This window comes from Hoplias malabaricus, chromosome 6, assembly GCF_029633855.1.
Source record: "Hoplias malabaricus isolate fHopMal1 chromosome 6, fHopMal1.hap1, whole genome shotgun sequence".
NCBI classification, from domain to species: Eukaryota; Metazoa; Chordata; class Actinopteri; order Characiformes; family Erythrinidae; genus Hoplias; species Hoplias malabaricus.
This window is the reverse complement of record NC_089805.1, coordinates 39,711,987-39,856,165: the sequence shown is the minus strand read 5'-3', so window position 1 is coordinate 39,856,165 and position 144,179 is coordinate 39,711,987. Positions and strand designations below refer to the sequence as shown.

The 144,179-nt window shown below is 42.3% G+C and overlaps 5 protein-coding genes across 10 annotated transcripts; 2 read left to right on the top strand and 3 right to left on the bottom strand.

The window, feature by feature from the left end:
• Positions 1–28,247: 28,247 nt before the first annotated feature.
• On the bottom strand, positions 28,248–38,903 carry e2f3 (E2F transcription factor 3). The gene is made up of 7 exons (XM_066675866.1): positions 38,387–38,903; positions 35,710–35,812; positions 33,011–33,230; positions 32,675–32,842; positions 32,230–32,344; positions 31,864–32,002; positions 28,248–31,314 (listed from the first exon to the last, which is right to left on the bottom strand). Exons 1-7 carry the CDS (start codon positions 38,651–38,653, stop codon positions 31,037–31,039), a joined length of 1,290 nt encoding a protein of 429 aa, XP_066531963.1. The 5' UTR covers positions 38,654–38,903; the 3' UTR covers positions 28,248–31,036.
• A 1,020-nt stretch (positions 38,904–39,923) lies between these two features.
• On the bottom strand, positions 39,924–43,822 carry srfbp1 (serum response factor binding protein 1). Of its 3 annotated transcripts, none has more exons than XM_066674693.1 (3): positions 43,712–43,822; positions 41,949–42,603; positions 39,924–41,741 (listed from the first exon to the last, which is right to left on the bottom strand). In XM_066674693.1, exons 2-3 carry the CDS (start codon positions 42,576–42,578, stop codon positions 40,254–40,256), a joined length of 2,118 nt encoding a protein of 705 aa, XP_066530790.1. In that variant the 5' UTR covers positions 42,579–42,603; positions 43,712–43,822; the 3' UTR covers positions 39,924–40,253. The 3 variants fall into 3 exon arrangements, with proteins under 3 accessions (XP_066530790.1, XP_066530789.1, XP_066530792.1); XM_066674692.1 differs by having other exon boundaries at positions 41,949–42,620; positions 43,712–43,813; XM_066674695.1 differs by lacking the exon at positions 43,712–43,822 and adding an exon at positions 43,549–43,566 and having other exon boundaries at positions 41,949–42,620.
• Positions 43,823–44,971: 1,149 nt separating this feature from the next.
• maco1a (macoilin 1a) lies at positions 44,972–62,662 on the top strand. The gene is made up of 11 exons (XM_066675665.1): positions 44,972–45,318; positions 48,303–48,444; positions 49,748–49,874; positions 50,613–50,736; positions 51,846–52,024; positions 53,225–53,741; positions 53,827–53,985; positions 54,119–54,301; positions 55,260–55,380; positions 60,321–60,495; positions 60,858–62,662. Exons 1-11 carry the CDS (start codon positions 45,233–45,235, stop codon positions 61,058–61,060), a joined length of 2,016 nt encoding a protein of 671 aa, XP_066531762.1. The 5' UTR covers positions 44,972–45,232; the 3' UTR covers positions 61,061–62,662.
• Positions 62,663–63,617: 955 nt separating this feature from the next.
• ldlrap1a (low density lipoprotein receptor adaptor protein 1a) lies at positions 63,618–81,455 on the top strand. Its single transcript, XM_066675885.1, has 9 exons — positions 63,618–63,828; positions 68,770–68,912; positions 70,254–70,366; positions 71,360–71,474; positions 73,620–73,692; positions 74,117–74,185; positions 75,713–75,834; positions 76,472–76,506; positions 80,480–81,455. The coding sequence occupies exons 1-9, from the start codon at positions 63,768–63,770 to the stop codon at positions 80,607–80,609; spliced, it is 861 nt and encodes a 286-aa protein (XP_066531982.1). The 5' UTR covers positions 63,618–63,767; the 3' UTR covers positions 80,610–81,455.
• A 5,653-nt stretch (positions 81,456–87,108) lies between these two features.
• Positions 87,109–114,919, bottom strand: fndc5b (fibronectin type III domain containing 5b). Of its 4 annotated transcripts, none has more exons than XR_010803751.1 (7): positions 114,620–114,919; positions 103,606–103,721; positions 100,035–100,233; positions 95,279–95,368; positions 94,340–94,525; positions 89,170–93,361; positions 87,109–88,056 (listed from the first exon to the last, which is right to left on the bottom strand). XR_010803751.1 is itself a non-coding variant. In XM_066675816.1 (6 exons), the coding sequence occupies exons 1-5, from the start codon at positions 114,693–114,695 to the stop codon at positions 94,386–94,388; spliced, it is 621 nt and encodes a 206-aa protein (XP_066531913.1). In that variant the 5' UTR covers positions 114,696–114,919; the 3' UTR covers positions 87,109–93,361; positions 94,340–94,385. The 4 variants fall into 4 exon arrangements, 2 of the variants coding, with proteins under 2 accessions (XP_066531913.1, XP_066531915.1); XR_010803750.1 differs by having other exon boundaries at positions 87,109–89,323; positions 92,075–93,361; XM_066675816.1 differs by having other exon boundaries at positions 87,109–93,361.
• Between the last annotated feature and the right edge of the window lie 29,260 nt (positions 114,920–144,179).

Here is a 144,179-nt window from a genome sequence, read left to right as displayed (position 1 = left end):
TGCACCACCGTGCCGCCCACAGGTAAACCAAATAAAACAAAACTGTTGTAAGGGTTATATTTCCTAGTTTTTGAAAAGCTATGACTTTAATTGCCCAAGCTAAAGAACTTGCTCTAAAAGTCACAGTTCACCTCTGTTTTCATCTTCATCAATATTCACTCGTTGACCACCCAGCCCCAAGTCTCAGCTCAGAAAGGAGTTTGTCATGCATTACCTCTCTGTATCAAGCCCAAAAGCTGTTTTTTATTTTTTTAATTCTGAACCTGCCTAGCAAGATTCAAGTGAAAGTCCCCATCTGCACCAAAATAATTACCCCCTTTATTGAAGTAAAATTAACCCCCCACCAGAATTCACCACTGGTGCCTCTGAGTCCCCCTTATCTCCACAAGTAATAAACATTCCAGGCCCTCAAGCCTCCTGTGCAGACGAGAGAGAGAGAGAGAGAGAGAGAGAGAGAGAGAGAGAGAGAGAGAGGGTAGGCAGTTAGAAAAAATGTAAAAATAAATTAGGAACAAAATCCCAAACAAGCTCCAAACCTTTTCCTTGGCTTTGAATGCAAAAACTGACAATGGCTTCATTTGTTTACACCGATAACACATCAGCCAGGCCTCAGCCTGTAATTTGTGCAAATACAACCAGGGCAATTTGAAGAGCCCCAGCCCTAAAAATCTCCAAAATGACTTTCTGATTGGCTAAAGAACACAAGGAGAACTGACATTACGTTAAAAGTAGCAATCACATATAGATTTAAGAGCAGATTTTAGACTCACGTACTACGGCAACCTCACCTTCGGGCATTACAGCGCGAAAGGCAAGGAGAGAGCGCTCTTGCAAGTGCGAGACTGGAGAGAAGATTTAGATTTTTTTGGCTTGCGTGCATGGCCTTGCGGATGAATGCAACGCTGATTGTATTTGCAGGAGAAAGATGTGTTTCATCGCTCTCCTCCTTTCACTCTCGTGCCCTTTCTAAACACTGAATCGTAGAAATCTGAAAAGACCACATTATCCAGAGGATTCAAGGCAATTTGCATATTCATTAGAATTAATTAAAATGCTTTGCAGCCTCCTTTTTTTATCTTTATTTTCAATACTCAAGAGGTGGCAAAGACAAAGGAGGAAATGATCAGAATTTGCGATTAGAGCCAAAAAAAAGAAGGAGCAGGAGAGGAAAAAAAAAAATTTTGACGATATCTCCAGTCGAGTCGAACGTTGGGGAAATGTTTTCATTCAAAATCAAGCCGGGGCTCCTTCCTGATGAGTTCTATTCAGCATTAGACAAACAGTGTGCTTTGTGAGAGAGGCTGGCAACTCTCTAATTTGGTGGAGTTTGGGCTGCCTTTTCACTGGAAAATTTGAATTTTGAATGGGCCCGAGCCACATGCCTGCTCCACAAAGCCTCCTGCCTGCTTTTGTGCATGAGCTGTGGAGTATGAAGCAGTCAATCAGGGGGCTGCATAAATATACACATGCTCGCCTGGCCCATTCAGAGCCACTGCCAATAAAGGACCCCGTAATCACAAATCCCTGATTAAGATCACAGAGGACACATTAATGCATGTTCAACACAAAATCAAGCCATTGGGTCTCTTAGGCCACGTACTGTATGCCAGTAGCTAAAGCAACCTTCATTACCAGCTGCAAATGGTGAAAAAAAGGTAAAATGTAGCCATGTTAGCAGATGAAAGGCATTTCACCTTAGCAACACCACCTGAGTGCATAAAGGACCTGCTTTCCCTCTGTTTTCACTTGGCCTTTTAATGTGATCCGAACCAGGAGGTGGCTTGTATACACACAGAGAGGGACTATCAATGCTCATGTAGATGCACTAATCTGAAAATGTGACAAGCTGAATTACAATAATAGCAGAGTCCATAAGCATCTTATCTTTTCATATCATATCTTGGTGCTACACAAAAACTTTGGAGACAAACTGTAACTTATACAGTCTGTGTGTGTGAAATAATGTGTCTGTGTAGAGCTGCTAGCGAGCAATTAGCCCTTTTCCACCAACTTGGAACTCTTTCGATTCCCATTTGTGAACCTTCTTTAGAACCATTCAGTGCATTTCTACCGATATAAACTGGTTCCCAAACAAGAGAATTGTGCTCCCAGCTTGAACCATAACCATGTCAATGGGCTTGTGAAGCTAAAGAAGCTCCGGAAAGAGCAAAGAGACTAAAATAAAGCGTATAACGCTGTGGAGCTGGGCAGGGTCATTGAGTGTTACATTCCCCTCAATAGTGTATTGTGTAAAAGACCAGACAACCAGATGAGTCTGTTCATTTTTGAAATAGGAAAATGGCAAAGAGGAAATGACCCATTATCTGATTTCTGATTTGGAAAGAAAACCAAACAATTAGAGCTAATAAAAACTGCATGTTGGCTATGTTTCTCCAATGTGGTCATTCCCAAGCTCAGCAGAAATGCTCTGGAATCAAACTCTAAAATACTCAAAAAGACAGAACTGTGCATCATTCATATCATGTATCACTAAACTATGACTCTGTCCTGACGATATGCTTATCTCTGGGTCTGTACTCAGCCACAGGAAACTGTATTCACTAGGCTGACCAATCGTCCTCTTTTACCCGGACATGTCCTCTTTTTTAAACTTAAAAAATGTCCGGGCGGAATTTCACAAACATCCGGGATTTTGTTTTCCTAGAGCTTACATAGAACTTCGAGAAGTTTCGTTCACAAACTAGTCCCGCCCTCCCCTACTCCGATTGGTTCGCTTGAGTGAGAAGGGGGCGTGGTGAAGTAGCCTAAAATCTTCTGATTGGACGTTCTGACTGTAGAGCTACCGTTATTGGTCGATAACCTTCTCTGTAATCATTTAATTGGTCAGTCTGCACGTCAGTAGTCCTTGTTTACATCAGACAAAGCTCATGCACCTACCCTCATCTCGAGCAGCTATGCTGAAACGTAAATGTAAGTTCTCGGATGAATTAAAAAAATAAATTCCTATGTTTTACCATGTGTAGCAAGACGTGTTTTTCACCATCTCAGGTCTGGTCACCCTAGTATTCAGGCACTGAGCGACCCTGCCACACCCCTCAAGCGGGGGCGGTCCTTTGGACTGCACCAAGAGTCCACAAATCCTGAAAGGAACCGGTTGAAGAACCAGAGTTCTTTTGGTGGAAAAGGGCGAAATGAGTAGGAACCTCCTGCTGTGTAAACAATCAGACTTCTCAAAAAAGCCACAACCTGCTTATCTACACATATATGAAAATAAAAGTCCATCTCAGCTTGCAGTAAAGGGGGACAAACTCCAATTTATCGACTTGATTCCAGCAGAAAGGTAAGACATTTCTAAGACAAGTCCGAAGAAAGCAGCTTTGAGAGATGATGTTCTTTGCATATTGAATAACTACAGTAACAATTTTAATGGGTTTCCTTTGGCAAATAACACCTGGTCAACAAGTAGAAATCCATAGTCCTGCAGTACCTAATGTGAACAGAGCCCCAGCGAGACAGGAGTGTGGACGAGGTTAGAAGTGCACAGGGTTAACAGCAGGTCCGCACTGTATTTCACACGCTGATCTTCCCTGGATGAACTTTCACACTACATCAGTCGAATGCTTTCCACATGAATGCAGATGGGCATTAGTGGATGTATTATTCTCCATGTGAGGAAATCAGAGGCTATTATAAGTCCGTGGGGTAAAAGTGGAATGAGGTGCTGGTAAAAACGCTGAGACACTGGAGTGATATTCATCCTCTCGTGAGAGCTCCTCTTCTCTTCACGCTTCAGCTGTTTAGCGCTCTCTCAGGCCAGAGTCTCCAGAGGAGCCTGGACAGCCAAGGTGAATGAAAACATCATGGGTTGGTCATGTAGAAAGAGAGAGAGAGAGAGAGAGAGAGAGAGAGAGAGAGAGAGAGAGAGAGAGAGAAAGAGAGAGAGAGAGGGGAGAGAGACAGACAGAGAGGGAGAGAGAGAGAGAGAGAGAGGAGAGAGACTGACAAAGAGGAGAGAGAGAGAAAAACACAGAGCGAGAGAAACAGAGAGAGAGAGAGAGAAAGAGACAGAGAGGGAGAGAGAGACACACACAGAGAGGGAGAGAGAGGGAGAGAGAGACAGCGAGAGAGAGAGAGAGAGAGAGAGTGAGAGAGAGAGAGAGAGAGAGAGAGAGAGGAGAGAGACAGACAGAGAGGGAGAGAGAGAGAGAGAGAGGAGAGAGACAGACAAAGAGGAGAGAGAGAGAAAAACACAGAGCGAGAGAAACAGAGAGAGAGAGAAAGAGACACAGAGAGGGAGAGAGAGACACACACAGAGAGGGAGAGAGAGGGAGAGAGAGACAGCGAGAGAGAGAGGAGAGAGACAGACAGAGAGGGAGAGAGAGAGAGAGAGAGGAGAGAGACAGACAAAGAGGAGAGAGAGAGAAAAACACAGAGCGAGAGAAACAGAGAGAGAGAGAGAGAAAGAGACACAGAGAGGGAGAGAGAGACACACACAGAGAGGGAGAGAGAGGGAAAGATAGACAGCGAGAGAGAGAGAGAGAGTGAGAGAGAGAGAGAGAGAGAGAGAGAGACACACACAGAGAGGGAGAGAGAGGGAGACAGCGAGAGAGAGAGAGAGAGAGGGAGACAGCGAGAGAGAGAGAGAGAGAGAGAGAGAGAGAGAGAGGGAGAGAGAGAGAGAGAGAGAGAGACACTACTACCTTGGCCACAAATGTTGTCAGACCCATGGTCATATCAGAAAAGACAAATGTCCATGGGGGGCACGGTGGTGCAGCAGGTAGAGTCACTGTCACATAGCTCCTGTGGTCCTCCAGGGACTCCCTATTAGAAGTTTGGTGTGTTCTCCCTGTGTCCGTGTGGGTTTCCTCTAGGTGCTCTGGTTTCCTCCCAACGGTCCAAAATCGGTGAGTGTGTCACCCCCTGAAGGACTGACACCCCCTCCTGGGTGTGTTTCCTCATTGCACCCAGTGATTCCGGGTAGGCTCCGGACCCACCCCGACCCTGAACTGGATAAGCGCTTAGAGACAATGAATGAATAAATTACTTTACAAATGATTTATTGTACAGATCTATTGCAGAGTGGCTTCAAATTAATGCCTGTTATATCTGAGACAGGATGAAGCATCTTCTGAAATGATTAACCGAGTAAAAACTCATCCATAATTCCATGCTAGCCAACCAGAACTAACCAACTGCCCAGTTACCAGGCAGTGAGCATTCTCCTGCAAGCGTGTAGAGGAAGACCTAGATCTGCTAAAATATATAACAAAACTCCTGGACATTATGCAGGACATTCACTCAGCAAACCATACATCCATACATAGGTGGATTCAGTTATTATAAGACATGTCTACACACATTTCAACATTCAAACCTGAATAACAGCTTCATGCACAAAATCATCATAGACTTCAAGGAGTGAAACCACATAATGCCTGGAATAACTGGTCTTTAGTAGTTACGGATATTTGCATATTTCCCACGCCTCTCAAGGTGCAAGTATTCCTTATATTCATTCTCCACAGATTACAAAATTCCTATTTCAAAAATTACAGATCCGCTTACAGATAATGAATGAATGAATGATATAAAAGGAAATCATTGTTTTCACGGAAATTGACATAATGCCCCCAATACAGGTTTCGGAGACAAGCAGAGAAAAGAACAGAGCTAGTGGCTAAAATATTGGTGACGTTAATCCTTATGGAACTGGCGCTCCCTCCAGGGTGTGCTCCTGCCTTGCACCCAGTGATTCCGGGTGGGCTCCAGACCCACTGCGACCCTGAACTGGATAAGAATGTAATGAATGAATGAATGAATAATAATGAATGAGTAAACAAACATTATCAGCAAAACATATTTTTTAAAAATGTCCTTATATTATATGATTAATCTATAAAACACTTACGACAAGCTTAAGTGGGCTGTGTTCTCTTACAGGATTTTTTTTGAATGGAAATTTAACACGTAATAATACACTGCTGTCCTTAGCACAGTTATAAAAGCAAAACAAGTCTAGTTCTCTAAAGGTTAAATCAGGGACACAGACAATCTAGCTGATAGGAATCAGTTTTCCACTAAGTGTATTAAATCATAAGTGACATGTCTTCCACCATGAGTGCACATGCGTGTGTGTGTGTGTTTGTGAGTGTACTTTAATGTGGCGAGAGCTTTTTAACATGGCTTCGTGTAAGATGCAGGACCTTTTAGAGCAAGCACTACGTTTATGATCTCCTGCAGCGTGTCAGACAAGAACTACTCCATTAGTAATAGGACAGACAAGTCAAAGCTGTGGAAGACACGGCATTAAAGAGGTCCAGGGAAACGTGTCGCGTGCCGAAGTGCGCCATGGCACGAGAAAAGGATCCGCCGGCGCTCGCACAACAACTCGCCCACTGATGAATTTTAATCAGCTCTCCTTAGAACAGAGGCAAGGGCAAGGACCCTTGTTCGAGACGGGAAGTCTGCAGCTTCTCTTTGCGTGATTGGAGACTAAACACGCACCTCCTTCCTCTCAGTCACAGCTCTTCCTCTCCAGACTTGCTGCAGAAGACCACTGCTCTCTCTGCAGGATAACCCTCACTGACCGTGAGAGAAAAGTAGAACCCCAGACCAGTGCATGGATTACAGCCTTGTATTCTTGCTGTCATGCTGTAGTCAATGCTTTGCCCTTATTCTGTGTCTAGGCCAGTATTCCCTGTGATGAAAAGTGAATGTGATACGTTGATAGTGCCTCAAGAAAGTAGCAACTTTGTGTGGTAGTAGAGCACAGACTGGGTACCTGGTATTGTTATATAATACAGTTTAAAGCAACAGTACGTAACATTTTTACTCTAAAATTAGAGCTTCAAAATCACTGTGATGCTCCATTGACCTTTAACAGTGACAGCAAGGCCTTTGCTATCACTACCCTAGGCTCAGCACTGCAGAAACGGCACTATGTAACATTTAGAGGAGGGCAGGAAACCAAATCCACCCCTTACACATGAATGAAGGATTGAGTTGTGTTGTGAGTGAGTGAATGCATGTGTTGCGAGTGAGTGAATGTGTGTGTTGTGAGTGAGTGAATGCGTGTGTTGTGAGTGAATGAGTGAGTGAGTGCGTGTGTTGTGAGTGAGTGAATGTGTGTGTTGTGAGTGAATGCGTGTGTTGTGAGTGAGTGAATGCGTGTGTTGTGAGTGAGTGAATGCGTGTGTTGTGAGTGAGTGAATGCGTGTGTTGCGAGTGAGTGAGTGAATGTGTGTGTTGTGAGTGAGTGAATGCGTGTGTTGTGAGTGTGTGAGTGAGTGAATGTGTGTGTTGCGAGTGAGTGAATGCATGTGTTGTGAGTGAGTGAGTGAATGCGTGTGTTGTGAGTGAGTGAATGCATGTGTTGTGAGTGAGTGAGTAAATGCATGTGTTGTGAGTGAGTGAGTGAATGCATGTGTTGTGAGTGAGTGAGTGAATGCATGTGTTGTGAGTAAGTGAATGCTTGTGTTATGAGTGAGTGACTGAATGCGTGTGTTATGAGTGAGTGACTGAATGTGTGTGTTGTGAGTGAGTGAATGTGCGTGTTATTAGTAAGTGAGTGAATGAATGCGTGTGTTGTGAGTGACTGAGTGAATGTGTGTGTTGTGAGTGAGTAAGTGAATGCATGTGTTGTGAGTGAGTGAATGCGTGTGTTGTGAGTGAGTGAATGCGTGTGTTGTGAGTGAGTGAATGCGTGTGTTGTGAGTGAGTGAATGCATGTGTTGTGAGTGAGTGAATGCGTGTGTTGTGAGTGAGTGAATGCATGTGTTGTGAGTGAGTGAATGCGTGTGTTGTGAGTGAGTGAATGAATGCGTGTGTTGTGATTGAGTGAATGCATGTGTTGCGAGTGAGTGAATGTGTGTGTTGTGAGTGAGTGAATGCGTGTGTTGTGAGTGAATGAGTGAGTGAGTGCGTGTGTTGTGAGTGAGTGAATGCGTGTGTTGTGAGTGAGTGAATGCGTGTGTTGTGAGTGAGTGAATGCGTGTGTTGTGAGTGAGTGAATGCGTGTGTTGTGAGTGAGTGAATGCGTGTGTTGCGAGTGAGTGAGTGAATGTGTGTGTTGCGAGTGATTGAGTGAATGCGTGTGTTGCGAGTGAGTGAGTGAATGTGTTTGTTGCGAGTGAGTGAATGCGTGTGTTGCGAGTTAGTGAGTGAGTGTGTTGTGAGTGAATGCGTGTGTTGTGAGTGAGTGAATGCGTGTGTTGTGAGTGAGTGAATGCGTGTGTTGTGAGTGAGTGAATGCATGTGTTGTGAGTGAGTGAGTGAATGCGTGTGTTGTGAGTGAGTGAATGAATGCGTGTGTTGTGAGTGAGTGAATGCATGTGTTGCGAGTGAGTGAATGTGTGTGTTGTGAGTGAGTGAATGCGTGTGTTGTGAGTGAATGAGTGAGTGAGTGCGTGTGTTGTGAGTGAGTGAATGTGTGTGTTGTGAGTGAATGCGTGTGTTGTGAGTGAGTGAATGCGTGTGTTGTGAGTGAGTGAATGCGTGTGTTGCGAGTGAGTGAGTGAATGTGTGTGTTGCGAGTGATTGAGTGAATGTGTGTGTTGCGAGTGAGTGAGTGAATGTGTTTGTTGCGAGTGAGTGAATGCGTGTGTTGCGAGTGAGTGAGTGAGTGCGTGTGTTGTGAGTGAATGCGTGTGTTGTGAGTGAGTGAATGCGTGTGTTGCGAGTGAGTGAGTGAATGTGTGTGTTGCGAGTGATTGAGTGAATGCGTGTGTTGCGAGTGAGTGAGTGAATGTGTTTGTTGCGAGTGAGTGAATGCGTGTGTTGCGAGTGAGTGAGTGAGTGCGTGTGTTGTGAGTGAATGCGTGTGTTGTGAGTGAGTGTATGCGTGTTGTGAGTGAGTGAATCCATGCTCCTGGGTGGCACAGTGGTGCAGAAGTCAGTGTTGCAGTCACACAGCTCCAGGGACCTGCAGGTTGTGGGGTCAAGTCCCACTCCGGGTCACTGTCTCTGAGGAGTTTGGTGTGTTCTCCCTGTGTCCGATGAACTGGATAAGCGGTTACAGATAATGTATGAAATTAACGAAAAAATTCAAACCCTTATCAATATCAAACCCTTATCAGGCAGCGTACACAAACTTCCTCTTGGTTCTTGTATTCGCTAATACATATTTTACCAGTGACATTATAGGATTTCTGTTCCTTTACATAAAAGGCATGACCGCCCCACCCCCAGAGAGACAGTAGGATGGAAATTGCTGGAATTAACATCCATGTTCCAGACAAACACATTATGAGTGAGAAAAAAGTAAAGCTGTTGGTTTCTTTGACAACCCTGCACTTACACAATTCGTTGAATATGCAGCCTGGTTTTTGGCAGTGCACTAGGCTTCAAGACTGGAGACTGTCTGTAAGAATCCTAATTAAGGCCTCAGCTAATGTGTGTGTTCACTCAGCAAGAAAAAGCCACAGCAACTCAGAGAAAAGTAACACACAGCAGTTAGACCTCTCTGTGCTATTACTGTCAAAGTGTTCATAAAGTTAGAGTTATGTCCAGGAGTCATTGAAAACTGTATATTTTGAAAAACCAAACATTAAAATTTGATTGGACGTACACTAATTAGTTAGTGGGCAGAGTACGGCCAGCAAAGGCATCAGCTATGTTTCTCCCAAGGATTGTTTTAATGCTGAGTCCCTGTGGGCTGACAGAGATGGGTCAAAGTGGATAGAAAGCCCTGATACGGTTTGGATTCACTGGCATTAACAGTCACTAGACTTACACAAACACTAACCACCTCCTAACTGCAGAGAGCTGCACCACACTGGCTGGGGTTGAATAACAGAAAGTACAGCTTTATAAACAACAAACCCTGACCCCCAAAGTCGACATGCCTGACCCCATCATGCACCAAATGGCTGTGACAAGTCCATGTCTGAACTAATGAGATATATTGCAGAGCATTACCGCACCAGTTGTTTCCATCCAAAATGGCAGTCCTGGTGATGCTACTGGCTTCAATCCTCCACTGGCCGCAATCAGCCCAAGCACAACACAGTCTTCAAGAGCCTTTATCAGGCATGATGTCACTGCTGTCATTTCAAATCCAACATGCAACATGCCCATGGAGAAAAACCTACAAAGGAAATGAAAGCCAGGATTGCTCTTCAGTGTGAAAACACACATTAGGTCGTGAGTTAAAAAAAAAAAGAAAGAAAGAAAAAGAAACACCTAATTCGATATAAAAAGTGATTTTTGAAAAACAACATACTCCCACGAGCCACATTACTGGAGGGAAAACTAATTCAATTAAATGATCCTAATTAGATTTCCTTCGACTCCCCACTCATCTATGCAACAGCGGCGCAATAGTTCCAGCTCCTGGATTGGTCGTTAGAGACGAGATTCTGAGAAATTTACTCTGTTTCTCCACAGTGACTCATTCAAGGAGACACCAATCCAGAGGCTTAAAAAAGACACACAACCAACAGGACCACAAGCCTTTAAAACCCTCTACAGCAGCCCTCGTGTGACTGCGATTGCACTCACACCAGTGGACGGCTAGTCTAAATAAGCTGCAATCATGGAAATAGCATGGTTTGATTGTAGTCTGACTAAGGTGTTAGTGTTACTAACTTTAGTGTGTTTAAAACCAGGGCCACATTATTTAGAAAAAAACAACAACCACATTCTGTGGTGAGCACCATTTACAAACAGTATCTGGCACTCACCTGACAGTATGCTGTGTTCACTAGTTAATGACCATGGTTAATGTTTATGATCTAACATTTCTACAGCATGATTGGTCATGACTGTCCTATGCTGGCTATGTTACTCTAAATCCATGTAAACTTCATTCATTGTCTGTAAGCGCTTATGCAGTTCAGGGTCGCGGTGGGTCCAGAGCCTATCTGAAATCATTGGGCGCAAGGCGGGAATACACCCTGGAGGGGGCGCCAGTCCTTCACAGGACAACACACACACACACACCTACGGACACTTTTGAGTCGCCAATCCACCTACCAACATTTGTTTTAGGACTGTGGGAGGAAACCCACGCAGACACAGGGAGAACACACCACACTCCTCACAGACAGTCACTCGGAGGAAACCCACGCAGACACAGGGAGAACACACCACACTCCTCACAGACAGTCACCCGGAGGAGACACACACAGACACAGGGAGAACACACCACACTCCTCACAGACAGTCACCCGGAGGAGACACACACAGACACAGGGAGAACACACCACACTCCTCACAGACAGTCACCTGGTGGAAACCCACGCAGACACTGGGAGAACACACACCACACTCCTCACAGACAGTCACCCAGAGGAAACCCACGCAGACACTGGGAGAACACACACCACACTCCTCACAGACAGTCACCCGGAGGAGACACACACAGACACAGGGAGAACACACCACACTCCTCACAGACAGTCACCCGGAGGAGACACACACAGACACAGGGAGAACACACCACACTCCTCACAGACAGTCACCTGGAGGAGACACACACAGACACAGGGAGAACACACCACACTCCTCACAGACAGTCACCCGGAGGAAACCCACGAAGACACAGGGAGAACACACCACACTCCTCACAGACAGTCACCCGGCAGAAACCCATAAAATATATATATAAATAGTATCAACCTGACTTTACACACTATTCCAGTTTGTAAATATTACACAAATATTGATGTTGCTTCACATATCATATCAAAGCCTTCAACACAGCACACAGGGGTTTGATTCCCTGCCTGGGTAACCACTTTTCTCTGTACCAATGAGTCCTTGGCCACATGATTTAATCTGTACATTTTTTTTTTGTATAAGATCGGCAAAATAGTACATACATTTTTATAAACTGCTTGAACTCTTGATTTAAGTAGGACAACCAACTGAGGACGTCCCTGAACCTGAGCATAGTTAGCAAGGCTTCTGGGCCTGCTTTATGTGGTTTTGGCCTGCTGATCTGTCTCTCTCTCTCTCTCTCTCACTCACAAACACACACTCTCTCTCTCTCTCTCTCACTCTGAGGAGTGTGAGGGTGCCAGTAGCGCTGTGGTGGGAAGTTGCCGAGCACTGGGTTCACAGGCTGTTTGTGTTATTGCGCACCGCCATGACACGGCATGTAAAGGTCACTCTCCGGAGTGTTTGTACGGGCAGAAAGAGGCAGGGAAGGCCCTCCCCCTCCAACAGTTACACCACAGTGGCAGCAAGTTCGATGAGCTCAGCACAAAACAGACAGATGATTCATATCTGCTAAAGGCAGCGTCGCTTGAATAACAGACCGAGCCGTCTAGGGGTTAGAGCTGGAAGAGAGAATTTTCATACATATTCAGAGTGCTCTGAATTTTCTGGGCGCTGGGCTTTCCTTCCAGCGACCGGCATGTCCTACAAAGAAGCTCTTTGAATCTGGGTGTATACTCAAGGCGCTATGGCAGCAGCGGCATTCCAAGAAACCCAGAACCTGTTACTTAGAGGAAATGGCAAAACACAAAATCAGCTGTTCCTGTTCATTTCAACTTAACCTTATTTGATACATAGAACTTTTCCCCTCGCTCCTTTTTCCTGGAAGCTTTTTTTTCCCCTCTCTCTCCAGGCTTATTTTCTGGGACAACTCCACTGCTGATCAGCAGTCAACACCAAAAGCCACACACAGTGTCTACCCCCTGCCAAGAGGTCACACGCATGGCATTACTGTAGAGACCTGTGCATTCACTCACATTCTAGCAGCCCACATTTTGAATTCACCCACTTTTATGCCCATCTTTAATGGACAATCTTTCAAGTGATTGGTGACTGATGCCTTAAAGGGCTACTAATAGGTGTAAGATTTATTGGTCAGCACAATCTATCGGAAATGTGTCAGTTCTGAGGTCATCACATGCTCCACATCCTCGTTTTCTCAGACTCGGACATGGGTGGGTGTCCTCAAACTTTTGGCGGGAACTGTGTAAACAGCCTACGCCACGTGCAGAGTCCTCGAACAAGGCAGATGACTTGGTCAGCGTTGTTGTGTAAATCTGTTTGATTATGTCATGACTGAAGTGGTCAGTAGAGCATGTGGCAATGTGTCATGGAGCGGTCACTTACAGACTACTCATTCCTTTCCCATCACTACAGGACTATTACCAGCACTCTCTTCACAAACTCTGACTGAAATAGCCACTTAAACAAAGTGTTTGTTTGTGCTGTTGTTTGATGTAGGCCGTTTTAAGCTGCATTCGGCTCTGGTCCGTGGTTGGACCTACAACTCGGTCTTTTATCTGTCAACTTCTGGCGCGTGTCCAGTTGGGGGTGGCCGTGGACATGGTCACTCCGTGGTGACACAGCTTCGTTTATCCTAAGTGGGCTGTTTAGAGAGGGATGGTGGGATGACCAACTATTGCAGATCTTTTCCCATCACTTATGATTACTGTTTATGTTGTGAAGACTGGGAGCACAAAGATGATGAATGTCGTCATTAGACTTGACCAATCCAGCTCACAGTCCACCCACAAATGCGTCATTGTGTAGTCACTTGGCTGCTGTGTTGGTACTTTCTTACTGTGCCGTAAACACAATGCTCATGTACTGCCTTCATATCAAAAACAATCAGAACACAAATGCTCAAATGTACTCACTAATATCAGTGTGATGGACTGTGGCAGTTTATTTTATGAAGGTGTCATGTACAGTAATATTTTGAGCCCCTGAAGGAACATGGTGCAATTTTTATTTTTTGATGAAAGTCTTATTCTCACCACTTGAAGACGATGTTCACAATTGTAATCAAAACTGGTCTAATGTGTTTACGAAGCCCCAGTGTCAAGTATTTAAAACACACACAAAAAAACAAAGTGGCTTGGTCAGACATGATAAGCTTCCACTCTGTGCTCATGGCAGAGTCCTCCAAAGGTTAAAAATCAAAAGAGGAGAATACTGCTTTAAACCGGCTCCATAAGTGGGTAGTAGTGACATTTTTGCTGTTTCAGATTTATGTAGCAACCCACTCTATCCTCAAGCGCTAACTGCATGAAAGTAAACACTGACTGAAAGTGCTACAAATCTAAACTTGAGTTACAAATGAGTTCCTGCAGTAATTCAAACAGTGAATTTAAAACAAACACATACAAACATGCACATCATGGCAGCCATTTTGAACTTGACTTTGAACTTCTGAATGCGGCACGGTGGCGCAGCAGGTAGCGTTGCCGTCTCACAGCTGCAGGAACCTGAAGGTTGTGGGTTCGATTCCCGCTCCGGGTGACTGTCTGTGAGGAGTGTGGTGTGTTCTCCCTGTGTCTGTGTGGGTTTCCTCCTGGTGACTGTCTGTGAGGAGTGTGGTGTGTTCTCCCTGTGTTCGTGTGGGTTTCCTCCCACAGTCCAAAAACACACGTTGGTAGGTGGATTGGCAACTCAAAAGTGTCTGTAGGTGTGTGAGTCAATGTGTGAGTGTGTGTGTTGCCCTGTGAAGGACTGACGCCCCCTCCAGGGTGTACTCCCACCTTGCGCCCAATGATTCCAGGTAGGCTCTGGACCCACCGCAACCCTGAACTGGATAAACGCTTACAGATAATGAATGAATGAACGCAAACAGACCAGAGAGTACTGCAGTTCCCCACAATCCCCATTGCTTTTAAGTAATGAGCACCTCCAAGTATGTCGTGAGAACCACATACAGGGCTTCACATTCATACACACAGACACACGTTCACCCAGTTACTCACACACTCAAAGCTGTGGACAATTTCACACGTTCACCCTCGCACTCCCTCACCCCTGTGGACAGTTTTTGGCTTGTGGGAGAAAACCCACATAGAGACCGGTAGAAATTCCTCACAGACAGTGACCCAAACATGGATTGGACAATGGCACCTCCAAGACCCCGAAGCTGTGTGGCAGTGACATTACCTGTTGCTGTTACAGAAGTTAATTGAATGAATAAAACTCTTTGTTTAAACAAAGAGGGACAAATGAGATTGATGCTTGTGGTCTAAATCTTGCCCAACAAACTGTTTTCTTGTCCTCTAGAAGGAAGAGGGTGGTTGAAAAAGTGATCTTTTGGTAAAAGAGCCTGAGAGGGTACAGGTGTGTTTTCTATCAGATGTAATGTCTACTTTAATGCTTCACATAATGCTTTGTGAGTTGTGAGTGTTTGCTCTTTGAGCAAAGTTTGAATCTTTGAACGAGATTTGAACTTATTGAGACTGAAAGCTCACATGCAGTCCAAGTCGTCCTCTTTCTGGTCTCTTTTTCTGCACTCTCCGCACTGCCACCATGTCCTCACTCAAACTATGAGTGTGTTCTGGTAAAGCAAACAGCCTGAAACACCACACTGACCACAGAGACAGGGCCTGGCATGCTGCTCTCTCTGGGAAAAACCCTGTGTACCAGTTTACTGGACGCTGCCACAAGACCACATGAGTTGAAACCGTGCTGTTTACACACACAACGTAAACTCGGTGCCCTCCATGAAGGAACCAAACGGAGTGTGATGAGAGAGCAGGGAAACTCGAGCAGCACCAGCCTCCTCTCATATGCACATACATTGTCTCTGCGCTTCTCAGAGAAAAACACCACCAAACAAATGCCAGGACACATCACTCTCTATTATCTGTGGGCGACTATTCCAGCGTGAGTCAGAGGGGTGATGAGAGATGCTTCAAAGAAGCCACTGGGCCGGCCACACCATTACACACACCGCTGCTTACACTGACCAAACCAACACCCAGAGCTGAGGGAAACTGGGCAGACCATGATGGAAGAAAAAGGAACAACGGGCACATTGCTGAACACGAGGAAAATGAGTGCGGTTTGGATTGGTTTTAGGATAAGAAATCTCAGAAATTACAGAAATGGGAGTGGCTCATTTATTGACATTTATGTAACTCACGTGAATTATCAAAACATAGATAATTCCAGTGGTTCCAAAAAAAAAAAGAAATGCTAATAAAGGAATGAGGCATGTTTGAGCTATACTAGCACTCTTATACAGCAGTGTGTACTCAAATAGAAACGGATTCATTTACAGTTTCTTTTCCAAGTATGAATCCCTGACCCGTTTATCGCCATCACATTTGTAAACCGAGCTCCATCTGTGTTTTTTGTTTCTTTGGTGCGAGTTGGCCTGGTGGTTGTGAACAGATCATTCAGCATCAAAACGAAACGAGTGAAAGGAAAACAAAGAATGGAGGAGATGGGGGAGAAAGAGAGAGAGAAGAAAAAAAAAGTGAGAAGAGTGCAAGGATATTTAAGAAGCCGGAGTGAAGAAAGTGCAGGTGATGAAATGACGAAGAACCAAGTGAGAAGAAAACCAACACTGTCACATTTATATCACATATATGCACACACACACACACACACACACACATACATACATACATACATACATCTGTTCTCAGTGTGAAGCGTGTGGTGTTGCACTTCTCTCACCCTGAGAATCAATCGGTGCTACTTTAGCACTTTAGTGTCTGATAAAGGGGAGAATAAAGAACAGGACGTGGGATTGGTTCCAGACCGAGATTGTGAGGCTGGCCAATCACTGGGGGGCTTTGATTAGTTGTTCTCTGCATAAGTAGCTGATTTCTGAGGCTGTGTATAAAAACCTGGGAGAGTTTTGTGAAGTGAGCCTATTGGAATATAGATTAAGAGGTGAGGAGCGACATCATTACGGCTCCCCTCCCTCTCCTCGGCTTTCTGAAGCCTCGGTCTCAGCTCAGCGCTTAATTATAAATGTAGCCCGAGGTGGAGAGAGATGAACAGAGGTGAAAATGTATAGAATTCTCTCTCTCTCAACCCAAGACACTGCAACAGAAAGCATTCATACGGCTCAGCGGAGTCCAATCTGACATTCTTTATTCTAATTCTGAAATTCTAGCTTCTTTAAATTGTCACTGTCCAAAGAAATGCAGGTTTGTGGGTTGGTAGGCTCCAGATACATACAAACAGCGCGTGCCCAGAGCATCCCACCTCAAGCTTTTAAAGCCCTCCTCCTCTTTGACTCTCCTCAGACACCGACCACAGTTTTAGGTGTCCACGTTAACCTTCGCTAAGCTCCGAACTATTTAACCAGATCCCTGACCACTCCACTAATGTAATGAATGCATCTCTGCGTGGACGGATGAGTTAGATTGATCGAGCTGATGAGCTCCACACCCATCAAAGCCAAGCCCAATTTTTCATCCTTATGAAAACTATGACAGAACATCTACGCACGCAGAAAGTTCCTTGATTGGAAACAGCTTGCGGATCCTCTTCCTGACCGCATGCAAATGTATTCCTCTGGTCATATTGATACTTGGCCTAATGAAATTAATTACAATCAGAGCCAAGCCTTCTCCCCGCACAAGGACACAGGCAATTAGGGTCATCCACTGGAGTAACCTCAGCGAAACAGTTCCTATGCAAATGAGATGCAAACTGAAAACTAGTTAATTTGGCCTCTTGACATTCCCAACTGGCTTGGTGTATGCAAATCACATGCAAATGAGCCCAGCAGACGGCACTTCCCCAAAAGAACGGGGGGGGGGGGGGAAGGGGGGCTGAGCTGTGCTCTACTGGTAACTGTAGGTAGAACATGGGTCGGAGACCACAAAGCCCAAACCCATAACCAGACACTCTCTCACACAAACACTCGATGACGCCTGAAGTCATCAGCTCAAAGCCCCAAACATAACCAACATCAGCCTTCCATTAAACTGATGGCTAGGCCAAAAAATCTAATTCAGTTTCCCCACAAAAACCCAAATGTAGACCACCAGCCAAGTCATATTTGGCTTCTGAAGTTTGCTTCTTTAGTTGTGCACTGGAGCGATGGGAAACATCACAGCTGATTCAATCTAGGGGAAAATGTGTGCACATTTCTGGCTAAACTTTCACTTTAACAGCAGGCAGGCTGAGAGAGTGAGGAAGTGAAGATGGCCACACAGGAGCATTTGTTTTTCACCATGGGCTTGTGAGAAAGATGATTACCATTCACGAAGATATAAACGAGCCGCGTAGTGACAAAGAGCAGGAAAGACACCGGGATCGCTGATGAACCACGCAACAGGACGGCACAGAAAACAGTGGCATGCCAATTTACACTGTCCTACCAGCAGCTGCTCCTGAGGCAGGGGGCACACATTACCTCATACACACAGGCCAGGGTCATCTGGGGTGAGGGAGGGGTGCGATGGAGTGAGAGTGTTCCCGAGCGGCTATACACAACAAGCGAATGGTCAGACAGACTGCAGAGATCAAATCAAATGCCACATTGGCCACCGTCAAACAAGACATTTCACTGTGTGAGATTACCATAGAATACAGTACACATTTCATATGATGCCATGCTAGTGTTCTGGGTCATCTAGGGTGAGGGAGGGGGTGTGAAAGAGTGAAAGTATTCAGCAGTAACTCTCCATGGGTTGCAGGTGACATCACTGTGGACTCTTTACTCACTCACAACTGAAATAAAAACTGATAGAGGGCTAAAATTGTAGAGAGAAACAATCTATTTCAACATAAGTATGGCTTCCCTGACCTCTTTATCTACATTATGTTTGCAAACAGAGCTCTGATCGTGTGTCAGAGGAGCTCTGGCTGCATCCCAAATAGCACCACACTGCTTTCATAGTGCACATCACAGATAATGAAAACAAAAATACTGAACCCAGACAGTAGTCACTAATTTAAAAGGGAAGCGTGAACCTTATAGAACACTAAAAATTGTTTTCGACATACAACACACTACGTGCGGCACGGTGGTGTCGCAGTTACACAGCTCCAGGGACCTGGAAGTTGTGGGTTCGATTCCCGCTCCGGGTGACTGTCTGTGAGGAGTGTGGTGTGTTCTCCCTGTCTCTGTGTGGGTTTCCTCCGGGTGACTGTCTGTGAGGAGTGTGGTGTGTTCTCCCTGTCTCTGCGAGGGTTTCCTCCGGGTGACTGTCTGTGAGGAGTTGGTGTGTTCTCCCTGTGTCTGCGTGGGTTTCCTCCGTGTGCTCCGGTTTCCTCCCACAGTCCAAAATCACAGGTTGGTAGGTGGATTGGCGACTCAAAAGTGTCCGTAGGTGTAAGTGAATGTGTACCCCCTCCAGGGTGTATTCCCGCCTTGCACCCAATGGTTCCAGGTACGCTCTGGACCCACCATGACCCTGAACTGGATAAGGGTTACAGATAACAAATGAATAAATGAATGAACACACTACATGGGCACAGAAACCATTATTGTAGGATTTATGCTGTGCACTTTGTAGGGTGTAGGAAGACATTTGAGGTTCTTCCTCTGATTTGCTGCAGCATGGAAACATCACTCACTGATCATGTCACATTTCCAGACCAGAAATACTTTATTAAACTTTAAGCCAAATCAGAAAATAATTTCAGCCAGACAGTCATGATAAAACGTTATCCTCCAAAAATCTGTTCCACTCTCAGAGCGCCGGGACAGTGGAACGAGATTATTGATAGGGGGAAAGACAGAATTAAGATGATGTGGTTGTATTGGTCTCTTATACACAATCAAAAACAAGTGAAATAACAACTACTGAAGTCTGTAAATAATCTGTGTGTATAACAGTGCTTCTGTAAAAAGCAGGTAAATGCATTGGAACCTAACATTCTCACAGTTTTCTATTAAATCTGATGAAAAAATGCTAATATGGCTAACAGTGGATAACACTTCCAATGATGTAACACTGGGATGCTTTATCATCCCAACGTAAAGAGGCAGTGGGGTTCTTTGTCAGACTCTCTCCAGCACAGGGAGAGGAGCTGTGTATGAGATAAATATATCCATCTTTCCATCTGTTTAACCTTAAGGCTTCACCCAAAATCCATTGGTATCCACTATGGCGCCGACGCAAGCTAAGAATTAAATAAATTCTTTGTGTGTCTACACCCCATGGATACACAGTAAAGGAAAGATCATTCAGTCCCTAGATTAAAAAGCAAAGGCCGCTATCCTCCACTTACTTTAAAATCCAATGGCAGAAAAACCCAAGTCAGTGTACTCTATATAAGGAATGACCACAGAATACATATGGATCCCCACAGTTCGGAATTCAATATCAATTGAGTTTTTCCATTTCCTCCAATAGTATCTTCATTGGTTTACCATCAGGACGAGCCGAGGGAGGAACGCTAATTCATTAGTGTCAGAAACATGGTCATGTCAACTCCCCCAGGCTTAACACAATCTTTCTGAAATCATAGTTGCTGGCCATTTATAACGCATCTCATATCAGACCAGTCCAATCCAAACCAGAGCAGAAAAATGGGTTAGTCACTGAATTATCAAATGTTTAGATAATTGAACTATATCTGTGCAATGAGATAAAGCTAGCGTACAGACCGCAATTTCCCAAAGTTTCCTGACAAATGCCTCCTTTCAGCAACAATTCAATCAATCAATTTGTCATTTCACACTGACAACAGGCAAATGTGTCTGATTGGTTCATTAATCAAACCTCCTGCCTTTTTGTTGCCGTTTTACATCAGTGTAATGAATAAGAAGCAGCAGAGAGCACCCAAGGGCAAAAAAAACTTGCTTTCGTTTACATATACTGTCACTTTCAGAGGTAGGGAGCACATGTGCAGCTTAAGTAAGGGTAGAAGTACGACTCCAGCTCATAAAAGCGGAATAACAAAATACAATCTGGCTTGATATCACATGCAAGGGGACATTTCCACAAGCCGAGCAGTTCTGGGGTTGTCATTCCTGTTGTATTCCTATGACCAGATTTGCACAAGGATCAAGCCACAGCACTATTCTCCCCCCTGTCTAAACAGGCCTGATCCGTTATATGACAAGGAGCCACTGTTTATTCCAAAACGAATGTCCTGCATTTGGAAGCGAGGGAACGGAATCTCAGGCTTTTGGCTTTTTCGCCTTGGGCCCTCTTTGCTGTTCTTGTTTTTCGCCAATTTTCTCAGCACTCATTTGGGTTTCATTGGTGTGACAGCATTCATGATTCTTTTCATACAATACCCAGCCTGCTTTGCTCATAACTAATAACTGGGAATGCCTATCAACCCCGACTGCCTCAACCTGGCCCAACATTTAGGCACATGTCGTTGCTTCAAAACTGCAACATATTTTCAGCCATTTCATTTCTGATAGAGTGAGGGTTGCGTGAAGACAGAAAATCTGATGTTTTCAAACCAGATCTGAGCAAGGTATATTTAAAATGTGTGTTTCTATATATTTCTGTAGTGATTTAATACATAAAATATAACACACACCACCTTCTGGCTAACAATAGACGCCTGGCTTGTGAAATCCAAGATTTGAAAGTGATATAAAACCATCATTAAAGCCCCTTTTCTCTCTGCTCTCTCTCTCCTTCCTCCTCCTCTTCTTCACCAGTGATTCTGCTCAGGTGAGCGCTCTGAGGCTCAGAGATCCCTGTTCTCGCTCCGGAGCCAGTGGTCAGCAGCAGGTTGTCAGGGGTTACACAAAGTCTGAATGATGGAGCCGGCTCCGGCGCCCTCCAACTCCTCTGCAGCCACAGCTCTGAGCCAGCGAGCCCAGCTCCACTCTGACTGGCTGCGGCACGGGCCGCTAATCACAGCGTAGCCGAGCCCTAAGCCAATCAGCTTCCACCAAAACACGGCGTGAGCTTTTATGAATGGAGCGCAGCGTACGCTCGGCGTGCTGCACGTGTGCTCACGTTTCTGCAATGTGGCCGTGCGACGATGCACCAAACACTGCTGCTGCTGCTGCCACGCCACTCTTTACTCCCTCCAGGAGAGCATCGCAGGGATGTGTTTGTTCTCTGCACCTGATTTAGGGAACAAAGGACTGTTTAGACATATTGCTGTATATGGTTTTAAGATGTGGGAAAGGTGTGCAGGCTGCTACAACCTGCACATTATATCCTGCTGTATCTTTTTGAAGCTCTACATTCTCATCCCATTCAAACCCAGCAGACCTTACAGATCTATTTCTGTGTTCATTTGAATCTCATTTGTTTTACAGTATTTTATAGAGAGTTAACTAGTTTTAGCTTTGCCACAAACACAGCAACACACTCTACACCGTCTCTACAATGTGACAGTGTGCCGTTAACTGGTGGGTCGATGTGATCTCTGCTGCTGTAACAAAGTTTCTCAGGAATCAAACCGATGTCTTTACACTGATTTTACATGATGTCATTTCATTATAAAAACAACAGAAGGTCCATCATTACTCGGATCATAATCTCAGAACTGTCATTAAGAGTAATGCATCAAACCCAGCACCTGTCCTTTACACTGTGTGCAATTAACAATGATCAAAAACCACTTGGATATAAATCTCAGCGCTTTAACTCCCATTAAAAACTAAGACTGTGCCTTCTTCGGCAGAAACACGACTGCTAACCTGTTCTGGTGACGTGAGGAAATGCACAGAACCCCAGTACAGCTTCCATCAAATCACACCCGGGGCTTTTATGAATGGAGCAGTGCAGAGCTTTACGAAACACTGCTGCCTCACTCCTCATTTCCGAACAGTCATGGAGCAAGAGCCGAGCACGTGATCTGAAAAATGCACAAACGCTGAAGGGGAAAGCAGCTGTTAGCATAGGCCCGACGTAACAGTAAAGAACCGCCCCAAAGACATATTAGAAATACAATTATATAACACTGGAAACCCTGTATATCCAAAAGGCAAAATCATTTCTTAAATTACATTGAAAGTGTAGAGAAGATTTTATTTATCTACGTCATTTGGGACCATTTCTACTGACCCATACATTAGACTAATTTCACACAGTGTAAATGGCAGCAAGTGTTTCCAGTCTGTCAAAACTGACAGATGGGGTAGATACGAGGCTGTTGGACACGCACGGACATGAGACACGACAGCAAACAGGCGGCTGGACCCTGCATTAGGACTAGATTTCATGCGATGAGTGATTCTGACAAATCTGAAGCACTATCTGATCTTCAAACCACGCAGTCTGAATCAAAACACACACACACAAAAAAATCATCTACCACTTTCCATGAACTTTGTCTGGCGAGGGAAAGTGGGGAACTGGGTTAAGTGCCTGAGCCTGGTTCGGTGTAGCAACAGCGCCACCTACGTGCAGACAATGAAACCGCACCTCCAAAGGAATTACATCACAGTTTTCTCCATCCATTCACTGTAGCGGCACCCAGACAAAGAGCAGCCAGCCAGGGAGGGAGCCCAGCACATTATTCAGTGTGTGGAGATAAGAGGACGCTGCACAATAAGCCAGCCAGTCTGGCCACTTTCTAATTGCACTGTCTGCTCCTGTGTTCTGACTCATAATGACCAGAACCAAAAGCTCCATGCCCTGGAAAAAAAAACGCTTTTTAATATCAGGACACAGACCTTTCTCCAGATCTCTAAGTCTGTGTTCAGATTTAATGTAATTAATGAAGGAAAAAGGGAATCTTTTTTTGGATCATTTCCATTGGTTCATTAATCAGAACAGAAATAGAAAGAGTCCGGATTTTCAAATGATTTCAAAAGGGGGGGGGGGGGATTTAGAAGACAGGTGTTGTTCCACCAGCTCCAATATCAATCGACAACTGAGGGCAGAACAACATGAACACTGTGACCGAGCCTTACAAACACACTGGAAGCGAGCACCACCATTAAACCACCCTTTAGTGTCCTCACCGTTATAACAAAAGCTTAACGTTCAAACCGATATTTTCACAGGATTGAAAAAGGAAGACGTTCTAGTGGTCTATTCATTCTGAAACTGGACACAATGTTAAGGCCAATATTCATGTCAAACACCACCAACAAAACTAGGGTGACCAGACGTCCTCTTTTACCCGGACATGTCCTCTTTTTTAGACTTAAAAAAAAATGTCCGGGCGGATTTTCACAAACGTCCGGGATTGTGGTTTTTCTAGAGCTTACATAGAACTTCGAGAAGTTTCGTTCAAACTAGTCCCGCCCTCCCCTACTCCGATTGGTTCGCTTGAGTGAGAAGGGGGCGTGGTGAAGTAGCCTAAACTTTTCGGATTGGACGGTCTGACTGTAGAGCTACCGTTATTGGTCGATAACCTCTCTGTAATCATTTAATTGGTCAGTCTGCACAGTAGTCCTTGTTTACGTCAAGCAAAGCTCATGTACCTACCCTCATCTCGAGCAGCTATGCCGAAACGTAAATGTAAGTTCACGGATGAATAAAAAAAAAAAACCCATGTTTTCCCATGTGTAGCAAATAAAGGTGTAAAGGACCTAAAAGCACACATAGGTTCATCTAAGCGTACAACGGCAGCGAGGGGCGTGACCTCATCACCCCCCCCCTCCCCGTACGTCTCAGATCTGGTCACCCTACCCAAAAACAAAATGGAGATTTTTATTTTTATTTATTTTTTCTCTCTTTTAATTGCAGCAGTGACAACATGAAGCCAAGATATGCGGGGGTATCTTTGACTGGCGGTGATAAAACTAGATGATCACAGACTAGAAACAATTGCATTACACTGCTCTGGAAATATTTTGAATGGAATCTTGAATCTCTAAAATAAATTTTAGAGAAACAAAAAGAAGTTCAAGGTTACCGGAATTTGGAGCACTTTTATTGGTGCATTCATCATGAATAATTACTCTACAGGAGAGCTGCTAGTTTCTTCTAATAAACACAAAAATAGAAAGCAACCCAAAAAAAAGAGGAGGCATTTTAGTGTTTGAGAAGGATTCAGTTTCACTCACTCCCTTTCGGTGCTTCTCAAATGGACCTACTGCCATCTAGTGCCCACTAAATGCCACTTCAACTCTGAACTGTATTAGGAATCGGAACACGTCCAGTCGCTTCTAGCCTCGGATGATTGTGAAGGTTTTCAGTCATCCAGGTCATTGAAGCGTCTAGACAGAGTAATTCAAGTCAGCTGGATTCATGATATAATTCTGGACCTTGGCAAAGACTGCCACAGGTTTGTGTGAGGAATCGGTCCAAACAAAAACTACCAAAAAGCTGTCACGATCACTTCATTTAAAATTATCAAATACAATTAGTAAAAACAAATTCTCTCATTAACTGAAGAGTAGGCCATTTTCATGGTAATGCACGTTTAAAATGAATAAATACAATTTAAAAACACACACACACTGTAACTAGACGTATTATTGCTTTTCTTACTCCATTGGACCACAACCTTATATCCCGTGATACCCCATGATGCCCTGTCACCAAGTCCAGCCTGTGCTTCTGCCTTGAACCTAATGATTCTGAGTATGCTAAAAACTCACCATGACCCTGAGCAGGATGAAGCAATTAAAAATGAACGAACCAAAGTATGTGTTAACCCAATGTGGTCTTAAAATATAATCTGTAGTTCTTTGGAGTGTGTCCAAATCTTTTTGAACGTGACAGAAAATGACAACCTCAGAAGCTCAAATGATATTTTTTGAGATGCTACACTTTTTTGAGGAGCCACGCATGTTCTTCGCAGGTTTATTCACTTGACTGCCATTCCAAGGACAGCAGGAATGAGAGATGGGCATCAAATAAAAACGGGGACATTTAGACAGTCACTTAACATTACCACAGGAACACGACCCACCGAAGTCCCTTATGAGCAGAGAGTCCCTCCACCTGAGAGTGCCCCACCACCCAAGTGTCCAGCACCACCATCAGGAACAAAGCCATCCATCAATGAAAAGGGCACTTCACTAATTAGAACATGGTTAATTGGGGTTTCCGACCTGAGGCAGAAAAACAGAGGTACAGAAATAGACTTCACTGAAAAAATGGAACATACACAGTTGCGTTAAAGAAGAAAAGCCCACAGTGATGCTGCTTCATGGCATTTCTTGACCACTATGATGTTTTAAAAACTACAAAAAAACAATCCAATGTTTAAAATAAAGGTTTTATAGACATGACTAAATGGACAGATGGTTTGGGACACACCTCACTGAATTCAGGTGATTCATTCAGTTCTATTGCCACAGGTGTATAAACTCAAGCACCTAGTCTGGTAGTCTGCCATTAGAATTACTGATTTTTTTTTTTTCCACAAACGTGTGTAAAGAGGGCACCGAGTTTGAGAATGGTACTGTAGGATGTCACTATTGCAACAAGCCAGTTACTGAAATTTCCTACCTCCTCTATATAACATGAGCAATTGAGAGCAGTATTGAAAAGTGGAAGTGTTTAGGAACCACAGCAACTCGGGTACATAGTGGCAGACCAAGTAAAGTTACAGAGAAAACTTCTGTGCAGTGACAAATCACACTGAACGTCAAAGTTACCTGCCTGACTGCACTGTCCCAACCATACATTTAATGAAGGAGGGATAATGCTGTGGGGATGTTTTTCAGGGGTCATTTGTCTGCTTCCAAATTTGTAGGAAGTTAGAGCAAGGCTCTTTATTGCTGCACCATGGTTATGCCCCTGTGCACAAAGCAAGGTCCATACAGGCATGTTTGTGTGAGTTTGGTGTTGAAGGACTTGATTGACCTTTACAGAGCCCTGACCTGGGTCCCTTCAAACATTGTTGGAATGAACTAGAATGAAGATTGCAGGCCAGGCGCTCAACCCCTCAAATGCTCTTCTGGGTGAATGGGCAAAATCTCCTATAGACTCTTCACAATCCTGTAGAAGTCATTCCTGGAAGATTGGAAGCTGTCAAAACTGTAAAGGCAGGAACTCACTCTATATTAAAGTCTATGGTATGGATTTAGAATGGGATATCACAAAAACCCGTAGATGTCTTAGGTGTCCCAATAGTTTCATTTCAGGCCAGAATTAAAAAAAAAAAAAAAAACCTACTTGAAAGGTGAAATATGAAGTGTTTGTATTTAAAAAAAAATAAAATAAAAGTAACTTAGCTCATAGAATCACATGACTCCCCGGATCCTGATACTGTTACAGATGTGAAGAGTACAGGCCAGATGTGAGATGATCCTAAAGACAAAGGAAGATCTGCACAACAATCCAATAACTTTGAAACATACCTGGTCCCTTAGATGCTCTGGCCCTACGGCTAATGAACAATACCAGGAACTACAGTGCTGTAAAGTGGCTTCAGAACTCTGACCACCAACTACACAGAACCCAAGCAGACCCAGTGTGTATTGTGCCAAAAGCTAAGGCACTGATGATGATAATTAATATAAATTATAGGTGCTTGTATAAAACTGTATATAAATTACTATTAATACAAAATTCTTCCCGTAAAATTTTTTCTAAAAAGTAGATGTTTTGAGTCAGTGTGAATGACCAAGTTTAATTTCCCGCCTAATTGCTTGTTTAATTATAAAGTAATTATTAACAGGTAAAACTAGGTGTTGGAAGATAACCTTAAAGATTGGAGTGGCATTGAGGGGAGACTTGGGTTAAACCAAGCCCTTCACACAATATCAACGTACTGTAATTTTTTTTTTTAAATTTGTTTTTGCAAATAGTATAAACATACTGCTCAGAGAGGTTTTTAAATCTCATTTTAGATCCCTATAACTCCTTACAGAGTGCATGTATATCTCCATGAGACAAGCAAGTATCCTACTTTATCACCCGAGTCTCATTGGTGACATTCGGCAGATCTTATCCACAGCAACCACAATTTACACCTCATTTACAAGTCAAATACTACATAAGCAAGAAACTCCTAACTGTCTTGACTCAAGCCATAGTATAACTTTAATATAAATACTCTGCCAGATACTAATTAATCTTTAGATTGTGTTTCCCACTCTTAGTTTTGCTGTGGTTCTGTTTACTGTGTTTCTTATTGTACCATGCTACGTGTGGTGTGCTGTGGTATAGTGCAAGGTATGAGGTCGAGATTAGGAGGAGCGGGAGTGGCCCAGCTGTAGCAACGTACTTGCTCACGATGAGTCAGTGTAAGCCAACACTATTTTAATAATACATTAAAAATATATAAATTGGGTCAACAGCAACTTGTTTTCAAGGAGGAAGCACATTTTGGCTTTCATTCTTTGTTAGCGATTGTCCAGATTGACTTGTAAGATGACACATCCAAATATTGCACTTTTGTAAATGCTAGATTAGTTTTAATCATAGAAAAAACAAGAATACATCAGGTCAGGTTTAAGCACTGCTTACATCTAGGTGGGTGGGCGAGCGGCTGCTTTAATGCGTTTCATTCATTTGCCCCATCCCCCAAACACACACACTTAGAACCACTAGGTTAAAGAGGTAGGGTCAATGACGTTTAAAGTTAAAATTCTCCACATACTTTACCAGCTTTGAAGCAGAATTTTTACAGGAAAACCTGATAAAGAACACCGCGCTCTATCACACACTGAACCGAAGAGCAGCTGTGCATCAGTGAGGCATTTGTTAGCCACTCAAGGCCTTGAGCACTTCAACACATTCACCTTATGCTCAGAATCTGGAGGCATGTTCCGCAAAGTCAGCGCTCAAAAACTTTATTAAAAACAGTTTGCAACAATATGTACAGACCATGACAAGTATAAAACAGCTTTACAAAGAGAAAAAACAGACCCAAACTTAATTCCTCTGCATTTGTCTTCAATTTGTAAAAGCTTAGTAAAAACAGTACAGGCTGGACCTCCCCCCCCACACACACACACACCCTTCCCATGCATAAACACTTTGGAACACACTCCAGGGGGGAAAGAAGAAAAAGAAAACAAACCTCGTCACAAAAGGCCAGAATAAACCAACATTCTGAACACAGCATGAACACTCAAAGCTGTTTTAAATGTTCTTTAATGCCCAGAGATACATTTAGCCTTAATTTGACTGGAAAAAAATGAGGGTAAACATTGTCCACCATGTTTGAAGTTTGGCTATTTACCTCAAAGGCTCAACAATGTCATCTTTATAAAACTCTCAAGTTTGGAGTTAATATTCAAATATGAGCTTACCTTTAGACTGTGTGGGATGCGAACTGTAGATATCTGTGGTACTGCTGAGAGTGCGCAAAACGTACCAACTTTAAAGCTATGCAAAAATACACAGTTTTCATCCTACCAAACATGGCTGAACACAATGTGTCAATGCCTTGATCAACTACCTTCTACCGTCCAATCAGATCTTTGGCTGGTGGGGGGTGGTATGTCTGTAGTACGCTCACACTACACAAGCTTCGTCCACTTCCACTTTTCCAAAATAAAAAGGAACACAGTGCAGTTTGTGATTTATAACAAGCTACGCCTTGTAAAACACTGGGGGGAGGTGAGGTAACACTAGAGACAAAGTCAGTGCTCATGAACCATCAATAATTCACAACATTAAGTCACAAGTCAGTCCAAGCTCCATTCTTTACTTTAGCAGGACTGCAACAGTACCATAAGCCAGCAGTTTGGATTAAAGAGATCCAAGTCACCGGATCAGGGAAGACGTTAAAACTGTCCAGCACAGAGCCCTCTATTGATCCGAGGCAGAACCACAGCCTCAAGTGACTCTTTACGGAGTCCTGTATTCCTATATGAGAAAATGGCTTTACATTCCCCATGACACAGTGCACTTCATCAAACGTTTCTCTGCTTTAGAAGCATTTTCAGAAATAAAACTCGGCTCAATTCTGCAGAAATTCGAAGTCAAGCAACAGACCAACCGACCTCAAGTCACCCTTCACGGTGTTTGGTTATTGTTACAAAAACTAAGGGACAAAGTGGACACGAGTGTAAGACAGAACCTTCCCTTGCAGGCATGGGCAACACGATAATGTTTATCACTGTGATAAACAGGGCTCATTTATGAATAGCATAGTGTTGGTCAGTGAGAGTTAGTGCAGCACATCATCTGAAACACTAAGGAACACTGGAGCCAGTGTTTATCACTAGTATCAAATATCAGTAACAAACTGAGAAAACGTGAGACAACCACAGGTTTATCCTCAACTTTACCAAGCTGTAACCTGCGAGTCAATATATAAAACACATTCTGTAAGCCTCGTATGGCAATGGCGTGAACTGTCTGAAAGCATCATTCATACATCAATGACAAGAAAAATAAATGACCTGTAAGTGTATTATAGTCCATTAATTAATGAATGAATTAAAAAATTAATAAATAAAGGCCCATGCCAACATGATTAGCATTAGTAAAGAAAGTCTGAAGAGTCCCAGCATTTCGTTTGGGGTTGACCCATTCCATTACTGAAACTTGGAGGAATGGTTACACAATAACTATCATTGTTACGTTAAAAACAAAATTGGTATTAGATTTGAGATTTGTAGAGGACAGTCCCATAACTCAACATTTTTATAAAATTCACATGTACCTGCAGAACAGCCCAATAATCTCAATAACTGTAATAAGTTAATATACAGTACATAGTCTAGAGCTTAGCCATTGTGTGTTGGTAGTTCATTTACATTTATTTATTTTATTATTTTTAAGTGTGTAATTAGTCTTCAGAGGCTTTATATTCTCTGCAAGCTTCAACCAACATGTGGTCAACTGGGGCTCTTAAATAGTAAGATATTTAATATTAAATTAATATTAAATACACAATTCAGTAATTAAAGGAATGTAACTGTTTTCTTGGGGGGAGGGTAATATATGTAAAAAATTACAGACATCTTCAGTGGGATCATTCACACCTCATCTTGGAGAAAAAACCCTGCCTTACTGTTTGATTTCTCCGTTTAAATGTACTGCTGTTAGTTTATATTCTACGCATCAATTAGGAATTGGTAAACTACATTCAGCCAAGCGTGCTAAATCAATTCATGCAAAGGTTAGGCATCCCAGACCAATTTTTCCTTTCAGAGAAGAACGTACATCCATGGATATACTGTTATACACAATTCTGACTTTCTCCCTAGTTTAACACATTGAAAAAGTCCATTAAATTCAACAGATGTGCCAACCCATAGGGGATATGCCAAGTTATTTTCACGTAGACATGTGTAACTGACCCGTGTTCAATTATACCCCTGTACTCACAGCCCAGTAACACTGCAGTAAATGGTCTGCCATTTCTATACAATGACAGCAACCTCTAGAACTGTAAGCTATAAGATTTGTGGCTCAATGTTTTTAAATCAAGTACAAACTGTTTAAACAAAAAAAGAAAAATCACCCCCAATTCAAGTTCTGAGTACAAACACACAACACACTTGTGACCCAGTCACAGCACTCCACAGAAGTCCTGTTTCATTAAATACAAACCACTGGTCAATCCAGTAAACACACAGTTCCTCCTCCCCTGCTTCACCTGCAGCCTCCAGAGGTGCTCACACCATAAGCAGGTCGTCCAGAGGCAGCATGTCCAGGTCACAGGAGTCAAATAGGTCAGTGATGCCCTGCTCATCGTCCAGCCCCAGCATGTATTCCTCACTGAGCAGAGCGGGGGACAGAGGCACAAACGGCACCAGCTCCACAGGCTGCTGGAGGATGGAGGACAGCGAGGAGCTCAGAGGTGACATGGGAGCACTACCTGTCGGAGCGGCGTGACCATTAACGCTGCTCCCGATCTTCTGAGCAGAGCACTTCGATCCAGATTTAGCACCTTCTGTAGAGAGAGGACGAAAATGACACGTCTCTGATAGGACCCAAACTGCAGCAACAGATGAGCTGCTCTGACATTACATCTACAAGGTGGACCAACGAGGTAGGGTTGTCTTACAGAGTTGACTACTTATATCCCTAATTTATATGAAGTAGCCATTATACACACATCAGCCATAACATTACGACCACAATCAATATCCATTCTCTCAGCTTTACCATATTCAGTCCAGCCATGACAATGAGGGGTTAAAAACTCCAGCAGCGCTGCCGTGTCTGATCCACTTGTACCAGCAACACATACCAACACCACTATGTCAGTGTGGTGGCCCTGATCAAATTATGTATGCAGAGAAACAGGTGGAACAGTCTTTAACTGTAGAACTACAAAGTGGTCCTGTGTGGTCAGTGGAGCTTATAAAAAGGACAATAAATGTAGATACAAGGTGTGTGTTCCTAATGCAGTGTAGTCAGTGTATAACTAGTCAACTACTCGTCACTCACTCTCCACAACAGAATACACAATGTGTATGGGGAACACAGTTTGACTCACGTTTCGAAACTCTGATGATGTCTGTGTCGTTCCCATTCACGTCTACTCTGTTATCCAACTGACTGTCAGCGCTACTGGGGTCGGTGCACAAGAACACATCTATGGGGCCTTTGGAGCTACTCAGATGGACCTGCAAACTCTACACAAACATAAAAAAAAACAGAGTTAATATTAGAGTCACCCAGCTACAACGCATGTCCAGTCTTATCCACTGATGACTAAGGTGGCTGCCAGTTTCCATTCCAATCAAGAGGCGACCAGAATCATGGTCTGGAAACAAAACGTGTGCATCTGCTTCATCAAACTGGAAACCAGAAGGCACGGTCAATATAAAGAGCTGTGTGATAATGAAGTGACAGGGTTCACCTCCTTTGGGTCAGGCACCTCCAGCTTGGTTTCAGATGGTGCTTTCACAGCGATTACAGTCTGATCTTGCAAGCTTTTGATTCTTCGGATATCCTGATACGTGACATATGCATACGTGGGGATAGATAAGGAAAGTATGCTGATAGATAGAGTGTGAAATAAAGCGTAGCTTCATTGTAGTCTGAAATTATAAGTCATCTGCACTGAGGACTGTGGAGTAATTTATAGCCACTTCTTTGAGGAGAAGAACTTCAGTGCATACTTTAAAGCCAGTGTAACATTTGAATATTGATATTTTAAACTGCATACCAGGATAAACATGCATCACAAACTGTCAAAAAAAGCTTCAAATGTAAACCCTTCATATTCAGCAAACAACCCAGACTTAATATCGTCCATTTTAAAAACAAAGTAGTAGCAAAGAGACTGGAAGAGTGGAGGATATTTTTGGTTGTGTGTCTCCTCCGTCATCTGCTGGACGTTGTTAGAGCAGGCCTGAATAAGCTCATCCAGTCTTTTCTCCTCCTCCCGCAGCGTCATCATCTCTCTGCTCAGAGCTTGCAGGGGGAGTAGTGGAGCGAGTGGTTCAACATCCGTGGGCAGACTGGAACCCCTGAAATAACCATTAGATCAACGCAAACGTACAGGGCTGTAAGATATTTCAAACCTACAGCAACATAACTTAAAAGCTCCCAAAACACTACTCCATCAGTGACTGTTATTGTCAACAGAGAAAGCTTCAGTGAAGCTTAACGAAAGTCATGCTGCAGGCCACACTTACAGCCACTGGATGTTGTTTTTGGATTTCTTTTTTATGAGCCGTACACCCTCCAGGACGTTGGTGATATCGTACAGTCTCCTCTTCTGGACACTGAGCAAGTCAGCAGCTTGGTTCAGGTCCAGAACACCATCTGACGACTGAGACAGAAGCTGGCAGAACTTCTTAGTCAAGAGACCCAGCGATGTATCGTAGCGAGACTTTTCAGGTGGTGTTTTAGGAGCTGTCAATCAAAACAAAATTAGGGTTAATGCAACATAATGAAAGCATTACATTTTTCCTTTTCATTTTTACAAAAATAAATAAAAACCCACTAAAAGGCAAACTAGGAATAACAAACTACACCTGTGTACGTGAGCACTGTTAACTGTTCAAGATGCCAGTATTTAAATATGGGGAACATTTGTTTAAAGCATACACACCCAAAACATCACCTAGGAGGACGTGGATAATATTTGGCCTGTGTGTGTGCCAGGCCATATACATGTAGCTGTATTATAGAAAGTTTAATAGCATCTACACTGCATTAGCATTGTTCGTTAGCATTGTTTAGCTACAAGACTAAGTTCCTCCTGCTATAGATGAGTTTCTGTGGTATTTCAAAACAGTGAATGGTGGTTAAACTTCAGCCACGTACAAAATTTAAATGTTTAGCCACGTAAATAAACCAACTGGATTATGAAGGAGCTTTGGGGAAGAACAAGAGAGACTTTGCATTCACAAAAAAGGAGGTTTTCTGGTAACAGTCCAGGGGTGCTACACCACTCTATTTCATAGAGTCTTTGACAATTCATGAACCAAATGACTGTAATAAACTTTTCCTAACACATGCCTAACATTCAGGGGTTGCAGCTGACATTGCAAGACAGCAGCGGCCATATTGGGGACCTACTCATTACACAAACTCTATTATTTCTTAATGGTTTAATTGTTTGTCAAGGCTTGTATGGATATAAGTATGGACCCCTGACAGTTATCTCATGTTTTTAAACCAAGCTCTGTTCCTGTTATTCTCATCATCACAGATAATAAAAACTATTAACACAGACTAATCAGGCACTAATTGAACCTTATAGCTGACAAAGTTCTTTTCCACATACAGCACAGAATGTGAGCGCAATGTTATTTGTGCCCTACAGTGTTACGTAGGGCTGGTGTGGTGAAATTTAACAGTGGTCAACAATGATACAGTATTACAACCCCAACATTACCCAACTTATCCTGATTCTGGTGCTATACTCCTAAATGTCAACTGGAACTGGCCTGAGCTGCTCTTTTTGAGGCCGTTCCATGACTTTGTGCAGCTAGAGGCAGTTGGGCGTCATAAGCAGGATGACATCTCAAATTCGATACGTTTCCCCCATTTCACAATGACCTTTCTGGCACAGATTTTGCATATCGCCTCATCTAAACTGGCTGGCTCTTCCTTTTCATTTGGCTGAAAGTCAAAATGCTCCCACACTGGCAAAGTCACATTTGGCTTTGCAACTAGGTCTGCAGTCATTGTTTCCATTATATAAAACGAAGACCGACACGGCCATTCAGCAGCAGGTCAGATACCAGCAGTTGGAAAAATTATTTATTGATTTATAAAAACAGATCACTTAAGCCTTTCAGACCTGCACAGAAACCTTGAAACACTAAACTTTACCTGACTGAGAATGCAAATGACAGTCAGTTGCACTGGACAGTAACTGACTATTTTGCCAGCTTTCTAGTAAAAACTCTACACCGAGTCCGACAGATCCCATGTGCGAACAGACAACGTCATTGTCCAGATAATCCACAGGTGAGTGGGTATGTTGATCACGTTTTTAAATCATGAACATCCCAGTGAGCGCAAATATGAAACAGAGGACTTGGGGGAACATTACATCTCTTCATGAAGATCAGTGTGGTCATATTCAAGGTACGACTTTCCCCGTTATGATCAAGTTAGGCATAACATTTTAAAAAAATTACCATTTTAGCTCCAATGCCCACACAGATGCACTAGGTTTCCCAACTCTGTGGCTGATCACTGAAGATATTTGATGGATTGTGATCACATCGATATGGAAACCAGACGTATTAAATGACGCATTAAAGACAATCAGTAATGACCGTCTTCGGCCCATCCATGCTCACTGGGCTCCTGGAGGCTCTACTTTGCTGCCACCCGTCATCTAATGCATCTGACACACTCCTGCTGTGTGTTCCTTGTGGGAAAAGAGTTCTCCAGACAAGGTGCAGAGTTCAGGTGTAAAAATGGTTGTAATTCATTAGTTGTGTAAATCAGTATAGCCACAAAGTGAACAGTACAGGTGTAAAAAAACTGCAGAAGACCACAGAACAATACTGTTTTGAGAATATAAGCATGTACCCATTAGTTACGTGTTCCTGTAATTAGCTGCAAACACAACCAGCCAGAGTAGAACCATTAAAGAAGCACTTCCCCACAAACATTAAAAAGAAGCCCCACTAAGTGGCATAATGTGTTTAACATTTTATGTGGAGAACAATTATCTTTGAAAAAGAAACTCATTTCTTTAAAGTTCCACAATGAAGACTCTGAAGTGGGGCCTCCACATGAGGGCGGACATATGGAATCGGTTTAGTGCACAATCTTATCTATCCAGGCCACTGAGCGTCTTTGGTCTTGAGGAATGTAAAACGTGCATTGTGAACAAGCCACATCCAAGTCAGGAACACAGTGAGAATACCTTTGGTTCGGTTTAGCTTGAGAGTTGGTCTGCGACCCCTGTTGGCTCTGATCGGTTCAGTGTACTGGTGATCCATAGAATCCAGCTCCAAACGCCGTTTAGCCTGAACATAAACATTCAATATGAGCATACAACATAGAACCATGTACATATCCCAGCCCCATGCAGAATTCAAAAAGTGTGGTACCCATCTGAGCAAACAAAGCAGCCCAGAATTGTGGTTGTCCAAGCATTAGCCTTAAAACCAATCATCAAAATCCGTTTACAACCCACACAATGACATCTCCAGTGGAAATCAATAGCCTTAATCCAGCTGACCCAACAAAGGCCACGTCACACTGACTGGTTTAAGTTGGAACACAATGTGTAGGAGTCTCACTACCGGAGTCTGACAGCCTAAAGATCCATAACACATTCTGATCAACATTCTATTTTAAGCCAGATTTCTGACTAAACTGCAATAAACACATTCACAGGACATTATGCTGCATACTTCCTTCGATCTAAGCAGGCAGAAACACTGAAGCAGCTGTTAATGACATTGAACGCTTCAGAAATCGTGTTGCCATCAGACACAAGGCACTTTTTGAAAGCACAGCTGGGTCGTCAGGTCTTAGCAGTGAAGGTAATGTGGTGATACGCTTAAAGTGAAGAGCACAGCCTAATAAACAAGAGGAGATATATTTGCTGTTAACTACGTGTTCATACACTCATGGCTGCGTCACGTATCCTGCGTCGGTTTGGTGCGTAGGTTGTACACATTCTCAGGAAATAAACGCAACATGTACGAAAGATGCAGTACCTGCGTAACCCATAGGGGGCAGCGCAGGCGATCATCAGCATCACAGTAGCGTCAAGTTTGAAGACGGCAGGATCAAAGCCAAATCCGCAATTATCCACATCTTTTCTCCTCAGCCCTCTGGTATGTGAACAGTTACGTTTACAACACAGACGGTTGTCTACGTGGACACACGGCCAAACAGCAAGTACACCCCTACTCTAGAAAAGGGCATCAAACAATATCAACGTCACAAATTTCAAACTGTCATTTCAGGCTAAAGATATTTCACATGTTGTTCATGCAAGGGCTCAATTGACTAACGCAGAAATAACAGAAATAAAGGAATTTCCCTTTAAACTTCCTCCTCAACCACCACCACCACCATAAACACAACAAAGGGGAGCTCATTAGATCATTCAAATCACACAAAACACATTTAAATATATATTAAAATAAATAATAGAGTACACTTTTAAAGACATTCACAAAGGGATATTCAGAACGTGTGGTTGTTAGCAGCGTTGCCAATCAAGGTGCCCTGGGATCACAATCCAAAACAACACCTATTCAACCGCCTTGTTTTAAACAAAACCAACACTACGTCCACAACCCGGCACCGTGGCCTGCAGCGACCGGACACATCCTCCGCACAAACCGATCAAAACCTGCTAAAATGAAGCAGAAATGGCTTGAACTCAAACCCCCACTGAGGGAAGGTGCACAATAAGATCCCATCCCCCCTCTAAACATTAACCAGGGCTGAGGCTTCCAAAGAGCTGGCCATTTTCTTTCCCCTTTTCTTCTCCAAAATACAGTCAGGGTGCTCTCATGTTTACAAACCCAAGCGGGACTTGGTCACAGCTTTTTGTAGAAGGCTCATTTAATCAAGCAATGTGCTGTAGGCTACATTTTAGTACCTGCTTCGTTCCTCAAGCTTTAGACAACAAGCAAGAAATCTACACATTTGTTAATAATGATTTCTGTTTAAAATTCAATTATGATTTGCAACCCAGTGTTTACTTGGGACACAGTTTGTTAGTATTAAGCATTGATTAAAAACATGAAACTACGCTCTCCTTGAACGAGGAGGGCTGATCATTTAGAAAGACGTGAAAAGCCATAAAGTCCTACCATGACCTAATAAACACTACGACAGACTCTGAAACAGTCCACTACCACAAAACAATAACACATTTCCTTCAGTTAAAGAGCTACACCAGTGAAAATATATATTTTTTAAAAGGCAAAAAGTCAACGTCATGACTTTAGTTTCAAAGCGGAAATCTTCAGTTTTCCAATGATGACTTCATACTGGAGGATTCAAACATGCAGGGTTTCTTACATCATAAACCTAAGGAACCAATCCCATCAGCTTGAGGAGTGGGACAATCAACAGTGCAGATTAAGCAGATATTGTACATTCATAAATACACACACACTGGTTGAAGCCAAAGTTGTACAAGTAGTTTTTTCATAACTAGAGTTTTTGTTTGTTTGTTTTTTTTTAAATTAGTGCTATTTTACTGCCCTTAGTTCGCAGTGTACAAACATTTTTGTAAAATGGGGAACAGTTAGTTAGCTGTTAGTCTGTTCCACCTTAAACTTCAGAACAAAGACAGAATTACAGTAACACGGTAAAAGTGTATTCACATATCATTATCCTGTAAGATCTGTCTCAACACCAACATGTCTGCACAGTGAGCAAAATTAAGCCTAACGAGGCTGTTATAACAACCCTGTGTTTGTTTCATTCACTACTGTGTCACCCTTCACTCTGAAAACACACAACATACGTACAGCCTGCAACTTTTAGCCTTAAAGCATGTAAACACGGTGCAGACCGAGGTAGAGTACAGCGAGCCCGTGCAAGTATTTGAATGTTTGTTGTGCATTTACCGGAGGGCGCCCTAGCGCGGGTCTGATCCCAGTGGTTGTCCCGGCGGCGGGGCCCTGAAGCGGTGTGGAGTACAGCCCTCGGCCCGCGGGCTCGGACACACACAACTCGGCCGCCGGAGGAGCGCAGGTCGGCGGCGTTATCATCTGAAGATACGGTCCCGAGGAGTAGACCGTGGAACGATGAGACGAGGCAAACAAGCCGGAGTTATGTTCGCCCAGCCCTGAAATGATCGCTCTGCCCGGAGCCGAGGAAAGCTCCTTTCTCATCCTCACCCACTTTCTACCGCTTCGTGTTTGAAGCTATTTTCTGCAAAAATCCTCGCCTGAAAACCACAAATGGTCACGGATATCGATAGAGGAGACCCTCATGAACTTCTGTCCGCAGCCGTGTTTTAATATCGGCGCCCGAACACAGCAGATGGAAACGATTAAGATTAAGAAACACAACTTCTTCGTCGGGCGCTTAAAAATGGCTCCAGGAAGCGGACAATGAATGAAGGGATGCGGTTTACGCGCCAAACGCTCTCCCGCGAAACTCAGATTTCCCGGGAAAAAATTGAAATATATTTGCATACTCAAGCCCATTGGCCTGTTGCACGGCGCGCTCGGTTGTGATTGGTTAACGTGTCGCAGGGCCGACCAATCAAGTTCCAGAAGCTCGGGCGCGCTGCGGATTTGTAAATATACAATATTATAACGCCATAAATTCATTACGTTAAGGTCAATAAATACTATTATTATTATATGATACTTCATATATTTTAAAATAAGAATATGATATGCACAATATGATTATTTAACATAAACACGATTTACATATAAATATAATGGAAACTTAAGTAACCATATTATTACACACATAAGTAACGTATTATATGATTAAATAATTATTTTACGATTATTTATCTTTATTTTCCTAGACCTTATAATTAACTTATTCTCTCATGTTTCAACTAGTTAATAGCTTTTCTTAATTATTGAAGTATTCTTGTGTCACCAACTGCTCAGATTTTCAGTAATGTTTGCTATTTCCAAATTCGAGTTCATGGCATATAATAATATATAATGCAGTTTATATATTTATGTACTCAGCAGAAAATATGTGACCTCACATATAAAGGAATAGCTCTGCATCGATTGTCTTTTTCACCATACCTGATGTTTAGTTGATTAGGCTGCATGGCTATGAATTTAACATCTTGAAATTATAATAAAAGGCGGCTAATGCTGATGATTAGAGTCATTACCTAAAATATCCCCCAAACCATATTTGACTTCTGATTTAGCTATTCCTTTGGGCAGCCATTTTGGTGAATTTAGCTACACTGTGTTAGCTAGTCTACATAGCTGACTACTGAGGTTTGTTTGCTACATTAGCCACATACCTCCTGTGACAAAGTAAAGAAACAACATTTGCACACCAAGCATTCCTTGGCTAATTAGATACATCTCAGGAACATGGAAAATACATGTTCATTTAAAGGCACATTTCTAAATGTTGTGCACTTCAGCTAACACTCATGTAGCATGGCCTTTGCTAGTTTTACAGGTCGTTTTTATTAGTGAGACAATAGCAGTAACTCTACCTTAATCTTTGCATTCAAAACCTCCACAAACGTGAACAAATTATTAAATGTTATATTTGAACAATAAATATATTTCCACAAAGAGCTGCAGACATGAAAATGTTTTGGACTATTTTAAGCTGTCAATATGAATGTACACATATCAAAGCCAATTTAAAAATACATTGTAATAAAGTAACAAGAATATCTGCCAAATTTTCAGTATTGTACATCTAACCATTTAATTAATTTCTGTAAAACTGCTGTCAGCAATGTGAAATAAAAGATGAATATCTGAGATATTAATCATCATCATCAAATTTGATCTTCTTCCCTTGGAAAGCTGTGATTTGAGACTGCTGCTCTTTCCTCTTCCGACTGGCTTCCCAGGACGGATGAAGGGCCTGCTGGGAATGCTGGGAAGATTTGAAAGGTTTGCCAGGTGCAGTTTTATTACTCTGGGTGTGTTGTCCATCAAACGCATATTTGCCTGTCCTGGCACCTGGAACGTTCATCTGCCTTGGACCTGAGTCTTTGGGCCCAGCTGCTGAAGGCCTTCTGTGATTTCCAGGGCCTGGGCTTTTAAACCAAGATGGCTTTGCATCTCCATGAGGGTTTTTCTCTTTGTTCTGGAAGCGTAGTGGCTTTGAGCCACATGGCTTCCCTTTCTGGGAGGCACCACTGGATTTGGACAGGGTGGAGCAGAAGACCGACTGCATTTTGAACTGCTGAGATGTGTTGCTGACCTCTTTATCTTTCTGTTCTTCTGTTGCTTCAGGCTCACTCTTTGACTTCTTTCCAGGTGCTGAGCTTTTCTTTTTCTTCAGTTTGTTCACTTTGCCAAGGAAGAAGTCATCCTCTTCACTGTCCTCAGAGAGAGACGATTGTTTGTGGAAGCGCTCCTCTGTGCTGTCATCAAAGTACTCTTTCTCCTTTTCGTCGTCAGACAACTCCAAGTCACTTTCCTCTTGGCTTTCTTTATTTTCAGACTTTTGGTTTTCAGGTTTGCGGTCTTGTTTTGACGGCAGGGCCTTCTTCACTGGTGTTTCTTTGCTCTTAGCTTGCAGACTCTGGGTAGTGCCTACTGTAGAAGGTGTTTTAGGTGTTTTTAGCTTAGTCACACCTTGTTCAGTCAATCCTGCTTTTGTTTTTGCGGTAGGCGTTTTCTCAGCTGATGATGAAACCACTCTAGTGGCATTGACGTCTTCTACAATGTTAGAGCTTTTAATCACATCCAAAGTTTGACCCATGTTCTCATTCTTGTTGTCTTTTGTCTCATCATCAGTGATGCCTGTCCCAACCTCCTCCTCCATTTCCTTCTCCTCCTCTTCTTCTTCTTCATCACTAGAATCCTCCCCATGATCTTTACTATCATCAGCCACGGTCACCTCTTTGTCCTTCTTTTCTCCTTCAGTCTTACTCCTTTCCTTTTCGAGAGCTTCCCTTACAGCCTGGAGCTTCTTTATGAAGCGTGGATGTGTGGCAATTCGGGCAATGGCCCTCTCCATGGGACTGGATTCTGAGTCCTGGAACACTTCTTCCACGTTAATGCTCCCCTGAAGGGCTCTAGTGGTCACATGGTCAGGTAAAAGATGCCTCAAAACCTGAACTTCTTTCTGAAGCCTTGCTACACAATCTTGGTTCCCTTTCTGCTCAGAGTCTTCACCCTTCACCTTCCTCACACAGGCCATCTGCTGCGTGAGTTTGCGGATAATCAGCATCCTGAGTTTCTTCACCTCTTTCCTCATCCTCACAACCTCAGTTGGTACTTTGTCCGTTTCTGATGATTTCTGAAAGAAACAAAGAAAAACCTGGTTAAAGTTATGAGTGTTTGTGGTAAGACTGCTCTTTGAATGAGAACACCAATCAGAGCACCACCTATAAAACATCATGTTTTTAATTTTATGGGATAAAGAGGGGCTGGAAATGTTTATTTAAAAATGAACTACTATCCTTTGTGCATACACTCACAAACACAGATACTTTTAGAGTTTTACCGTGACTGGAGCGTCCTTGTCTTGTTTTGCTTTTTCATTTAATTCATCTCTATCAGCTTCCTGAGATGGACCATCATCTCCCTCCTGTTGTTTTTCAGTCGTTTTCCTGCACTCTGTGGTGTCTTCATCATCCTCTGACTCCTCTGCCCTTTCATCATCATCACCATCATCCTCCTCACTGTCTTGTTCTGACATATGCTGTTGCTGGATGTCATTTTTGGCTTCCTTCTGTGTCTTTTTAGCAGCACCTGTTCGTTCTGCTTTGAAGATTTCAACGGCCTTCTTGATGCTCTGGATCCTCCTGCTGAAGTCCGGGTGTGTGGCGATGCGTGCTGTGGCTCGCTCTGAGAGGCTGGCTTCTTTATCCTGACAAATTTTCTCAAAGCTGAAGTCTTTCTGCAGGGCAGCCTTGGTGATAACGTCCGGAGCCAGGACTTTTAACTCTTTGATCTCTTCAAGCAACCTTGCCACTCGCCTCTGGTTCCTCTCCAAGTCAACCTCTTTTCCTTTCCTTTTCTTCAGAGTGGCGATCTGTCGGGTCAGCTTCCGGATGATAAACACCTTCACCCGCTTCACCACGGCCCTCATCTTGACTACCTCATTACTGAGGTTTAGTGTTGATGCTGCCATCTTTCTCTGCTTTTTATGTAAACCTCTGTGGGGAGAACGGATCTGTACATAAAAGTCACATCAATTAAATGCAAATAAGAGATGTTGTTGACAAATGCACCAATGGAAATGGTGAGCAATAAACTAGGTTTCAATATTTTTTTTGCATTACCATCTGTCAGCACAGACATCAAAATTAACCCAGTAAACAAGGAACGTCCCTGGACGTTCAAAATGGGTCTAAAAGTAGTCTGTCTGTCAAGGACATATTTTAAACGTCAATGGACGTCCAAAATCCATCTTAATAAGTTAGTTAAGTGGTGACCAATCGATAACGTCAGTGGACGTCCAAAACGCGTTTTATGCAAGTAATTTATTTCGGGACCAATTAATAACGTCAATGGACGTCCAAAAATACGTCTAATAGTCGTCTTTTCAATGTCTATATTTGGACGTCTTTTCAACTTTCATTTTCAACCTTAAGAGAACGTTGATTAGACGGCAGTCATTACGTTATTTCAACGTTGAATCAACGGCTAATTGTTTACTGGGAAGTGTTGGATTCCTTTGTTAGTTCACATGTGATTCCTGGAGGCTCCCACCATGACCCTGAACTGGCTATGAATCATCATGCACCACCAGACAGTAAACACTTTTATTAAACCAACTGTTTGTGTCCCTTCTTCTTCTAGCTACTAAACTCAGCCCTTTATCAGCACAAAAACTGAAGACTGTTCCACTCATTCTTTTCCAGTTCTGTAAATAAAACTCTAGAACTCAGAAGGCAGTGGGGTGATCCAGTCACAGAAGCATGAACGCCTCAGTAAGTGCAACTGAATGAAAATCAACAGACAAAAAGTCAGTGCCTTAAATGAAATTCAGTACAAATACATCACTTTCCTCACTATATAAAAAATCAAGAGTCGATAATAACTTGAAAATACTCCGTAATGTACAAATACATCAAAATCATTTTAAATAAGTTAATTACTTCTGCCCACCACTGTAAACACGAGTATTCACCACGCTGTTCCACATTAGTGGATTAACACTGGAATGTACATGTGTTTTTCTGAGACAGTGCAGCTAAAGTGTAGAACTAATCTCAGAGCTAACTGGTTTTTAAACGCAGGACTAAACATCTTTATACATACCTTTAATCCACATGCGTTATATCTATGCGTGGAAAACTCTCGACCAGGGCGCCGCCATCTTACGCTAACATTGCTGAATCTTTCGAGAAAGTGTCGATTCTCTGATCTGACTCATTGACTTTGAACCGATTCCCTTTATGTTTTGTTAATAACAAATGTTGGTGACATCCCTTCAAATCAGGGCGTGAAAATGACACATTAATGCGTGGAAAAGACTTGATAATGCGACTTATTTATTTACTTTATTGCTTATATAATTTTCCTATATCCTATTAGTGATTCCCACGTTTTCTTAAGTTATTTGAGGAGATATCAACATCAGTGCTCTGTAGTTAATGGTGTTAATGTCCACATTATATATAAGGGAATAGTTCCATTTGTCATAATAAAGTAGTGTTATTTTTAGCCGTGTTTAATGTTTTGTGTTTGTTGTTGTTTCATGTCCTAGACCACATTAATTCAAATTATGTAATTATTTTAAAATGAAAGTGTAGGTATTTTCCTTTCTGTGCTGTTGTGTGCACATTGTCACTGTCCAATCAAAAATGAAATCTCCAAAATAGCAACTTTACAGAAGAAAGAAAAATCCCTCTTACATTTCAATGGAAGTCAGTGTAAAAAATGTTTTATTCTCATTGGTCCATCCATCCATTCATTATCTGTAACCCTTATCCAATTCAGGGTCGCGGGGGTCCAGAGCCTACCTGGAATCATTGGGCACAAGGCGGGAATACACCCTGGAGGGGGCGCCAGTCCTTCACAGGGCAACACAGACACACACACATTCACTCACACACTCACACCTACGGACACTTTTGAGTCGCCAATCCACCTACCAACGTGTGTTTTTTTTTGGACTGTGGGAGGAAACCGGAGCCTCATTGGTCCATTCATCATAATATTTAGCTGCTGGGTTCAAATGATGTTCCGTTCAGTTCCAGTGGGTTTACGAATGTGCAAATTAGCCCCCACTTATATCTTCACTTACTCCTCCACCACAGGATTGTATCTTTAGGTTTGTGACGTAAGAAATGAATTGAGACACTTATAAAAAAACACAACATGGACATATTAAGAAACATAACGTAAAAATAAATAATAATTTCACTGTATAAATACATATTTTTCGTTAATATACACTAAAAATATAAACGTATATTTTCGGTCACGTTAAACAAACGTTGACCACAACGACGCGCACTGACGTCACCTCGCTCTGAAGCGTGCGGGAAGAGAGACAGAGACAGAGAGAGAGAGAGAGAGAGAGAGAGAGAGAGAGAGAGAGAGAGAGAGACTTTATTATTATAAAAATTGATCTCATGGTTTTTGTTTCTGTCTGAGAGCCGAAGTCATGTCCTCTTTCGCTGAAGGGAGGAGTGATGGACGCTGAGGCGTGTGTGTAGTCGGTTACCTGTTAATTTCCCTCCCTGTCTCTTTATTGTAGAGAGGGAAACAGACTGAGGAATAAAGGACTGGCGCTACTCCATTCAGCTGAGAGCAGAAGTTTTAATGTGAGGGAGAATGAAGCGGCGCAATGCGGACTGCAGTAACGTTAAACTCCGACGGCCTTTGAAACGGAACCGAATCACCGAGGGCATCCAGAGCAGGTAACGGAGATCCGAACCGGGACTTTTGGATTATCGTTAGCTGTCAAACACGGGTAAATAAAGGTGTTTGAGGCCTGTCACTGCTGTAGCTTTTAGCTCTCCAGTCGTCCCTTTTAAATCTCATAAAGACCTGCGCACAGAGGCTTTATCTCATATTTATACGTCTACATTTGGTAAAACAATTATTTAGCGTCTGAATATCAGCCTTTAAAAAGAAGCTGGGTCGCACGAATTTTCCGTTCCACCTTAAACGGTGCACCAGTTCCATTCGGGCACCTCGCCATTTAAGGTGGAACGGAGTATTTCGTACGTCGTGTCTATGGAGATAGTACCTGACAATTAACGTGAAACATACAAAAACACGAACTGTCTCTTTTAAAGACACGTCTCGTGAATGTGAATGGAAATGCTGCAATATTTAAGGTGGAGCGGAACATTGGCTCTGGCTAAGCTAGCTAGCATAGCTAACTTACTGCAGCTTGTTATGAGGAGCACCCTGACCTACCATATGTTGACACAACTAACTTTAGGACTAGTCTCCCACAGTGCTTTATGCAGATTTTACGTTGAGTAAATTATTTGTGCTTAAAGGCACATTTTAATGAGTGATTATAGCTACTTCTACTTGCACCCATGGTGGACACTGACCCAAAATCTCCACAGTAAATCCTTGTAACGTTATTGGACGCTGTAGAGCAGCTGCACATGAGCCTAACGTCACCATGCTCTGTAAATACCAAGCATGGGCCAGATGTGTTTTCTGTTGTGATTGAGCTCCAGTCAAAACTTGGAGAAGGGCTGGAATGGTGGAGATCATTTGAATGCTGTCAAACACTATTTCAACATCTAGTCTACAGCTTTTAAAGAAGAATTAAAAAGGCCTGTAATGCATTTTCAAATTGTAATGTCTGCTATTTTATTTATACACCACATTATACCACATCTTACTTTTTTTTAGTGTGGACATAGCTTAGATAGAACAGAGGTAGACAATTTGAGGCAAACCACCTGTGTACTTGACATCCACACCAAAAGGGCTGCATCTTCCTCAAAACTGTTCTTGGCTATAAAAACAGGCCTGGATATTCATATATAGTAAGCAATTACTATTGGAGTCACAGCCGCAAAATTGGTCAGAGAAATGTTTATTAGCATTTTCCCTAAATTGTTCTCCCCTGCTGCACTGCCAAGATTTTAGTTGATAACTACAAACAAAGCTGGGCTTTTATGAGGAAAAGTTTGGAAAAGGTTAAATGAACACAGTGACTTACTTAAAATGACTATATTGAGGTTGTTTTGGTTTATTTTAATTTTAGTAGGTTTCTAAGCAGAGAAAAGCTTACTGCCTCCATGATTATGTTTCATTTGTAAAAAAAAAAAATAATAAAATAAACTTTGTTATTTTATTCATTCATTCATTCATTGTCTGAAACCGCCTATCCAGTTCAGGGTTGTGGTGGGTCTGGAGCCTACCTGGAATCACTGGGTGCAAGGTGGGAATACACCCTGGAGGGTCCACCAGTCCTTTGCAGGGCTACACTCACGTATTCACACCTGCGAACACTTTTGAGTCATCCATCCACCTACTAACGTGTGTTTTTGGACCGTGGGAGGAAACCAGAGCACCCGGAGGCAACCCACGCAGACACAGGGAGAACACACCAACTCCTCACAGACAGTCACTCGGAGGAAACCCACACAGACACAGAGAGAACACACCACACTCCTCACAGACAGTCACCCGGAGGAAACCCACACAGACAAAGGGAGAACACACCACACTCCTCACAGACAGTCACCCGGAGGAAACCCACGCAGACACAGGGAGAACACACCACACTCCTCACAGACAGTCACCCGGAGGAAACCCACACAGACACAGGGAGAACACACCACACTCCTCACAGACATTCACCCGGAGGAAACCCACGCAGACACAGGGAGAACACACCACACTCCTCACAGACAGTCACCCGGAGGAAACCCACGCAGACACAGGGTGAACACACCACACTCCTCACAGACAGTCACCCGGAGCGGGACTCGAACCCACAACCTGCGCAGTGTCGCTGTGTGACTGTGACACTACCTACCGTGCAACCCTTATTTTATATATAGAAAAAAATAAGCCCTATATATGCACATATTCTACAGTCACAAATTAGGAAATACAGAGCTAAATCACACCACACCACATACATTGTGTCCCACAAAGGTAGATGTCTAAGATGCTGTTTGCACCTGGTCACTTCATGTGACTAGTATCTGGATTGTATCCTGGTAACAGTGTCCTCAAACATGTGCATCTTTTATGTTTCCTGATTCGTTTGAACTAGGAGGAGTTTTTTTCTTTTTTATTCATATGTAAACTCGATACACAAGATGCATGAAGTGGCCAGGTGTGAACAGAGTCAACAGACATCTAGTCTTCAATTAACCTCTTCCAATCCTCTCTTGGTGTTTCTGATCATTGTCAGAAGAACGGTATAATTGCTTCTTTTTGCTCGGACATTACACGGTCACTTGACATTGTTGCCTTCTATTGTCCACCCTAAACCCTAGTGTTGAGTCAAAAGAGCAAGTGTCCTGAGGCTATCCCAAAGGCATGTTCAGGCATGTCAGGAAGCTGCTTTGCGAAAGTTTTAACTCTGTTGAAAATTCTGTCAGTTATTGCTTTGTTCCAGATTTGCTTGGTCGCTTATCATGTCACGATACGGGCTTCAATTTATTTCTGCGGTTCTGAAAGAGTATTAACTGGCACGGCTGGGCTCAGACAATCAAAATGTAAATTCAACTTCTTTAATGGCATGGCACTGCACGGCTCTGCTCAAGCAGCATACATAAGTTATAACTGCAGTTTACATCCAAGGCGTTTTGATTTCTCGTCACTTATTGCTGGTATAGGAAGCTTTTATTGTATGCAAATACTTTGGCACTGTAATGTTTGTTAATTCTGATCTTTCTTTCTCCTCGTTGTTTTAAAGCACCTTCCTCTACCTGAAGTTCCTTCTGGTGTGGGCTCTGGTGCTGCTGGCAGACTTTGTGCTGGAGTTTCGATTTGAGTATTTATGGCCCTTCTGGCTCTTCATCAGGAGTGTGTATGACTCTTTCAGATATCAGGGACTGGTGAGTAACACCCTGTCACCAGAACTTTGATTTGTTACAGTTACTTTAGTTTTCCAAAAAGGTATTTCCCTCCTTCATATACTAGTATTAAAAAAATCTATAATGAAGAGCACATTAGGATGCCCAAGTACCTTTTACACTGTCCTTGTTAATAAAATACTGTCATGATGTGCATTGACCCAGGCCAGAGTAACACACTCCAACATTTACAGTAAATGGTCTCTTTGTGGCCTTCACTTTAGAGTCCTGAAGTCTGGGATGTACAGGCGTCGGACAATGAAGCTGAAACACCTGTCATTGTAGTGTGGGAGGTTTCATGGCTAAACTGGAGCAGCCTGGTGGCGAATCTTCATTAATTGCACATTGCACCAGTAAGACCATGTGCATCCAATGGTTCAAATATTGTGTCCTGAAGGCGGTGCCGTGTATCAGGACGACAATGCACCAATACACACAGCAAGACTGGTGAAAGATTGGTTTGATGAACATGAAAGTGAAGTTGAACATCTCCCATGGCCTGCACAGTCACCAGATCTAAATATTATTGAGCCACTTTGGGGTGTTTTGGAGGAGCGAGTCAGGAAACGTTTTCCTCCACCAGCATCACGTAGAGACCTGGCCACTATCCTGCAAGAAGAATGGCTTCAAATCCCTCTGACCACTGTGCAGGACTTGTATATGTCATTCCCAAGACGAACTGACGCTGTATTGGCCGCAAAAGAAGGCCCTACACCATACTAATAAATTATTACCAGGTGTTTCACTTTCATTGTCCAACCCCTGTAGTGTTGATTATGACAATAAAACTATTAAATCTTAAAAAGTAAATGTCATAGAGCTAAACTACGCAGATTAACAACTTCATGCTGTTTTGTGGACCATGATAAATTACTCTCTGAATTGATTGCTTTAAGAGCTATATTTGATTTGTCAACGTTGGATTGCACTGGATTTGACCTCTTTGACATTTTTGGCCTCTGTTATCTCTCAATATTCTTGAATAACAAAGGTTTTCAGTTACAGTAGGAGTTTCACCTCCTTTTCCTTTGCCTTTTCCTGCCAAGCGCTTTGTTTAATGTTTGTAAGTGTGAGATATATAACTCAGTGTGAGTGTGTGGGCAGAGGCAGAATGGCAGGTTAATTTAATTCCCGATGGGGATTCTCTCTCTGACGCCTCAGGTTTCTGTGATGACACAGCTGAGCTTGTTTACAAATGTGAAATTGATCCAAAGCTCTGTTTAATTGTTGTGAATTGCTTTGAATACATACTGATTACCATCCTTCCCGTCTTTCTTGTCTTCAGGCGTTCTCTGTGTTCTTTGTTTGCGTTGCATTCACATCAGACATCATATGCCTCCTGTTCATCCCTATGCAATGGCTGTTCTTCGCTGCCAGCACTTACGTTTGGGTGCAGTATGTGTGGCATACAGGTAAATATTATCTATCTCTCTCTCTCTCTCTGCCCCAAACTCCTTGTTAAATATATACATGTTTAGTCTTTAATGAAACGTCACATAATTAGAATTCCTGATGAAGAAGTGATGGATTTTTTTGGGGCTGTTGTCATGTGGGATTCCTCATAAAAGACAGCAGTGAGGTGCTGATACTGAGAGATAGTTTCCAGTAAGGAGCCACATTCTCTCAGCCCGGGGCTGTGGTAGTGATAGCTGCTGACATTTGTCTTCTAGCAAGTCTGAACAAGAGAATGTTGGCCGGAGGCCTGAGGGGTTGTTTCCAGTATTAGCAGTTTGAAAGTGTTTTATTTGAAGTGCCGGGGTCACTGAAGAAAAGTTAATGAATTTTCTAGAAAGTAGAGGGGTTTTAATTTAGATTCTCATGGCTCAGACAGCTAAAAGCGAAGCTCTGGGTTGTCTGTGCAGTTTAAATAAATCACTCAGCATTAAATAGCAGGAGGAGTACTGCTCAGACAAACACTACATAGGAAGATTTTACTTTAAGATGGTCATGTTTCAGGTGAAATAAGGGAGTAGGGATCTGTTTTAAGTCATGCTTTCTGTAAGTGTTGTCAAGTTTTCCCAGCATTGTCAATGATAAAGGTTGTTATTAATGCTAATGCGAGCGCACTCTCTGATAGGAAATGGAAATCTTTGATCTGCCATACGGGGAGTGAATTTGGCTAATGGCCTTTTATGTTTGTGCCTCTTCAGAGCGAGGGGTGTGTCTGCCCACCGTCTCTCTGTGGATACTGTTTGTTTATATCGAAGCAGCTATTCGCTTCAAAGACCTGAAAAACTTTCACGTTGGCCTGTGCCGTCCATTTGCTGCTCACTGGTAAGCTGCTCTAATTCTGGTTTATGTACACATTATGTGACATTACGTTACAGGGGTGCAGAGCTGTCCTAGGATGGCAGTTAACCCAAGTTCAGATAGACTGTGCTTCATATCAGCTTCATTTCAAAAAGCCAGTCTCATGAAATAAATGGTGAATGACAGTGGCTTATTTTGCAAATAATTACTGTAGTGATAATTTCTTTATATCATTTAAATCAGTCTTTTGTGACTGTTTATATAAAAAAAAAAAAAATAAAAAATAAAAAAAAACTGAAAACAAGTAGGCGGCACGGTGGCGCAGCAGGTAGCTGTCGCAGTCACACAGCTCCAGGGACCTGGAGGTTGTGGGTTCGATTCCCGCTCCGGGTGACTGTCTGTGAGGAGTTGGTGTGTTCTCTCTGTGTCCGCGTGGGTTTCCTTCGGGTGCTCCGGTTTCCTCCCACAGTCCAAAAACACACGTTGGTAGGTGGATTGGTGACTCAAAAGTGTCCGTAGGTGTGAGTGAATATATGTGTGTGTGTGTGTGTGTGTGTGTGTGTGTGTGTGTGTGTGTGTGTGTGTGTGTGTGTGTGTGTGTGTGTGTGTGTGTGTGTGTGTGTGTGTGTGTGTGTGTGTGTGTGTGTGTGTGTGTGTGTGTGTGTGTGTGTGTGTGTGTGTGTGTGTGTGTGTGTGTGTTGCCCTGCCTTGCGCCCAATGATTCCAGGTAGGCTCTGGACCCACCGCGACCCTGAACTGGATAAGGGTGACAGATAATGAATGAATGAATGAAAACAAGTGCTCCAAAAAGGAATGGAGGTGACAATGTCTTTCAGAAGGCTTTACCACATTGGCCAGAAGTTTAATCCTGATCCTGGTTCAAACTTATATTGCTGTGATCAACATACATTCACATTGTGATAGTCTTTAACTGGTATAAGCCCAATATTCACCAGATGAATGCCATTTAGTGTTGTGTGATGGAGACAGAGAAACGCCTGGTAATACACTGATGCATCTGTTAAAAACTTTGTGTTGTGTCAATTTCAGAAAATGTTTTGAAAGGATGCACTATGATTTATGGTTGTTTGTATGATTTATTTTTTTTCCCCCCCATTTGTCTGTTTTTAAAGCATTGGATACCCAGTGGTGACGCTGGGCTTTGGCTTCAAGAGCTACGTGAGTTATAAGATGCGCTTGCGAAAGCAAAAGGAGGTGCAGAAAGAGAACGAGTTCTACATGCAGCTCCTGCAGCAAGCTCTTCCCCCAGAGCAGCAGATGCTTCAAAAGCAGGAGAGAGAGGCAGAGGAAGGTAAACACTGCATAACTGGATGGCCTGGATGTATAAGTGGTTCTGTAATAAACCCAGGTGTAGAGGACATGAGAGCAAACGGCTACGTTCAGACGTTACAGAGAAATTTCTTCTTGTGTGTTGTTTACTTTTAGTGGTAAAAAAAACGGATTAATGGCTCTTTATCAAATAACTAGGGTCTATATCAGTTTATTATAAAATAAGGAGATGCTGAATAACAGTGCAGTTTGTAATTCATTGGGTAATTGGATATGGTCTCGGTGTTTGTTCTTCTGGCACTGCATTCCTGCATTCTGCGTCATCAAAGTTAACTTTCTAATGTTTATTATTTGGTTGCAACTGATGACTGCCTGTGACCCACAGATGTCAGGACTGGATATCTTTCCTGATGTTCTGCCAACTGCTGTAATAGAAACCTTTTCAGTTCCTGTATTCAGGAACTTTTTACTGTTGCCTGGTCTTCGTTCCTTGAAAGGCATGGTCAGTGTAGGTCAGCTCAAATCCCCCACACTCCAGAATCCTGAAACACTTCATAGATTCTTTAGTGTGTGTGTGTGTGTTTGAGGACGGTGTCTAATTTGTGGCACTGTACTGTGACTTTTAGCGAATATATCATTCTAAATACCATGTGGTTTTAAGATGTGAGCTTTGTGTACTTGATTACAAAGCCAAGAAAAATACTTCTTGTATACAAACCATCCACGATAAAATTGACCTGATAAAGGAGGTGTGATTATTTGTTTTTATTAGCACATGTGTAAAGGCTAGCTATGTTCAGTAGCTGCATTCATGTAATAAAAAAAAGGCCAGGATGCCCACACTGAGGAGAATGAAGTGGAAAAGTCCATGCGGCTCCAGCTGCCAAAACACTTGGACATGTAATGGACAGCCAGGGTCCGGCACTGTCCTGCTTTCCATTTGTTTTTTGGTTGGCTGTTTTGTGGAAGCATTTTTCTCTTTTTTTGGCTCCATCTTATTTACTTCTGCTCTTGGCAGTATCTGTCGTGCCATTGCCAAGACGTCCAGACGTGATGATGACTCAATGGATACATGGATTGAACAAAGGGAAAACAATGTGTTTAATTTGGTTTGGTTTTGTGTGTATTTGGATGGCATTATTTTACTTTACTCCTTAGTAAGAGTGGTACATCATGTTCTTATTTTCTAGTCTGATCCTTCTCCCTCTCTTTTTCTCTGTAGCTGTCTCTAAAGGCATGTTGGAAGCAGATTCAACGCTGCTGGCCCAGAATGGAACTCCAGCCAGTAAGAAACTGCAGATTTCATTTCCAGAGCTGGAACACAGAGAACGAGGCAAAGAGGGAGGACGAGACAGGGACAACAAGAAACAGCAGCAACAGCACAGTATAGGAATAAACAATAATATCCTACAGACTGTGGACTCTAAGCTGCAGGATATTGAGTTTATGGAGAACTACCTGAGCAGCAAGAGACTGAACAATGAGCTGGGAAGCAGTGCCGAGAACCTGCTTCTCAAAGAGGATTTGAGCAGCACAGGCGGAGGACCTTCCTCCAAACATTACAAAAACACCTCCCCACGAAGCCACAGCTCCACCAACGGCAGTGTGCCCTCTTCGTCCACGTCCAGTAGGAATGAGAAGAAGCAGAAAGGTATAGGGAAGAACGCCAGCAGCCATCGAGATGTAATGGAGAATTGTATACCCAACAACCAGCTCAGTAAACCAGATGCTTTAGTGCGGTAAGCAGATATAGTGTTAATTGACAATGCTAAAATGTATTTGTTTGTCGTTTAAGGCACATAATATTGCTGTGTTTGTATACAGCCTGGAGCAAGACATAAAAAAACTGAAGGCGGACCTGCAGGCGAGCCGTCAGGTGGAGCAGGACCTCCGCGGTCAGATAGGCTCTCTGGGCAGCGCAGAGAGGAGCTTGCGCTCTGAGCTCGGCCAGCTCCGCCAAGAGAACGAGCTGCTGCAGAACAAGTGAGAATGCAATAAGCTGTGAAATATATCATTTTATGGGACGTCAACTGCTTTTGATTACATTAAAACTGCATTATATATATATACAGTATTTGCTTGAGTTAATGCTGCTTCTTGAATGGGTCTTCACCAGGCTTCATAATGCAGTACAAGCCAAGCAGAAGGACAAACAGACAATCGTTCAGCTGGAGAAACGTCTGAAAGCTGAGCAAGAGGCACGGGCTGCAGTAGAGAAACAGCTTGCAGAAGAAAAGAAAAGGAAAAAGCTGGAAGAAGCAACAGCTGCCCGGGCTGTTGCTCTGGCCGCTGCGTCCAGGTAAAACTCGTGCAGGACATGGCACAGCAGGGTAAACTTTGATGAAGGTGTTGGCATGATTCCATACATAAGATATATTTTCTATCTAACTAGTAGCTCTTAGATTTAGCAGGTTCAAACTTGTCGTTCTTGAAGTCAGTGGAAGCTGAATGAGGTACAGAAGGAACTGTGTCCATTTAAATTTGATTTTAAACAAAGGGAAAATAATAATGATGCAGCTTTTACAAGACGGAGCTGTGCCTGGACTTTTTCACCCAGTCAGGAATCGGTTCATTTTCCGTTGCCACACCTTAAAGTACCCTAAAGTAAAGAGTTATGACACAGTGGACCATTATACGTGAAATAAATAAAGACACAAGTAGAGGTAAATTGGGCGGCACGGTGGCGCAGCAGGTAGTGTCACAGTCACACAGCTCCAGGGGCCTGGTGACTGTCTGTGAGGAGTTGGTGTGTTCTCCCTGTGTCCGCATGGGTTTCCTCCGGGTGCTCCGGTTTCCTCCCACAGTCCAAAAATACACATTGCAGGTGGATTGGCGACTCAAAATGTGTCCGTAGGTGTGAGTGAATGTGTGTGTTGCCCTGTGAAGGACTGGCGCCCCCTCCAGGGTGTATTCCTGCCTTGCGCCCAATGATTCCAGGTAGGCTCTGGACCCACCGCGACCCTGAATTGGATAAGCGCTTACAGATAATGAATGAATGAATAGAGGTAAATTGCTATGTCTATGTGGTTTCTGCGATTGTGTTTAACTTTTTAGCAAATTTACTGTGTACCCATTGTAGAGGTAGTCATTCAAATGTGCGCACACAGATGCCAGTGGAACTGCATCCTCTGGCGTGACAGTGCCCCGTCTAGTGCCGATTAAACTTCTGGTCACTGAGTGTATTTTTCCTCTTCATTTGTGCCATTGTTGACACTTCCATGCTACAAGACTCAAGGAATGTTCTTCTGTTTTTTTAGAGGGGAATGCACAGACTCCCTGAGGACTCGCATTCGAGAGCTAGAGTCTGAGTGCAAGAAACTCTCCCACGATGTCAAGTTTAAAGAAGAGCAGCTCAGAGAGCTGGAGAGCAAAGCACAGGTGAGCCACGGGCAATTCACCAGTAAAGCCTCTTCTAGTTCACTTTCCTTGAAGTAGAATGAAGAAAAAAATCTTTATAAGGTGCTTAATCTGCACTTTTTCAAAGACATTGCCATGCTCTTTGCTGACCTTGCCATCTTTATAAATTCAGAATGGAGGGGGTGAGCTTGAGCAGTGTTATTGGCTGAATTCCAATTAGAAATGGATTTAAAAATAATACTTAAGAGTGACATACTGAAATATTTAAGCATTCAGGTCAAGTGATTAGCATACTTCTCCCAGCATGTTGAGGAATTTGGTGGTGCTCTATGGCTAATCGCTTTGAAAAATGTTGCAGAATGTCACGCACACATGAAGACGCCATTTCAGTTTTAACCCTCCAAAAGTATTGGGGAAAAAGTGTAGAAGTATTTTACTAACTAAAGTTTTTGAAGTCACACAGCTCTAGGGACCTGGAGGTTATGTGTTCGAGTCCCGCTCCGGGTGACTGTCTGTGAGGAGTGTGTTGTGTTCTCCCTGTGTCTGCGTGGGTTTCCTCTGGGTGACTGTGAGGAGTGTGTTGTGTTCTCCCTGTGTCTGTGTGGGTTTCCTCCGGGTGACTATCTGTGAGGAGTGTGGTGTGTTCTCCCTTTGTCTGCGTGGGTTTCCTCCAGGTGACTGTCTGTGAGGAGTGTGGTGTGTTCTCCCTGTGTCTGCGTGGGTTTCCTCCGGGTGACTGTCTGTGAGGAGTGTGGTGTGTTCTCCCTGTGTCTGTGTGGGTTTCCTCCGGGTGACTGTCTGTGAGGAGTGTGGTGTGTTCTCCCTGTGTCTTCGTGGGTTTCCTCCGGGTGACTGTCTGTGAGGAGTGTGGTGTGTTCTCCCTGTGTCTGCGTGGGTTTCCTCCGGGTGACTGTCTGTGAGGAGTGTGGTGTGTTCTCCCTGTGTCTGCGTGGGTTTCCTCCGGGTGACTGTCTGTGAGGAGTGTGGTGTGTTCTTCCTGTGTCTGCGTGGGTTTCCTCCAGGTGACTGTCTGTGAGGAGTGTGGTGTGTTCTCCCTGTGTCTGCGTAGGTTTCCTCCGGGTGACTGTCTGTGAGGAGTGTGGTTTGTTCTTCCTGTGTCTGCGTGGGTTTCCTCCAGGTGACTGTCTGTGAGGAGTGTGGTGTGTTCTCTCTGTGTCTTCGTGGGTTTCCTCCGGGTGACTGTCTGGGAGGAGTGTGGTGTGTTCTCCCTGTGTCTGCGTGGGTTTCCTCTGGATGACTGTCTGGGAGGAGTGTGGTGTGTTCTCCCTGTGTCTGCGTGGGTTTCCTCGGGGTGACTGTCTGTGAGGAGTGTGGTGTGTTCTCCCTGTGTCTGCGTGGGTTTCCTCCAGGTGACTGTCTGTGAGGAGTGTGGTGTGTTCTCCCTGTGTCTGCGTGGGTTTCCTCCGGGTGACTGTCTGTGAGGAGTGTGGTGTGTTCTCCCTGTGTCTGCGTGGGTTTCCTCTGGATGACTGTCTGGGAGGAGTGTGGTGTGTTCTCCCTGTGTCTGCGTGGGTTTCCTCGGGGTGACTGTCTGTGAGGAGTGTGGTGTGTTCTCCCTGTGTCTGCGTGGGTTTCCTCCAGGTGACTGTCTGTGAGGAGTGTGGTGTGTTCTCCCTGTGTCTGCGTGGGTTTCCTCCGGGTGACTGTCTGTGAGGAGTGTGGTGTGTTCTCCCTGTGTCTGCGTGGGTTTCCTCCGGGTGACTGTCTGTGAGGAGTGTGGTGTGTTCTCCCTGTGTCTGCGTGGGTTTCCTCCGGGTGACTGTCTGTGAGGAGTGTGGTGTGTTCTCCCTGTGTCTGCGTGGGTTTCCTCCGGGTGACTGTCTGTGAGGAGTGTGGTGTGTTCTCCCTGTGTCTTCGTGGGTTTCCTCCGGGTGACTGTCTGTGAGGAGTGTGGTGTGTTCTCCCTGTGTCTGCGTGGGTTTCCTCCGGGTGACTGTCTGTGAGGAGTGTGGTGTGTTCTCCCTGTGTCTGCGTGGGTTTCCTCCGGGTGACTGTCTGTGAGGAGTGTGGTGTGTTCTTCCTGTGTCTGCGTGGGTTTCCTCCAGGTGACTGTCTGTGAGGAGTGTGGTGTGTTCTCCCTGTGTCTGCGTAGGTTTCCTCCGGGTGACTGTCTGTGAGGAGTGTGGTGTGTTCTTCCTGTGTCTGCGTGGGTTTCCTCCGGGTGACTGTCTGTGAGGAGTGTGGTGTGTTCTCTCTGTGTCTTCGTGGGTTTCCTCCGGGTGACTGTCTGGGAGGAGTGTGGTGTGTTCTCCCTGTGTCTGCGTGGGTTTCCTCCGGGTGACTGTCTGTGAGGAGTGTGGTGTGTTCTCCCTGTGTCTGCGTGGGTTTCCTCTGGATGACTGTCTGGGAGGAGTGTGGTGTGTTCTCCCTGTGTCTGCGTGGGTTTCCTCGGGGTGACTGTCTGTGAGGAGTGTGGTGTGTTCTCCCTGTGTCTGCGTGGGTTTCCTCCAGGTGACTGTCTGTGAGGAGTGTGGTGTGTTCTCCCTGTGTCTGCGTGGGTTTCCTCCGGGTGACTGTCTGTGAGGAGTGTGGTGTGTTCTCCCTGTGTCTGCGTGGGTTTCCTCTGGATGACTGTCTGGGAGGAGTGTGGTGTGTTCTCCCTGTGTCTGCGTGGGTTTCCTCGGGGTGACTGTCTGTGACGAGTGTGGTGTGTTCTCCCTGTGTCTGCGTGGGTTTCCTCCAGGTGACTGTCTGTGAGGAGTGTGGTGTGTTCTCCCTGTGTCTGCGTGGGTTTCCTCCGGGTGACTGTCTGTGAGGAGTGTGGTGTGTTCTCCCTGTGTCTGCGTATGTTTCCTCCGGGTGACTGTCTGTGAGGAGTGTGGTGTGTTCTCCCTGTGTCTGCGTGGGTTTCCTCCGGGTGACTGTCTGTGAGGAGTGTGGTGTGTTCTCCCTGTGTCTGTGTGGGTTTCCTCCGGGTGACTGTCTGTGAGGAGTGTGGTGTGTTCTCCCTGTGTCTTCGTGGGTTTCCTCCGGGTGACTGTCTGTGAGGAGTGTGGTGTGTTCTCCCTGTGTCTGCGTGGGTTTCCTCCGGGTGACTGTCTGTGAGGAGTGTGGTGTGTTCTCCCTGTGTCTGCGTGGGTTTCCTCCGGGTGACTGTCTGTGAGGAGTGTGGTGTGTTCTCCCTGTGGCTGCGTGGGTTTCCTCCGGGTGACTGTCTGTGAGGAGTGTGGTGTGTTCTCCCTGTGTCTGCGTGGGTTTCCTCCGGGTGACTGTCTGTGAGGAGTGTGGTGTGTTCTCCCTGTGTCTGCGTGGGTTTCCTCCGGGTGACTGTCTGTGAGGAGTGTGGTGTGTTCTCCCTGTGTCTGCGTGGGTTTCCTCCGGGTGACTGTCTGTGAGGAGTGTGGTGTGTTCTCCCTGTGTCTGCGTGGGTTTCCTCCGGGTGACTGTCTGTGAGGAGTGTGGTGTGTTCTCCCTGTGTCTGCGTGGGTTTCCTCCGGGTGACTGTCTGTGAGGAGTGTGGTGTGTTCTCCCTGTGTGTGCGTGGGTTTCCTCCGGGTGACTGTCTGTGAGGAGTGTGGTGTGTTCTCCCTGTGTCTGCGTGGGTTTCCTCCGGGTGACTGTCTGTGAGGACTGTGGTGTGTTCTTCCTGTGTCTGCGTGGGTTTCCTCCGGGTGACTGTCTGTGAGGAGTGTGGTGTGTTCTCTCTGTGTCTTCGTGGGTTTCCTCCGGGTGACTGTCTGGGAGGAGTGTGGTGTGTTCTCCCTGTGTCTGCGTGGGTTTCCTCCGGGTGACTGTCTGTGAGGAGTGTGGTGTGTTCTCCCTGTGTCTGCGTGGGTTTCCTCTGGATGACTGTCTGGGAGGAGTGTGGTGTGTTCTCCCTGTGTCTGCGTGGGTTTCCTCGGGGTGACTGTCTGGGAGGAGTGTGGTGTGTTCTCCCTGTGTCTGCGTGGGTTTCCTCCGGGTGACTGTCTGGGAGGAGTGTGGTGTGTTCTCCCAGTGTCTGCGTGGGTTTCCTCCGGGTGACTGTCTGGGAGGAGTGTGGTGTGTTCTTCCTGTGTCTGCATGGGTTTCCTCCGGGTGACTGTCTGGGAGGAGTGTGGTGTGTTCTCCCAGTGTCTGCGTGGGTTTCCTCCGGGTGACTGTCTGTGAGGAGTGTGGTGTGTTCTCCCTGTGTCTGCGTGGGTTTCCTCCGGGTGACTGTCTGTGAGGAGTGTGGTGTGTTCTTCCTGTGTCTGCGTGGGTTTCCTCCGGGTGACTGTCTGGGAGGAGTGTGGTGTGTTCTCCCAGTGTCTGCGTGGGTTTCCTCCGGGTGACTGTCTGGGAGGAGTGTGGTGTGTTCTCCCTGTGTCTGCGTGGGTTTCCTCCGGGTGACTGTCTGTGAGGAGTGTGGTGTGTTCTCTCTGTGTCTGCGTGGGTTTCCTCCGGGTGACTGTCTGGGAGGAGTGTGGTGTGTTCTCCCTGTGTCTGCGTGGGTTTTCTCCGGGTGACTGTCTGTGAGGAGTGTGGTGTGTTCTCTCTGTGTCTGCGTGGGTTTTCTCCGGGTGACTGTCTGTGAGGAGTGTGGTGTGTTCTCTCTGTGTCTGCGTGGGTTTCCTCCGGGTGACTGTCTGTGAGGAGTGTGGTGTGTTCTCTCTGTGTCTGCGTGGGTTTTCTCCGGGTGACTGTCTGTGAGGAGTGTGGTGTGTTCTCCCTGTGTCTGCGTGGGTTTCCTCCGGGTGACTGTCTGTGAGGAGTGTGGTGTGTTCTCCCTGTGTCTGAGTGGGTTTCAGACAGAAATCTTAAAGTGAAAGTAAGAGACTGGAATATTATCCAGTTTGAAAGTACAAACTGTTTAAATTGTACATAAGAAATGTAAGCCTTCTGTAATGAAGTATTTATTCAACCTGTGTTTTATGTCAAATTTGACAGTAAAGTACTTCCATATTAAAGTCAGAGAATGCAGCGTGAAGAAACATACAATGTAAGATTAATTGTTTTTTGTGTTCTCCTCTTCCTTACAGGAATTAAGAAAGTATAAAGAGAACGAGAAAGATACAGAGGTTCTCATGTCTGCGCTGTCGGCAATGCAGGATAAGACCCAGCACCTGGAGAACAGTCTGAGCGCTGAGACCAGGATCAAGCTGGATCTCTTCTCAGCGCTGGGGGATGCCAAGAGGCAGCTGGAGATCGCACAAGGTCTGACTTCTTCTTTACCATATCAAGAGTTTTCTGCCCAAACCCAGCTGGAGTAGACAAATTGTTTCTCTTGTAGCATGACGAGATCCATTCCAAACCTGACCACAACCAATGGGGAATTAATTACCACTCCACATTCCTAATCATGACGTCTAATTCAGCGTGTGGTGTTGGCTTTGTGGACTTTAATGACACCAACCCGATGACTTCACCGTGCCAAATTAAAAATTTAATTCATCCATTCATCTTCTGTAACCACTTCGTCTTGGTCAGGGTTGCAGTGTGTCCAGAGCTTACAGGGGATACATGCGTGTCCATGGTGCACACTCACTTATGCTTATTTTGAATGTATTTGTGTGCAGGTCAGATCCTACAGAAGGAGCAAGAGATAAAGGAGCTGAAGCAGAAGATAGCCGAGGTCATGGCCGTCATGCCCAGCATCACCTACTCTGCCGACACAAATAACATGAGCCCCGTCACACCTCACTACTCGTCCAAGTTTATGGACACCAGCCCCTCCGGTCTGGACCCCAACGCCTCTGTTTACCAGCCAATGAAAAAGTGAAGTCTGCCCTCTGGTTTGTCTTCTAAAATGACCAGGCTCAGTATGTGTACTTATTAAGAGTGTTTTTACACCCCACACCCCCTCAGTAATCTGTACCCTGTTGTTGATTAAACAAGAGGTGGAAAAGATAGGAAAAAAAAGGGATGTCCAACTAACTCTTACCCAGTTTGGATTTTAGGATTTATTTATTTTTTTCTTTTTTTGGGTTAAAGCTCTCACAAAGTTCAATCAGACTCTTTTCCCCATTGAGGCACGACAGCCTGTGGTGCTTATGTTCTCCATGTTCCTATGTTGAAGTGTTTCTACCTTTGTACCCTGCGTTTTTGTTAAACATGAGGAGATTAAAGTGCCACAAAAAAGGCAGGACATTTCTTTTACTTCCATGGTAAGTTTACTGAATGTACAAGAAAAGGAAATATCGCTTCGTGTTTGGTTCTTTTTATTACCATGGAAAGAGAGTATTGACGGATTGAAAACACATTTTGTTTATCCAGATGCTGTGATTTTTGGAAAGTGCATGTTTCAGTTAAGTTATGACCATAGTATTGTAATTTTCTCTTCTTGGAAACAAGTGTGTTTCAGTATGGATCACGAATCGTGATTGGTTATGTATTTTTGCATCTTAGAAAACTCTGTTCTGCCCCCAACGCTCTTCTGAAAGTCCATAGTTCATGTGTGTTCCTAAAATGGTGATGTCAAATTTAAAGAAGAGGATGAGAAGGGATTTGTCTTGATGTTGTATTTATTGATTATATGCTGCATAAGTATTTGGGAATGTTGTGTTTTGCGGTCAATGCAAATTTGGACCAAATTCAAATAGAGTTTAGACAATATGCAGAAAAGCTGAACATACACAGTGTGGGTAGCTGATCTTTCTAGTCGTCATTATATACGCAGTGCCTTGAATCTTTTTCTGTTTAAAACACTCAACGACTTAACGATGATGTCCTCCCTTTGATCAACACAAGATCGTTTGTTGACTCTCAGTTGCGGTACTTCTTCTGTTCAGCTTCCCTTTGTATGTTTCATTTTGGCAAGAAATGATGATGTCATAGAAAGATCTCTGACAGCAGACTCGCTCTTCTTCAGTTATCAGTGTTCCTCAATCTAAGCTTGTTTACAAATTTTTACCACATTGTAACACTGTTTTAAAAAAAATATATCTTGCTGAATATTTTGATTTCAGTAAAATGTGCCAAGTATGTTCCCCATCACCTCCACCTCCACCCCCCGTCATCATCATCTTCATTTTTTTTTTTTCCAGAGGTAGAGATGGCTATTGAAAATAGGATAAGAACTGTACACTTGACAAATGCAGTACACAAAAAATGTGAGTCAAATTAATAATGCTAGCAAGACTGGCTATCATCAGCTAATCAAACATCAGCCCAGTTTATACTGTTCTTTTATCTTCTCCATTTTCAGTGATTGCTATGAAATGTGCTCAGCTTTTCAGACATGTTTTATTTTTTTTGCAACAGGGTTGATTTGTCAAATGTTCAATTTTTACTCTTCCCCTGACTTTTTTTTTATTATTTCTGTGGATTGCAATGGCGTTGTTTTGGGGTCTTTTTTTGTAAACTTTGTGGAGAGTAAAGAAGAACGCAGTTATTTCTGGTTTGTTGTTGATTTTTCCTTTTAAGGTTCTTGCGTCTACTTCACAATCACAATCAAAACACGATGTTGTGAATGCAGGGGAAATACTTTACAGTTTTATCTATTTCAAAGATACGATGAATTGTTAATAAGACACAGGATGTGAACATCCTCACCAATCTGTCAAGAACTCAGTGACTACATGTGCTGTAAACCTGAGGGAAATTGTGTAAACTCTGATTATATAAACTAGCATTGCCGAAAATCAAAACAAACAAAAAGAAGTATGCCATTTCTGAAATATTATAGATGTGAGCTATGTCACCTGTCTACTTTGTATGAGAGGGGTTTATCTAATAGCCACATGGGGGTGATGTTTGGACATCTAGACAATTCACTGAATAGATCACTGTTAGCAGTCAAATTAACACTAGAACTTAGCCGCACAAACAGAAAGCTCAAGATTAAAGGCAGATGTCAGATAGTCAATTAATATTGCCAGAGTTTTACATACTTGAAATCATCCTGTGAACAAGGTGGATTCAAATGAAAAACGGATAGATTTCTTTCTTTAAAACGGTGTGCAAAGGAACCAGACGGCACAGTGTTTTCAACACAAATACAGCCATTTCATTCACATTCCAAAACAAGCTAATCTGATATGTGAGGATCACAATGATTCTGAGGTTATGTTCAGTTAAAAACATTACATAGTGTACCTCTTTAAAGACAGAATTATGAAGCTTTTTAGATTTCTGCTTCCTCATGACCACCAGAAAATTCTGACCCAATACGTTTCACTAGAATAGACCTTTAACATTCAACATTTCTGAATGACTTTGTTTCAGGATTCAACAAAAAGGGGTGAAGAATATTCCCTTTAAAAGATTGGAAATGAAGTAATGTCCGGGTATGATAGGGTTAACCTTACTCCTGATTGACAGCTGTAGCTCCGCCCCCTCGGAGGCTGAAGCGGCAGATATCTGAGCATCAAAACAAAGTTGAGGAGCGGAGGAGCGGTGTTTAAGTCGGGGACTGTCGCTGTGTTGAGCGCGACTCGAGTTTTTTTTTCCCACCTTTTTTCAGCTTCAGTTCCCGGTGTTTCTTGGAGATGGACGTGTTGAAGTCGGCGGGAAGAGCTCTGCGGAGTCCGGGATTAGGCAAACACCACAGTGAGTGACCAACTTTACACATTTAACCAAAAATAACAACGGCTCCGTCCCAAACGACTCCGTGCTGCCTTGGTTGTGCATTACTCAGGAGTTGAAGGGCAGTGCGTTACTTGTCTAAAGACTTTTGCAGGCACTGTCTAACATTCACAGCACTCGGGTGTAATATCCTTTCTTTCCTGACCTCTGCAGTAGACTTTTGTAGGGAGTGAGGGGTGGTTTGGAATAAAGCCACAGTTCTAGACCAACACAAACTTTAATTTAAAACCAAACGGTGAATAAAGACTGGTTTACTCCTCTCGGACCCGTTATAAAACCCTTTTTTCTTACTTTAATTGGTTTAACATGTTGTGCTTATCTTTCTTTTTTTATGTTTATTCTCATTTATCACCTGCTGAATATTTGGTGTGATATCAAACCTGAATTCGGTACCTTTTTTTTATAATTTGTCGGTCCACCTTAAACAGTGCTGGATGTGTTGAGTGAGACGCCCGACTGTATCTGCTCGTGCTCAGCGTTTAAGGTGGAAAGTAACGTTTCCCTTCAGGTTTGGACGGAGAAGTTTGAAGCCCCCTTGTATCTGAGTTGAATTTGTTGTGGTTTCTCGCCCTTAATAGCGGGTTTACTTCCTTTAAATGCCCAAAGCTGTTGTTTTCACATCTTCATCTCAACGTTTAACTTTTCGTAAGGACTGGTTTCTGTCTTCCAGAGAAAATGTCCTTTAATCTGCTACTGCAGAAGTGTATTATTATGGTTGAAACTTGATTTATATTATATAAGTTACATAATGCAGTTTTTGCAAGTGCTGACCACAGAGTAACGATGGAAGTGGCTACATTCTCCCTATTACAGGTCGGTGAGGCATCACAGTTATTTTAAAGCTGTAATTTTAAAGTAAAAATACTACCTAGTGTTCCTTTTAATTTATCAGGAATATTTTACTCGTATGATTTACTCATATGAAATTATTTTAGTCATATGATCATTTTAAGGATATATTATAGAAAACCAACCATTTCTGTATTTAAAATGGTAGTTTGCTGTACACCGTTATAACGGTTTCAAACCATTGTCTACGTTTCACTCTGCAGTTGATAAGCTTCCAAACCTAAGCCACAAAAATAGCCCTTCAAAGTAGAAGTTGTAGACCACTGAAGTGAATGCTCTCCTTAGGTAGTAAGCCTCATGCCCATTTTAGGATTCCTGAGTCTAAGCTGGATTTGAGAAATATTTTGGTCACGTTTTTCTATTAAAATTTGGGGGTTCTACTTTTTTAGCATATAAATAAAAACATTCAAAAAACGTTTATTGTGAGAACTCTCCATCCCCCACAGTGTTGATGACGTCATAATGGTGGCCATCAAATATAGTCAGAACGTTGATTAGAAAAACCGTTATAAATAAGCTGCGTAAAATCAGAGACTATGTTCTGAGATACTGCTGAGATGAATGTTTGGCCTTCAACATATAAAATTAATATTTTAAAAGTTAATTCCGGCTCGGAGAGTTGGCATGCACTGTGCTGCTAGGCCAAACAGAACCTAAAGAACACATTCAGATTTCCCACTGTTTTACCATTATCCACTGTACATACAAAAATGTAAAGTTGTGTTAATTTTCACTGATGGTATTAGAGAGTAAATAAAATATTTAGTGTTGTAGGCAACCCCAGAACCATTTCATTGCCAATCCACCATTTTACATCCAAATACATTAAGTGGCTTTGATGTACTAAAGCTGAGACTACTAAAAAACTGATTGTAATTCTGCTATAAATATTATTTTGTTTTTTAAAATGTTTTATAAAGTTAGTTCAGAGGTTTTCAAGGATCTTTTTACTGATTCTTTTGGTAATTCAGCTTTTATGCTCCCACCATCATCTTAGTAAAGAGGGACTGATTTGGTGACTTAATTGAATAATGGCTAGATGAGTGCAGAATACCCAAGGAATATTGAATACATTCCATTATGCAGCCTCCAGTGTATGTTTAGTTGGGACTATAAGCTCATGCACGTACAGTTTGGGAGCCTCACAGTTCTGGCTGATTTGCGACTTTTTCCTAAAGGGGGAACAGTGGGAACTGGAGAGCTCTCTTGACCTCTTAAGAGCTGTATAGTGATTGAGAAGACTTAACACCATGACGACAGGCTGGAATGCATGTAGAAGGATTTCTAGACCTGTCTTTCAAACTCATGGCCAAGTTCAAGCTCTGTGAAATGCTCACCCAAGTCTGAGTAATGGAATAAGGCTTCAGTCTGCAGTCTGTTTTATTGCAGTTTAATTACTTGCTTACACTTTCCATTATCATCCACCCCATACCTGATTAAGGTGAAGAATGAATGAATGCTTTGTGTCTTGGTTAAGTTCATCTTAGCATGATGTTAAATGATGGCTCTTCTCATTTAACCAGCCACACACCTGTCACCTCAAAAGCAACTTCCCATCAGTGTATGAAGGGATGAGCTCAAACATCACACTCCTTCAATGTGAAACCACACGGCTTGTTGTGTAATGAAGAGTGACTGGACTGGGCCTTTTTATGGTGGTTAGAGTTAGATTTATAGGCAGTGTCTCTGGATCTCTCTGAATTTGCATCAGTGTCCTGCTCGTATTAAACAGGTGGACGATCTAATGCAGATGGGGGGGAGAAACACACTGGCAGCAGCTGGTCAGCCCTTTGGCTTCATTTATTAAAAAGCCAATCACTGATTTACTGCTCATCTTCCAGAGTTGTTTAATTCCTGCAGAATATACTAAGGCTTTGAGTTGTGCATTTGTCTTATTTTACTTTTTCATGCAGTCCTCCGACTCAAAAACACATTTCAGTTACTATAATACAGTCTGTTTTTGGTATTGTGCTTTTAAAATGTCACAACTAAAGAGAGCCATACCAGCTTAAACTAAATATTTGGATCCACTTCCAGACGGGCATTAACAACCCAGTGCTTTGTTTCCTTGTCTATGCCAATGTCCATCTAATTTTACCACGAGCTGTCTGCAGTAACAACACCCCACATCACTTCAACTGAAGTAGGCTGAATTGGTGGTGAAGGTTAGTCACTGTTGCAACTAGAGGTGGGCGATACCAAGTAAATACTGATATCAATACTGATACTGCTACTCTTTGCCACGTGGATGGGGGGTGGGGGGTTGTTATCTCAAACGTTGAGTATCGATATTTTTACATGAGTTTTGACCAATACCAGGGTTGGTATCGATATTACCGATATTTGGATCGATCCGCCCACCTCTAGTTGCAACATCAACATGGGCTTATGGGCTTCCGGACATGGATTAGGAAATTAAATATATATTTATACAATTTAATAAGGTTTTCTCCGTACATTAAAATCTAGGAAATCTGAGATCTGGAAGCCATAACCCTATCCAATTTGTCTGTGGCTGTTTGTATTCCTTGGCTTTAGACACTTAAAATATACTTGAAATATATTAATTGATGTTACTTCAGTGTTTATTAAACATATGCATGACTGCAAAAACAAATCCAGTTAGTGCCTGACTCTGCTCTGTGTACAAAGAGGTTAATCTTAGCATTCCAAGTGCCCCTACATTTTTGACTAACTGATATCCTCTTATTGTTTATATTACAATGTTTGGGTTGTTTCCTGACTCAAGGCATTTCCTGTTAACTTAATCTGAACAAAGAGGGGTCAAGGGGCCAGAGTGGTTATTGGTCAAAACCTTTAAAAACATTATGAACATAATATAAAAGAAAAATCTCATCGGAGCTGTTCAAGAACAATATCTGTTCTGCTGTTGGTTAATTTTGGTTTAGCAGTAGTTCACAATGTGTCCAGTCTGGAACCCTGGTCACTCCACCCTTACTGGGCTCTCAATGATAAACATTCGAATAAAGTACAGGTTTCAGCAGTGATTAAGGGCTTCTGGGGGGCCCCCACTAATCAGTATTTAGTGAGATTGCCTATCACTCTTCCTGTGTTATTACACCCCTCTTTGTTTATGAGCTTCTGAGAATGCCTCCCAGGTGTGGAGGACAAGCATCAATAATCTCAGCACAGGATATATTATTTCTGGAGGTGCAGGCTGGAAGATTATACAAAAAAAAAAAAAGAAGTTCTTCTCTCCAGAACCTTAAATCAATGAGGGAAATTTCAATGCTGGTGAGGGGCTATAAGTCAGGCCTTGTCCTTTTATAATCTCCTTGTATCAGTAAGAGACTGAAGAAACCACAGTCATTGAGCTCAACTATTTCAAAACTTTATTCTTGGGTATAGACAAAAGTCTGTGGTATGTAAGGTTTTATATATAGAACTGGTGTATGATTCCTCTCAAACATGACATCAGTGTTGTGGTGCAATGAAGTAAGTGCTTTCTAATGTAAAGTTACTTTGTTTTTGGAGATTCGAGGTGGAGATGAACTCTGTGAACAGTGAAGGACAAAAGGCAGGGACGAGGCCGTTCACCCACGCAAAGCAAAATTGGGTCATATTTGGGTTTTTTTCATGACTGTTATCAAGGTTTATCTGCGCATTCCACAGATCATCACAGTTTCTCATAAACACAGGCTCAGTCACCCAGACCTGGCCTCAGATAAAGAGCTCATCCTCAGAGATTTAGCGCCGCTGGGTTGGTGATTACCGCTGGGTACGTCTGGGCTTCAGCGTTAAGATATGATTTTGGGAAAAGAAGATGATGGCTTGAAGGCTGCAAGGACATCATGTTTTTCAGGAATGTTTTTGAGTCGCAGGGGCTCGGGCTCAGCTTCAAAGAGACAGATATTGACATTTTTAATGTGTAATATATTTTTCCAGCCCATTTCTCTGGTGCTTTGGTGTTTACATACAGCCTTGTACTTTAACTCTACATACAGTAAGTTGTTTTCTGTTGCATGTGGCTTTGTGGTTTGTTTGCGTAACTCTTTGACCTTCTGTCATAACCCATACCTCTTTCTGTTTTCACAGAGCTTCCAGAGAATTGGACAGACACCAGGGAGACCCTCGTGGAGGGCATGACATTTAACCTGCGGCATTTGGGAATGACTTTGGTGGACCAGCCAAAAGGTGAAGACCTGTCAGCAGCCGCTGTCAAGAGGATTGTTGCCACAGTGAGTATGGCCTGGAGTAAAGTGTTGCTCGCAGTTCTCATAATTATTCCTTCAGTTCAAAGAAACAACAAACAAAAACTTTGCCTCAATAGCTATTTGAGTTTCGGTTTTAACACAAAATGAGATTATTTAAATTATAACTGCAATATTTAAATAAAGCAATAAAGCAAGCACGATGGTTTATATATAAAAAGAGTTTAACTGTTACTGTTGTGTTCAACACCAAGATGTAAACCACATTCTTTAAGTGCAGATATGTTCCTTAAAGATTACACTATACTCAGAAGGAACAGTGAATATATAAAAAAAAACGTCATATAGTGACTGTGTACTTGGATTCCCATTTTTTTCTGTAAATATAAACAGTAGCCTTTGGTAACTATACATAACAGTTTTCATTAGTACACTTTATAAATGTAAGTATTCTGACACACCACCTAATTATTTAATTAAGTGCATTAATTAGCCATGCAATCTATCTTTACAAACAATTACAATATAATTTGTCATTCTGAGAGCTCACTGAATGTTTGTGAAATGTCTTCCATCCTAGATATAACATGATCAACTGTGAGTGTTATTATTGGAAACTGGAAGCATTTAGCAACCACAGCCACTCAGCCATGAATTTGCAGACCACATAAAATTACAGAGCAGGGTCACTGAGTGCTCACAAGGTGCACAAAAAACTGTGTAGCAGGAGCTTTATGGTATGGGTTTCCTTGGCCAAGTGTCTGCATGGAAGCCTTTCATCACTAACCACAATGACAAACATCAGATGGAGTGGTGTTAAGCATGTGTGGAGTGATGAATCACATTTCTCTATCTGGACATCTGATTAATGAGTCAGGGTTTGGCAAATGCCAGGAGAATGTTAACCTGACTGACTGCAGGTTAGGAGGAGGACTAATGCTATTATCCTAGGCCCCTGAGTTCTAGTGCAGGGAAAACGTAACGTTTCAGCATGCCAAATCATTTTGGACAATTGTATGCTTTCAATTTTTTGGGAGCAGTTTGGGTACAGCCCTTTTCTGTTCCAGCACGACTCCAACAAAGTTCATATAAGCATGGTTGGTTGAGTTTGGGATGGAAGAGACATTGATTGACACATTATTTGGGATGAACTAGAATGGAGCTTGCGAGCCGACATCAGTGTCTGAGCTCAGAGAAGCTCATCTGGGTCTATGGGCTATAAATTCCACAGAAATGCTACAAAATCTTTTGCCTATGGATTTAGAATGGGACGTCAGTCTCCTGTAGGAGTAATGTGTTGGTCTCATAATACTTTTTGTATATATAGTGTATTTCTTTCCTGTATGTTTTGTCTGCAATGATTTTTAGGCTAAGGCCAGTGGACGGAAGCTCCCCAAGGTGGCTTTGAAGGTCACTCCTCAGGGAATCGTTCTTTACAACAGTGTGTCCAATCAGCTGATAGAGAGTGTCTCTATATACAGGTGAATCTCTCTATCCCACTCTCTCTCTCTCTCTCTCTCTCTCTCTCTCTCTCTCTATTTCTCTCTCTCTATCCTCTTTCTATATCCCTCTCTCTCTCTCTTTATCCCTCTCTCTCTCTATCCCTCTTTCTCTCTCTCTATCCTCTCTCTATATATCTCTCTCTCTCTCTTTATCCCTCTCTCTCTCTATCCCTCTCTTTCTCTCTCTCTCTCGCTTTATCCCTCTCTCTCTCTCGATCCCTTTCTCTCTCTTTCTCTCGCTCTTTCTCTCTCTCTCTCTCTCTCTCTATCCCTCTTTCCCTCTCTATCTTTCTATCCCTCTTTCTCTCTCACTTTAACCCTCTCTCTATCCCTCTCTCTCTCTCTCTCTCTCTCTCTCTGTCTCTATCCCTCTCTCTGATTAAAACTCATCCCTGTGCTCATAAAGTTTTAATCAGCCAGGTCATAAAGACTCAATGCCTGTGTGTGCGTTTGTATGTGTGACACAGTATTATTTCTCTATAAGAAAACCTTTTTTGCTTTGGTGATGCTGTGAAATGTATACACTATGTCCAGTGATGTTACATGTAAATACAACAATTACAGTTGGCAAAATTATACAGGAATGCTGTAAAAATACATAGATGGTTAATTAAGTGAGAATAATATTTGTTTTATTTTCTCTGAGTGTTTTTGAATTGCTCTGTCCACATCAAATTCCAAGGAAATGATATTGCTTGCAGCTGCCAGCATGCATGTAACTGCAATTTGTTAAAGTATACAACTCGTTCTCCACCAGCTTTCTACAAATTACAAACATCCAATACTTGCCTCAGACTGCTTTCGAATTAAAAAATCTAAATCACCGTTTGTGGATAGTTTACTGTACTGAAACTGACACTATTCAATTTGTAATTGTGTGTTAAATTACATTCATTCATGTTTTTTATGTATAATAATAATAATAATAATAATGTGTTTAGTCTTAACCTGACTGAGATGTGTGTTTTTTAGAATATCATATTGCACAGCAGACAAAATGCACAACAAAGTGTTTGCTTACATCGCCCAGAACCAGCAGAATGAAACCCTGGAATGCCACGCCTTCCTCTGTGCCAAGAGGAAAGTGGTGAGTAACTTTTACTGCACTGTGTGAATTTTTTATTTATTTATTTTTTTAATGAAACAGATTCGCCCTTCCAGAGGAGTGTTTAGAGAAAGGGATCAGAGTCTGGGCCAGAAACACTCATGATGAAGAGGGCGAGGTTTTAGACCTAGATGCTATCACTTTGCTGCATATTACAAATCTAAAATGTCTGTTTCCAGACTATGGCACTCTCTCCTCCCTTTCCACACTACGTTTAAAAAAATGACTAGGTCTGTGATTACTCTTATTATAATCAACTGCTTTTAAACTGACCCTAGTCATTTTCTACCACAGTTATATCACGCAGTCACAAGTTTAATATAACACAAAGTGAATGAACTTTCTGAAGTTGGAGAAGAGAGAGCTCCAGGGACCTGGAGGGTGTGGGTTAATTCCCACCTACGGTGACTGTCTGTGAGGAATTCTGTGTCTTCTCCCTGTGTTTGTGGGGGTTTTCGCCAGGATTTCCTCCCATAGTTCACAAATGGCCCTCCAGGGTGAGCTCCCACCTTGCGCCCAGTGATTCCGAATAGGCTCCGGACCCACCGTGACCCTGAGGTGTTAAATGCTAAGCACCAGCGCTATGAAAGTGTCAAACAAATAAATACAGTGGAATTTGAGTTCCTAACTTGTGTTTATTGATAGTCAGAATGTTATTTCTTACTAATTCAAGGAATAAGGTTAAAAAGACCGTTGGTCCCCCCCCCAACGGTGTTCGGAAACTCTAATAGGCGTCTTGCCTGTGACGTAGATGGTGGACAACAACTCTAGAAGCTGCACTTAATTTAATGCACAATGAAGAAAAGGTGTGTTGTTTTTGGCTGCAATCATTCAATGTACAGTGGGACACCTGTGCACAAATGGCCCAAAGATCCCAAAATATCCAGAAAATGGACTAAATTTGTCAACTTTAAACGGGCACTTTGGAAATGACCATCCGCTCACTCCGTTATCTGTAGCTCATTTCACTGGCGCTTTTCCAACAATATGGGCATGTAAGGACACCAACGAAAGGTGTTGAAGAGCCTCTGTAACATGGAGGTAAACAGGGTAAGGACACTCACTTCGCCTGTTTTAGTTGGTGTTAGTTAACGTTAGCTTGACTCGCTAAACTCGGTGGCTCAGATTATACTCGGCTACGTAGCTGCATTACGGAGGTTTATAGTGTCGGATGAATTCGAGTTCGACTTCGATCACATTTACAAGAATAACGGTGCCTCTACATTTGAGTTTAGCTTATTGCTAGGCTATTGTCGTGAATAATGTTGGTTATTTAGCTAGATACTGTCATAACAGTCAGTCATAACGGTGTTTTACCGCGGCGTTGTTCAGCTGTTGTCCACCAGTGACGTCACGGTTGTGTTCAAGAATTTCCGTAGCGAGCTCGGGTTTTTCCGTCAATTTAATAAAATTGTCAGTTTTAAAGCAAATTAAGCTGCTATTTTCATTTTAATTCATACTTATATCTGTCAGTAACTAAAATAATGTGAAATATTCATGGAGGTCCATTAAGTGGTGCTTAGCCTTTAAGGCGTTACAGACAATGAATGAATTATCTGTACTGAAATACTGGCCAGTTCTCATAGTCAGCCTGTTAGGGCTTATTGTCCCTCTAGTAAACCTTATAGGGCCTTTATACTTTTATTAATCTCCTTTTTCTCTTTTGACTCGGGTTGTGAGACTGACCATACCACAGGCCTTCTTCGTGGTCCATTTATAGTGAGAATAGTATAAAATGATCATTAAAAAGAACATATATAATGTATGAAAGGAGTTTTTGAAGAGGGGTGTCTCTAAACTTTTGACATGTAAATCCTTCTGTGTTATGTATTATGAACTCTTTTTGGATGGAATTCAAGCATGTGGCATTATGCAGAAAATGTTCATAGTTCCAACGTATATCGCTTTGTTCTGTTTAAATTCAGTATAAATTTAATCCTCAGATGAACACAATGGGAACACTGTGAACATTTTAATGCCAGTTTAAATGTGAGCCTTACTAAAGCACTCATCATGAAAATAAAATGTAAATTTAAAAGCCTGATAGTGTTAATGGAGCTCTGTCCTCTCCCATCTCTCTCTCTCTCTCTCTCTCTCTCTCTCTCTCTCTCTCTTCCTCTCTCCCAGGCCAAGGCTGTAACACTGACTGTAGCTCAAGCCTTCAAAATGGCCTTTGACTCCTGGCAGGATGCCAGCGAAGGTGTGTGTCCACTAAGAGCCACTATTAGCTGTCCACACTACGAGTGGCACTGCTGTGTGAGCTCCGACTCCAGCGGAGCCGTCATTTGTCAGCCTGATTGGACGGGCCACTGTCCTAGGGGAGTCTTTATCGTAAAGGCCACTGACACTGTTGAGCTTTAAAGAGAGTTTCAGTTTGACCACTATTCTCTAATTCTCTTTTTATGGGGTTATGGGGATGATTGGATTTTCTAAAATATGGGGAATTTATTTATTTATTTATTTTATATCAGAGGCTATCTGAAATGTTCAAAACCATTGTTTAATAAGTGTTTTGTATATTTGATACTCATTAATAGCTCATTTTAATCGTTATAATAATAATAATAATAATAATAATAATAATAATAATAATACATGTATTTCTTCTTTTTTCTTCCTCACAGAGAAAGAGCAGCAAGAAGTAAAATCTAGTACAGCTTCGGAGACAAGTGTGATCAGTCTGAAAGGAACAGGTACTGACCACCCAGCCTTATGCGTATAGTCTATAGGCATTTACATTTGTGGTATTTAATAGACGCTCGTGTCTTGCAGTTCTGATGTGGTTACAGATGTGTTAGGATTCTGGCACAAGGTTTGGTGGTCCTCCTCAACCCTTCTGTGTGAAGGGCACGGGTGTGGTCCGCCTCACTATACCAAACAAACATGAATTATTATGTGATGATTAATGTACACTTAAATAACTTTGATTATTTATTTGTCTTTTTTTTCCATTGTAAAAGCCAGAAAGGGCCTAACCAACTGATTACGTACACTCTGTAGACACGTCTCTTTGAAGAGAAGGAAGTTAAATTGCACGCTTTGGAGCAGCTGCACATGTGCTTAAAGCCACCATGACCCCTCAGCGTTGGGCTGTGCAACGGTGTAATTACATGTAGCTATGTACTATTCTGGCTCACCCAAAGAAAAATGGCAATAACTAAACAGTAATCCCTACAATATATTAGGTGTGTATGTGTGTGTGTGTGTGTAATGTTTTGAGAGTTTTCAAGGACACTGCATCAAGGAGTACAATAAAGTCTTTCCACCTGAGAGTTTCTGGAGTGTATTAGGTCATTCCTGCCGGCACTGTGATTCAGAAATGCCACTCCTCGTTGTCAAGTGGCGCAGGAGTCTGCGTAGTTTGTACTGGAACTGGGTTTGTATCACTTCCTGGACAGTTTCCCTGAATGTTGTTTTCTCATGCCATTCAAATTCCTACTGAATAAGACACAGGCATGGAATAACAGTTAAAGTCCAGCTTTTTTAACATTCAAAGAAATGATTTAGGGTAGTTTTGGAAAAAAATGTGTTGCCAAAATACTGAAGCGTTTTGCACGTATTAAATGTGGCATACATTGAGAGCAGTGGAAGGTTTTTCATTTTACCCCTTTTTTCCCCTCAGGATAATGCATTGCTGTCTAAATTATAATTGTTTGAACTTGGTGCTTTATTGCGTTTTAAATAATCTGTAGCCTGACGAGTCCTTCAGTAGGTTGGGACATTGCATACCTGTGTGAGTCCTCAGAGTTACCACTGATGGTCAGTAATATAATGAGTAATAGGTGAGCTGTTGTGTCATTTAGAGTTGAGCAAGGCAGATGCCACAGTTAAAGGCACTGAGCTCTTCAGTATGACACACTCTAATGCCAGATTTTGTCTGTGGTCTTTGAATTGTGTTTGATTTTATGCAATTCCCAGCAGTGAGTGTGGCTGAAATATCTGAACTCTATTTCAGATAAGTGTCTACATAATTTTGGCCATAGAGTGTGCCCATTAACACTGATGCAATCTTCCTGCCTCTGTGTTGAATTTCATTAACATCTAAGGACCTAGTGACTGACTAACTAGCGTCTATAATTCATGTTTTTAGGACTGAAACTCTACAGGAGGCTCCCTCAGGCACTAAGAGCCATTAAGGCCAGGGCATGTTGGAATGGTTAGAAAATGCGTGCAGAAATAATGGAATGTCTCTTAAAGAGTATGTCATATTCTGGCTCTAGACGCAGCAACAGCAACTCTGCTGGATATTGATGACAGCCCTGTGGTAGTTTTGGAAAATAATGACAACCAGGAGACCCATATGGACAACCACCACGAGCCTGAAAACAACAACACTGTCTGGGTAAGTTCCAAACTCGGATATTGTCTTCACACAAACTTACTCGGTTTTAGGCTCACAGAAAAAATCACTATTGGAACTCTACACATTTAATGGCCCAAAAGAGCCAAGGAAATGACATTTGTTTATGTGAAGATTCAACAGTAAAGGGGCTTTGAATTAGAGTTTACGTTATATATTACTTCACAGGTTATTTAAACTAATTATTTAGTAAGAGCTCACCAGCATTCTTGTGTGATTCTTCTAGGAATTATTATAAAGCAACGTTTTCATGCTACAACAGAACAGTTTTGGACCTCTTAAAAACCTTTCAGAGGATGCTTGTTTACAGACGCATTTTGTGTGAATGTGAGGAACCTTTGAAAAAATGTTAAGAACACGCTACATGTTTAAGAGGCTTTATATGAACTTGTATTTACTAGAATTTCCAAGTCAAGAACCCTTTCAAAACCTTAAGGGGTGGTTTTCCAGACAAGGATTGAGCCTAGTCCTGGACTGTATCCCCCTTTTAATGGAAACATCACAATCCAAATGTTGTGTAGTCCAGGACAAGGCTTAATGCCTTGAAAAAAACATTAAATTAAAATTAAAAAACATGTTTAATATGAGTTAATATGTTTAAATATATATTTCTCCACAGGAGTTAGATGATGGTCTGGATGAAGCTTTCTCAAGGTAAAACACACACACACACACACTTATCCATACTAGTAACCAGTTGTATCTCTGTGTCACTATCCTCCCAATCTTCCTCCACTTGGAGCAGGAAGGGCAGGTCCTTGAAAAGTGTAAAAGAATGAGAAGAGCTTTCTGCTACAGCCCTCTGATTTCTGACTGTTTGTGTACCACTTTTAAGGAAAAGTCACGTCTGAAATGTTGTGTTTAACTGATGTGTTAATTTTCTCTCTCACTGCTAAGGTCTGCTTAGATTACCACTAACATGTTGATAAGTGCGGGCGGCACGGTGGCGCAGCAGGTAGTGTCGCAGTCACACAGCTCCAGGGGCCTGGAGGTTGTGGGTTCGATTCCAGCTCCGGGTGACTGTCTGTGAGGAGTTGGTATGTTCTCCCCGTGTCCGCGTGGGTTTCCTCCAGGTGCTCCGGTTTCCTCCCACAGTCCAAAAACACACTTTGCAGGTGGATTGGCGATTCGAAAGTGTCCGTAGGTGTGAGTGTGTGAGTGAATGTGTGTGTGTATGTCTGTGTTGCCCTGTGAAGGACTGGCGTCCCCTCCAGGGTGTATTCCCGCCTTGCGCCCAATGATTCCAGGTAGGCTCTGGACCCCCCGCGACCCTAAATTGGATAAGCGGTTACAGATAATGGATGGATGTTGATAAGTCACATATCATCACTCTGGGAACTTTGTTTTTACATTTTTTTATAATTGAAATATACATATGTACAATTTGAAAACAATACCTGCAATTCACACTGATCAACCATAACATTATGACCACCTTATTTCTACACCCACAGTCCAATCTCTCAGCTCCGCTACACAGGAACACTTCGTAGTTCTACAATTACAAACTATAGTCCATCTGGTGCTCTGTATACTTTATTTCCCCCCTTTCACCCTGTTCCTCAATGGTCAAGACCCTCAGAGGACCACCACAGAGCAGGTGTTATTTTTACGGTGGATCATACTCAGCACCGCAGTGATTTGATGTGGTGGAGGTGTGTTGATGTGTGTTGTGCTGGTACAAGTGGATCAGACACAGCAGGGCTGCTGGAATTCTTGGTATGTACCATAATGTAATGGTTGGTCTGTGTGTACTGTATCTAAATTTAACCACAACTGGACCAGTAGAATAGCTCTGGATTTATTAAATAATTTCACATGTAGTAAATGTAAAAAAATTAAAATAAAAAGGCTTGTACAAAAGGTTATACAATATTTCTCAGCTGCTGAAACTCCACGGTGTCCTTAAAACGGCCTGGAGAAAAATACATGTCTTTGTGTCCCCCTCAAGTATTTAGTCTTCCCCTTTTATGAAGAGCTCAACAAGCCTTTAGCATGTGTTTGCCATCACATTACTCCAAATTCCTACAGCAAGACAGTTTGAAATTCCCCAAGAACATGTATTTCAAGACTACAGTGGAGTTTTTTTTATAACAACCAGATTTCAGTGTTCAGTAACAGGACTTTACTTTCTTATATAAAGGTTATACCATTTTCTTTCTGTCAGTCAGGCTTGTTTTTGTGGGTAGACCTCAGTAAACGGTGTAATTACGTTTTGGAAACCAGTGTTTTTGAATATTCAATATCCACATGGGAAGCATTTCTCTTACTGTGTAGACACGCATACAGAGATCTGTGTCCATTTTGTGGCTGCTGTACTTTTCAAATACATACAGCAAAATGGGGGGGAAGGGAACGAGAAAACATTCCAAACACAAGTCTTTCCAAAATTCTGGTTTACAGTTTGATAACAAAAGCTTCCAAAATGAGTACAGGACAAGGACAAAACCTTCTCAAACTTCTGATAGAACAACACTAACACAGTTTATTGCTTATTTTATTGGGCTGGGACCTGGTTCAGTTTTGACAGATTAAAATAAGACCTTGGGCTGGGAACACAAGAACAGCACCAAGTAAATGTAGTATGTGTCTGAACGCTTGTGCTGTTTAGGAACAGTTTCTTAATATTGAACATCTTGCTTCCTTGGCTGCCTCCATTGAAAATATCTGCATTTTATTACATTGTAGAAAAACGAAAACACGTAAGTCTTAATATTTGTGTTGACTTTTACGTTCTGTCAGTTCTCGGACCTTTTTAAAGGTGGTTTTCCAAAGCAATACATACATAAACAAATAAAATAAACCGAGAACTTAGAAAATGTGCGTTTTTAAAGATTTTTATCTGGGAAACCTCTGTAGCCGACAAAGTCTGTGATAAGACTGCTCTTAATTAATTTTCTAAACAGTCTGCCAACTGACTTTTTACTGTCTCCCATTAAGCTGAAGCATGCGCATGCGCAGTACGCTTCCTCTGATGACTGTGGTAAACGTTTGTTAGCGCCATCTACTGACACGGCATCAACTTACTCCCGCTCAGTGTAATTCTGAGAAATGTCAGTGATGTTGTATCGTTCATTCTTTATTTCTTGTTCCTGTGAGATATGACCAGGCTTTGGAAAGGAAAGGTATGATATGTTCACCACTAAATCCTCTGACTGTTTACTCTCTCTGTGTTCTTAGCTGCAGTTTGGATAGCTTTGAGTACTCTCCAGGTAATAATGGTGGTGTAGTCTAATCCAACCCCACCCTTACCTTAATGACATGATCCATCCGCTTCCCTTTCTGTCATTAGTCTTGTGTCTCCCAGGATAAATGATTCTAGACGTCTGTCATTTTTTGCATTTGTTGAAAGGCCTTCATCATGTCCCATTGACATTAAAAGACCATGGTCACTGTTTACCACACGGCACTCATTTTATTCCAGTTTTGTACACCTCCATCACAGGGCTGCACTCTACAGACAAACTGTCAGCAGTGAACACCAGGTAGACCTGCTTTACGTTCAGCAAATTTAAATATTATTTAGATCACACACGTCTGTGATGGTCCGGAGGCCCCCAGCCAACAGCTTTGTGGTTGGTCTGGGGGCTAATTTAAATACTGTAGCATTCTGTGATATAAAAAATATCAATAAACACTATTTTTATAATAATAATAATAATAATAGGAGATGATCTGTTGTGCAGCCCTGCTCTTAAAACATAGTCTACTCGATTTTGAGTGTTTGTGTTATGCTTTGTTGCTTTACACACATTGATTTACAGAAATGGCCGTACTGTTGCTTAGGAATGTACAGACGTCAGAGACCGCCTTGGAAGAGATCACCTATACGATAATCCCCTTTTTTATAGGAGGTGAAAGATTTAGTGGGAAACAAGAGACATTTCCGAAGCTGCAGAGATTCAGAGAAAATCACTTGGGCATCAAATCAAATGAATGAAAGGTGGTCTCTGACGACTGTACTTTCACCGTAGCGTTTGTCTGACTTGGTAAATGACACTGCATCTTGGACAATGGCAGGGATTTTCCCAGTCAGGGATTACACCTAACCCTGGACTAAAGTTTCCATTTAATCAAGACTTCCTTCCAGAATGTTCTACAGTCCAAGTTCAGGCTTAATTCCTGTTCAAGTAACTGACCCCTGGTGGTGACCTGGGGAGCAAATCCCTACCTTGTACCCAGTTATTTGGAGAATCTATTGCAGATTCAGTTAATTTAATACATTTTTTACTGTAAAAAAACAGTAGAATGTCGTAAAATACAGTTAGAAAATAAAAGAAAATGATTAAAATAATGGAATCAGCAGAAAAGATGAATGAATGACTGAATAGAAAAACAAATCAAAACAAAACTAGATTATTATTATTATTTTATTTTTGTGTGTCTTTGTTTGTTGTTAATAATATTGTTCCCCAAATTTCTAACATTCCAATGTCAAGTAAATTGATCACCTTTTAATACATTACACATCCCACTTCCTAATACAAGTAGTTGGTAGTTAATAATAAATGAGCAATAAGTATTTACATTAACAGTAGCCGTCAGGTGTTAATCGTCCTAGTCCCAGTCCCTAGCATCTGTTCCTCCGTCCTTTGTCTCACACCCGCCGCTGTATTTCTCTGTCCAGATTTGCCGAGTCCCGTACTAACCCACAGGTCCTGGACATTGGGCTGACCCCACTGGGCAAAAGCTCGGACCCAGAGAACGACAAAGCCAATGGTAACGCACCCACCACCGATTACCTCTTTAGCCTTTGAGCATGGACTTTTACGGAGAACACAGTTGACGCTGCTGATGACGGCTGGTTTTAGTATAAAGAAGCCAGCCGCGTTGAACTGGACGGTCCACTCCAGCCTGAGACAAACACAAAGACCAAAGCAGTATAGTGTGATTTTTCTGAAAGTGTTCCTGTGCCACACCCCACTCTGAGCTACACTATGTCCAGAAGCCTACGGACACCTGCTGATCCTTCCTGCTTTATGTCATCAAGGGTATTCACAGTGAATTCGATCACCAACAGCCTACACTCTTCGACGTCTGCGAGCACAAGAGCCACAAGAGCCTTAGTGAGGTCAGGTACTGAAGTTGGATGATTAGTTCCCGATCCCGAAGGACTCCCCCAACACCTCCAAGAGTTCTGTTGAAGGCTCCAAACGTGTGATCGTACGCTTGTGAGATCAGCAAAGCAAATAGAGTGTCTGTATACATCTGGACATATTGTGTACACATTTGCTCTATCTCACTGTGTTCTGTATCATTTATAGCTTTTAGGATCATCGTTTTGTCAACGAGCTGTAATCCTTCTGACCACGACGATGGACTTAATGTATGAGTTTGAGTCAGTGTCCTGCTCACGCATCAACACGTTTGTAGAGTTGTGTAGTGGAGCTGGACCAGCAGAGCCCTACAGAGATGGGATAAATGCAACATCTCGTATATTCCAAAATATAAATAGAACATATTAATATATATTTTCAGTATATTGCAGTTTTTTATGAGTAGGGGCTTTCCCTCATGTTGTGAATACTGTGTTGTATCATGATCACGATAATTTAAAGATACTTCCTGAGGTGTATATAAAATTTAATAAATATAGCAATGATACGAATTGTGTAAGGTATTATTTTTTGGGGGGACCACCAGGGGGCAGTATATCCTCACAGTGCACCTGATACGTTCATGTCATGTTTACAGGAACCACACAAAACATGCACATACCCTGTCAAGGTTTTTATTTATTTAATTCCCCGCCCTCCCCCCTTTCTTTAAACCTTTCAAGGTGTGTGTTTGTGTACTTCTCGACGTCTGATTGTTATCAACCCCACATTGCAGCACCGGTGTGGTGCAGCATCGTGCTTTATTTGGTTTGTTGGCTCCCACTGCCTATAAAAGCTTCTCTTCTATCTCCTGCCCTTATAGCTCTCAGTGGAGTGCATCTGAAGGGTGCATGTTATACAAGGCTGTTAAAATGACTGACCCTCCGACCTGTTTGTTATTCTTCACGGTGGTCCACATGTGCTGTGGGGTTGTCTACCTGTCTGGCCTTTGTTTTTGTTGTTTTTTTAACAGTGAAAGGATTTTTCTATTTGCTGGATTACACAGAAGGAGCCTATGAGAGTCGATGTCTGTTACTGAGTCACTGACTGACTGAGTGATGCCTGTTATTACGTTACATAGTGCATTTTACAGATATAATAGCTGTTTAGCTGTAATTTTAAGGTAAAATAAAATAATAATGTATGTAGTGTTCCTCTTAAGTTTGAAATGTACACCTTTTATTATTATTAATTTTACTTATTATTAATACATTCCACTAACTGGGTATTTTGGTCTCCTTTGGCGGCACGGTGGTGCAGCAGGTTAGTGTCGCAGTCACACACTTCCAGGGACCTGTAGGTTGTGGGTTCGAGTCCCACTCTGGGTGACCCCTTTGTGAGGAGTGCAATGTGTTCTCCCTGTGTCTGCATGGGTTTCCTCCGGGTGACTGTCTGTGAGGAGTGTGGTGTGTTCTCCCTGTGTCTGCATGGGTTTCCTCCGGATGACTGTCTGTGAGGAGTGTGGTGTGTTCTCCCTGTGTCTGCGTGGGTTTCCTCCGGATGACTGTCTGTGAGGTGTGTGGTGTGTTCTCCCTGTGTCTGCGTGGGTTTCCTCTGGGCGACTGTCTGTGAGGTGTGTGGTGTGTTCTCTCTGTGTCTGTGTGGGTTTGCTCCGGATGACTGTCTGTGAGGAGTGTGGTGTGTTCTCCCTGTGTCTGCGTGGGTTTCCTCCGGGTGACTGTCTGTGAGGAGTGTGGTGTGTTCTCCCTGTGTCTGCGTGGGTTTCCTCTGGGCGACTGTCTGTGAGGTGTGTGGTGTGTTCTCCCTGTGTCTGTGTGGGTTTCCTCCATGTGACTGTCTGTGTATGTGTGTGTGTGTCTGTGTTGCCCTGTGAAGGACTGGCGCCCCCTCCAGGGTGTATTCCCGCCTTGTGCCCAATGATTCCAGGTAGGCTCTGGATCCACCGCGACCCTGAACTGGATAAGGGTTACAGATAATGAATGAATGGTCTCTTTTGCTGTAGTTACATCTCTGGGAAGTCTTTACACTACATTTAAGAACATTTCTATGAGGGTTTGATAGCATTCAGTCACAAGGACATTAGTGAGATCAGTTACCGCTGTTGGATGTTTCACATCTAGATCACAATTCTTATTTCATATCCCAAAATCTCTCAGGAGATTTGGAATTTATCCCCCTCTGATGAATGCTTAGCACCGGGCATGGTGACCTTAGATGTGTGAGCTGTTTAAGGGCATTTAATTACACATCACACTTGTCTATGGAGAATGTACAAACATTAATCAATGGATCCATACTTGAGGCTCTGGAATATAGCAGAGATCACTCCTTATGAAGCCTCTTCAAGTGTTTAAACTTGCAGTGTGTGTGTGTATATATATAAATTATTGTTTCAATAGTCTTTTGCATGCGGATGGTGGCTCAGCTAGGCTTCACTACTCTTCTGTTTCGCAATCTTCATCGCCGCTCTTTTGAGCAGTAGATGGAAACCTTCCTCTCTGACGCAGTCAATCTTAAATAATGCAGGTTTTCTAAGTAAGTTGTCAAGATAAATTCTCACAAGTCCACGAGCCCTGTGCGTGTAAGCGTGTGTGTTAGCGCATGTGTTTTGAGCCCGGGACTGTGTGTGTGGGTTGAACCATGTGACGCACAGTCCTCCAGAGGACTCTTGACACACACTAACACTCTCTATCTACAATAAAACGTGTCTGAAAACGTGGGGGAGGCACACACGCGGACCCAGGAAAGCTGGGACGCTCCCCCCCCCTCGATGCGCATGCTCAATCACACGCTCTAGTATTGTTCGCCTCGAGTCTGAAGTCCTCTGTTTCCAGCTCTCACCATTTGTCCTCGTTAGAAACGTACATTCAGCCTCGTGTTTTTAAAATTACACCAGCTGTCTGAGCATTAACTGTGAGCCAGTGCCTTATTAAACCTTTGCAGACACCTCTTTTTTTTCCCAAACTCATCCCAAAGGCAGTGGATGGATCTCCATCACTCCAGAGAACAATGTACCAGGTTCTACACACTCACAAATGACGGTTCTAAGAGTTCTTTATTTAAGGAAGTGGTTTTATGGAGAGCAGTGAAGACTTGAAGAACCTTTAGCTTGATTAAACGGTTCCTATGGCTCCAAAGACGGTCCCTCTACTGTGATGATGTCAAGCTTGTAACAAGAGATGAACCCTTTTCTAAAAGGTTCTACATAGAACCAGCTATAGCACATTCTCCATCAAATTGCAGAACACTTTCATAAAGAAGCCTTGAATCAATGGGAAAAACCCAAACATTTCCACGAGGGTTGAAGCTGATACCACAACAAATGAAGGGAAAACAACCCCCCCGTTCATCCCTTTCGTTACAGAAATGCATGGAGTCGGGGTCCAGAGACGTTTGCCCACGTCTGTTTTTCCTCTCCATGTCCAGAACTCTGTCTCAGCGCTCTTTCTTACTTCCTTACTGTTGCCTTCTTCTAAGCCACTGTGGTAAAGTGCACCTGTCTCAGGCAGGAGTTCGGTGAAACAAATGAAAAGCAGCAGAAGAAAGGGTATGTTGCGTGGCAGGAGAGAAATATCCTGACGTGGTCCAGAAGGGCAATCTACAGGACCAATATAAACCTATTACTTTGTAAACGGCTTTTATAATATTTCTTTTATACGTGGATTAAAAAGGCTTAAGGAGCTGCTTCTGAGGAGATTAGATATGAAGTAATTCACTTGTATTAAGAAGGGTAAGGTCAGTAGAAAAGTAAAATATTGAGAGAAAATAGGACACTTCAAAATCATGCCCTTCACAGGAAAATGATGGGTCACAAATACATTACAGGAATGACACCAAACTAATTTATTAATATCTTTTTCAACTTAAAGTTGAAGAGAAAAAATCTGTACAAACTCTGGCCCTATCCTTGACTTTTTATTTCTTCTTCTTTTGTCGACTCTCACCTGAAGAAAGGCTTTAACACTCTTCTCTGGGGCATTACCATCCTGTAGAGGTGAGCGATACCGGGAGTTTTGGTATCAATCCAATACCAAGTAAATACAGGGCCAGTATCGCCGATAATGATTCCGATACCGCTTGTATCTAAATAACTTCCTGAAAGAACCTTAATACTGCAATAAAGTTACCTTGCGGTTAGCTATTCAGAACTCTGTTGGCTATAACTCTAATGTAGTAACGTACACCTGCATATATTAGTGTGTATTTGATTTAACTATGCTTCGCAATTTAGGTATAGCAAAAGAGTATTTCATTTTTTTTTTGCCATAAATATTGGCAAAGCAATGCATGTAGCCTTAATAACATAATAATAAAAAATATCGCGTGCAGAATTGTGGCACAAAAATAACGCCATACACCAAGATTTTAGCGGGAGACAAAAAAAGCTTGAGTATCGATCTTTTTCCACGCGTATTGATCAATACCAGTGTTGGTATCGATATTTGGATCGACCCGCCCACCTCTACCATCCTGAGCAATGACTTCAAATCAATGACTTCTATAGAATGAAACGGGAGTGAAACCTGTCCTAAATCTCAGTCTGTAATGATTTCCCTTTCATTTTATTCCTTCTCCAGACGAATGTTTTATTTTGTTTATCGGACGATTTCTTTACGTTTTGTACAAACCAACTCCTCGTTCATACATTTGTCTTGTACAGTTCAAGTCTTCTTGCTTTGTCTTCCTTGATCCACCCATGTTTTCCTTTTCTAAGAACTGCACCAAGTTTTTTAAGAAAGTTAATCTGGGACAAGTAATTTTCTGCACGCTGTGTTGCATTTCTTTACTGAGATGAAGTGAATGTTTTTATGAACAGAAACTGCAATAAAAGCAAAGACACAAGTAATGGACACCTTAACTGGAGTAATGAATATTCCAAGTTTGGGCCCAGGACCACACCCAAAAAATCCCCTTCTACACACTGGAGGCCCTATTAATCGTCCATCACTGTCCGGCTTCCTGCGACAAAAACTTGGCATCCCTCCACCATCCCATCGCCTCCTTCTCTCCAAATGCTTTCTCCTGCTAAACAACAGGGGGATCCATCTTCCTCACTGACGTCTTGACGCTGTATAAAGACGAGTGTGTGTGTGTAGACCTGCCAATGTGTGGTTAATGATATTTAGTCAGACTTACCAAAGATAAACTCGACAGGGTCAGAAGAGTAATGGATATATGTATTTGTGAAGACTTGATAACCCATGGATGCGTGACCCGTCTCTTAAACGTTCTTTGAGAAATCTTCTCATTTTCTTGGCATTGATGCTCTTGTTGTGGGCCACAGATCTGATGTGTTTTTTGTGCTCAGTCAAACAGATGGCTTTGAAGGGGAAGGCAGCTCAGCTGAAGGCCACATTTTATGGATGCTTCAAGGATGATGATGAGTTTCACACATAAGCTTGCCTTAAGTGTACATACGCTCTTACTGTATCCATCACAATCCGGCAGCCGACGTCTCGTATGTTTGCTTCAGGAAGAGCACTTGAGCCCCAGGTGGTGCTGGAGAGATGAATTATTATGAGGCAAGGGCTACATAAAGCTTCACGTTAAAATTAAAGCAGCACGCAGAGGGGCTGTTCAGGTTGGAATAGGTTATTTGGAGGGAGAGATTCTAATGTCTGCATCACAAAGTTGCTGTCCAAAAAAAACCTGTATCTCAAAAATAGCAACTTACCACAGCAATGAAAGACATTTTGGAGCATTTTTATTGGAGATACGTGTTTTTATTTGGACAACAATGATGTTTTATAGTTCATAATACACATTCATGTATAAAACACGTTACCTGTAGCTGTCATTCTTTTTCCTCCTGGAAATGTTCTGCCAGGTTACGTTTGGAGCCGATGATTTAGCCCAAGACCGAGAGACGTCCTTCTAACTCGTCCACTGTTTGTTTCTTTACTTTTAAAATGTTTAATAACTGGTGTGAAGTTTCCCATAAGTGACAAAATACGGTGAAGTGATGTCTATCCACGTGAGAGTAAAATATCAGGAGTACAGCCGAGTTTGGAGTAAGAAAATTAGACAGAAACTTTCTCAATCCAAAAGGCAACACAATTATAGGAGCAGAGGCATATAAACTGATTCCTGTTTGAACAGGGCTTCGGGGCCTGTTTTCCTAACTGTCTGCCAACTGAAGACATGTCCACAAGAGCCTGCTATCACAATATTTTGTTTTCTAAACTTGGAACAGACACAATGCACCAGCAAAACAGAACTGCATTGTTCTGGAGGCCCTCAGCTGAACTACAATATATTTTTTTATAATCAGTTGGTTGATGAAGGAAATATGATTTACAAAATTTGAATTTGGTCTTTGGAGGTGAGTGAGCGATCTGTGTTTATAATAGTGATGTATTGTGGTTGAAATGTGATTTCCAGAAAGCTATAGCAGTGCTGTTATCTTGGCACAGTGATCTGTGTGGAGAGATGTTTGTAACCCGTCATTGCTCACTAGCAGCTCAACGTAGTCACAGTACTTCACACTCTGAGGACGACCAGTTGTCTAACGCTAATCTGAGGTTATTGAACTTTATATATTTTACTGTATATATTACAAAAGTAATCATGGGCCTCTTTGAAAATATTCAATACTTTATTATTATTCTTGTGGCAGTACATAAGTAGACATTTAATTATTATTTTTTCCATATAAACTGTATAACTTTGTATAGAATAGCAGAAACATGCTAGCCCTCATGAAGCATTGTTTTTATGAACGACAGTTAACAGACTTGATGATTTACATTAAACATTCCTTCTTGTTTGTAGTCCATGCTTCATAGTAAATATGTGGAACAAATGATTTCTATGATCATCTCTGTTACAGTTCAATGCAACTTAAGGTACGTTCCACCGTTATTAGGCCTCATCTCTCTCTTAACTGCTTTAAGGCTTGGTCTCTTAGCTTACAGTTGGCCTACTTGGGACTATTGTGAACACTATAGAAGTAGCCACAACACAATGTTTTTTGTTTGTTTGTTTGTTTTTTGTTGTTGTTGTTTTTAAAGCCATAATCAGGGATTTGTAAAAGCTGTTTGAAGTCACAGCATGTTTACAGTAGCACATGTCCCACATCTTTGAGAAAACACCTTACAGATGTTTCTTCATTCTTCTGTCTTGTCGGCGTGAACAAAAATAAGAATTCCTTTGACACAACAAGGAAAACAAATCACTGAGAGCATTTCTTGTAATTCTTGCTTTTCATGATTTGGGGGCTATGTGGGGACTGAAGCAACCAACCACTGTTGTTGATAATCCCTGATTGTGATTTTAACATCGGTTAGGTCAGCGTTGATTTATATTTATATATAAACAGTAAACTACAGCATAAATCAAGATCTGGTTTTACACCAAGCCTGGAACCATCTTCAGACACAAGTCCAGTAAATTGCTGTAAAGGCGTTAATGTACACAGGCCTATAGTATCTCTACATTTAGCAACACTGCTAAATTGTTCATAGACACTGATGTCAATGGATGGAGAAGCAGACTGTTAGGACTTGGACGTTAACGTCGTAAACGTAGCGACGTTTTTTCGTTCTTTTACGAAAACCACTGATGAGCCTTGTTTTATTTTGACTAAATGTTCAGTGTATCTCTATTATAGCTCTCTGCTGCATGGTACTTACTCAACAGCAATGACATTCTCATAAATCACTCTAAATAATATGATATGCTTAATTAGAGAATATCTGTGGGGTGCATAAACCAGTTATATTTTGATGGATTCTGTTCTCTGGATTATAAATAGTTGTTGAAGATGCCTTGAATTTACAAGACTCAAATGCACTATACCAAGACACTTACTGCCAAATTAACACGTGAAAAGGCAATAAATGTGTTGATGTGTCATTTAAATTCCATGTTACATTTGAACCAAGTATATTTAAAGCACTATTTCTTTCAGTGTCATTGATTACAGTCACATTAATATTGATCAGAACACAGATTGATTAATTATAGATTATTGGACAAGTGTAAAAAAATAAAAATAAAAAAACAATTAAGACAAAGACAGGTGCAGTTTAATTGAATCCCTTTGCATTCATGAGGCGGTGCTGCTTTGTGAATCAATAGCTTCACACATTCATCCCCAGTGGAAATCAAAGAGGCAGATACATTTGAAAGTATAGTGTTTGAGTGGGTATTGAAGTGTAGAAGGCTGGGACGGTGTAGTTGAAAGTCATTACTGGGATTGAAATGTAACTAAGAAGCCAATAATTGCAACAATTCAGTTTAGTAGCTAGACTTTGCTCACCTTTTCTTTTTTCTTTTTGGGGTGGGGCATGGTCAGGAGCTGGTGTGCCCTCTCTCTGATAAACATCTCCAGTCAATGTGGCAGGACACTGCTCAGGAACACAATGCCTTGAGCCAGGTTTTTTCTTATTAAAGTCCCCTGTGCCTCAGCATATCTGTTTGGAGCAGGGGAACAGTGGTGAATATGGGAGGAAAATGATCTGTGGAGAGGAAAACCTAATCCTCTTTGGTGTGAATCAACTTTCACACCCCACTTCCCTTTTGTCCTTTTATGTAAGCTTCCTAGACGCAATATTGATATCAGCCATTTTTCACCCAGCAGCCCTCCTGCTCTCTCCCCTGTGGCCAAGGTTAATTAGCAGTCATTAAAGAAGAACTGTTGTGTCTCTGGCACTAGTGGTGGGAGGGGTAGCTTGAGAAACCAAGGAGCAGATGAGTAGGAGATGAGCACTGAGTGAGAGGACGGTCTGTTTAGCCTGCCGCCATGGTGATGGAAATGAGGAGGTAATGGCCGCTGGTCTGGACGGGAGAATGTATAATTGCACCGAGATTCCTTCAGGTACCCTTCAGCGCACTTGATTAACACTGTCATAAATCTGAGCAGAGAGGAAACTGAATACTAATCGCCTCACCTAAGAGCTGGCTCCAAATCCTCCCACGCACACTAAGAAACTATTGTGGATTGATAGTGAATGGAGTCACTATTGTTGGACTAATAGTGAATGGAATCACGCCCACCCTGCTGTGTGACTGTGCAGCAACTTTGTCCGAAAGCTGGGGCTAGACTGTGTAGCGCTAATGTGACCACGATGATAAATGTGTCACTGTTACATATTTCCAGCCATTTTTCTAGGTTTTATTAACTACGACAGCCTAAGTCCTGTCCCGAATGGCAAACTTACAATCTGATATTCCACAAATGTGCATTCATGAGCACTGCGAGACTCTAGGGCGTCCAATTTATTAATTGCTTGTTTGCGGAGTCCTTTCCTGAGGACTATAACGACTATGTAAAATTCCTTATATTGCAGAGTAGGACCAATCAAAATGGGCAATTCTATCTATGGTTGTTTAACCAAGACGCCAGAGAGAAAGGATTGGATTTAAGGATTTTTTTAAATAACTGAGCTTGTCTCTGAGATGAATTATGATTTAAATCTAAACTCAGCTACTGTAGATTTTCAAATGTGCTCATGTAAGCACAAGTACAACCAGGCACTTGCAGAAACTAAACAACAAGAAAAAAAACGTGTCTGGCCAAAATGCATGCATCTGAACCAAGCATCTTTGTGCTCTTTTGCCCGATACATCTGCATGTTGTTGACAGTACCAACGTGGGCTACTACTGGGCTATAGTCCTGGTTTATTTTGTACTTAAAGACATACCTACGGAAGTCACTTTCGCTGTGGTGAAGTGAATCCTCTGAAGTATGAGGTCGTTTATTTGCTGAAATACAGTATTAAACCTTTTTAAATTTCACTGTTAGTTTACTTGTGACGGGGATGTTCCTATTTTAAGAACAGACTCATACTTCCAAGAATTCAGTGATATTTGAGTGCAGTGTGTATTACATATCCTTTAGTTTGTGTACAAAGTAAACAAAGGGCATATTGGTTATATCACTTTTGTTTTGAAACATTTTTGCTACAGTTCATTTTCTCACGTGGGCAGTGCACCATAAAATTATACATCAATTCTGCACCAAACAACTTAATACAGTGGAACCTCTACCTACGAACTTGATCCGTTCCGTGACCTGGTTCGTAATTAGAAAAGTTCGTTTCTCTAGTCAATTTTCCCCATTTAAAATAATGGAAAAGCAATTAATGCGTTCCAGCCCCCCACCCCGAAAGTCACCCTTTTTGCACTGATATATGTTTACAACACTCTCAAATTAGTAAAAAATACATGTAGCGTTACTAATAATAACGGGATGACGGGAGGTGGGGGGTGGGTGGAGAGTAGGTGGTGAATGTGGGGAGACGAAGCGTAGATACGGCTTAACTTAGCACGAATTTCGATGTCTGCTATTTACACTAATGCTAAATTGCTAAAGCTACAATTTGCTGATCTTAAAAGCTCACTCAAGTCTGGGCGCTGGGAGACTCGCCTATTGGGGTCAGTGGCCATTTCCAGCCGCCGGCTCAGCGGAGGCTCGGGGTCGTTTCTAGAGTCATGGTTCATTGGTGGAGGCAAAAAATATTCAAATGCCCGGTTCGTATTTTGGAAAGTTCGTTAGTATAGGCGTTCGTTAGTAGAGGTTCCACTGTATTATGAAATTTAACAAAAATGTGTAGTTTATGAATTAATGTGAATTTTGCCAGTGTCATGTAAAGCTTGTCCAATTGAGCAACATTTGCTGAAAAATAATAAATCTGTGAGTAGAGACATTATAAATGAGAATAACGGTCATAACAGGGAAATGCAAACACAGTAGCAAGAACAAGCTGAAAGATCATGTGTTTTGTGCATTATTGAGCCTAACGCTACAAACTATTCTTTAGATTTTTGTCAGATCAGTGTTACACGGATCTGTTTTAATGAAACTGTAATATGACCTTCAGTGTCTTGGACTCTTTCCAGTCAAATATATAGGAGCCTGCTCTTGTACGACTTAAAATTCGTAAAGTACAGACTCGCCTGTAAGGACTTTGGTAAAGGACACGAGTCACATATTGATACTGCATTGACACAGACCCAGTTATAGTCTAATATTCCTAATATTCAGCCTTTATAAATCCCCTTTAAAATCCTACTGATACAGTATTATGGTGGGTTATATTCTGAACATTAATTATATATGTGCGATGCCTGTGATAGGCGCAACTGATTGTTCCTCAAGTTTGACCTGCATTAAGCACATTTCTTTATTGCTGCCTGACAACTGAGGGCTTGTTCAGCTCACCCTGGAGGCTGACTGCTGAGGACAGTGGACCCATCAAGAGTGCGCTGTAACTGACAAGTCCATTGGTGACAGTCCGCTGTCAAGCTGCTCCATCCTCTCACTCAATTAAACTGTCAAAATATAAAAAATGGTTACAAAAGAACTTGTAAACGAGTGGAGAGGGAATTTAAGAGTGAAGGTTTTAAAGGAAGCTCAAAAGCTTAGGAAAAAACGCTCAGAAGAAAGGCACCTGATTCTCTATTGTAGCCACACATCACAGCAGAAGCATAATAGAGCCACTGGTAAAACATACTAATGACCATACTACGGTATGAAGACCAAAATAACTTATACTGTACAGTTATGTGCTCATCGGAGAGAGTGAGCTGTTGGTTTTACTCAGGACACACAAGTGATTATATATATATTTCCTATCACTGTATTAATATACGAATATACCATCAATATATTGTGGTTGGTTCAGTGGCGGTTGCTCTGGAAAGTGTGATTCATTCAAAATGGTTGTGGATTAAGTTCAGCATGAGTCACACTATTATTTATCCTGTGGATGTTTACTTGGATGCCCTGAGAGCAAGAAAGTGCTTATGGAGAGTCTTCTCACTGCACCAATAAACAATATCAAATTTACACTTATGACTGTTTTAGAGGTGGAAAATAACCACTGGAATAGGAATTGAATTAATGGGAAGGACAATAGTGGACTGGTAAAAATAGAAAACAACGAAAGATAGAAGATATGGAGTGGGAAGGGAGAGATATGAAAGATCTTAAGTTTATCACGTTCTTCAACACACGTCGTTTAATGATGCTGTTTCAGCACTGATAAAAAAGAAAAAAAGCTGAGAGAAAACTATCTTTCCCCGCCATTTATCTCACAACCCTGGTTTATTTAGCATCTGCCTCAAAGGGGATGACACATTTCGCCTTATCTGTGTGAGGCAAAGCTGGAGGCAATGGCATGCCCCTCAGGTGGTATGTCTTCACCGGCTTTCCGGCTCTCAGCACGCCGGGACCTCCTGCTGAGGCGGCAGCTCCGTACCATCTCTCAGTTTGGATCCAGACTCGAGGGAATAACCCTGCAACACAGTCTGGCACTTCCCACGTCTCGTGTCCACTTCACTCTTTAGATGTGCTCAAGTGGAAGGTTGTCTCTGTGTCCTTCACAGACAAGCACCAATGTCCATGGATCCATGTTAATTGATAAGATAATATATCAAAGTCTTTTCAAATGAGGATGGGCAGTTCACAATAATGGCATTGGATGGCTTTCTAGTACGTCTCAGAGCTCTGTGGGAGGAAACAAAAACAAAACTTGAAAGGAAAATAATTTTGTCAGAATTCAATTGGATTGAAAATAATGAATGAGCATAAAGTACTGTACTTAAGGAATTCACTCAGCTCAGTAACCGACTGCCTTTGGAGCAACATACAGGGGATGGACAATGAAACTGAAACACCTGTCCTTTTAGTGTGTGAGGTTTCATGGCTAAACTGGAGCAGCCTGGTGGACAATCTTCATTAACTGCACATTGCACCAGTAAGACCATGTGCATCCAATGGTTCAAACACTGTGTCCTGAAGGCGGTGCCGTGTATCAGGACGACAATGCACCAACACACACAGCAAGACTGGTGAAAGATTGGTTTGATGAACATGAACGTGAAGTTGAACATCTCCCATGGCCTGCACAGTCACCAGATCTAAATATTATTGAGCCACTTTGGGGTGTTTTGGAGGAGCGAGTCAGGAAACGTTTTCCTCCACCAGCATCACGTAGAGACCTGGCCACTATCCTGCAAGAGGAATGGCTTAAAGTCCCTCTGACCACTGTGCAGGACTTTCCCAAGTATGTGTCATTCCCAAAACGAACTGACGCTGTATTGGCTGCAAAAGGAGGCCCTACACCACACTAATAAATTATTGTGGTCTAAAACCAGGCGTTTCACTTTCATTGTCCAACCCCTGTATGTTTCCTTTGTGTAGTACAGTGTTACAGTGGTTCTCACAGCACAAACGTGTGTAAATATTGTTACTGGAAAGCCTTTATTATATTATTTATCTTCTGAGCAGGCCACTCTGATTTATTGTCATGTATTCATGACAATGATGAAAAATCCCCAGCTGAAACAGTAGAAGCCACCATCTTGAAGTCTAACATTTGTGTTTATTTTTGTCTATTTTTAATTCAGTGCTTCAAGCATCAAACAGGGACAGTGTATGGCTGTGTAGGATATGAACGACAGAAAATAATTGAGACACACATACCTGTTCTGAGGCTAAAGCCTGTTATTGCCTGTGGGGAAAGGCGCTGTTAGACCTTGCTGCGCAGGAGGCCCCCTGTGGGATGTTCAGGGGTACTGCACTCTGATGAATTCTTGGCTTTGTCCTTGTTGTTGTTGGGCTCATTGTCTTTGATGATGTCATACTGACGGCAGAAGAGAGCTATCACACCTGAAATAAAGAGAGAGCGAGAGTGAAGGAGGATTAGAGACAAGAGATAGACAGGAGAGGATAGAGAGACAGTGATAGATTGGCGACATCAAGAGAAGGAAGGAGATAATAGAAAAGCTTGTGATGGATCACTCTATGTTTGTGACCGAAAACATAACAAACCAATTATAAATGAACTTAGGAAGTGCAATGTGCAGGGCTTTTTTTTTCCTGGTTGTGCCACAACTGTCATTTTTGAGATTTATTTTTCTAGTCTTTCCACAAGCTTGATGGGGATGACAGATATTGGAAGACCCCTGAGGTCCAATTAGATCAAAAGAAATGCCCACTCATCTCGCTTTGCCCCTCACACACACACACAGTAAGTGAGAGGCTTTTCCCACTAGACTTCAGCAACTTTGTACATTGTTCAGCAGGGAATCATTCTAATAACCCTTATCTGCAGCTTGAAAATATATCATTTACTGGAACAGAGAGTGGGGGGAAGGGGGGAGGGAGGTGTATCTAATCAATCTAAGAACACTGATCAACAAAACAAAGCCTTTTTTGATATTGTTTGTTCACTAATTAATTACTGAGGGCCTGTAATGCAGCTTAGTTGATGTGAAGAGTTCTGTTTACAGAGAAATGTGGTGGTGGGGGGTGGAGGGGAGAAGAGACTGAATAAAGGGTTTTGCACAAGGATATATCTCACAGTTGTTCATGAAGCCTCTAATGATTTAGAAAAATAGCAACAAAGTAGCAGTGTCTTACCTGCCCACATAATCAGGACCACCACTATAATGATGAGCTCTCCAGCCCTCAGTTGGGCTGCCTGGCCAACCTCCTTCATTGTCACCTCATCTGAGAGAAGAGATCCACAAAGAACCTTAAAACCATGAGTCAGTGAAAAAGCAAAAATGTATAAAATGTTCCTCAGTCACTCAACCAAGACATGATATGCATTTCATTACATTAATGTGTCTGTAATTTAGGATGCAACAACTAAGCAACAAAATTGATCAAAATTGACAGTCAACCGGAGGAAACCCACGCACACACAGGGAGAACACACCACACTGCTTATAGACAGTCACCTAGAGGAAACCCACGCAGACACAGGGAGAACACACCACATTCCTCACAGACAGTCACCCTGAGGAAACCCACGCAGACACAGGGAGAACACACCACACTCCTCACAGACAGTCACCCGGAGGAAACCCACGCGGACACAGGGAGAACACACCACACTCCTCACAGACAGTCACTCGGAGTGGGACTCGAACCCACAACCTCCAGGTCCCTGGAGCTGTGTGACTGCGACACTGACTGCTGCACCACCGTGCCGCCCTAGTTTACATAGTGACATAGTAATATTGATAAATATTCTGTGCATTTTGTCACTCTGGGCATATGCAGTTGTTCTGATGCTGTTGAGAAGTAGTAAGCAGTCTGTAAGCAGTAGCAGTTTCACAGTAAACCAAGGAACAAGGTTTGAAAGACGCACATTAAAAATTCCATATCAGTGGTTCCAAAATTTTATGCTGTGACCCCCTTTTTTACACCCCCCGCCCCCCAAATGTGACACATGAACACACCTTTTACTTCCATGCTCCACTGGAATTTATTTATACATTCATACAAAACTGCAACTACTTATGTAAAAAAACAAAAATAAAGTCAGTCATATTTGCTCCTAATTGCTTCCCTGCACTAAAAATAAATAAAACAGTTTCCTGGGAGAAAATGCCTAAAACCTGCACATTTGCTCTACAAAAATGACACATTTAATCCCCCCATCTCTTCAGTGACTGATAAGAGCCTGCTTTAGGATATGCCTCGTCATATTTCCCTTTTTTTTCCCTTTGGAAGTTGTGGCTTGAGAAAAGTTATCATCTGCTGCATGTTTAGCTCTCACAAACTTGTCCATCGTTTGTTTCGCAGTGCTCAGACATGCGTAGCTCATTTGCCTTGACACCCCCCACACCTCACCCCCACTTAATGAACCACTGCTGTATAGCATCCTGCTAATTCTATTTGTGTTGTTCAATTTGTGTTTTCAGCGATTTGTAACAATACTGTGATATAATTATAACCATCTCCATTTCGAACAATGTAATACTGATGTTACATTTTTCACACTGTTTCATGTGTTTTCAGGAGTTATGAAAAGACTGAGGTTGCTATATGGACATCCTCCCTGTAAATATTCATGTCTATTCATTTGAAATATAGGATTGTTCATATTCTTTTTGCATAAATCCACCTGCACACCACGCACGGGGCACCTGAGTGGTGCTAACAGTCTGTCTGTCTGTCTAACTGTCTGTGCTTCTAACAGTTCTCCCTCAACTGAGGACTAACACTAGGCACTAAAATGGCCACTACTAGCAGAGTGTACAGAAAATTATATAATCTGTGAGTTTCTGTGTCTGTTTTAATCACAAAAATTATATTTATAGTTATAAAACAATTTATAGTTATAAAACAACTGAGTGCTGGTCTCTCTTCTCTCCCAACTGAACTCTATGAGGAGTCTATTTGAAAAGGACTGATTCATCATCACGGGCGGCACGGTGACACAGCAGGTAGTGTCGCAGTCCCACAGCTCCAGGGACCTGGAGGTTGTGGGCTTGATTCTCGCTCCGGGTGACTGACTGTGAGGAGATTGGTGTGTTCTCCCTGTGTCTGCGTGGGTTTCCTCCGGGTGACTGTCTGTGAGGAATGTGGTGTGTTCTCCCTGTGTCTGCGTGGGTTTCCTCCGGGTGACTGTCTGAGGAATGTGGTGTGTTCTCCCTGTGTCTGTGTGGGAGTTTCCTCCCACAGTGGATCCATATGTGGATTGGCGACTCAAAAGTGTCCGTAGTTGTGAGTGTGTGAGTGAATGTGTGTGTGTGTGTTGCCCTGTGAAGGACTGCCGCCCCCTCCAGGGTGTGTTCCCGCCTTTCGCCCAATGATTCCAGGTAGGCTCTGGACCCACCACGACCCTGAATTGGATAAGCACTTACAGATAATGAATGAATGAATGATTCATCATTAGGATGTTCTCTGTCCTGTTATATATTCCAGACACCTCAACACCATGTGAGCACTTCTTCTCTACAGGAATCAGTAACTTCCAAAAGTGTCAGCCAGCCTAGCCTTAGACCAGAACATGCTACATGGCAAAATATTTGTGCTGTAATGAAAATTCCTGTAAAAAATGTAGTCCTGTGGAAGACCTTGGTGAGGGTAGATGTTTAAAAAGTGTTTTCTTATTATACTGATAAAAAAATCAACTAATTAAACACTTATAAAATATTAGTTACAGCCTACGTATAAGAAATACGACCGTTAATGAAGTAATTGTTAAATATAATCAATATCAGTTGATTTACATGAACTTGACTCGAGGCTGTAGCTCTGAGTAGCTGCTACTCTGCATGGTCGCTTGATGAGGAACACGACTAGGAAAGGGCTCCCAAGCCTTGATCAGCTTCCGTGATTTAGAGGTTTCACTTTGGGGCAGGCTTCTCTGATTCCTTCTGTAAAAGAGATGTCGCACATCGCCAGGAGAAGAGACCGGACCCTAATTCTTGGCAGGAGATCTAAACTGCCTGGTGGTAATTAAGATAATTTGTGAGTTTCCTATTTGTGTTCACTGATTAGCCTCAGACAAGCTCTGGAGGATAGGCAGTCTGCAGCGGCCTGCCGGATTGAAGGAGCAGCAGTGTCTCGTAACGAATGAAAGAAGTTCCACTTGTCTCTTTTCTGCTCCCCGTCCCTTGGACGAAAACATCAATACCCTTCAGGTAAAACTGAACTGTTATTGGTTATTTCAGGCTTCTGAGCAGTGAAAGTCTGGACATTTTTCAGCTCACCATCAATGTCAATACATGTCATGAGTCCAGTAAAAAAATAAAACACCACGAAGCCACCCTGAAGCGCTCACAAAGGCGGCGTATGGTGAGAAAGATTAACTGTCTGTGTTCATTAGCGCACCCTCGAGCCGTGTGAAATGAAGTGAAGCGTAATACTGCTTGGTTGATTAATTGGAGAGTACTGTAATGCTAATGGCTGATTAGGAAACAGTGTTTTTAGTAAATACTCCTGTTATCCGCCTGTCACAGTTGACATGCAGGATCAGCTTAAAGTGACCCAGCCATAAAGTCTCTCCATATCCCGTGTATGCTGACGCTGAAATAAAGACGAGCGTTGTAATACATTTAGCTTCCATCCATGAGAGACCAGTAAATTCTACTCAAGACTGAAGAGTTTTCTTTTCCCACCGAATGCTAATTTTGTACGTGAGAAGACACATCTACAGGGAATTTCTTCTTCCAGCCACATTTATGCACAATTTCTCAGTATTTGCAGAGTTTAACATTTAAATTTTAAAATGTATTTCTTAAATCGTTCAATCACAAAAGTAAATAAACATTAATTATACCTTAACATTTGCATTAGTGTATTCACTGCAAAAGATCTATAATAATAATGTAACTAGCATTTAAAGCATGTCTGTTGACCAGGTGCGCCCTAATGTTTGCACATAATGTATCCCTATTAGCCCTTTAAAACTGACGGCAATTGACGTGAACAGCCAAGACTGTCAATTATTTTGAAATGAGCAATCACTGTGTCACTACGTCTATAACGCAGCGTCTATAACTGTGCCAGCGGACACAGGTCTATAATAGGCGACATTTAGAGGAGTGCTTGTCAGTTTGCTTTACCTGGCTTTAGGATGTTCTTCCGAAGCCTTGAACCGCTTTTCTGAGACTCTGTGACTCACAGTAAATGGTTTATTTTTTATTTATATATTTTTTGAACCTAACATACAGTCACTCTCCATGTCTCAGATATAAATGCAGGAGTCAGTGGCGATGTGGCAGCTACAGGCAACTTTCCCCAGACATACAGATTTAAAAAGAGACCTCCAGCAGAGCTACACTTCATTTTTTTTAACGCCACCACAGCAGTTTCTCCATCACTCTCCAAGTCACCTCAGTCACTGCACAGTTGGAATAAAGCCTGACCCATTGCTGCATGGCCAAAATTTCAAGCTAAATGTCAGCAGCGGTTACCCCGGTTATTCAGTGCTGGGAACCCGTGCAGATAATATAATGGCTTCCCTGCTAAAGCAAATCTCCACAGCTGAAGTTTGTCCGAATAAGTGGGTCACTAAAAGGATTATAAAACATAAAATGACCATAGTGTGGGTTATTTCAGATAAGAGAGGCTGCCCTGCAATAAAGAATTAAATGAGAAAATGCACAAATGCAAGCAATTTTATCTGAATTACAGTGTATTTTTAGAGTGCTTGTATAACCGCCTCCCCGCTGTGTTTATCCCCTCTTGCAGTTATGATTCAATGGAAATGATTTGGCTGGAAAACATCTTTCAGCCCTCTTTTCATAAGCTGACCATAACCTTTGCTTTAATGCATTTGGTCAATGTTATATGGGCACTAATATACAGGGCTGACATTTTAAGAGGTTTTATTTTGTCTAAATATCAGATACTGAGTCATTTCCTCTAGACTTACCGGGGCTTTTGGATGCAAGTTTCTCCGATTCTTTTGGGGTGCGGAAAAGGATAGGGTCACTGGGGGGGCTGGTGGCACTCGAGCTGATGGACTGCACATGAACTATGTACTCTGTATCTGCCTCCAGATCCCATAATGCACAGGAGCGAGTGGTGGTGTTCACCTCCTGAATGAAACGCACCATGCGCACGTCCTTCTGCTAAAATAGATCAAATACACAGAGAACACCATGAGGAAACCAAACACAGATGTCACCAACTATTACAATTCATATAGCAATACAGTGGAACCTCTACTAACGAACGCCTATACTAACGAACTTTCCAAGATACGAACCGAGCATTTGAATATTTTTTGCCTCCACCAACGAACCATGACTCTAGAAACGAACCCGAGCCGGCGGCTGGAAATGGCCACTGACCCTAATAGGCGAGTCTCCCAGCGCCCAGACTTGAGTGAGCTTTTAAGATTAGCACATTGTAGCTTTAGCAATTTAGCATTAGCGTAAATAGCAGACATCGAAATTCGTGCTAAGTTAAACCGTATCTACGCTTCGTCTCCCCACATTCACCTCCTACTCTCCGTTATTCCACCCACCCCCCACCTCCCGTCATACAGCCAGTGCCTGTGTTACTCCTCCAGCCAGTCGTCACGTCTTCAAGGTAGCGATGTGTAACCACTTTAAACTTACTTATTTCTTTTTTATTACTGTTACCACTGTATTTCTCTTTTCTTTTTAGTAACGCTACATGTATTTTTTACTAATTTGAGAGTGTTGTAAACATATATCAGTGCAAAAAGGGTGAGTATCGGGGTGGGGTCTGGAACGCATTAATTGCTTTTCCATTATTTTCAATGGGGAAAATTGACTCGAGAAACGAACTTTTCCACTTACGAACCGGGTCACGGAACGGATCAAGTTCATAAGTAGAGGTTCCACTGTATATACTTCTTTCACCTCTGCAGTTTTCTCAGAATTTAGAAGCAATGATGAAGTTTGCTCTTTAGAATATCTTCTGCAATAAAATGTGATTTGCCTGTGACCATTCTTTAATTGCTGTAAAGCATCTCTATAACAGAATAATTATTGCTCATGATTACAGTTTATTACTCAACCTTAGCCTGCAGTTAAGTAATTACAGTCAGCTTTGGCTCTGTATCCCAGGACACAGGAAGTGAAATTAAACAATTACTAGAAAATGAAAAGGCTTTTATCACATACAAGTTTAACTGGTTTGTCACCAGTAATTCACTGCATATTTGATTCATATAAAAGAGAGCTAACGAAAGTCTAGAGTTGATTATACATTAGATGTGGTATTTTATCAGAGGTGGTAGCGTAGCCATAAATTGTACTCAAGTAAGAGTGTTGTTACTTTAGAATAAATCTAACTCAAGTAAAACTAAAAAGTAGCCACTCAATTAATTACTTGAGTAAGAGTAAAAATTACTATGTGGGAAAAAAACTACTCACGTCCTGAGTAACCTCTTTGTTTAATAATCAGGACGTCAAATAATAAACTGGAATGTCTCTTAAACAACTAAAACAATAATAAACGAAATCTTTACAACATAAATTAAATTCAGCCACAATAACTTAATAACAAAACAATGGCCTCAATAGGTAGAGGTCACGAAGAATAAGAACAAGAAGAAAAAGGCAGTCTCTACATGAAAACCATAAACTCTCTGTGTGTGTAGTTCTGTGTATTTTCATGTTCACTAACAAAACAATGGGCTCAATAGGCAGAGATTACGTTGTTTTTGCCATTGTACTGTTCTTCTGTGCCGTTTTCCTCCTGTGTTTGCTGCGGGGATTGTGTGTGACGGCTTGGATCTGTTTGGCCAAACTGACTCAAATGTGACAGTCTCTTTTGGAAGTCTTGGTAAAACAAAACAAAACAAAGAGGTCGTGCATTGGATGGATAGATAAAAATAAGTAGCAAGTAGCGAGCAGTATGTTGCTCCATGTAACGGAGTAAAAGTACCGCTTCTTCTTCACAAATTCAAGTGAAAATAAAACGTATGCTGCATTAAAACTACTCATATAAGTACAAGTTATCCAAAAAGGTACTCAAGTAAATGTAACGGAGTAAATGTAGTGAGTTACTACCCACCTCTGTATTTAATCTGCTGTAAATCTGTAAGAACACCAAATATAAACAATGGCAGGACATCATAAGGCTGAATAAAACACCCATAGCAAAGACGTTAGGTGTTTCAGAATGGCCTGGTATGAGGTTAAGAACCAATAACATTTAGTAATAGTAAACAAGCTGGAAGATGATAATAGCCTTCAGTACTGACTGACCAGAGAATCAGTCATAAAGAGAAAAACACATCAGCATGACCTCATGGGCTTAGGATTCAGCACAAGATGAAAAACTCCCCAAGCTCCAGGCCCAACAAAAAGGCCAGATATAGTTCATTAGCTTTACAAGCCTTAGTTCAAAGACAAAGCCTTATGGGGAGATGAGATGAAGATTAGCTTGGACCAAAGAGGTGGAATGAGGTAAATATACAGAGAATGACTGCACCTAGGCCTAAGCAAACCACTTTATCTGTGAAACCATGTTGAATGAGAGCATACATAGCCGCCAGCAGAGTCGCACCACTTGTCTTTATTGATGATGTGAAAATAGGATAAGTTCTGACATGAAAAGAATCTACTGTTCTGATCCATGCAAATGTATTAAAGCTCACTGGATTACACTGGATTACAAGAAACATTTATGCAACAGTAGATCTTCTGACTGTGTCCCCAATCATCTGTTAATGTCTGTGCGTCATAGAATTTAAAGAGTCATCAACTGAAAAGGAATCAAAACCAAGTCATAAGCATGACATTAATGTTAATTTAGATTATTCATTTGTCAAATTGGATTCCCATAATGGAGAAACATCTGTAACAGTAATGTGAAACAGGTTCATCCGGTATTGCTGCAAATACTCTGAAATTAAAACTGCCACCCTGAAGTGAAATGTCATCAATGTTTGGAATCTAAATATCAACATTTACCCAGTTCCAAATCACTTCTTAAAGAAGCCCAATTATCATTCAAGTTAAAACCATGAATTATATTTGATTTCCTTGAAAAGAGGTGTGGAAATGTTCAGTTGTTCATTTTTTAATCAAAGTTTTTTCAGTGTCTTTCAGACAAAAGAGAGAAAGACAGAGAAAGAGAGAGAATAAAGACAAAGACAAACAAAAGGGCGTAGATTCACAGTGGTGACATATTAGTCCATATTTTGTCCATCTTTATATATGAACAAAAGGTTGTCAAGTAGAAGAAACTTTGTTCTAATTACCTTACATCTTTATGACTTGTTTTTTTTCATCTGGCCACTAATACAGACTGATATGGAGATTGGCAGGGATTAAATGGCTTGTGTGTGATAATCGCACTGATAAAAGTATTTAGTGGCTTGTTAAATATGAAACAAACATCTTGTTTTTGTCTTACAGTGTAGCACTGTAAACCTAATCACATAGCCATTAAATCTACTCAAATACACCCATCTTTTTCTTTACTGTACCTTGTGTAATAAGTTTACTGTAATATGTCAGTACCTGCTGTGTGACGGCAAAGCCAATGACTAGGTCCCCCTCCAGGATGTCCCATGTGACCACAGCCGAGTTGCCCTCCAAGGTCTTGACGGTCACATTGAGAGGTGCAGACAAACTGTCTGAAGATGAAAGTCATGAAAGAAGAAAGGTGTTAAAAGGGCATTCTGTCACGTCTCATGTCAACAGTTCTGGACCACAGTGAATGGAGTGTATCACAAAATATTTCAGTCTCATGTGTTGGAGATGATCGACTAAAAAAAACACAGATTTTTACACAAAAGAAAAAGCTTCTCCTACCATTTCAAACACATAACAACCTGTTTGACGTTTCAGTTCTCGGAAAACCCTGATGCTCAACTTGTTCTGATTGTGCTCCTAATCAATACTGCCATTACTTTTTGTGGCGGGTGAAGTGGGAGCTCTCCAGCCTCTGTGTCTTTAACGGTTTTAAAAATAAATAAATAAAAGCTTGACATTGCCCATTGCTTTTTGCCACTGTGTTTTGCCTTCGTGAATTAAATGAGAAGCATTCAGAAAAAGGGCGTCAGATGTTGACTGTGTTGTCGTTCGTTGGAATAGCAAAGCAGCCATGCATAAATCACCACAGTTAATACCTAGTCATCCCTAATGTTCCCTGACAGCAGAGGAGGATAATATAAGCCTTACATCGCCTATCAAAATATCACAAACCCACAGATAATAAATATGGAAATATTCCGAAATAACAAAAATATTCATAAAAGTACGTGAAAAACAGCAGGACATCCTGTAGGAGGTGTTATGTCCGTCGATAGTAAAGATGTCAGACATCCTACACAAATTCTGTATTTGGTGCCTGGTAAAAAACTAATATTAGAATCTTACAATATCTGCAGGCATCTGACAAACGTTTAGTGTTAATTTATTGGACTCAGGAACAGAATATTTAGGCAAATATGGACTGCTGCTTTAAAACATCTACGTTGTATGAATTCACAACCCCAGACAAACAATTTGTCATGCAATTACAGAAAGATGCATCTCTGTATTCTCTAAATTATGATGTATCTGTGTTGATGTAAGCATATATATGAAAAACTGCAAATATCAACAGCTGTTACTGTGTTATTGTCTGTTTAACTCAATATTTAAGGTGTCATATTGGGGCCTGTTCTGTAAGCTACTGTTCCCTTGTGTTTGCAGGTGTTCTATATACGTATGTTCCACAAGCCCAAAATAGCAGACATCAGTCCAGCACTAAAGGGGGTGATCCACGGTGCAGGACGGGTTTGTACATGGCCTCAAGTACAAACTTTCTAAAACAGGGAAAGAAAAGCTTAACCGCCCGTAGAACAATAAATATGGATTCAAGACTTTCTCAGTGGCAGGGGGCTAATTCTATTTGGCCCGACATATCACAGGGTTTAATTCAATTTTGAAATTAATTAAAGCATAAATATATATCCTGCATCACTCTTTGTAATAGACAACTACCTTCACAGTTTTCTGAATGTGAACAGTGTAGAATTGCCACAAACGTCCATCACTAAAATCTGAAGAAACACCAGTAGCTGTCCATTATTTTATGGTACAACTGGCTTTTAATGGGTAAATCAGAGGACACTCTCATGCCCTTCTTAAATATATGAACAATTAAACCCTTCAACATAAAAGTAATGAGTAGTGATATTTAGAGCTGCAACAACTAATCAACAAAATCAATAAAAATCTATTTTAAATTTGGCAAGAAAATTCATTATTGACTATTTGGTCTACTGTTCATTCCACGGTAACATAGATACATTTTCCCATTCCCATATATAATTGACTAATAAAATGATTATAAACTAATCATTATTTGCAGCCCTAGTGATAATACTTAAATCAATAAGCAATACGTAACCAAATAACAGCTTATAAGAGATGCAGTTAATAGTTTGTAATAATTACAATGACAACGCCAACACTTCACATAGAAGGGATTATACCTTGGCAACGTTGCCAGACTAAGGCATGTCTGCTGTAGAACACCAGGTTTGTGTTTACAATTCTTGAATACAACGCTGTTGATTTCCCATGTATTAGTCTGTTACTCTATCTCAAATAGAATGATGTCCCAGTGCTTTCAATTAGTTTAAACTTGATCCCACTGCCTGGTAATAGCTTGTCTCGCCAGACTTGCATGAGTGATCTATATTCCCAATGAATCACAGATTGTGCCTCAGCAAAGTGTATTGGTCTGTCCCCAGAGACAAATGTGTTTTGAATCTATTGATTAACTCTTAGGCTATGCACTCAACCCAAAACTCTGCGACCCTACTGCATATTCTATCCCTCTTTTCCAGTAAATACAGTTAACTGGAGTAACATGTAGCGCAAAAGCCTACTATATTTTTCCAACTGGTGTTATCTTTATGCTGATTCTTAACATTATACTTCCCTCGTAATAACCTTAAGTCCATACTGTGGAGGCAGGGAATATGCCAGAAAACCTCTGCCACTTGAGAATGTTTTGAACTGCTTTACTCTATAATTTATTGCTGTGGTCATGTGGTGCCATCACCAGCCTATTTCTGAAGGTTGCATTAATACACGGCATGCTCACTTTATATGAAAGGCCACACACAGAGTCATATTAAATCTCTGTAAGGTTTTTAATCACATTCACAGTCTCCTGTGCAGTTTAGTCTGCTGTAAGTTTATCAGAGGCAGCATGAGTGTGAGCTGTGTTAAAAAAAAAAAGCAGGACACAGGCGTGGCAAGCTCACCTCCTCACCACCTGCGCCTGCTGAAGTGATTTACTCCACCAGGGCTGACGATGCTGGCAAAGATTGGCTGCCTCCTCAGCCCTTGACCATGCCAGGCCTCATAAATACAGCAGGCTCCCAAGATTTAGCTTTGCTTTTGGCAGTTTAACGGGAAGATTTACAAATTTCAGACCAAAACATGACCCACAAGCACGTATCTGGAGCTTTTGATTCACAAACTCTACTGGGTGGAGTTCACGCCAGGTATTCAGTCTTATCAAATTAGACTGATAGACGCAAGCACAAATGAACTGCAACAGCCATTTCCTAAGTGTGATCTCCCATTGTAAATGTGTCAACATCTGATTGCGAACAGCTTTTTGGAATGCTTTTGGACAATCAGTCTAAATGAATTTGTTAACAGGGTGAAGAGGAAGCAGAGACCCATCTGAAGAATAAGTACGCAGCTGTAACTGTAGCTATCTTCAGTCACGGCTCTCTGTGATTAACTTACATAACACTGCTTTTTTGTAGTGTAGAAACTCTCTAATCGACCCTATTCTCATCTCATCTCATCTCATCTCATCTTTCGTTCTGATTAGCTGGTAGATGTAGAACTAACTGGGATTATATTTCAATGTTTATATAGCTTAGAAATCATATTAAAATCTAATTATTAAATGCTATCAAGTAAACGTCTTGTTCCATTACATGATGCAGTTAACTCAGGACTAGGGTCAATATTTCAGACCACATTTTCCAAGAGCTCGTTGGTTGACCAATGGTGACCATGATGGGGACACATCACTGCAATAACCAGGCATTTTTTAGGAGCACAAATATAAATGAAGATTAGTTTAAATATGAAGTGATGCCCACAATACCTCTATTTTGCCTGTTAAATTGGGTTAATATAAAACACTATTGTTTTGGATATTTTCCTTTTTTTCCTTGCACTGAGGCATATTATTTTAAAATGAATAAATACGTTTTCAATGCATTGGCATCATAAAATGATTCATTCTGATTGTGTGCTGTTCTTTCGATAAGTGCAGATACTTTAGAACTATCCGGCCCCCTAGTCTGAATATCTCCAATCACAGAGCTGGACCCGTATTTATGTGAGATTGAAAAGGTGAGATGAAATGCAAAAAACAAACTCAAAGGGTAGAGACATAAAAGTACTGATTAAATATGTCAAATTGAGAATGGAAACGGTCGTTCTGAAACAGGGCTGTTTATACTGGGTAACAAAGGTGCTGTGTGGTATTTTGACCAAAGCATGTCACTGTAGTTTCATTGAGACTCCAGGGACCTGTGTTAACTTGTGGTAAAGAGGTATATGTTCCCTTTAATATATATGTCACTGCAATATCTTTGAGCCCTACTATGAGCAAGACCTAACACAGTCTCTACAGATCATCTGAACTACGTCATATAATGACCCTAATTTAGTGGATAAATTGATGCCTTAGGGTACATTCACACAGCAGGTTAAAGTGGCCTAAATCCGATCTGTTGTGTCATTTGTGTGGCTGTGTGAACAGCAAAAGTCACATTGAATCTGACTTTTAAAAATAAGAGTTGGACCACTTTCATATATGGTATTGAAATCAGATCTATTGCAGTGGAAATCTGAACAGCCAGATTTTACCTCACTGCATGGCTGTTGAGAAAGAGCAGTGGATTCAGGTCCAAAGCATTTTCTATTTGTAATATATATTGGGAAATGAAAAAACATGTAAAATTTCTTTATCCAGATTCCTGCCACTCATTTAACAAACACAAAAATGACTTCATTAATTTTACATTATTGTTCATATTGGTATGAAGGCTGCTTAAATGTGGATCAGGGAAATATTACTCATTGTCACAACTCATTGTCCATGTGTCCTCTTTGGAGATGCCGCATTTGTGAGAAACCCAGCAACATCAGTTCATATTTTAATATTCTGTAAATCCTTAAATTATACCCTAGTTTTCACACTCACTGGAAATAAAGACAAGGGTTGGGTTGTGATACAACGCTGCAGTAAAACACCTGTCCTTTTCCATTCCATTAAAAAACAAAAGTGTTTGGAAAGAACAGAAGGACATTTCCTTTTGGTCAGAGCTTGTAGCATTGTCCTGTTCAGACTGATGTCAGATATAGGTCACATTATATAGACAGTGTGAATAGCAGAACGAAAGAAATTCGATTTGATCACGGAATCAGATTTGGGCCACTTTTATCTGCTTTGAGAACCTAGCCTTAGCCATCTAACACCAAGAGTCCAAGACAGCGCAACTGGCCTTACTCTCTGGGTGAGTGGGATGTTCCCTGTCCCCCATTACACAAACTCACTGCCAGCCAGTATGGGCATCTGTTGGCTGACATGACAGATCTGGTCAGTTGACGTTTTCTTGAAGCGTTAAACTACTCAGTAACTGTGTGTTAGCAGCAGTTTATAAACATGACAGCAGTTGGCTTTCCAGCTGTCAAAGGAAGCATGTGCAAGCCTTCAACATCCCAGGTCACTGGGATCATTTTGGGAGGCCAAACTAGCTATAGGATGGAACTGGAGATGAACAAAAATAAAGAAATCACTTTTAGATCATAGGGTAAGTACACCCATTAAGACCTTTCAAATTTACCTTATGATGAGAGTTTAATGTTTTTGTGTATTAAGATGTGATACATTTAGGTTTTTTCCCCTTTATGTTGATAAATGAGTTTTATGAGGTGGCGCACAAAGCTAATCTGAATGTTAACATATTAGCTTCATTTAGAAATAAACTGCTAAATAATTAAGCTGGTCTAGTAGGTACACTAAAGGTTTCCTGATTCATTTTACCTTAGTCTACAGGTTGTTCTGGACAGCTGAATATTTTCTTTTTAATCTGCTTGATTTTAAGGTGTGTTTAAATGCTACCATGCTAAAACAATCAGACGAGTCTAATTTTGAGTGAGAACAACTTAATATTTCTGAATATGGGAAAAATAAGATTTAATAGAATGCTTAGCCCGCATTATATTTAGGCTTCCTGTATTATTTTGTAAATATACATTTTATTCAAGAAAAAACATATTCTCTTTTTCACCATTAGTCACCCTTTTAAACCCACCTCTGTGTTTCAGCGAGCAGTTTCTCTAAATATGAACTTGAATTCATATTTTTCATAATTTGACTCATTTACAACATAATTCCATAGAAACATTACAAACTACACCTTGTTGAGGAAAGTTAGCAGCAAAAAAAAAACTGTACCAAAATATCCCTTGTTTATGGGATGTTCGACATTAATTATCTGATTAAGTTTCAGTGTTCAGCTTATGATGTTGAAATTCATTGGTACAGGTTCCAAATTGAAAAGCAATCACTGCAATAGGACAATGTGAAATGCAATCCACACAAGTCATTGCTCTTCCAAACTCTCATGAAGAATACATGACAAAATTAAAAGTAAAACAGCTATTACATTGTTTTCATGTTGTTTGACCTCTTTACTGAAAAACTGTACATGAGGATTTGCATTTTAAAAATTCCATGCCGAATTAGTGTCAGAATTTAATACAATCCCCTCCACAGACAGTGGAAAATGTGCCATACAGAAAAACAAATATTTATTACTTTGATTTAATGTCGCTCTGGCTCTTACCAGAAAAAAAATAATGTGTTAATTCTCATTTAAAGAATAAAATGCTTTAAATATGTTAGTTTTTCTTTATGGCATATTTTCCGCACGTCTATGTTTAAAACTAAGCTCAAGCGTATCACATTACAATGAGACGTTTATTTTTGAAGTGCCTCACGATGTAAAGCAATGCAGTTGTGCACTGATTACATTTTGAGGTGACTGTATTCAACTCTGACACTAATTCAGCATGCAATTTTTAAGATACAAATCCTCAGTTTTTCTGTAAAAAGGTCAAACAACATGAAAACAATGTAATAACTGTTTTGCCTTTAATTTTGGCACATATTCATCATGTTAGATGTGTGTGGATTACATTTCACATTGTCCTATTGCAGTGATTGCTTTTCAATCTGGCACTAATTTCTCTCCATAGAGGAGCGCTAACAAGCATTAATAATTAATAGAGGGAGAAGTTTTTTTTTTCTCTGTTACATGTGGCTGTTTATATTATTCAGAAACAATTAATATTTTTATTTGGTCAATTTGGTGAGCTACTTGGAACACACATAGGCCATGGTGCCATGGTACCAATTAAGCCCATGGCAGACTTTTAACATATTTCATATGATATCTTATATTCTCTAATGTTCATGAACTAATGCAAACATATTCAAATGAGAGATTAATCTTGCATTTTCCCAACAGATGTCTATTATAAATTAGTTTAATATATATGAAATGTATATTTCTACCTACACTAATGCAATCATTTAAGCACATCAGTCATTGCCTTGAGGTCAGTGAAGGGAGCTTGAGGCCGGAGGGGTACCGGTTCAATTCCAGGGATCGACAAGGAATTAATACACGGCGAGACACCTAACCCCAAAACTACTCCCTGGGCGTGGTTGGCAGCCTCCTACTCCGGTTGTGTGTGTTCACTGAAGAATTGCTCACTAGTGTGTGTTTGTATGTTCACTACCACGGAAGAGGCAAATGCATAGAAGCAATCTCCCCAAGGGGATCAATGAAGGTGTTTCTTCTTCTTCTAAAACAACCTTAGCCCTTTTCCACCAACGAGAAACCAGCACGGTTCCAGTTCGTGAACTAAATTTGGAACCGTTTGGTACGTTTCCACCAACATAAACTGGTTCGTGAACCAGAAAAGTTCATTCCCAGCTGGAACCAAAAAGAAGTTGAACCGTGACGTCGTCCGTGGACGTGTTGAGGTTCAGTAACTCAAGAAAGAGCTCAGAGGCTCAAATACAATGATATCACGCAGTGAAACTGGACAGGGTAATTTACGATTCATATAAATAAATAAATCACAGGAAATAAAACAGGAACACACTACATTTGAGTGTGTTTCTGCTACTGTTAGTGTGATACCATGTGCGTTGATCAGACCCATGGCTCTTGGCTACGTTTCTCCGGTGTTCAAAAGTATTTAGAATTACAGTTTATCTGTGGCTCTGGTGCTGTATTCAGACACAGCGACATCCCCTGCTGATGACGTATTGCTGGTTCCCCTCTAAACTTCTACAGTTTCACTAGAAAGAAACAAGGTTCCAAGAATCAGGAATGGAACCAGTCCAAGAACCAGAGATCATTTGGTGGAAAAGCGCTACCTGTAAGTTCACATACAGTGGACACGTCTTTTATCCAGCCATCTCTTATAGAGTAGTAAAAAAATATCATTACCCTCAAATTGGGCTGCAATGAAACTGATGTAGCTTCATGGTGACAGATTCTTTGGGCACTTTTTCAACGTTATGGATTTTCATGACAATTCTGACATCAATTATTCTTATACACTGAAGAGGTCCAAAATAAATTAAAAAAAAAGAACAGGCCTGAATATAAAAGGTAGTTATGGATCTTTTCCATGGTATTAATCTAAGTATGTGGTTTCTCCATTATATCTCAGCTCCTAAGAAAAGCCATCATATAAACGTCAGCAAAGTCAGAGAAAAACCAAATCATCAACCCAAAAGACGTAATGAGTGAAACGCAAAAATCTTTAAATAAACATCTTAATAAATGTTTTACAGTAAAAAGAGCATATTATTAAATTCCATATAATGTTGAAAGTAGAATAAAACAGAATATAAAGTAAGCTCTCACAGAAAAATAATCCTTGTAGTAAATCAAACCTCTCAGGGAAGAGCTTAAAATTCCTTCACAGACAAGACCATCGACCTCTTTATAATATTTCATGTCAAGTGTTTGCCTGACCATTGTGACACGTTTCTGCAAACGTTACCGTAACGACCACAGCACAAACGCAATACTGAGGCTTCCTTAAATTACGTGAAAAGCTTATATCAAAACAGTGCTTAAGGAGGTCTGTAATGTTCTTGATATATTTTTTTTACTCATTTGAGCCAGCAGAACTCCAAACTGAATACAAGCCTCAGGCTGAGAGGATTAGCCAGCCCTCTGAGCTCCAAACTCCAACCTCTGAGCCAAAGAGCAGCTCGGTCTCTTCAGGTCGGACAGGCTGACTCCACCAGTGCCGTTCTTAAGTTTAATGACCGAATACGGGCACTATGTTCTTAGTTACAGTTCCACTTGCCTTCCTCTTTAAATGAGCACTGGTTATTTGTCTGGGAAATGTATGTAGAATGGAAAAATTAAAACATTTAATAATAACTTGTTCTCTATTGCATTTTTTTATGATATTTGTAAAACTGTCTGATATTTTGTTGCAATTCCGAGTGTAATTCACACATTCAGGAGCTACACAAATCTTCCCCAAATAGTATCCGCTCCATACAATATGCATGATGTCTTCCCATAACTTTCATGAAACTACGGTGGCTGTCAGATGAAACAGCTGTTTAGTAAGTGAGAGACAAGACCCAGTAGTGTCACGCTTCTGTCTTTCATCACACACAATGAGCAGATAAAGTGTCACACGAACCCACCAGAGCTATTCAGCATTCTAGCACCTTTGCTGCATGTTGGCAGCACCTGCTGCCTTTGTTGTGGAAGTGTAGTAAAACCGGCTTGTCTGTAAACTGGAATATTCCCTCAATTAGGAGGGAATGTGCTGCCTGTTTGTTCTCTCACCGTACACCAGCGCTGCTCTCTGCTGCATCGCCTGATTAGAGAGATGATATGGGCAGAGGCTTTGTTGATGGAGCCTCTCCTGTTCACATGAAAGGGAAAACTAGACGTTGCTCTCTTTGTGTGATAGGCTATACTGCCTCACAGACATGGTTCACTAGGTTACTTGGAAATGGTATTGTATAACAGCTTATTCGTTGTCTATTTTAAATTGCATGCTCTTAAGCCTATTTTCTAGTTTAAAGATAAAGGCTGGCTTCGTCTCAGCGCCAGTAAACGATTCTTTTTTTTGTTTTTTTTGAGTCTACGCTTAAATCCGTGTGTCATGTTCACCTCCATTTTCCTGCTCTTTTGTTTACATTTTCTCATGTTGAGTGAGGGCAATTTACACGAAAATCCAGCCTATCTGTGGCTTGTTTATTTCTCTATTTATATATATTCATGCTATTACCGCTTTGTATATTAAACATTTAATCCCATTAGGCCGCCTGGATTCTGCACTCCTTCAACCCTGCTCATTTGTTCCTCATTTGCTCGCAAACGCATAAGGGATGCACACATGCACACGGCGAGCGCAGAGAGGATCTCCTTGAATGTGTGAGGATAATGGAGCGTGGGTTGTTGGGATGAGACCTGCTGAGTTTGTCTGCAATGAACATTACAGGTTAACAGAGCCACACACCCACTATTGCTGCTGATCAAAACAGTACAAGAACATAATCGGCTTTGCAGTATTCACACGACCTGGGTGTTTCTTTCCTGGCAGAGGTCCCCTGGTTCTTAATAAAAGATCTTAAGGCATAGATTACTCTTACCTTTGTTCTGTAGGATGGACTTATCGTGTGTTTCATTATCTTTTGAAAAATCAAAAGTGCATCAAACGCACATGAGTGACCTATAATACGCAATCACATAAAAAGAAAAGCCCGTGACTCTGTGACTGTGTTGAATTGGGAATGAATTCACTGCTGACTGTTGACGAAATGTGCTGAAACATTGATATGTGCTACATGCTGTTTTAGGGAAAGCTGGAATGGAGATGGTGCATGCAGCAGTTCACCTCAGGCTGTGGGGTTATAAACCTGCACGTTTATACCATTAATACAACTACATTCAAGCCAAAGGTGAAGATTTGTGCACTGAAAACCAATTCAGATATTACACAAAACTTTAATATTAATAAGTCTGTTTTTGCATGGTTCGCAATGACAATATCAAAAGAAGATGAGGTGAATGGGTGCAAACACAAACACTAACAAACAAGCCAACACACACACAACTGCAAAATTGGGGAAAACAGCTTGAGGCCCAAGTAGTTATATGCCCCCCCCCCCCCCCCCCCTCTCCGTTCTTATACAGTCCTACATACAGAATGGCTGTCTATAGGCTACTGTTGCTCAACGGATGTATATAGAATGAGGAACAGGTTGTCCAGTTCCCCTGCCCTTAGCAGCCTTAGTGAACATGTCCCACCGTGTGTGTGTGTGTGTGTGTGTCAGCCAGATGTTGCTCATTCAGCTCGAGGCGCCCAAAAAAATATACCCGCCAAACATGTACCTCAGACGTGTCGTAGAGGCTCCTAGAGCTGCTCGCCGCGTTAAACTTACCGGCATCCACCGAGGACACGGTGAGACAGCCCAGAAACAGCAGCGTAACGGCGAAGCTTTTTCCTTTTTCTCCCATCCTTCAGAAGAGTCTTTACATTCTCGGACGACGTTGAATCCCATTTACTCTCAATGGGGCCGTTGGTCGGCTATAGCCACTGCAAGGACCGCATTTGTTTCGCATTTGCTGCGGCTTCTCGTCGCCTCTGTCGCGTTTTTCGACTCATGAGCGAAAGACGAAGAGCAAAACTCCCTCACACACTCATACACACACTCACACGAACAGGCGCCATCAGAGCCCTATGAAGCAGTCTACCTGAAACACGGCGTATTTTACGTTTCCCACCCGTGTTCGAACAAAGCCCACCCTTCCATAGCTGTGATTGGACAGATTCTACAAACATGTGTTTTACGATTGGTCAAAGGAACGCATTTACAAGCAATTCACCAATCAGTGAGTTCTATCCGAAAACGGGTGGCGGCAAAACCGCGTTCCATTCGCGCGCATGGCCGTTTGGGCGCTTTTTAAACACTAACGGTTTTTTCAGTGTGACGTTGAATAAAGGTTATCACCAACGAAATAATGTAAAAAAAAGTGCATAATAAAAATAATGATGCTAGCTGTTTAACTATTTGAGATTCTGTCTTTTTGTTCTCTGTTACATTAAAAGATAGTTGCTGTTTTACAGCAGAAAGGCACGCTGTTGTCAGAATCCCCAGTCTATATTCTCTCTCTCTCTCTCTCTCTCTCTCTCTCTAATAGAGAACCATAAAAATATGAAACTCAAGGGTCTCCCTAATATTGTCAATACATGGACATAAAGAACACCAACTATTTGCATTACAAAATTAAATTAAATTATACACTAATATATATAAATGTTTGTAGACACACTTACAATTAGAGAAATGAGCTAAACACCGTTAGCAAGGAGAAGGCGGACAACTGTTAGCCCACTGAGGGCAAAGTTGGAGGTGCGTTTTCTGGTGATTGAACAGAAATTTAGACAAAATGCCATTCACAGTCCAATTAAGATTTTTTTCCCTTCATTAGGTTCTTTTGTTATTCTTCATAAATAAGATTAGTAAATAATATTAATTCAGCACAGTTTCAACATTTGTAGCATAATCATTTTATATCAGGTTTATACTCATTATTATATCTCTCATAGTTGTTGGTAATATTTGTATTAATTTGTTTTCCAGAATAAAAGTCTCAGTGAGTTTAAAATCTGTTTGAGGAGATAAAAAATGAGTTATATCCTGTTCACAGGACAGTAATTCGAGTGGCCCGATGGTGGACCAGCAGTGGTCTACAGTCAGTGGTGTGCAGGCCTTTTTATGCCAGTGGACCAATATATGCTCGCTCTCTGGGAATATGCTCCCATTGATTGACCCCCTGGGTGAGTTGGAATTGAGATATTGAACATTACACATTTCACTAAAGCACAGAAGCTAGTAAGATGGACATTTTAGAGCGTATGTTTTATACTATGGCCATGCAACTTTACTCAAGATTTAGTCTAGATTTCTACTTCTGAGAACACCCTTTTTATAATCAAATGCATTTTTTGTTGTATGTTCGTATGTTTAGCTCATTCATACATGTAGACTCCAGTGATTATGATGGCATAGGCAACTGTGATATTGATCTATAATAATTGAGCTTATAGTGCTTTTGAGATGGACACAAAGCTCTCAGATATTGCACTTGGGGATATAGTAAATTAGCTACTTGGTGAAAATGTATATTTAATTTAGCTGAAAACCAGAACCTCTTAAAAACAAATGTAAATACTTTAATGGTTTGGAATTATAGAGTTGTGTTTCCTTCCAAGTCAGAACAATTTAAAGGTTTGCTCAAACATGTTATAAACAGTCTTGAGTGTTAATATGTATAACATCAGAAAGAAATGGATATAGTTTCTTGTTAGTTTAGAATCATGCAGTATATCTCAGCAAATGCTGCAGAATGGTACGTACTTATTGAGTAGCAGCTCCAGAAGGGAATAGTCATGAATTTATAAAAAGATCAATGCATAATTAGTGGTGATATTTTTTTTTCTTTGTAGAAGCAAATAAATGAGTGACTTGCAGAGTGAACTTGCAGAGTTCAGTTGTTGGACTCAGTACACTGTGGACTCCAGGATGTTCCTTGGCTGTTGTCAGGGGAACCATCTTTGACAAGTGAGGTCCACAGCACATTCAACAAATTCAGCATGTGCTCCAGCATCTTCCCTTCATCAGAGAACACACACAGTCTAGGAAGCAGAAGGCAGGCTATAGTCACTAGATGCTCGCACACACACACACACACACACACACACACACACACACACACACACACACACACACAAACACACAGGCACACACATATCAGTACATCCATTTATTTGACACATAAACACACCACATTTTTCCTTTTTTTCCATGGCTGAAGCGTAGATGGCTACCATCAACTAGCCTAAACATTTCTACTCTAACCTATATACTCCGACATTTGCATATACACATTTATGGTATTTGGAAGGCATCCTTTTCCACAAAATTTAATCATGTGACGTGTGTCTTAGCCATAATATAATCTTAGGGGTCTTGCATAATGACTGTTAATGGCATAATGTAGCATTCCTGCTGGCATTCACACCCTTCTCTAGTGTTACTAGTACTAGAGGGTACTAGTGTTATTTAGTACAATATACCAACCACTTTCAAACAATTTGTGTTTTATATGCAGTCCTCTGCTGTTGGTGAATCTGCCTCCCTTTCGTCCAATTTATTCTGAGAATGAGAAAAAAAATGAGGCCAGTGGATGTACTGCCACTTGCAGTGAGGACAGTCTTTGGCAGCAGATCACCATCTCTGTGTGTGTATGTGTGGAGAAATCAGTGTGAAGGAGAATCTATGTCTTCCTGCTGTAGTGGATGGTCCACTGAGACAGGTCCACATTCTTGTTACAGACACTGACCCCTGACCAGTCACATACTGCTCCAGTGGAAATATCTCACCTCCTGGGAAACAGAAACAGACACAGTCAATACCACAGAGTGCATGAACTGGCCTAGTTGGTTTTAGCATCCTCTTTAGTGTCTAGTTTAGTTCTAAGTCTGAATTTACTGCCCAAAATTTCCAAAAGTAGCCAGACATTAAATCCAATCCTGAAGTTAAATACTGTAAATTAAGTAAATGTATTTAAACCCAGAGATACATTCATAAGAATAAATGGAATATGTCTAATCTTTGAAGTACATATAATTTTAAAAAGCTTATTTTTAAACCAAAAGGCAATCCATTTTAATTTCCTTTTCATGTCAAAACATTATTAATGGCTGTCCTTTATAAAGTGGTTTTTCTGACCAACATCAACCTCTACTACAGTAAAAGGGCAACATCCAACTTTACTATATTTAAAGGGCAACTTCCAGATCTACCTAGTCATGGTTCACTGCAGATATATCGACTAGCCTTAGCACTAAAATCCCTGCCTTCTGTGTGGAAAAAAGTAGTGTATTACCAGAGGCTGCAGGGTTTTAATATACTGCAATATCTCAGTATTTAGAACCCCCAACAGGTTTTAAATACATTATCGTATCCACATGGTTTTGTTTATATGCTAAAATTTAGAAAAAAGATTTAATTCAGTAACATGCCTGTGCTTTTCCACTTTGAAGCTGGAGTCCCTTCCACACACGTGGTCACACAATCCTGCCGGCCCCTGGTACGAAGTCTGAGTAATGTCTGAGCATGCCTTTGTGTGAATAGAGCCAGTAATATTCTGGAGAAATCACAATGAATTAATGTTTTGCCTCCTGCATGTACTACACAAGCACCACTCCACGCCTGAACATGCAGAACATTTCCAGTGAGAATGCATCTGACATGGAAACTCTCCAGCTGTACACTAGATGTGTGAAAGACCAACTCCGCAACATGTCCCCAGACATTTCCTATGTGAAAATGGCTCAAGTTCCAAAGACAAGTGTTTAACGAGTGGATTCCGACAGCCAGCGTTTCTTACATCATATCCTGTCAGCTCGTGGGGTTAGGGTTTTGTGCTACAGATGAGCAGCAGACGGTTAAGTGGAGATAAAGGCAGGCACTAACTGCATATTCATAAATCTGCATGTACTGAATAGCAAAGATGCAGAGTTACATTTAAACCATTTTATAGCATTGAGGGTATATTTTTATATTGGATATAACTTCTAAATATGTAATTGTGATGAACAGATATGAGTTTTATGGCTTTAATTGATGACCAGAGGGAAGTTGAAGGTAATTACAGCAAGCAGGAATCTTATAGAGATGAATTTAACTCAACAACACATCTGTTTGATGCATCCAGTCCCACACTAATGCTTTTCAGCTAATTAGCACTCAGTGTTCTGGAAAAGTTGACTTAGTGATGTTTCCAGGTGACACTGCAGGCTTGTGGTTTTCTTAACGCACAAAAATATCACAGATATGATCAAGCAATAGAAAAAACTTGTATAAACATTATGTAATATTCTCTTTGAAATTTAAATCATTCACTTTATATAACATCTTAAAGGGCCCTCATCAAAGAAAAAGGAAAAATCCATACTTGTTTTATTTGTAGCATGTAAACACTGGGGGCGGCACGGTGGTGCAGCAGGTCGTGTCAGTCACACAACTTCAGGGAGGTTGTGGGTTCAAGTCCCACTCTGGGTCTTGAGGAGTTTGGTGTGTTTTTCCTGTGTCTGCATGGGTTTCCTCCGGGTGACTGTCTGTGAGGAGTGTGGTGTGTTCTCCTTGTGTCTGCATGGGTTTCCTCCGGGTGACTGTCTGTGAGGAGTGTGGTGTGTTCTCCCTGTGTCTGCGTGGGTTTCCTCCGGGTGACTGTCTGTGAGGAGTGTGGTGTGTTCTCCCTGTGTCTGTGTGGGTTTCCTCCGGGTGCTCCTGTTTCCTCCCACAGTCCAAAAACACACGTTGGTTGGTGGATTGGCGACTCAAAAGTGTTCATAGGTGTGAGAATGTGAGTCAATGTGTGAGTGTGTGTCACCTTGTGAAGAACTGGCGCCCCCTATAGGGTTCCTGCCTTGTGCCCAGTGATTCCGGGTAGGCTACGGACCCATCATGACCCTGGACCGGATAAGCAGTTTCAGACAATGAATGAATGAATGCAAACATCGTAAAAGTGGGTCAGTCTCACTGTCAAAAAGCATTATGAAAACTCTTGTCATTTTGCAGTGTGCTTTTAATAATTTTTTAACCTTTTAATATCTAAATTTGCCAGAGCCCACCTTTTTTTCAGCTTATTTTGAATAGGTTCACATTGGTATATATCACATTACCTGCTTTTGGGAAATATACAACAGTCAAGATGCTGACTGGTGTCATCCTCTTGGTGAAGAATGTGCAGAAAATAAAGACGTTTTATGCATCACTGAAAAGACTGTGTAATGTATCATATGCTTGGGTGTAAGAATAATATATTGAACTTAAAGAAAAAAGAATAAACATAATACACAATCAAATGTTTATCAGATCTCATGTTTAAAACATTAAAGGGGAAGTGTTATACACATTTTTCAAAAGTTAACACAGTTCTGGGGTCTTAATTAAACACCTGTCGCATGCTTTCGCATCAAACAACAGAGCAGCACTTTTCCCCTGTGTAAACAGCCCTGTTCAAAACGACTTCAGTGGTTTCAGCTGCTGTTCCTTTAAATGAGAATTTAATGAGAATTTATTTTATTTGTATCTTTTATTCACCTTTATTTAAACACTGTGTATGTTTATTTTTGTGCATGTTTGTATTATTACATTACAACGGTCAACAACCTTGTATAAATGACCAACAATTATCAAACTATCAAGAATATAAATGATTATAAATAATAAAAAAACAACAGTTTTCAAAAAATCGTATTGATGCATAAACCTACTCCGACATTATAAACAAATATAATTTTAAAATGAACAAAATGATAGGAGAATTATATTATATTCAATGCATTTACTATTTTCTGAAGGTTCTTTGGTCTCTTCTGTGAGAATTAGAGAAAGGTTGTGATATTTGTTTTATTTTTTTTCTGAGACTGAAATAAATCATACGATTCTAGGTCTTTTCTTTCATTAACCTCATAAATCACTTCCAAGTCACTTCCTGAAGGTGCTTCAGATGATTCATGCACTTTAGAGAATTTCACACATTCAAAGAGGAATTAATTAAGAACACCAAAGAGCTGCCATGAATATTGAAGAGTAGCCTGATGACCATTATATTTCATAGTCACTCACAGTGTTTGAAGTGTCCAGGAGCCGTGCCTTGTCCAGTGAGTCTTACTGTAGGGTGCCGTTTCTCTCTTTGATTAACCAGGTCCAAATATGCCTTTCAAAACTCTGTCCATTAGATTGATTTGAATTCAGGTTTGTTATATATTTAATTGTCCGTTCATTCTTTACTGTGCTTGTCCTTTTGTCTGTTTTCACATAGTGAAGCATATTTTAGAGAGAGGAAAGATGAAAAGACCAGATCTAATCATTTAATGGAGCAATACAACAACCATACTTGCACACTCCACAGGTATCAAAGCTATCTCCTTCTGTCTGGCATTTATGTTCTTAAACACTGGGGACACACTTTTTCAGAAGAAAAAAAAAGAATAATAAATAAATAAAAATCTGTGCAAAAAGATATGATGCAGCTGTTTGAATGCTAGGTTTATGATTCAGTTATGGTCTTTAATCTCCTTTTAGTTAGGTGTAAGTTTCCATTTACATTTTTTCAAGTGTTAGCTTCATTATCATATCTTTCCTTTGACAAAAACAAGCATCATTAACTGCAGCCCATGTACCTCCAATATATTTTGGGATGCTGTGTCTTAATATCAGCCCACATTAATCCAAAATCAAACATCAGTCCACTGTTCCCAGACCTATGCTGGGGCCTTTATACCCCTCCAACCCATACTTGGTTATGAGCGTTGAGACCTAGGCACCACATTTTCCCATTTCATAAATTTCTAAGAAGTGCATGGCAGCTGTGTGTGTACATTTAAATGTCAGTGTCCATAGTGTCAGAAAATAAAGGGCCTGTACAGATACATTTTCTTCATTAAATATATACATGATGTACTCAAAGGCTCAGCAGTAGTTTTCCTTACAGGGAAGCGCATTATCCTTTTCAGAAGGAATGGTGTATATTTTTATAATAGAACTATATTTAATAAAAAATCTGTGTTAAAATGGGACACAAGAAATGACATTAATAGTTAAATATCAAAAGTTATACAACAATTAGTTCCAACCAGCTCCAAATAACATGACTGGACATTCCATGAGTGTTGATATAGAGTATAACATTGGGACTTTTAGCAATAGCACGTGAGAGGGTGCTTAAAAGTAGGCTTCTACAGCAGCAGCATCTACCTTGGGTTTTGGACAGATTTAAATTGTTATACAAAAACATATTTATGAAACAAAGCAGCTGTTCTGTGGTAATGTGAACCTACACAAAGTAGCAAGCTAGCGTGCAGGAAAATGTTTTATGTTGCTTGGCAATAATCCAGTCCCATTCCAGTTGTCAAGGTATTTGTATGGATGGTGCCTAATGATTTATTATATATACAAATCGTAACCTGTTGTGGTTTATTACTGTTAATAATTGTGCTAGTCGAACTGTTACACTCAACGTTGTGATGCTCCTGAATATCAGCACACATTCAGTTATATTATATTCAGTATAACATTCATTCATTCATTCATTATCTGTAACTGCTTATCCAGTTCAGGGTCGCGGTGGGTCCAGAGCCTACCTGGAATCATTGGGCGCAAGGCGGGAATACACCCTGGAGGGGGCGCCAGTCCTTCACAGGGCAACACACACACTCACACATACAGACACTTTTGAGTCACCAATCCATCTACTAACGTGTGTTTTTGGAATGTGGGAGGAAACCGGAGCACCCGGAGGAAACCCATGCAGACACAGGGAGAACACACCAACTCCTCACAGACAGTCACCCGGAGCGGGAATCACAAACCCACAACCTCCAGGTTCCTGGAGCTGTGTGACTGCGACACTACCTGCTGCGCCAATGTGCCGGCTTTCAGTATAACAGCACAACTATTGCTTAATTAAAATGTCCCTATTTAAAGTTTCTTAAGATGTACCCTTGAGAGTACCACTACAGGGTTTATGAGGGCGTAGGTAAATGTATTGATGTAGATGGATTCACTAAATTTAAGCGGTGTCTACAAACTTTTGGGCATATAGTGTGTCAGGAAATAAATCAACTAATCAGATCTATCTGAGCCGACCAGACGGCATCAGCTGAATCAGTGTCACCACTGGATTGCTTTCACAATATTACGTCAGAGTTTTTAAAAATTGAATTATGGTTTGTTTTGCTGTCACTAATTACTGAAACATTATCTTGCCATTAAACACACAGAGGGCTAAATGATTTATTAAGATCCCGGCCTGTCCAGCTATAGACTCTTCAATTACAATTGAATATATCAAGAATTATGTTCGGCAGTTTTCTACATTTTGTGTGTGCTACTCATGTCAGCCTAGAGATGTAAATATTATAGTCACTAACTCTGTTAATTCACATAAACCATACATAACAATTCTGTCAGTTTATCCAACAAGACATCAAACAAGGCATTAGTTATGCCAGCTCGCCCCCATGATTTCAGGCAACTCTCATCTGGAGCAGCTGCACTTGATCCTACACTCCCCATGCCCTTTGCCAAATGTGAGTTTAACACATGTACCAATTGCCTGGATGTGGTTTGAGTGAGTTCAGAGAAGCCTCTAGGCATGGATTTACAAAGGTTATTTAGGTGACTATTGACCAACAGTGTTGGTTAGCAACATTAGCATGGTAGCAACAGTGCTAGGTTACAGAAGCAAAATTTGAACTCAAAATATCTTTGCTAATCTCCTGCACTTGGGGTAAGTGGTAGATCATATTTGCTACTTTTCCAGTCTCTAACAGACTTCATGAACCTTCTTTTAGTGAACTGGAAAAAAGACTCTGAATTTGATTCTTTTCAAATTGCCTGCAATTACTTGCACAATGCATTATGCTTAAAAATAATCATGAAACACTGTGTAAGTAGCCTTTTACAGCCTTTCAGTCAGCAATGTTGAAAAATGCTAAAAGCTTCTCAAAGATTTAGACTTTAACACATTGTAATAGCACACTTTGATCATGCATCGATTTTCTTGTTAACACTATGATTTATTCTGGTCACGGTTTGCCGTTTCTCCCGGAGTAGCTACGCTAATGACAGGAACATTGCTTTCAGAGCATTCTGACTTTCTGATTACTGATGACCTGATTAAAGTTACAGGCTAATCAGTAGAGCAATGCTGTACACAATCTGAACTGCACTTTTTAATCACCAGCTGCTACATTTAAATACTATTTAATGTCATAGATCTGAAGCCAAAGCAAAGACAAACAAGCAACAGATCTCGCAAATATCTCAGTAGCTCCTCATACTGACAATAATGAGGTCAGATGGTGAGACGAAGCAGATTTTAGAAGGAATCTCACATATGTGTTTCTTGTTGTGTTTTAGTGGAGATCTCACTGAAGTATCATGCAGTGTTCAGATTCGCTGAGATAATAACACTCATGCTTTTTGAGACTGAGGTAAACATAGAAAGAAATCGTTTCTCAACCAAGACCGTAAATGTACTATGCCATTCAACACTGGTGTCTGGACTGAAGTTTCTAATGAATCACCAGTGAGCCATTAATGAGCAACTTTGAGCAATCATTTTTTTCTCTATGTGAAAAGTAACACAAGTTTGCAAACAATTTTAGAATCACCTCTTGGCCTCAGGTTGAATCACCAGGTGGTATTGTTGTGTTTTAGTGGAGATCTCAGTGAAGTCTCACACAGTACTCAGATTCGCTGAGATAATAACACTCATGCTTTTTGAGACTGAGCTAAACATAGAGAGCAATCGTTTCTCAACCAAGACCGTAAATGTACTATGCCATTCAACACTGGTGTCTGGACTGAAGTTTCTAATGAATCACCAGTGAGCCATTAATGAGCAACTTTGAGCAATCATTTTTTTCTGTATGTGAAAAGTAACACAAGTTTGCAAACAGTTTTAGAATCACCTCTTGGCATTAGATTGAATCACCAGGTGGTATTGTTGTGTTTTATTCCATTTTCTGCTAAAAAAGTCTTTGTGCATATGAGCGGTTTAATCAGATCTTTTTTTTTTTTAAATTCTAATGTATTTCCAGTTGCTCATTGTTTCCTGTCACTTGCTGCCTGTTCGGTTTCCCTCCCAAACCCGCTAATGCTCATTAAAAAGAGAGAATGACCTCCAGAAACATTCTGACGAATGCAACCGAGCATGACAGAGAAGTGAAAGGAAGAGGAATGAACGCACTCCGGGACAGCGAGAGAGAAGACAGAACTAGGGAGAGATAGAAATAGGCACTCGGAGGGAAAGACGGATGGACGAGGATGGATTTTTCAAGGTTGAGAGAGCTGACATTCTGAAAGAGAGAGAGAGAGTGAGAGAGAGAATGCCACGTGTATGCAGTCTTTTCTCCAGGCCGCACTGTTCTGCAGCATCACTGATAACACAGCAACACACATTCAGCCCTTACACACTCAAAACACTGTCAATCCCCTATTCATCAAAATCCCTCTAAACTCTCTCTATGACCTGCCAGGCCTTGACTCTTAAGATTATTGCTATTATTCTTATTCAGTTAGTCACATGAAAGGTCCAGTATCTCGTAAAACTGAACCTCTTTAAAGCAACACTATGTAAGATGTGGTATTTTTGCTCCTGGACCCCACCTTCAGTTGCAGAGTGTAATACACTTTTACAGCACGGGCACTGTTCTGAAATCAAGAGAAAAGGAGGAGTGTTAGGAAAATGTTACATAGTGCAGTTTCTAGAGTGCTGAGTCCAGAGTGGTCAGTGAAGCGTCACAGTGGTTTTGAAGCTGTAATTGTAAAGTAAAAACACATAGTGTTACTTTAAACTGGACATATTACACAGTTAACACAGTTCTGATTTGGTCAACATACCACAAGGACCAAATACCACAGCACAGTTCCACCCCTGTCTAAACAGCGTTGTTCAGATTTACAGGTGTCAGTGCCTGTTCCATTAAATGACTATGAGCCATTGTTCACCAGGACCTGAGTGCACAGCATTGAGGAGCAAAATCCCTGGTCCTACCCTCCCCCAAATGTTACATAGGGCAGTTTCTGCAATGCTGAGCCCAGCGTGGCAATGACAGAGGCTCTGTTCTCCCTGTGACAGGTCAGTGAAGCATCACAATGATTCTGAAGCTGTCATTTTAAGGTAAAAGTATTACCTAGTGTTCCTTTAAAGTTTTGGAGATATTATTTTAAAGCATTTTATAGCATTTCTTTTGATTTTTAGCCTTTATTGTGAAACTTCTACACAATGTAAAGAGCAAGATTTGGGGCTATTTTTTGGACAGCATTGATTGGTTCAAACTGGTTCATTAACCACTCAGTGCGGAACTGAATCATAGAGGAATCTTTAAAGTTTAAGAAGCTCTGCCAAAGACTGACATAGACTCGCATTTCCCTTCTGTCTCTATTCCTCCTCTCTGGTATCACAGGGTGATTGGTGGTGGGTAGTGAATTTGCTAAAGTGCTCCAGGAATGCAAACTTGGCATTGGCTACTGAAGGAGAGCCCATCCTCCTGACAAGAACGGAGAGAAGGTGCTAGAAGAAGTTGGTAAATGACCCTGAAACTGACGTCATCTTTTTGCCTCAGCACCGACAAGGGCACACAGAAGAATACAGTGCTGCTGAGGGTGCAGTCCCTGAGAACGAACATATTTCACCAGCTCTGTTTGGCTTTGTTCCACACATTTTTATAGAAAGAGTCTAATTAACCTCCAAAACTGCAGTTATTTACCAGTAAATACACTCAATTGCTTGGTAAGTGTATCACTGTAGACTTGGTTAGAAACAGCTATAACTCTGTGTCCTCTTAAAGGAATTCTATGTGTTTTGCTCCTGGGGCTCCCCCTGGTATAATTCATTTTTCAGCACTGTATTAAAATCACTGGGGAGGTGCGTAGTTTCCTACCTGCATCCAAAAGTTACATAGTGCAGTTAATGCAGTGCTGAGCCCAGATTAGCAAGGACAGAGGCTCTGTTTTCCATATTACAGGTCAGTGGATCATCACTATGATTTTGAAGCTGTAATTTTAAGGTAAAAATATTGCATATTGTTCCTTTAATGAGCTCTGCCTACCATTCATCAATGGTCAGTGTTTATTGTCCACTTACTTGTGAGTGGTCCACCGCTGAAAATAATTCAAACGTGCACTAGGGGCTGTGAGCACACACCCAGAGCGGCGGGCCGCCATCCCCTGGGAGCAGTTGTGGGTTCAGTGCCTTGCTCTAGAGCCCCTCAGCCATGAGTGTGGGAAGAGGACAGTGCTGTTTCTTCACCCCCACTGCCCCCAGTTCTCCTGTTGGTCGTGGGAATTGTCCCAGCGACCTTTCAGTCCTAAGCCCTCTTCTCCACGACTGGACCCCATGATTGGAACCCTTAGGCTTTTAATAACTGTACCCTTTACATATATACATACAGATACAACACACACCTGTACCATACACACTCATGACATGGACCTCACAAACGTTTACATGCATGGACTGATGAGAGAATTTAATCCCTTGTTTGCTCTTGTTTGGTCCAGTGCGGTGTCCAGATTGGGAGGCAAACACTTGGCTAAGAATACAGGCGGCCGGAACTTCAGCACAGATGGACCACGAGCTCCATTTGTCCCGTAAATATTTACCCAGCCTGTGAGTGGGCGCGGGAACATTCAGAGGCCAGTTGGGCAGGGAACTCCACACATGACACGCTTGTGTGTGTTTCACACTGGACTCTGTATATTAAGCTTGAACACCCCATGTACACACTGTGTTCAAACACGCAGTTTGTATGATCTCCACAGAGAGGAATTACCCACGCCATAGGCCAGAGGTCACCATGGGATCTGTGGAGCAGTGGAGCTGTGTTCTCTGGAGTTGAGTCTATGATTCCCAGATGAGTACAGCATGCAATGAAAAGGGGCCCAAAACCCTGTTAATCCCCTTGATTTCAGGAGAAATGCTGGATGAGCTTCAGATTTTTCATCATATCACACACAGGAAAGACCTGAGTTGAGCAGTGGGTCACGCGTTGTTCAGGGCTTGTCGTCTTTTAGCCTTTGGGAGCTGTAATGCATTAGAAAATGCATTAAAAAATAAAAGCAATTTTATTCTCCCAAGGACAATGAAATAAAATAAAAAGAATGTAGTGTCTTAGGATTTTTTATTTTTTATTTTTTTGTTGAGTCAGGGTGTAGTTGACGAGCTCACACTGTTAAGCAATCTTGACCCTCAGCAGAACAGTTTCTCCTCTTGGTTGTGTGTGTGTGTGTGTGTGTGTGTGTGTGTTAAGGGGATGTCTGAAAGTCCGACTCCAACTCCTGGTGCACTTTAATTAGCTGGAAAGGCCCCAGGACACTCTGAATACTTCCCAGGAATTTTAAATTGTGTTCCTGTGCTGCCGGCGTTTTCCCATGTCTCCTCTCATTTCTATTCATGAGTATTTAGGAGGGAGAAATATCATGTCGGTCTCTCTCTCTCTCTCTCTCTCTCTCCCTCTCCCTCTCCCTCTCTCCCTCTCCCTCTCCCTCTCTCTCTTTCTCTCTCTCTCTCTCTCTCTCTCTCTCTCTCTCTCTCTCTCTCTCTCTCTCCCTCTCCCTCTCCCCCTCTCCCTCTCTCTCTCTCTCTCTCTCTCTCTCTCTCTCTCTCTCTCTTTCTCTCTCTTTCGCTCTCCTTTCTCAGTGTATTTCAACAGTACATTATTAGCATGAAAGTTACAAGATACATCAATGAATTAAATGAACTGTTAATAATGCCCCTCCCCCTTTATCTCTCTCTGTATCTTTCTCTTTCCCTTTTATCTTCTCCCCACTTTTATATTAACTTTTGTCTTTCCTTTTCTATCTCTCCCTCTGCTCATCACACTATTTATTCATTCTTTTTCTTTCTTTTCCTCATCCATACCTTCCTGTTTTCTACTTTTCGTTCCGATACTTTTATCATTTTCTCTTTCACTCTTGTCCCTTTTTCTCTCCCCTCTTTATACTTGCACCTTATTTTCTTTTCTTTTTTTTTACTGTTGTCTTCATGTGGTCTTATATCTCCCACTGAATGTATGTGCTACTGTACGAAGCACCGGGCTGTGTATTGACCGATCAGTCGTCCAGCTGTCAGTCTGAAGCTGTGGAGAGACGCTGTGCTGCGCGACATCAGTCCTGGACTCTCTGCAGTAGTCAGCGAGGTCTGTAAAGCTGGAGAAGTAATGGTAATGTTCATGCTTTGCTGCACACACTTTCTTTTCTTTTTCTTTGGAACTTGAAGCTGTTCAGAGTTCAGTGGATTTATTTCAGAGGCAATTTCACCACATTACAGCCTTCAGAGCTCCACACACACCATCAGCACTTTCCTGAACCATTTTACATCCGGTACCTCTCTCTCTCTCTCTCTCTCTCTCTGGTGGGAGTACTGGGGTGTTAGGTGTTGAAATGCTGTTACATATTTAGCATCAAGGGGGGCACTGTGCCCTTCTCTGATATAAATTTCCTCAATTCTGAGAGTGTTTTCAAACATTTGAAACATGTTTAACTTGTGTGGGAAGATTGCATCCCTCCACTTTCTCATGGTGACCACACAAGGGCACCAGGCCTTTACAGGGAGACACACACTCACACATTCATTCACAAACTCATACCTACGGACACTTTCGAGTCGCCAATCGACCTACCACCATGTGTTTTTGGACAGTGGGAGGAAACCCACACGGACACAGGGAGAACACACCACACTCCTCACAGACAGTCACCCAGAGGAAACCCTCACAGACAAAGGGAGAACACACCACACTCCTCACAGACAGTCACCCGGAGGAAACCCACGCAGACACAGGGAGAACACACCACACTCCTCACAGACAGTCATCCGGAGGAAACCCACGCAGACACAGGGAGAACACACCACACTCCTCACAGACAGTCATCCGGAGGAAACCCACACAGACACAGAGAGAACACACCACACTCCTCACAGACAGTCACCCGGAGGAAACCCACGCAGACACAGGGAGAACACACCGCACTCTACACAGACAGTCACCAGGAGGAAACCCACGCAGACACAGGGAGAACACACCACACACCTTACAGACAGTCACCCGGAGGAAACCCACACAGACACAGGGAGAACACACCGCACTCCTCACAGACAGTAACCAGGAGGAAACCCTCACAGACACAGGGAGAACACACCACACTCCTCACAGACAGTCACCCGGAGGAAACCCACGCAGACACAGGGAGAACACACCACACTCCTCACAGACAGTCACCCGGAGGAAACCCACACAGACACAGGGAGAACACACCACACTCCTCACAGACAATCCCCCGGAGGAAACCCACACAGACACAGGGAGAACACACCACACTCCTCACAGACAGTCACCCGGAGGAAACCCTCACAGACAAAGGGAGAACACACCACACTCCTCACAGACACTCAGCTGGAGGAAACCCTCACAGACACAGGGAGAACACACCACACTCCTCACAGACAGTCACCCAGAGGAAACCCTCACAGACAAAGGGAGAACACACCACACTCCTCACAGACAGTCATCCGGAGGAAACCCACACAGACACAGAGAGAACACACCACACTCCTCACAGACAGTCACCCGGAGGAAACCCACGCAGACACAGGGAGAACACACCGCACTCTACACAGACAGTCACCAGGAGGAAACCCACACAGACACAGGGAGAACACACCACACACCTTACAGACAGTCACCCGGAGGAAACCCACACAGACACAGGGAGAACACACCGCACTCCTCACAGACAGTAACCAGGAGGAAACCCTCACAGACACAGGGAGAACACACCACACTCCCCACAGACAGTCACCCGGAGGAAACCCACGCAGACACAGGGAGAACACACCACACTCCTCACAGACAGTCACCCGGAGGAAACCCACACAGACACAGGGAGAACACACCACACTCCTCACAGACAATCCCCCGGAGGAAACCCACACAGACACAGGGAGAACACACCACACTCCTCACAGACAGTCACCCGGAGGAAACCCACACAGACACAGGGAGAACACACCACACTCCTCACAGACAGTCACCCGGAGGAAACCCACGCAGACACAGAGAGAAAAAAAGTAATTAATCAATCAATTAGAAAAAAAGTTGTAATGATAAGATATTATTGTATAAACAGAATAAGACATTTGCTCATTTCATTCATGACATAGTCATCTTTTTCTTTATCTCTCTCCCTCCGTTCGTCTCTCTCCCTTTCTTTTTCCTCTCTGTATCTCTGTTTGCTCACTTCCTGTATCACGCTGTCTCCTCTGTCTCTCTCACACGCGCTCACTCTCTTACTCTCTTTCTGTCTCTCTTTATATCCCTCTTACATTCCCTCCCTCTCTGTGAAAATCGTCTCTAATGTAAAAAAAATATAGCCAATGAAACGAGGCTCTTCCTGTGAAGTGAGAGTTGTGCTGCTTCTGTGTTCAAGTGTGGGTGGAGAAAAAGAGAGAGAGAGAGAGAGAGAGAGAGAGAAATTGAAAGGGGCGGAGGAGCGCTTGCATGAGCTTGCTGATGGAGGACCTTTTTGAGTGTGGTGGAGCTGCTGTGTGGGCTCTAATGCATATTTATAAATGTCACACACTGTGGATCAGGAGCTGACGGATGTGGATGTGTGTGGATGAATGTGGATGACTGGATGTTTATGGAAATGTGTGTGGATGAATGTGTATGTGTGTGATGTTTCATACTCATTGGCAAACACTGCGTACTCTACTGTACATTCTTTTAGCAAACAAATATATTTAATGTTCTGGAAGCTGATACCTGTGTCAACCAGCATGACCCGTCTGTGTGACCAGCTAAACAAGCCCCAGACCGGCACGGAATACACGCTGAACGGTGCTGGGGTTTTCAGCCGAGCGGTTTGATGTAACTCTGACTGCTTCTGTCTCCTAATGGTGGATCACTTCATACCAGGGCATATCACCATGGCAACCGAACACCTAAGTTGCTCCAGAGCAGGTTAAGTTCGATTCCTCAAATCATAGGACATCGCAGCTCTTGGACCTTTCAGAATTGAGGGTCTGACCTGTCAGAGACAGCTGACTATTAGAGAAAACCACACCAGTCTCCAGCAAATATATATGTTTTAATTTTGGCTTCTGGCTGATGCTTTCATATAGAGAACCATACCATTTTTAATCTGGTCCAAGGACTTACTGGTTTAGCATTACGTTCCTGTCCAGGCTGAGACTTGAACCCAAGTAGGCCTATGTTTGAATCAGTTATTAACCACATTAGCCTCATGACATATGTACCGAATTAAAGAAAGTAAATCCAAAGACAAAGCCGTGTTTATCTTATTTAGTGATATGTTGATTGCTCATATGAGTTACACATTAACATTCATTCATTCATTATATGTAACCGCTTACCCAGTTCATGGTCGCAGTGGGTCCAGAGCCTACCTGGAATCATTGGGCGCAAGGTGGGAATACACCCTGGAGGGGTGCAAAACACCATCACTGATGGGAACAGAGGGCTTTGGAAACCACCACAACAGTGACAGTAATGTTAAGCGCTGTCTACTCATTTTGAATTCACATGTTGTTGTTATTGTTATTGTTGTAGTTTTGAGAACAGGCTCCGCACATCAGTCCCTAAAAAAGTACCCGGTTCCAAGTATTAAGTTTGGAAAAATGAACAAACAAACAAACAGAAAGACAAGCTGAGTCGAGTAGATACAATGTAGTGGTAAAGCACTGTAAGATATCACATTTGCAGTAACATAACTTCCTCTGCTGCAAAGGTATTGTATTCTAAACTCTCAAATATGATCTCTCCGGTTATGACTGTGTGAATTAAATCTCTGTGCCCAGGTGTATGACATCAGCGGTGTGTTGTGGGACGTTCTAGGGTGGTATAATTCTGACGGGCATTAGCTGAGTGATTTTACAGAGCTGTGTAATCCCTGTGGCTTACAGTCCTACAGGTATAGACTGTCTTCAATGAAATGCACCTTTACTGTTGAGTCTGGGATTGAGGGGCTGTGGGCGAGAGAGAGAGAGAGAGAGAGAGAGAGAGAGAGAGAGAGAGAGAGAGAGAGAGAGAGAGAGAGAGAGAGAGAGAACAAGAGAGAGAGGGGAAAAAAGGAAAGGAACTGATGAATAACTGCGGCACTCCCAGTGACAGCAGACATCAGCTGTGAGGCTTTATCTGCACTGTGTGTGTGTGTGTGTGTGTGTGTGTGTCACACTTCTGTCCCTGACGATGAAAGGGAAAGGCGCTCCGGCAGCATGTTCTATTGACTTTGTTATCATTCACGTCCATGCTCTTTGTTTGTGTGAAGGTGTGTGTATTTATACATGTGTGTGTGTGTGTGTATGTGTGTGTGAGTTCAATCTGAGCCGCTGTGCTTGTTTTCCAGCTCTCTGACCGAGGAAAAGTGGACATCTTTATGCTATTCAAGGCCAAAAACACAGCAGTCAGAGAACAGATTCTGAACAGGGAACCTGCTGGTTGTACGTGATTTTATAAAGGCTCATACACTTCCTGTTTGAGGCCACTTTGACTTTCCCAAGGAAGGACAAGCACTAAAGTGACGACAGGGTCATGGGCGCCTAAGGCTCACTGATGTGTGAGTGTGAAGCGAAGGCCTGCCCGTCTGTTCTGATCCCAGAGAAGAGCTACTGCAGCATACACTGCTGAAAAAGTTCTGTTGCAGATATAACTGTTATCCTTCCTTGAACCTCTTTTGGCAGACACTAACCACTGCACACCAGGAACACCCTAAAAGGTACTTACTAAGTTCCTTAATCTCACCCATTTTTCTTGCTTTCAACACATTATTTTCAGGAACTTGACTGCTTAGTTGCTATCTAATATAAGGTGTACAAATAGGTTTTAAGATGGTGCAGCAGGTAGTTTTGCAGTCACACAGCTCCAAGGACCTGGAAGTTGTGGGTTCAAATCCTGCTCCGGGTGACTGTCTGTGAGGAGTGTGGTGTGTTCTCCCTGTGTCTGCATGGGTTTCCTCCGGGTGACTGTCTGTGAGGAGTGTGGTGTGTTCTCCCTATGTCTGAGTTTTTCCTCCGGGTGACTGTGGAGGAAACCCACGCGGACACAGGGAGAACACACTACATTCCTCACAGACAATCACCCAGAGGAAACCCATGCAGACACAGGGAGAACACACCACACTCCTCACAGACAGTCACCCGGAGGAAACCCACACAGACACAGAGAGAACACACCACACTCCTCACAGACAATCACCCGGAGGAAACCCATGCAGACACAGGGAGAACACACCACACTCCTCACAGACAGTCACCCGGAGGAAACCCACACAGACACAGAGAGAACACACCACACTCCTCACAGACAGTCACACAGAGGAAACCCACACAGACACAGAGAGAACACACCACACTCCTCACAGACAGTCACCCGGAGCGGAATTCAAACTCACAACCTCCAGGTCCCTGGAGCTGTGTGTCTGTGACACTACCTGCTGCACCACCGTGCCGCCCTACATGCCACACCACGTTCTCTTCAGCTGCAATTGGTTTAAATGTTATGGCTGATCAATATCAAAAAATTAATACAGAACTGAATTTACTAAACTTTTATAAGTTATAAGTGAGTGAAAAGAAAATAGGGTTTCTCAGAAATACACAAAAAAGTAGAAATATTAGCATTTAAAATCCATCATTCACACACACACACACACACACACACGTCCCTGTGTTGTTCAGGGATGAGAGTGAGCTGCTGGTCGATCAGCTTGCAGGAGAATAATTTACAGAAATGTGCAGTAGGCAAAAAGCACAGCTCTCTGTGAGTGATCCTGGTTATTGCTCTCATTCTTTTACTGCTCTCATTCTTTTCTGTCTCCACTGGTTATTCAGGCCACTGCTCAGAGCAGCAGGAATCCGGCCTGAGCCTCTGCACACTGACAGAGAACAGTGCACTCTCACTGCTACCTGCCTCTGGCTAATGCCTGCTATATATACACACACACACATGTCCAACAGTATCCAGACCCTGTTACTAAATTGATAGCCTTCAGTTGTGGACTAAAAATATTAAAGAATCACAATGAGATGTAGAACAGTAAACGTGTCTCTAGCACATACACAATACTCAAAGCTTTAAATCTTTATAAACAGGAGAAAATCAAGCTCCATTTCCCCCACTGCAGGTCGACAGGCACATCTGCAGATCCTTTTCTTTTGAGATCACTGTGGGTCTGAAAGGATGTGGGGAGTGAGTGAGAAGTACAGTTTGTTTCCATATATTCTCCTTAATTGTATGAGCTTGTTTATTCAACAACACTCGACTTAACATCATTAAATTGTAATTTTAATCTAAAACACTGTTTTATAAATCTCAGAGAATATTTCCTTACCGTTTGCTAGCTCTCTGACCTGTTTTCATGCTGAAAAAAAAGCTCCATTACCTTACATAGCCCTGGCTCTGCAAAAGGGGAAACAAACTAAGGGTCTCAGTCTGAACTCAGTCAGTCGTTCTGTTTCTCTCTGTCTCAGCCGTGGCCAAGAAACGACACCTGGAAGCGTTTGGACGGTGGAGAGACCTCTGAGCATTGAAAAGAATGAAAAGAGATGAGGATATTGCTCTATACCTGCGCTACAGGCGGTTAACACTGTTACTGTTACATTATTTAAGGAGGAGCTGACTCCAAATTTGGGATACTGCCAACTGTGTGAAAGAGCCAAGGACTGAAAGTGCTACAACAGCTCGAGTTACAAATGAGTTTCTGTGGTAATTCAAACACAGAATGAACACATACAGACAAGATAAACCTCCGTAACAAATAAGCTACAGCTGACTTCTTACTCAAGCACTCAGTTCCACCTTAAGAGATGGGGAGCTTTTGAAAGGACACCGTTTTTTGCCGGAGTTGGTTTTGCTGTGAGAGCCTTCACAGGGCATTAGTTTCTATTTATTCATTTATTTCCGCACATTAACTTTTACTGCTCAGATAAAGTGTTTATTTTTTTATTCCCATTTTCTCAGGTGCTTAAAAGTTTTCCACAGTACTGCGGGTACAGATTGTTGCTCACGTGCACGTTGTATATATATTTACTGTGCGCTGTGTCACTGAGACTGAGACACAGACTCTTTGGGTCGTCTTTCTTTAGCTCAGCTGTGTGTTTGTGTGTGAGAGTAAAAGCTGAAATTCAGTCCCTCTGCCAGCCACCATTTTTTAAGGTTATCTCCAATCCCTCCCTCATTCTGAAGCAGTCTGCAGTGAGGGAGATAGAGGGATGGATGGATGAGTGATGCATGAGATCTTTCTGTGTGTGTTAATAAACACGCATATGCCCCCCCTACACACACACACACACACACACACACACAGACGCACACAGTCCTTTCATGCTTTGAAGCCTCTGTACTGCTGCCACTATGTTCTCATTAGGGGAAATGGGAGCACATTTGCTGTCTGGACTGAAGGAGCAAAGAGGATTTTTTTTATATGTTTTATATTTTTTCTTTCCCATTTTTCCCTCCTATGAGTCTGCTGCCATATTTCTCCTTTTGCCATTTTTTTTTCAACTGTTCTAACCCTCACTGCTGAGATTGCTCATCCCTGCAGCCCCCTAAATTCGAATCCTACTCTTCGTAGTGGCCGTTCTGCTCCTGCAATGATGCACAATAACAAGCCCTCATCAGCAGCTGGAGTGAACACACTAGTGCCAAAAGACTTTGGCCAGCTGCTCGTACAACACTTGTTCTGAAATGAAAGGTATTAATAGAGAGTTTATCCACGTTTCCTGTGATAGCACCCTCTAATCTTCTGGGAGGTCAGTATCTAAAGTTTGATGATGTGGTTCAACTGCTGTATTAATGCTGTACTATACTTTTGTAGCTCCCACTTGATACTGGGCACATACAGTGTGTTTTTCTCAAAATATTTTTATAGTCGGTGTTGTAGAAGAGCGGCACGGTGGCCCAGCAGGTAGTGTAGCAGTCACACAGCTCCAGGGACCTGGAGGTTGTGGGTTCGATTCCCGCTCCGGGTGACTGTCTGTGAGGAGTTGGTGTGTTCTCCCTGTGTCTGCGTGGGTTTCCTCTGGGTGACTGTCTGTGAGGAGTGTGGTGTGTTCTCCCTGTGTCTGTGTGGGTTTCCTCCGGGTGACTGTCTATGAGGAGTTGATGTGTTCTCCCTGCGTCTGTGTGGGTTTCCTCCGGGTGACTGTCTATGAGGAGTTGATGTGTTCTCCCTGCGTCTGCGTGGGTTTCCTCCGGGTGACTGTCTGTGAGGAGTGTGGTGTGTTCTCCCTGTGTCTGTGTGGGTTTCCTCCGGGTGCTCCGGTTTCCTCCCACAGTCCAAAAACACACTTTGGGAGGTGGATTGGTGGTCAGAAGTGTCCATAGGTGTGAGTGAATATGTGTGTGTGTGTGTTTGTGGCCTTGTGAAGGACTGGCGCCCCCTCCAGGGTGTATTCCCACCTTGTGCCCAATGATTCCAGGTAGGCTCTGGACCCACTGCGATCCTGAATTGAATAAGGGTTACAGATAATGAATGAATGAATGAATGTTGTAGAAGAACAGTGACAGCATCACAACTTCTACCCAATACAGCTATTCTACCCAATCTCTCACACCAGAAGACTGGGCTGGGTCAGACACAGCATCGCTACCGGAACAGTGAAGCTGTGCCTACTCACTGTTCACTCTTTTAGACACACTTACCTCATTGGTCCACCTCGTAGATGTAAAGTCAGAGACAGGAGCTCATCTCTTGCTGCACAGTTTGTGTTGGTCATCCTCTAGTCCTTCATCAGAGGTGACTGAAAACTCCAGGAGCACTGCTGTGTCTGATCCATGTGTAACAGCAAAACACATGAACACACCGCCACTTTATCAGTGCCACTGCAGCAGTGAGAATGACCCACCACCCAAATCATACCTGCTCTGTTTGTTTTTCTTTCAACAGCGATGGTATGTTACATTAATTTCACCCAAACTTTTGATTGCTCCTGTACGGTGGGGATGCGGTAATGACTCAAAACAGCTTTAGTGGAAGAACTCGCCCACTCTCTCGGAGGTCGATCACCCTCTTGATTAGTCAGAGCTGCAGATTCAGGTTTGGCTTCGCAGTACTTTTCCTGGGTTCTGATTTTGCGCAGGCTTTGACACAGAGGGAGGTTTATGTAATCAGACGGATGTGATGGTCTGATATTATGGATTCTTTTGCTCTATTTCTGGTGGGAAACACATCTAATGGAGTCTGCCCTCGTTTTTGGAGGCTTTGTGTTGATTCCAGTGGGCAGTGGTACTGCTTTTTGCTCGTGAACTTGGAGCACCACCGCTGAGTCTGAAGAGGCAAAGAGAGAAAATGATGCAGTTCTGAAGACAGTGAGTGAGAGAGAAAGAGAGAGAGAAGAATCAGCACCTGTTTCTCATTACCACCCAAACCTTGGCGACTGAATTCGGTCATTACTGGCGCGATGAGATTCCTGTATTAATTGACTCATCCATTAGATGAATGGAGTATGTGCACAAAGCTATTCCACAGAAGTGCACCTTACAGAAATTACTCAGCGACTCAAATTTATCATTGCTTCCACAGATTTTGGGAGGCCCACTGTGCCATAGCAGGTTTACGCACTGAAAGGTGGGTTTACTCTGTTGGAAGTTGTTTTGTATCATGGCCCTGGAGATCCCACAACGGTTCCCACAGGGAATAAAAACCTCATCTGGACACGTCACTTATTCATGAAGCCTGGGGTAGACAAGTGCTGCCTAGTCCCCCGTCACTGTCCTGAGCTGAACTTGTTTTCCTGCGATGAACAGATGCTCTCCCTCATTCTCCCATTTCTCTCTCAACACCCATCTCTCTCTCTCTCCCTCACAGGCAGAACAGGGGAAGGTTTATCACTTTATCTCCCTGCTTTCTGGCTTTATCTCCTTGCCATTCTCTTTTATAGCCCTCTGCAGTATTACAGTTCTGACCTCATATGTTCTGGAGTGACTGTTCACATTCAAAATGTGAAATATGAGGCCAGTTTATTAGAAACACCAATGTGGCATTAATGCCTATGGTTTGTTATAGGCCTATCATACTGCTGCATTTTGTACAGCACACTCACTCAGTCACACACACACACACACACACACCTGTAAACAGTTTTACACACTCACTCAGTCACTCTCACACTCACACCTGTGGACAGTTTCACACACTCACTCAGTCACACACACACACACACAAACACACACACACACACACACACACCTGTAAACAGTTTCACACACTCACTCAGTCACTCGCACACTCACACCTTTGGACAGTTTCACACACTCACTCAGTCACACACACACACACACACCTGTAAACAGTTTGACACACTCACTCAGTCACACTCACACTCACACCTGTGGACAGTTTCACACACTCACTCAGTCACACACAAACACACACACACACACCTGTAAACAGTTTGACACACTCACTCAGTCACACTCACACTCACACCTGTGGACAGTTTCACACACTCACTCAGTCACACACACACACACACCTGTAAACAGTTTCACACACTCACTCAGTCACTCTCACACTCACACCTGTGGACAGTTTCACACACTCACTCAGTTACTCACACAGACAAACATTTAGACAGTTTCACACACTCAACGAGCCATTACACACACACACACACACACACACACACACACGCCTGTTTACAATTTTACATTTCACAGAGCACCCGGAGGAAACCCACTCAGACACAGAGAGAACACACAACATTACACTACCGTCGGTACTCGGCATGCCACGGGTCTAGACTATTTGGACACATGTTATAAAGACTTCTACTTTAATCTTCGACATTTGTGCTCCGTCCTGTTGTTGTATCTCTGGCCCTTTGTGTCTGTCCTGTATGTTTTTCACTCAGGTGATAAGTATGTTTGATCTGCGTCTCCAAGCCAGGCTCAGGTTTGTGCAGTAGATGTGTAACGAGCAGCTCGCCTCATTAGCCCCTCAGTATGCTCTTAGATTGCCAAAAGGGCAGGGAAGTCTTATAATTAGAGCAGGTGTCTCACTCTGGTCCTCTCTTCTGCTGTGTCATTATGAAGGTACCTGCAGGAGGGTTTGGATAAATGAATGTCACGCTTGTTACTCTCTATTATCATCCACAAAGTCTTAATCGTCTTAAAGCATCAATGTCCCAAAAATGAACCCTGAGCAAGGGGGAGGGCTCTTCCTCAGCCTGATGCCTGACTGTAAGGGCTCTTGCTAGGTGAAATAACCCATCTGGGCAGTTAATGCTTGTAGTGTGGGGTTAGTTATTGGTGTTGGGTTAGTAGCAGAATGAAAAGAAAGTGGCAGTTGGCTTATTTCCGTCACTTCCTGCTGACAAGTCACATGCTTTGATAGTTGTTTGCTGTTACTCAGTATCAGACTCAGTATCATTTATTAAAGTTTGACAAGGCAGGACACTCTTTAGCCACAACTAAAACCCTGAAATGGATAAAGTGAAGTTTGGTGTGTTCTCTCTGTGCCTGTGAGGGTTTCCTCCGGGTGACTGTCTGTGAGGAGTGTGGTGTGTTCTCTCTGTGTCTGCGTGGGTTTCCTCCGGGTGAATGTCTGAGGAGTGAGGTGTGTTCTCCCTGTGTCTGTGTGGGTTTCCTCCGGGTGACTGTCTGTGAGGAGTGTGGTGTGTTCTCCCTGTGTCTGCGTGGGTTTCCTCTGGGTGACTGTCTGTGAGGAGTGTGGTGTGTTCTCCCTGTGTCTGTGTGGGTTTCCTCCGGGTGACTGTCTGTGAGGAGTGTGGTGTGTTCTCCCTGTGTCTGTGAGGGTTTCCTCCGGGTGACTGTCTGTGAGGAGTGTGGTGTGTTCTCTCTGTGTCTGCGTGGGTTTCCTCCGGGTGAATGTCTGAGGAGTGAGGTGTGTTCTCCCTGTGTCTGTGTGGGTTTCCTCCGGGTGACTGTCTGTGAGGAGTGTGGTGTGTTCTCCCTGTGTCTGCGTGGGTTTCCTCTGGGTGACTGTCTGTGAGGAGTGTGGTGTGTTCTCCCTGTGTCTGTGTGGGTTTCCTCCGGGTGACTGTCTGTGAGGAGTGTGGTGTGTTCTCCCTGTGTCTGTGTGGGTTTCCTCCGGGTGACTGTCTGTGAGGAGTGTGGTGTGTTCTCCCTGTGTCTGCGTGGGTTTCCTCTGGGTGCTCTGGTTTCCTCCCACAGTCCAAAAACACACGTTGGTGGGTGGATTGGCCGCTCAAAAGTGTCCATAGCTGTGAGTGTGTGTGTGAATGTACGAGTGTGTGTCGCCCTGCAAGGGACTGGTGCCCCCTCCAGGGTGTGTTCCTGGCTTGCGCCCAGTAATTCCAGGTAGGCTCTGGAACCTGAACTATATAAGTGCTTACAGACAGTGATTGAGTGAGTGAGTGAATGAAATGCTGATCCTATATTGTAATGGCCAGAGAGATTGGTAAATGAGACTGAGCCATACTGCAACAACTGCACAAGTGCAAAAGGGAGCAAGTGAACATGGGGTATTTGGATTTGCTGTGTAGTGAGATCCAGGGGCACCACACCCCAGCAGACAATCATCTGCCTGACACATCTCACTACACAATGTCCACACACACATAAACACACAACAACAACATAATAATCTCAACACAACAAATAACTCCAAAAACATTTATTTTCATGTGTGAAGAGATCAAAGGTGGTCCAGGACTGGTCCTGTAAAATAACAATGTGAGTACAAACTGTCCATCTCTAATGAGTAATGGGCCTGCGCCCTGTCCTTCAGTTTCTCTCTAAGCCCTCCATCTGTTCTATTGGACACAGCTCTGTCTATCTCCATGAGACACAACTCTCTCTCTCTCTCTCTCTCTGTTCTCATCTTCTCTCCATTTTTCCCCTTGCCTTTTTAGAGATGCCAGATGCAGACCAGGGACGGTGCCTTTTCTGCTGTGAAGTTAGATGTATTGAAGTCAGAGATGTGGATGAGAAACAGCATGTTTGGTTAAGGAATGTTCTTTTAAAAAATATAACTCCGTGAACACAGGCTCCATTAATATATCTCTTCTATGGGTGGTGGTATGGTGGCACAGGAGTGTTGCAGTCACACAGCTCCAGGGACCTGGAGGTTGTGGGTTCAAGCCCTCCTCCGGGTGACTGTCTGTGAGGAGTGTGGTGTGTTCTCTCTGTGTCCGCGTGGGTTTCCTCCGGGTGACTGTCTGTGAGGAGATGGTGTGTTCTCCCTGTGTCTGCGTGGGTTTCCTCCGGGTGACTGTCTGTGAGGAGTGTGGTGTGTTCTCTCTGTGTCCGCGTAGGTTTCCTCTGGGTGACTGTCTGTGAGGAGATGGTGTGTTCTCCCTGTGTCTGCGTGGGTTTCCTCCGGGTGCTCCGGTTTCCTCCAACGGTCCAAAAACACACATTGCAGGTGGATTGGCGACTCGAAAGTGTCCGTAGGTGTGAGTGTGTGAGTGAATGTGTGTGTGTCTGTGTTGCCCTGTGAAGGACTGGCGTCCCCTCCAGGGTGTATTCCCGCCTTGCGCCCAATGATTCCAGGTAGGCTCTGGACCCCCCGCGACCCTAAATTGGATAAGCGGTTACAGATAATGGATGGATGGATGGATAAATAAAATGTAATCTACCTTCTGAACACCCCCCAACCCTAATATCTAAAAATCTAATAACTTTGCAACAGGAATAGGGCAATATCCTCATCTCGGTTCATGCTTTTCAGCTGTTGGAGTGTTTGATTAAGATAGTGACTGATGCCTTTAAGAGTCTCTTCCACTGAATGCTATGAAATTAGAGCATTTGGGTGCAGCCAAACTGTAACTTTTTTCGAGGTTGTTTGTCATGCCAAATATTAAAGGATAATACTTGAGAAAGTATAGCCAAATACCCCATGGGAGGGGGCGAACATATTTTCCTTATAACCTGAACATTTACCAGAATCAATGACAACTTAATTTTCATGATCTTCTAATGTTATGACCAGCACCTGTATTAGGAAATATTGGGTTTCCTAAAAATAGCAAAACATCATCTGTATATAAGGGGATTAATGCGGAAACTCCTTTACTCTGTCATGTGAGCTTAGAGTCAATTTACGAACAAGTAGTTCTAGTGATATAGCATAGAGGTGGGATGAAAAAATGTACCCCTGACAGGTGCTCTGTCCCAGGAGAAAAGACAGTGAGCAAAGTCTGAAAGATGTATTGCCGATTGGTTAGCGTACCGCATATTTCCCATGGTAATGAAGCTAGTGCAAAATCCAAAATGTTTGAAGGATAGAACACAAGTATAGTCAATCAAGTCGGTCAAGAGCCTGTACGGCACCCAGTGATGATACATAGCCCAGTGTGACTCAGGAACCATCTGCTGAATGAATAATATGTAATACTTCTGTAACATCAGCTGCTGAGCGTGATTTACTAAAACAGGATTGGTCGGAATGAATGACGTCAAGCAGGAGAACTTTGTGCTAATAACTTGGCAAATAATCTGATGTCTTCATTCATAAGAGAGAGACTTAGAAAAACAATCCTATATGGGTCCTATAGCTACACTGCTCAAAAGTTTATTGTATCTACCACCAGGAAAAGACTGCTGGACATAAATAAACAAAACTATTCTATATATTTATGTCTCACACAAAATGGTGTATTGCCTAATAGCTGGATTAAAATGTTGCCAACAATCTATTAAACATAATGCAACCGTACACTGCTTGGACTCTATGCTATAAGCCAGTTGGCAGAAAGAATACTGTCATCAGATGAATCTAAATCATGATTCATGACTGTATTAATATCTGCTCATACTACCAACTCAATATGTGTTGAATTTGGTTTCTTGGAGTAGGGGCATAAACTGAAATAAGAGCTATTTTCTTATTTCCTATAATTGTTGGAACATGTAATATTTCTTGCATCTGCAGAAGCACCAACTCTATATGTTTATGAGTACACTCTTCCCTCAGATGTGATACCTGAGTCAGAGCAATATCTGTTACATTACTGGGAAGTAAATACAAAAAACAAGCTCACCTAAGAGGCTCATTTAAACCATCACTGATTCAGTTCAGGGGCGGCACGATGGCGCAGCATGTAGTGTCGCAGTCACACAGCTCCAGGGACCTGGAGGTGACTCTCGCTCCGGGTGACTGTCTGTGAGGAGTGTGGTGTGTTCTCCCTGTGTCTGCGTAGGATTCCTCCGGGTGACTGTCTGTGAGGAGTGTGGTGTGTTCTCTCTGTGTCCGTGTGTGTTTCCTCCGGTGGATTGGCGACTCAAAAGTGTCCGTAGATGTGTCTGTGTGTGTTGCCCTGTGAAAGACTAGCGCCCCCTCCAGGGTGTATTCCTGCCTTGTGCCCAATGATTCCAGGTAGGCTCTGAACCCACCATTTTGCAATGTTTTATGT

What these genes read in the sequence shown, in the direction of transcription:
- e2f3 (XM_066675866.1), bottom strand. Translation starts at nt 38,653, where the DNA reads ATGAGAAAGGAGCTTTCCTCGGCTCCGGGCAGAGCGATCATTTCAGGG. An exon ending in AGGTGCCTGACCCAAAGGAG is followed by an intron (nt 32,003 to 32,229) that starts GTGAACCCTGTC and finishes ATGTTTGTGTAG; the next exon opens with AGTTTGCAGGTCCATCTGAG. An exon ending in CATCATCAGAGTTTCGAAAC is followed by an intron (nt 31,315 to 31,863) that starts GTGAGTCAAACT and finishes CTCTCTCTACAG; the next exon opens with AAGGTGCTAAATCTGGATCG.
- srfbp1 (XM_066674693.1), bottom strand. Translation starts at nt 42,578, where the DNA reads ATGGCAGCATCAACACTAAACCTCAGTAATGAGGTAGTCAAGATGAGG. An exon ending in ACAAGGACGCTCCAGTCACG is followed by an intron (nt 41,742 to 41,948) that starts GTAAAACTCTAA and finishes TGTTTCTTTCAG; the next exon opens with AAATCATCAGAAACGGACAA.
- maco1a (XM_066675665.1), top strand. Translation starts at nt 45,233, where the DNA reads ATGAAGCGGCGCAATGCGGACTGCAGTAACGTTAAACTCCGACGGCCT. An exon ending in CTTTCAGATATCAGGGACTG is followed by an intron (nt 48,445 to 49,747) that starts GTGAGTAACACC and finishes TCTTGTCTTCAG; the next exon opens with GCGTTCTCTGTGTTCTTTGT. An exon ending in AACGAGCTGCTGCAGAACAA is followed by an intron (nt 53,986 to 54,118) that starts GTGAGAATGCAA and finishes GGTCTTCACCAG; the next exon opens with GCTTCATAATGCAGTACAAG.
- ldlrap1a (XM_066675885.1), top strand. Translation starts at nt 63,768, where the DNA reads ATGGACGTGTTGAAGTCGGCGGGAAGAGCTCTGCGGAGTCCGGGATTA. An exon ending in AAAACAACAACACTGTCTGG is followed by an intron (nt 75,835 to 76,471) that starts GTAAGTTCCAAA and finishes ATTTCTCCACAG; the next exon opens with GAGTTAGATGATGGTCTGGA. An exon ending in CTGGATGAAGCTTTCTCAAG is followed by an intron (nt 76,507 to 80,479) that starts GTAAAACACACA and finishes TTCTCTGTCCAG; the next exon opens with ATTTGCCGAGTCCCGTACTA.
- fndc5b (XM_066675816.1), bottom strand. Translation starts at nt 114,695, where the DNA reads ATGGGAGAAAAAGGAAAAAGCTTCGCCGTTACGCTGCTGTTTCTGGGC. An exon ending in CGTGTCCTCGGTGGATGCCG is followed by an intron (nt 103,722 to 114,619) that starts GTAAGTTTAACG and finishes TTTCATCTTCAG; the next exon opens with ACAGTTTGTCTGCACCTCTC. An exon ending in GCTTTGCCGTCACACAGCAG is followed by an intron (nt 100,234 to 103,605) that starts GTACTGACATAT and finishes GATCTATTTTAG; the next exon opens with CAGAAGGACGTGCGCATGGT.